At 42.2% G+C, this 144,179-nt stretch overlaps 1 protein-coding gene across 1 annotated transcript; it reads right to left on the bottom strand.

The window, feature by feature from the left end:
* Positions 1 to 66,958: 66,958 nt before the first annotated feature.
* Positions 66,959 to 126,510, bottom strand: LOC126416977 (odorant receptor 65a-like). Its single transcript, XM_050084862.1, has 5 exons — positions 126,184 to 126,510; positions 118,732 to 119,225; positions 103,725 to 103,824; positions 78,417 to 78,521; positions 66,959 to 67,144 (listed from the first exon to the last, which is right to left on the bottom strand). Exons 1-5 carry the CDS (start codon positions 126,508 to 126,510, stop codon positions 66,959 to 66,961), a joined length of 1,212 nt encoding a protein of 403 aa, XP_049940819.1.
* Positions 126,511 to 144,179: the final 17,669 nt, after the last annotated feature.

Below are 144,179 nucleotides of genomic sequence, written 5' to 3'. Positions count from 1 at the left end.
ACATTTCTTACCGTAGTATCTTACTGACATGTATTATCTCCGTGCTTAACAGTAGTAACATGCTGTTTGAACAAATGGACTCTGAGGCAAGTCCACAGCGAAAAATTCGATTACCATAGCTATCAGGAAGTTTCTGCTCTTTAAGGAAGGAAAGAAGGAAGATTGGGTTTAACGTCCCGTTGACATCATTAGAGACAGAGCACAAGCTCGGATTAAGTCAAGGATGGGGAAGGAAAACGGCCATGCCCTTTCATAGGTATCATCCCGGCATTTGCCTCGAGCGACTTACTAGGGTGACCAGACGTCCGGATTAATCCGGATATGTCCTCCGTTTTAGCTCTTTGTCCGGGGTCTGGGCGGATTTTTACAGTGTCCGGCTTTTTCTCAAAGTTGAGCGTAATACAGTTAAATTTACAACTCGTCCCGTTCTATTGATCTTTTCTTAAATACTTTAACTATTGGCACAGCCTTCGTGATAAACACTCACGAAGGCGGTGTAAGTAGGTGGCACCAGGATCGTCGATGTTATCGTTGATCAACCTATAAGCGAATGCAAAACTCTATAATTTAAAATTTCCGTTTCGTATCTTCGCTTTGTATTGGCTTGGCTCCCTGCAATGCACGTGTGATTTGTGAGTGTAATTTTTAACCGAGTGAGTTACGTAAATTATTTGGCTATGCCTAAACGAAAGTGTACATTTTCTGATGTCCTTTCCTGCAAATATCCGGCTTTCAAGAAAGGGAGAAATTAATCTGAAGCGGAATGTAAGGTATGTGGAGCTGGAACGTACGTCTCAGTGGCCAATAAAGGTAAGAAATAACTCGACAGATTAACTGTCATGGTTTTATTTCATTGTTTCATAGTCGTTCAATTTACTTGTATTCGGAAGGTTAAGTGCAGTTTACATGTCGTCAGCTGCTGCTTGAATTGTAGATGTTGGTAGTGGTGCGTCGAATGAAGGGAGGTGAATGGTCTTACGTTTTTCGCTTCGTAAACAATTCCGAGTTGTTGACATAACAAAACAATCGATGCCACACTGTCACCACAATCAATGTTTTAAATTTTTTTTATATTGCTCAGTTAACCACCACCTGACCATCACTAACAATTGACAACTAGTTTTAATTCCCGGCAGAAACACGCAATCTTATTGACTGCCTGGACGCTATAAAACGAAATGCATATTGCTTTGTCACTGAAATGTTAAATTTCTTACACAGGTGGCCAGGATCTTGAACATCACATTGCCACTCAGAAGCATAAAAAAACCTTCAGGCTTCCAGTTCAGTGTCTAGGATAAAGACATTATTTCAGCAACAACAATCTACTTCTGCTATAAACCACAGAGTTCTTGCTGGAGAAGGAGTATTAGCTCCTTTTCAAATGACGGAAAACCTAAATCTTGATGCCCGGACGCGGGTTTGAAGCGTCGTCCTCCCGAATGCAAGTCCAGTGCGCTAACCATTGCACCACCTCGCTTGGTTTTGTTCATTAAACAGTACTTACTCTACATATATAGGCGAGTAAGCCACTGCGGTCCGCCTTCGTTTACTGGAAAATACGTTATTCTCGGGTAGCTTGAGAGACGTAATATAGCTGACTGTCATCAACCAAGCCACAGCTATATTTAACCCGTCAGTTAAATTCTTTTACGTATCGTATTAATCGAGGTTCACTTGAAATTTTCCAACTAATCGTTTCGTGGTTGATGGGGCATATATGTCCCACTGAAGTAATATGAACTTTAGAATGTTGGAGCGTCTGTACCACATATCTATCTAGTGCTAGCATCTAGAGAGATCCTTTCGGACCTCGAAGTCCGCCCCGATAGCTGATTGGTGAGCCTGACGGGTTGCCGTCCTATGGGCCCGAGTCCGATTCCCGGCTGGGTCGGGTATTTTCTCCGCTCAGGGCCTGGTGTTGTGCTGTCTTCATAATCATTCAGCGGGCGGGTCACCCAATGTGGCGTCGAATGTAATAAGACCTGCACCCAGGCGGTCGGACCTGTCCCGTAAGGGGCTTCCCGGCCAATGATACCAACCCTCATTTCCATTTCGGAACTCGAAGAAAAATATTACGGACTAAGATATGGATATATAGAAGGCGATGAGTGGACAAATGCAACACTATATGTTTACAGTATGTCTGTTTCACGAAAATCAGATCAAACCACCATCTTGTCCATTCCAAGAATGTTTGAAGTAAGTAACTGTATTTTCTTATACATCGCAGATATCGTTTTGAAACATTGCTACACATCAGTAATTCTCCTGGTTTGTACATAATTTGTATATAGTGGGACATACAGGCCCCAGAAAACTTCCGAGAATGTGGAGCTATGTCAGAAGCATTTTCAAATGTTGTTTTGTGAACTTGTGTGTGATATTTCAAGTTTTTACTTGGCAGGAGAATAAATGAGTTTTAGTATTGATTTGTTGAACTTTCATTCATGATTGCCATTGTGATAAAATAATTTAAATATTAAATATGTAACTGTGAAAAACGTAGGTGCACATAAAACCGTGGATCTAGTTTGGTTCGTTGTATACATGTGGCACACATCACCGATTTTTAAAACTGATAAGCTTAAGAATAGTTTGATAGTGAACGTATATTATTTATCACAAGTGATAACAGGTTTCGACCTTTTCTTTTTTTCAAGTATATGCTAAATAAATTTTAACCATGTAATATACCTACAAATAGTAATCATGACATTCTCCACATGTCTCGAAGGAGAAAGAGCTGATTTTGTAGTTATAGTTCAATTTTTCTTGCACATTACTTTCCGTAAACCACAGAGCGCGGAGAGGCTACGCTACTTGGCACAACGACCCATCGGGGATGATACTATTAGCACAAACTACTGCCTTGCGTTGTGATACCAGACAAGACGGAGAGAACGTCCTGAGAGACGGAGCTGGTCAGATATTCCGGGATTAACAGATAAAGGAGGTGGTACTGAGACAGGCATGCATAATCGACAGATTAGGTGCGGTGAGTATGAAAACTATGAAATTGCTGGAGTTAAATATTCCAAGGCATGACACTGGCCTTTTAGTGTTTTTGGTGACAATGATTCAGAGGGATGCAGCAAATTCCTTGTGGATGAAAGATAAATTTGGATATTTATGCTAAGATCTTATGGGACCAAATTACTTAGGTCATCGGTCCCTAAGCCTACACAAACTGAAACTAACTTATGCTATGGACAACATACACACCCATGCCCGAGGGAGGACTCGAACCTCCGCCCGGGAGAGCAACACGGACCGTGACAAGGCTACTGAGATCTCGCGGCTACCCTACGCGGCCGGATGAAAGTGACGGAATTTTTTATATGTAGGGGATGCAGTTTTGGAGTTTCAAGGGTAATTTAAAACGGGGGAAAAAAGAAAACATAGAGATTACTACGGCGAGGAAACAAAGCGGCGAAGACGAGGAAAGAAACCAAGGATTTTTCACAACTGTAAAACTGTTGTTAAGACTTAAATGTTTGATCTGTTTTTGTATAAGATGTATAAACCAAAGTAACAACGACATTTTGGGGGTACTACTATAGAGCGGTGAATGACTGGTTGGTGAATTCCGAGATTTCATAGATGATCTCGACATGTCTCACTAATGAGTACATTGATGTGTTTACGAAATATCAAGTGAGGACTATCAGGTAGATGGAGCTAAGTACATTGATGTGTTTACGAAATATCAAGTGAGGACTATCAGGTAGATGGAGCTAGTGTTAATGGATATCATGGTTTGTCAGGCAGTTCACTACACACTGGAGAGTGACAGACATAAATGACAGACATAAACGACTGATCTGTTTAAGAGTGCCGTGGATGAGCAAAATAAAACATCATAAGTGTTGTTTTCCTGGCGTGTTACATATGAGATGTAGTGTGTTGTGTGTAGCCCTGCAAGGATGCGACAATAGGAAAGGGCTAAACTAGGTAAGTGTTCTTTTATCTGTTTTTTGTCAATGAATATTTTACTACATTCTACTGTTGCGTGTACTCAATCAATTTCTGGAGGATACGTAGATATTATCAACCGCAATTCTTGAATAAGGACACTATCTATGCTGTATACACATAATTTTGAATACTTAACAGATGTTTCACCAAAGCAAATTCTGGAGTACTTGAACTGTCTTTACTTGTGCCACGCATAAGTTTTACCAACACATTTTCTGATTTGAGTTTTTTATGTGCTTTGTATATATCCACAGACACAGTTATATTGTCCTCACATGAAATGTTCCTATTATACATCCCTTGTACATGCATACACACGCGCTTCTAACGCATTTAAATGCTAAGTGTTTAGGTGTCTTTCTGTACATATAAATATACATGTTTTATATGGTTCCACAGTTAATTGTTTTGTGTATTACTCATCATATACTCGTAGGCTAAAGGCTTTCTTTCACACATCTTGTTGTAACCACAAACAGATAATAGTCTACTGTACGCTGAGGTGACAAAATTCATGGGATCCTCCAAATATCGTGTCGGACCTCCTTTTGCCTGGTGTAGTGCAGCAACTGGAGGTGGCGAGGAGTCAACAAATTGCAGGAAGCCCCATGAAGAAATATTGAGCCATGCTGTCTCTATAATCCATAACAGTCAAAGCGTTGCCGGTGCAGGATGTTGTGCACGAACCAACCCCCTGATTATGTTCCATAAATGTTCGATGGGTTTCATGTCGGGAGATCAGGATGGCCAAAACATTTGTTCGAACTGTCCGGAATGTTCTTCAAAAGAATCGCAAACAATTGTGGCCTGTTGACATGACATCGTTCTTTGGAAACATGAAGTCCATGAACCACTGCAAATCACCTCCAAGTCGCTGAACATAATCATGCCAGTTAAGGATCGGTACATTTTGACCAGAGGACTATGTCAATTTCATTTAAACACACTCCGCTTCATTGTGGAGCTCCCACTGGTAGCACGTGCCGTGTTCACAACTCGGTTCCATGGCCTCGTGGAGTCTGCACCACACTCAAACCTTTCCGTCAGCTCTTACCAACTGAAACCGGCGCTCATGTCACCAGGCCACGGTTTTCAAGTCGTCTAGGGTCCAACCAATATGGTCACGAGCCCAGTCTCACATTGATTCCTCCGGTTATTTCAAGCAGTGTTGCTTGTCTGTTGGCACTGACAACTAGCCGGCCGCGGTGGCCGAGCGCGTCTAGGTGCCTCAGTGCTTAGAGCCACTTGAACCATTTTGAGCACTGACAACTCTACGCAAACGCCGCTGCTTTCGTTCGTTAAGTGGTCTTCGCCCACTGTTTTGTCCGTGGTGAGGCATAATGCCTGGAATTTGGTATTTCCGGCACACTCTTGACACTGTGAAAGTACTGAATTCCCTAACGATTTACGAAATGGAATGTACCGTGCGTCTGGTATGTATACTGCAGTGGGAAGTCATGGCATAATGATATGCACGTTTGTTGATGCCTGTTATATAAAAGGGCACTCTCATTTGCACTCAAGTGATGCACGTGAAAAAGGTATCCGATGTGGTTATGGCCCCACTGTGGGAATTAACAGATTTTGATCGAGAAAGAGTCGTTGGAGCTAGACGCATGAGACATTCCAAACCGTTAGGGAATTAAATATTACGAGACCAACAGTGTTAAGATGTCCCGAGAATGCCAATTTTTAGGGATTATCTCTCATCATGAAGAACACAATGGCCGGTGGCCTTCACATAATAACCGAGAGCAGCAGCATTTGTGTAGAGTTGTTAGTAATGACAGACAAACAATTATGCGTGAAATAACCGGAGCAATCAATGTGAGACATACGACGAACGTATCCGTCAGGACAGTGCGGCGAAATTTGGCGTCCATATGCCATGGCGGCAGACGACCCAACTGTCTTTGCTAACAGACCGACATCACCTGCAGCGACCTTCCTAGGCTCGTGGTCATATTAGCTAAAGCCTACACGACTGGAAAAATGTGGCCTCGTCAAATGAGTCCCGACTTTCATTGGTAAAAGCTAATGGTGGGGTTCGCGTGTGGCGCAGACCCCACAGAGCCATGGATCCAAGTTGCCGACAAGGCATTATGCAAGTTGGTGGTGACTCCATAACGATGTGAGCTGTGTTTACGTGGATTGGACGTAGTCCTTTGGTCCAACTGAACCGAACATTGCCCGGAAATTGTTATGTTCTGCTACTGGAGACCATTTTCAGCAATTCGTGGACTTCATGTTACCAAACAGCAAAGGAAATTTTATGGATGACAATGTGACATGTCGCTGTGTCACACTTGTTCGCGATTAGTTATAGAAGATTCTGGACCGTTCGAACGAATTATTTGGCCACCCGTATCACCGACATGAATACCATCAAACGTTTATGGGATATGACTTTTCTCGCCCCAGTGTATATGTTCTGTACAACGCTTAGTCGCTAAATCTTCTTACCATGCATTTTCTTCTAAACTCACACATATACCACTCATAGTCCGGCCTGATGGTCAAATATTTTCCTTTCAAGCATACGGTTGAATGTACGCAAATCAAGAAACACATCTTTCTTTTTTCTTGTTTTTTTTTTCAAGCATGTTGATTACCTCCCCCCATGAACCATGGACCTTGCCGTTGGTGGGGAGGCTTGCGTGTCTCAGTGATACAGATAGCCATACCGTAGGTGCAACCACAACGGAGGGGTATCTGTTGAGAGGCCAGACAAACGTGTGATTCCTGAAGTGGGGCAGCAGCCTTTTCAGTAGTTGCAGGGGCAACAGCCTGGATGATTGACTGATCTGGCCTTGTAACAATAACCAAAATGGCCTTGCTGTGGTGGTACTGCGAACGGCTGAAAGCAAGGGGAAACTACAGCCGTAATTTTTACCGAGGGCATGCAGCTTTACTGTATGGTTAAATGATGATGGCGTCCTCTTGCGTAAAATATTCCGGAGGTAAAATAGTCCCCCATTCGGATCTCCGGGCGGGGACTACTCAAGAGGACGTCGTTATCAGGAGAAAGAAAACTGGCGTTCTACCGATCGGAGCGTGGAATGTCAGATCCCTTAATCGGGCAGGTAGGTTAGAAAATTTAACAAGGGAAATGGACAGGTTAAAGTTAGATATAGTGGGAATTAGTGAAGTTCGATGGCAGGAGGAACAAGACTGTTGGTCAGGTGAATACTGGGTTATAAATACAAAATCAAATAGAGGTAATGCAGGAGTAGGTTTAATAATGAATAAAAAAATAGTAGTGCGGGTAAGCTACTACAAACAGCATAGTGAACGTATTACAGTGGCCAAGATAGACACGAAGCCCATGCCTACTACAGTAGTACAAGTTTATATGCCAACTAGCTCCGCAGATGAAGAAGAAATTGAAGAAATGTATGATGAGATAAAAGAAATTATTCAGGTAGTGAAGGGAGACGAAAATGTAATAGTCATGGGTGACTGCAATTCGACAGTAGGAAAAGGGAGAGAAGGAAACATAATAGGTGAATATGGGTTGGGGCTAAGAAATGTAAGAGGAAGCCGTCTGGTAGAATTTTGCACAGAGCATAACTTAATCATAGCTAACACTTGGTTTAAGAATCAAGAAAGAAGGTTGTATACATGGAAGAACCCTGGAGATACTAAAAGGTATCAGATAGATTACATAATGGTAAGACAGAGATTTAGGAACAGGTTTTAAATTGTAAGACAATTCCAGGGACAGATGTGGACGCTGACCACAATCTATTGGTTATGAAAAGTAGATTAAAAGTGAAGAAACTGCAAAAAGGTGGGAATTTAAGGAGATGGGACCTGGATAAACTGACTAAACTAGAGGTTGTACAGAGTTTCAGGGAGAGCATAAGGGAACAATTGACAGGAATGGGGGAAAGAAATACAGTAGAAGACGAATGGGGAGCTCTGACGGATGAAGTAGTGAAGGGAGCAGAGAATCAAGTAGGTAAAAAGACGAGGGCTAATAGAAATCCTTGGGTAACCGAAGAAATATTGAATTTAATTGATGAAAGGAGAAAATATAAAAATGCAGTAAATGAAGCAGGAAAAAAGGAATACAAACGTCTCGAAAATGAGATCGACAGGGAGTGCAAAATGGATAAGCAGGGATGGCTAGAGGACAGATGTAAGGATGTGAAGGCTTATCTCACTAGGGGTAAGATAGGTACAGCCTACAGGAAAATTAACGAGACCTTTGGAGGAAAGAGAGCCACTTGTATGAATATCAAGAGCTCAGGTGGAAACTCGGTTCTAAGAAAAGAGGGAAAACAGAAAGGTTGAAGGAGTATATAGAGGGTCTATACAAGGGCGATGTACTTGAGGACAATTTTATGGAAATGGAAGAGGATGTAGATGAAGATGAAATGGGAGATACGATACTGCGTGAAGAGATTGACAGAGCACTGAAAGACCTGAGTCGAAACAAAGCCCCAGGATTAGACAACATTCCATTAGAACTACTGACAGACTTGGGAGAGCTAGTCCTGACAAAACTCTTCCATCTGGTGAGCAAGATGTATGAGACAGGCGAAATACCCTCAGACTTCAAGAAGAATATAATAATTCCAATCCCAAAGAAAGCAGATGTTGACAGATGTGAAAATTACCGAACTATCAGTTTGATAAGTCATATCTGCAAAATACTAACACGAATTATTTACGGACGAATGGAAAAACTGATAGAAGCCGACCTCGGGGAAGATCAGTTTGGATTCCGTAGAAATGTTGGAACACGTGAGGCAATACTGACCTTACGACTTATCTTATAAGAAAGACTAAGGAAAGGCAAACCTACGTTTCTAGCATTTGTAGACTTAGAGAAAGATTTGGCAATGTTGTCTGGAATACTCTCTTTCAAATTCTAAATGTGGCAGGGGCAAAATACAGGGAGCGAAAGGCTATTTACAATTTGTACAGAAACCAGATGGCAGTTATAAGAGTCGAGGGGCATGAAAGGGAAGCAGTGGTTGGGAAGGGAGTGAGACAGGGTTGTAGCCTCTCCCCGATGTTATTCAATCTGTATATTGAGCAAGCAGTAAAGGAAACAAAAGAAAAATTCGGAGTAGGTACTAAAATCCAGGGAGAAGAAATAAAAACTTTGAGGTTCGCCGATGACGTTGTAATTCTGTCAGAGACAGCAAAGGACTTGGAAGAGCAGTTGAATGGAATGGACAGTGTCTTGAAAGGAGGATATAATATGAACATCAGCAAAAGCAAAACAAGGATAATGGAATGTAGTCGAATTAAGTCGGGTGATGTTGAGGGAATTAGATTAGGAAATGAGACACTTAAAGTAGTAAAGGAGTTTTGCTATTTGGGGAGCAAAATAACTGATGATGGTCGAAGTAGAGGGGATATAAAATATAGACTGGCAATGGCAAGGAAAGCGTTTCTGAAGAAGAGAAATTTGTTAACATCGAGTATACATTGAAGTGTCAGGAAGTCGTTCCTGAAAGTACGAGTATTTGTATGGAGTGTAGCCACGTATGGAAGTGAAACATGGACAATAAATAGTTTGGACAAGAACAGAATAGAAGCTTTCGAAATGTGGTGCTACAGAAGAATGTTGAAGATTAGGTGGGTAGATCACGTAACTAATGAGGAGGTATTGAATAGTGTTGAGGAGAAGACAAGTTTGTGGCACGACTAGAAGAACGGATCGGCTGGTAGGACATATCCTGAGGCATCAAGGGATCACAAATTTAGCATTGGAGGGCAGCGTGGAGGGTAAAAATCGTAGAGGGAGACCAAGAGATGAATACGCTAAGCAGGTTCAGAAGGGTGTAGGTTGCAGTAGGTACTGGGAGAAGAAGGAGCTTGGACAGGATAGATTAGCATGGAGAGCTGCATCAAACCAGTCTCAGTACTGAAGACGACAAGAAGAACATGTTGATTACGTTAATTTGGACATATGCCACACAGGCAATGGCTGAGTGTATGTGTAGCTGAGATTCTGGAAATGTAACAACTATCGTGAGGTTCGGATAGTGATGCGAATGAATAACTACTTATGTGCATCACGTCTATTATCATCACCTCCAACCAATTGCTTGTTACAAAAATGCTTGGAGGTTACTTCTCTGTCAGATTTCGAAAGGCAGTGCCTTTTTATTTTTAATGTAGCTCTATGTGATAAATGCTTCGGCCACTAATATGGCAATAGGTTTCGTAACACGAGCCACATTGATACCCACACACAATAAGGTCAAGGCGATTTTCGTAGTTCGAGAAACTACTAGTATTTGGTCTTCTTCTCTCGGCCCGGGAATCGTATTTGAGGTATGCGCTTACCAACCTCCAAGAATCTTGCCAATTTTTCCAAACGAACTGTGCACGAGACCTTTGGTTTTGTGTTTGCACAACTACTTGTCTTGGGTACAGAAATTTCAGAAATTTTAAAATCAGTTGTTCCGCACAGGTATTCTTGGTCAGGCGTGAAGATTTCCCATGTTTCCTTTATATACACTATGTGATCAAAAGTATCCGGACACCCCCAGAAACATACGTTTTTCATATTAGGTGCATTGTGCTGCCACCTACTGCCAGGTACTCCATATCAGCGACCTCAGTAGTCATTAGACATCATGAGAGAACAGAATGGGGCGCTCCGCGGAACTCACGGACTTCGAACGTGGTCAGGTGATTGGGTGTCACTTGTGTCATACGTCTGTACGCGATATTTCCACACTCCTAAACATCCATAGGTCTACTGTTTCCGATTTGATAGTGAAGTGGTAACGGGAAGTGACAAGTACAGCACGAAAGCGTACAGGGTGATTTCCTCTGTTGACTGACAGAGACCGCCGACAGTTGAAGAGGGTCGTAGTGTGTAATAGGCAGGAATTCCAAACTGCATCAGGGACCACTGCAAGCACTATGACAGTTAGGCGGGAGGTGAGAAAACTTGGATTTCATGGTCGAACATCTGCTCATAAGCTACACACGGTAAATGCCAAACGACGCCCAGCTTGGTGTAAGGAGCGTAAACATTGGACAATTAAACAATGGAAAAACGCTGTGTGCAGTTACGAATCACGGTACACAATGGGGCGATCCGATGACAGGATGTGTGTATGGTGAATGGCCAGTGAACGTCATCTGCCAGCCTGTGTATTACCAGCAGTAAACTTCGGAGGCGGTGGTGTTATGGTGTGGTCGTCTTTTTCATGGAAGGGGCTTGCACTCTTCGTTGTTTTGCGTGGCACTATCATAGTACAGGCCTACATTGATGTTTTAAGCACCGTCTTGCTTCCACTGTTGATGAGCAATTCGGGGATGGCGATTGTATCTTTCAACACGATGGAGCACCTGTTCATAATGCACGGCCTGTGGCGGAGTGGTTACACGACACTAACATCCCTGTAATAGACAGGCCTGCACATAGTCATGACCTGAATCCTATAAAACACCTTTGGGATGTTTTGCGACGCAGACGTCGTGCCACGCCTCACCGACCGACATCGACACCTCTCCTCAGTGCAGCCCTCGTAAAGAATGGGCTGTCATTCCCTAAGAAACCTTCCAACACCTGATTAAACGTATGCTCGCGATCGTGGAAGCTGTCATCAAGGCTAAGAGTGGGCCAACACCATACTGAATTCCAGCATTACCGATGGAGGGCGCCACGAACTTGTAAGTCACTTTCAGCCAGGTGTACGTATACTTTTTATCACATTGTGTATGTATTTCAGAGCATTATCTATTTGTTTTAAAGAGACCGTCGTTTCCTTCATACATTACGAGTGTATTGACTAATATTTTACTGTAAATTACATGTGTGTTTGCCATTTTGTAATGCTGTAAGATGAGTAAATATTTTCATAGTCCACCTTACCATGTTCAAAATTATACGAAAGCTTTTGCCCATTGGTTTCCTGTTGATTACCGGTTTCATTGTCTAATTACATTCCACTTTTCCTTATGAACTGAACCACGTGGTCGTAGGTCAGTTGGATTGTGCTATGGAACGAGCTAAGATTTGCGTAGTTCTTATATGTGCAACATACGTTTTCTCCTTTCTTCGTACTCTTCCCGACACTAGTACGTTAATAGCCATTTTTCCTAAGTATGTCACATAATCAGGAAGTACAAGCGACTATTGCATCAGAGTCTATTTTTCCTTATCCAAGACATGTGACCTGTTCTTGTGGGTAGTATGATGACCTCTCCACTAACAAATTAGTGGTTATGGTTTGATTCTTTTTTTATGTGTGTAGTGACACTGAGTTCACAATCCTTGTCCAGTGAACCACAAGGCAATGTATGGTATGTGAGTCATTCTGCCAAGGGGCAGGTGACGTTGAGAAAGAGATTGAATAATCAACGGAAGGATAACGTTCTTTGAGACAGGGCGTGGAATGTCAGAAGCTTGAACGTAATAGGAAAGCTAAAAAATATGAAAAGGGAAATGCAAAGGCTCGGTGTAGACATAACAGGACTCAGTGAAGTGAAATGGAAATAAGACACATATTTTTGGCCAGATGAGTATAGGATAATATCAACAGCAACAAGTAGCTCTGAGCACTATGCGACTTAACTACTGAGGTCATCAGTCGCCTAGAACTAATTAAACCTGACTAACCTAAGGACATCACACGCATCCATGCCCGAGGCAGGATTCGAACCTGCGACCGTAGCGATCGCTCGGTTCCAGACTGTAGCGCCTAGAACCGCACGGCCACTCCGGCCGGCCTCAACAGCAACAGAAAATGGTATAACGGGAGTATGATTTGTTATGAATACGAAGAAAGGACAGAGAGTGCATTACTGATAGGGTTGTTCTTATCAGAATCAACGTCAAACCAACACCGACAACGATAGTTCAGATATACATGTCGAAGTCGCAAGCTGAAGATGCACAGAGAAAAAGCATATGAGCACATTGAAAGTGTGATACAATACGTAAAGGGAGATGAATATTAATAGGTAGGGGGACTGTAATGCAGTTGTCCGGGAAGGTGTGGAAGAAAAGGTAACGGCAGAACATGGAATTAGGACAAGGAATGAGAGAGGTGGAGGCTGATTGAGTTCTGTAATAAATTTCAGGTAGTAAAGGCGAATACTCTGTTCAAGAATCACAAGAGGAGGAGGTATACTTGTAAATAGCCGGGTGGCATAGAAACATTTCAGTTAGATTACAACTTGGTCAGACAGAGATTCCGAAATCAGATACTGGATTTTGAGTGTACCCAGGAGCAGATATAGACTCAAATCATAATTTAGTAGTAATGAAGAGCAGGCTGAAATTTAAGAGATTAGTCGGGAAGAATTAATAAGCAAAGAAGGGGGATACGGGAACACCAAGGAATTACGAGATACGCTTGAAGTTTTCGAAAGTTATAGACACAGAAGTAAGGAATAGCTCAGTAGGCAGTACAGCTGAGGCAGAATGGAAATCACTAAAAAGGGGCAGTCACAGGTGCTGGAAAGAAAAACATAGGTACTAAGATGCTAACTGCGAAGAATCCGTGGGTAACAGAAGAAACAGTTTAGTTGATCGATGAAACAAGGAAATATAAAAATGTTCAGGGAAATTCGGGAATGCAGTAATACAAGCCACAGAAGAGTAAAATAAATAGGAGGTGCAGGGAATCTAAGACGATAAGGCTACATTAAAAATGTAAAGAAATAGAAAAAGAAATGACTGTTGGAAGGAATGACTCAGCATATAGGGAAGTCAACCGGCGAAATGAAAAGCAAGGGTGGTAACATTAAGAGTGCAGCGGGAATTCCACTGTTAAATGCAGACAACAGGTCGGTGGAAAGAGTACATTGAAGGCCAGTTTGAAGGGGAAGATTTGTCTGATGTGTTAGAAGAAGGAACAGCAGTCGACGAAGAATAGGTAGGGGATCCAATATTAGAATCACAATTTAAAAGAGGTTTGGAGGACTTAAGGTCAAAAAAGGCAAAAGGGACAGATAACATTCCATCACAATTTCTTAAAATCATTGGAGGAAATGGCAACAAAACAACTATTCTCTTTGATGGATAGAATGTACGTGTCAGGCGATATACAATCTGACTTTCGGAAAAATATAACCCACAGAATTCCGAAGGCTGCAATAGCTGACGAGTGCGAGAATTATCACACAATTAGCTTAACAGCTCGTGGATGAAAGTTGTTGAGAAGAATAATGTACAGAACAATTGAAACGAAAATTGGGGATATGTTAGATGACGATCAGTCTGAATTTAGGAAAGGTAAAGGCACCAGAGAATTAATTCTGACGTTGTGGTTGATAATGGAAGCATTTCTAAAGAAAAATCAAGACACGTTCATAGGATTTGTCGATCTGGACAAAGGGTCTGACAATGTAAAATGGTGCAAGAAGTTCGAAACATTTAGAAAAATAGGAGTTAGATATAGGAAGAGACGTGTAATATAATATGTGTACAAGAGCCAAGAGGGATTAATAAGAGTGAACGACCAAGAACGAAATGCTTGGATTAAAATGTTTGTAAGACAGGGATGTAGTCTTTCGCCCCTAATGTTCAATCTATACATAGAAGAAGCAATGACAGAAATAAAAGGAAGGTTCAGGAGTGGGATTACCTTCAAGGTGAAGGGATATCAAAGATTCGATTCGTCGATGACATTGCTATCCTGAGTGAAAGTGAAGAAGAATTACATGATCTACTGAAAGGAATGAACAATCTGATGAGTAAAGAATGTGAATTGAGAGTAATTCAATGAAAGACGAAATTAATGAGAAACCGTAGAAATGGGAACAGCGGCAGACTTAACATTAGGATTAATGGTCCCGAAGTAGATGCAGTTCAGGAGTTCTGCTACCTAGGCAGCAAAATAGCCAATGATGGGCAGAGCAAGGAGGACCTCAAACGCAGACCACTAATCGCAAAAAGGGCATTCTCACCTCCCGCCTTTCTGTCATAGTACTTGCAGTGGACCCTGATGCAGTTTTGAATTCCAGTGTGATGGTATGGATTTATATTTGCCTCTTCAACTGTCGGCGATCTTTGTCAGTCAACAGACGAAGTCGGCCTGTTCGCTTTCGTGCTGTACGTGTCCCTTCACGTTTTCACTTCACTATCACATCGGAAAAAGTAGACTTATGGACGTTAAGTAGTGTGGAAATATCGCGTACAGACGCAAGTGACACCCAATTACCTGACCACGTTCGAAGTCCGTGAGTTCCGCGGAGCGCCCCATTCTGCTCTCTCACGATGTCTAATGACTACTGAGGTCGCTGATATAGAGTACCTGGCAGTAGGTGGCAGCAAAATGCACCTAATATGAAAACGTACGTTTTTCGGGGTGTCCGGATACTTTTGATCACATCGTGTACCAAAACTGACGTCGTAACGAAACATAAACATCTCAGAAATACAACAAAGAATCCGTAAACAATTGTTATGATCTGTCAATGTAATTGCAATCTCTCCTTTTCTTTTCCAAAATGACAGTAAAACAGCTGAAACTCTGGTTGTTGTTGGTGTCTTTCACTATAAAAAACACAATTTCTGGCAAACTAACTGCGTGAAGTACCACAACTGAGTCACTGACGTAAATAATTTTCTAGTAGCGAAGCAGGCTCAGTAACAATAAGTTCAAGTTTTCATTATATATAAAAACCAATACATAAAGAAGCACCACAAGATGTCGCATGTCATGGTGTCGTAATTAATGCTGAAACTGGCACGCGCATACTTTAGGCCATCAGACTCATGTGAAACTAGTCGGTTGGTGGACCCCTGGACTATCCCCATCAGCATTGGCTCCTGCTCTGACTTCAGTACTGTACGCTGGACTTCATGATCCGTGGTTACGGAGCGCTGATCTTGTAAGGCGGCAGCCTAAGACCAGTACACGAACAACGTCACACACAAATGTTAACATACAATAAACAGAACATCGAGTGCAAACGATAAGACCGCCATCGATCCTACTGATTGAGTGCTCTAGGCTGTTTGGGGTAGAGGATTTATGTCTTTGAAGTGAGGCTCTGCTCCACCGTATTGGTTCTGCTCATCTTGAGTCGTCGGTGGTCTTCAGTTCCGTTAAATTTGGTTAACGAATTTCTTCCAGTATCTTTCCCGTTTAGTGAAACCCTTCACAGGAGATACTGTAACCCACCTAGTATCTTTTACATATCGTTATGAATACATTTCGGTCTGCACTCTTCTAACGATTTTCTGCTGAGATCGCTCGCAGTCTCGCTCGAGAGAGTCGAGGTTACGGTCTTCCTGAGTCATTAAAGATCTTGAAATGGTTAGGCTTCCCAGCTGGTCGCTGTTGATATTTTCGCATGACTCAGTAACACAACCTGTTCGAACTTGAAAATTATGTTCTCCCATTTCCTTACTAATCTGTCATGTAAAATGTATTACTAGATACTTTGCTGTGGAAAATTTCTAATCCAAATTTATAATCTATTATTAAGACATAATCTTTTAACATAGAGTGACTACATTATGTGTAATTTTGATTTTTACGCTTTACTAATTTTCGTTTTGTATGTTCTTAGCTCATTTATTTCCATGCCAGTTTGCTTCAGTCTACATATTATCAATATTTTTTTGGGCAAACAGAATCGGCAGTCAGTGAGAGTCCCTAAATGCTAATTTGATGCACTTCATTATAAGGAAATTTAAACCAACTCTCAGCATCTTTGGAAATTGTTGAAATACTTCTTTGGTTTAGAAGACAATCAGTAATCTTGATGTGGGGCTTGTTTGATAGTGTAGAACCATGTAGAATGACAGATTTGAGTTCCTGAAGATACTTCCAGCCAGTGTCAGGCAGGGACAATCTTTTGCTTCATTGCTTAAATGGCTTTACATTTCTTTATGAATGAAATTGCCGCCATTTACTGTGAGGTTTCGTTAGTCATTTATTTCACTTTATCGCGATATGTTCAACGACAAATGCGTTAGAATATACGGACGACGAAGTGGTATTCTTTTTTGGCGGATATTTAATGATATTTAATTGCTACAAAACCGAAATCGTGATACTGTAAAACAACTAAATAACAAAAGGCAGTCAAATGATGGCAAAGTCATTGAAAAAGTATACTGTGTACCCCAACGAAGGGAACATATACTTTTCGAGTTTTAGCTCTTTGTGACACGTGTATTAACGTGTACATAAATCTTGAAGAGTGCGTTAGATTACCAACAGGATGGATTTCGTTCCAAAAGTACGCGTTCTGAAATATACATCACCTAATTTTGACAATTTACTAAAATATTTTTTGTTAGTTCAACACCACACCAGGCAGAAAAAGTAAAGTAATTAATTTGATTCACAATAATTACAAGATTGACTTGTTCAAACGGTTGAAATGGCTCTGAGCACTATGTGACTTGACTGCTGTGTTCATCAGTCCCCTAGAACTTACAACTACTTAAACCTAACTAACCTAATGACATCACACACATCCATGCCCGAGGCAGGATTCGAACCTGCGACCGTAAAGGTCGCGCGGTTCCAGACTGTAGTGCCTAGAACCTTCGGTCACCCCGGCCGGCGATTGACTTTTGATGTCGTCTATATAAATGAGTACTGGGAGACTATTTCCCTAGCAGTTTCCCTTCAAGTAATGAGCTATATCCAGTGCAGAGAAGTGTGGTCAACAAGTTATCTTCCATTTTCTCTAGGCAATTGCTCTTGATATTGTTGTTTCATTAAACTATACACAGAGTAGCTGCGGTTGCCCAGTTCATTGCTGTAGTACATTGCACTAGCTTTGGTTTGTTGTTTTAATTTCGTGCCCGTAAGGTCGACTGGTGAAGCAGTATTTTTTACCCTTACGTTCATATTAAAATGGTCTCGGTAGCTAAAATTAGTAAAGAGGTGGCCGGTTTGAATTGCTAAGAAATTACGATCGAAATTATTCATCATGTTACGGAGCAATGTGTCACAATAATGAGTTTATATTTTGTCACTGCGTCAAACAATTCACTGAAACAAGCAGATATGCTCTGTTTGTGGTTGCTTAGCAGTTACAATCGTTAAACCTTGTTAGAATTTTTTCTCATCAAAACAGTTTCAGTAAAATCTGAATGTTAGATTGTGTGCTCCATAGACAAGATGTAGTACGCGGTTGCCCAGAAAGCACTGCACCGCATTGTTTTCTCAGCTGAAAATAATTATACGCATGTGAAACGTTACGTATGTATTATTTGAAGTCTCCTGAATAAGTTAGAGTTTCCGACAGATAGCGGAGCTCCATCATGCCTTCAGAATGTCGTATGTTTGTCACGTACGTTACAAGCAACGTGCCGTCATTGTATTTCTCACTGCAGAAAAAGAAACTGAGGCGAAGGTTTACAAATGCTTGTGCAAAGCCTATGGAGCATCCGCCGTGGCCAGAAGTACAGTTAGTCGCTGGGCACGGAGGGTGAAATCATCGGAAGGCGGTTCGGCAGAGTTCAACGATTTGCAGCGGTCGGGGAGACCAACCACGGCTCTCACTCCTGACAGCCGTGACCTAGCCCCCCTCTGACATTCACTTGTTTGGGCCATTAAAGGATGATGATATTCGTGGAAGACACTTTGGGGACTATGAGGAGGTGATTCATACAGTGGAGCACTGGCACGACCACCAGAACAAGGATTGGTACCGACAGAGCATACACACTCTTGTTTTGCGCTGGAGGAAGGCCATAGAACGGGATGGAGATTACGTGGAAAAATAGGGTATGTAGATAAAGCACCATTATTTCGTGTGTGTAATTTTGATTACGTTCAATAAAGAATTGTTGCAGGAAAAAAAGCGGTACATAAGTTTCTGTGCAACCCTCGTATAATGAGATATTACTAGATTTCATTTTTACTTACCTCTCTCTTTGCTTTACAGACAGTGTTTTTCAGTGCCTAGTACATGACATTCAAGTCGAAAGATGTTCCCCACTCAACGAAGATATATTCGCTCATACAAAGACTCATACAAACCTTATAATGTTTCCCATTGTTTACTTTACAAATTTAATCTGTGGCCCCTACATTTCTGGGATGAGTGATAATAGTAGATAGATCCAGACCTTAGCAGAAACTATGTCGCAAACCTGCTGTTGCGGCGTTTTAGTCGGTCGGTCGCTGTTGTCATCTATCCACTTTGTTGTCTTTCGTCTAGCATTGTACTTTATTCAAATTCAAAAAACTCCGGGCTTTAAAGATTTTCTTCTCGTTCGATCTCTAAGTGAAGTTTTCGGCTTCCAAATCCCAAAGATCCAACAAAATTTGGAAAAAAATTTAAATTTTTTGAAATAAAGGCTGCTGACTATAAAACATTAGGGAGCACATTTCAGAACGTATTTCGCGGTGATTTTGGCTCTGGGAGCTCGTATACTCCTGTGTCAAAGCAGCGTAAATGTATGACCCTATAGCTGATTAGTTGGTGGTTACCCATTCATAAATCGTTATTTTTAGTAAATTCCAAGTCTATTCGACATTAGTGCCATTGTACGTGTTATTTCCTGGGTGTTACGTGTAGCAGTTCCAACTACGACTGTCCTGAGTGAACTTGCTTACATAGCTGTTCGTATGTGGTTAGCTCATACTGACACATATGTGGATATTCCGTATTATAAGAATACTTAAGATAGTCTGCTTAGCTGAGTGGTAACGTGCTTGTCTCCCATGCAGCTGGCCCGGTTTCGATTCCCGGCTGGGCTGGAGATTTTCTTCGCTTGTGGATTGGTGTTGTGTTGTCATCATCATCATTTCATCCTCATCACCGGCAGGCAAGTAGCTCAATGTGGCGCCGATTGAAATGATTCACACTCGGCGGTCGAGTTCCCCCGGATGGGACCTCCCGGCCAGCAATGCCATACATTCATTTCATTTTTTTTTCTTTTTTTTTTTAGATAGCATGAAAATGAGTTTGGACAGATGACTAGCAGCTGCAAATGGCTAAGTTGCTGTTGTCCAGAGAAGCGAAAGCATTTCTTAAACATCATGAGGGTTTGAGGAACGCGCTTAAATTCGAGCGACTGAAGGAGAATCTCCTCCAACGCTACAAGAAGCAGTAAATGTGAACGGTTGAGTGGGGTATCATAGACTGAGTCAGTGCAGAGTGCCATCGACCGGATAAGGAACGTGAATGCACACACATATAAATTAAGGTAGAGCGTTCAGGCGAACAAGGAGGTGGAACGTGAAGGATTGCATTCCTTACTGAGAGTCCTGCCACGGAGGGCGCGGGCAGGTGTCCCGAATACCTAAACTCTGCCATCAGGATAGCTACAGAGCTGGAGGCAATAGAAACAGCGACAGTGGTGCCGACAGATGAAGAGTTTCCTCCGCAGATGTGAGATGTTATAGGTGTGGACGTTGGATCGCATCTGGAGGCAATGTTGCCAACCACAAAGTGGAAAGTGTGGCGTGGCTGGGTACAAACAGGAGGATTGCAAAAATAAGAAGCAGAATGGTCAGTGGCCTAATAGTCAGACATACGAAAAACATGTGAACTTCCAGTCCTCCAGGTGTCATTCCTAGTAAATTTTGGTGTAATGAAGACGTATCCAGACATGGAATTGTGCTTAGTAGGGGGTAGAGAAGGGTAGGAAACATAGTTTATTGTTAGACATAGGGGGCATGTGTTTTTGACGAGTCTGGACCTTGTAGGTAAAAAACTGTTAAACCCATCACACTATATGTTGCATGGGGCAAGGGATATTTAAGTGAGATCACTAGGTTCTGCAGTAGTAAATTTTCATGTTTGGATGAAGCAATTTAAGAAGTGCGTGGAACTTGTGCCTCATGTAGGTGAAAGCTATTGCGCACGCCCAGAGGGAGATTTTCTATTCAAGCATGATGTAAAAGTTGACCAGTGGTCATTCATGGTCGATCTCTGAGGGACAATGTTTCAACTGGGGTAAACTGTCGCCAGTGGGATGCCTTGCTAGGTTCGTTAGTCATGAAGGAAAACGAGTCCAGCCACTGACAAAATCGCTAAGGCTTATTGGTGTGATATGGTGCCATGAGGCACTGGGGAGTTGCTTTGGGTGAGGCTAGGACGAGAACAGGTTGTTAATATGCTACGTGTAATGGAGCCACTACAGAATAATGCATTGGATGCATCACTGTGTTTTATGCAGTGTAGAACCTTATCTGCGTAGGAGAAATAACGAGAGAGCAGTACCCTCAGCTTAGATAACTGCAGTGCCGGTGAGGTAAAGGTAACCAAAGGTTCTTGGTTGTGAAAGCAAACGTTCTAGACGAGGAAAATCTGGACACATCATGTGTGGACCATTACCATGAGCAAACTGTCACTACAGCTGCATTATGTGCAAGAGTAGAACATATCAGTAGAATAGACAGGATACCAAAGGAAGAATCTGAGACGTGGTACTTAGGGAAAGAGAGGATTCAATGTGGACAGGGCTGTACTCAGTTACCGTTGGTTTCCCAGTTTTTTTAAAAAATCACGTACGCTTTAAAACAATAAGGACCAGTTATCAGTTTCGACTGTTAAGACGCAGTGTCTAATAAAAAATTTCTTAAGCAAGTTGCACTCACAGCTGAAGCCCTTATTGACCAGAAATTGAACTTATTTGTTGGCTGAAGGCTCCAAAACTCAAAAACCAATTTGACGGCTGAAGGCCTGGATAGCAAATTCTTAAGAACGAATTAAACTTCTCCAAGAGGTACTAAAATATTATAATAAAGGACAATAATCAAATTTTCACTATTAAGAGACAATATGTAATCAAAGTTTCTTAAGACAAATTGCATTCAGTGCTGATGGCCTTATTGACAATTATCACAATCTGACCAAATCAACAGAGAAGTGGGCCCCAGACAGTACTCCATGGATCGACCTGGGAAAGTCGCTCAACTTTGTAAACGATGAGACAGGCAGCCAAGAATTGTATTTATTTAACCGGATACAAACTCAAACTAGTGACAGTTCAAATGCAGGCCAACACTCTTGCAACATCTACCTAACGTCTGATAACCAACACAATGATGGAATAGCCCAGGCAAGGCGGAACCGGCAGGCAGCACTGCGTCTTCAGAATCGACCCACTACGACCAAAGTAGTCCGAAAGAAACAAATATCCGAACCACAATCAAGTAGGCTGTCGAACTACACGTCTTACCAGACAGCAGCGGCAAGGCGAGGAAAGGTACACTGCCACGAAAATACGCTAACCTCCAAGGCAGGTAAATGGGGCGTTAGCGGTCACTAGGCAGAAAAATACCTCTGGTTGAACTTCGTCAATAAACACAAGGAATTCAATAATTACTAATAAAAGGTGGAGGACAGCTAATTAATTTCACAAACTCCAAACACTCCACTCGTTGCTCTCCATCTCAGCGACCCTGCGAGCAGCAACGCGCGAAGAAATGGCATGATCTCAAAATAGTGGAGGTTTCACTTCTGGGCTAATGTTCACTCAACTCAAACGTCCTGGATCCGGTGGACAACAAGGTTGTGGCCCTCGCAACTACAGCTCCTCGATCCGGCAGTGCCTGTGTACCGCTAGCAGTTCCGGCATGTCCTCATGCTGCCAGACCTCACCGCTGCTCCGGCCCAACCGAACTACCCAAAAAGCTCCCATCCAGAAAACACTTGACCCCTTCCAAAGATAGTACTAGGGTACTAGATATCTGTAACAGCTACTCCTGCCACTCATGGACATACAACGCTAGCAAACACAGTGGCGCCAGTAAACACGAGAAGAAAACGAGATTCTACTATCGCTATTACTCGATGCCAAACAATCAACAGCACGAACGCGAGCCGCAACACAGCTCAGAATTATTACTGGAATTCCAGGACCTGTTAAGTCTTGAGGACCAGTTACCCATGACACTGGAAACACAGCATTCTGATAGGGAATGAAGCACCTAAATACTGTAAAGTGTATTGCATATCCTGTCATTAACAGGCAGTTATGGGTGGCTACATTAACCAACAACTGAACAAAGAGTAGTAGCCCTTGGGAAACAACTGTCATCATCATACTATAAAAAAGTCAGCGGTTGGGACTTACGAAAAATTGTCGATTTTGTTGGAACAAGCGAAATTTAAACAGTAAAACAGCAGCCTATGCATAACGAAAATCAAACAGGACTGAAACCCTAGATAGGTTATGGCAGTACCACTACTTATTTACAATAAGTATAGGGAGTGGGTACAATCAATTGGAGGGGGTTCCAGATGACCAACAAAAGATAGTGTTTTTGGCCCCTGGGGTCGTTACCAGGCCGTTGTGAAAATGTCACCAGCAATGTTCCAGCTGTTTTGGGGTGGAGTATTAAGGGGTTTGAATCCACGACAATGTGTGGTGTACCTGGAAGATATTATTGAGATCTCAGGGGATATGAAAGAGCATATACTACAGTTGAGGGAAGTTTTTTGGAAGTTACCTTAGACATGGCTTCGACTAGGCACTGAGAAATTTCTTTTTACCTTGAAAGGAGTGAGTTATTTGGGATATTTGATTCATCAGGAGGGTATATGGATGGACCCAAGACTGACATACGCAGTGCAAGATTTCTATTTCTTCAAATAAGTAAGGAGATAGAGTCACTCTTGAGAAAGGCCAGTTACTATAGGAAATTTAGTGAGTACGTGGATATTGCATGTCAGTGGTGCACCACTTCTCTAAAAGAAGAGTAGGAACATTATAGGACTTGCAGGTACAATGTGGAGTGCTGTACACCAGGCTAGAGGATGTTGTGATCTATACTCACCAGTGAATGCTAAATTTTACGTACGTAATACATATATGGGAAGTGACTAATGTGGTTCAGAGGTGAGAAGATTTTTCAAAAATACAGTGAGAGGTGGAGAAACAAAGGAGTGTTCCGAGAAACACGGTGGGAACACGTGGTGCTGAATATGTCCTATGAAAAATTATAGGAAGTATTGGGAAAGGCAATGAATGTAGTAATGCGAAACTTGCAGTGGCGGGGATGGTTAGATACTAGTGGGGAGATATTGAATATGGTATTACGGACAGCAAATGACAAAGGTGTTGAGAATCAAATGCCGTTGTGGGCAGAACAGGGGAAAACACAGATAACAAAGTAGTGATAAAGTGGCACACTACATTTATGTCAAGCTTGGAGCAGGATGTGCTTAATAACGCATACAGGTTGTGGAAGCAGACACCTTAGCTAACAGACTATGTGGGACAATGGTTTACGCAGCGAACGAGGACGTGGGTGTTATATACGCTTTTTTCGACTCGTTGGACATGTGGGTGGCTATCAGAAAGCTTTTAAAGACAACAGCCGACAACATATGTGATGCTCTGGTAGAACCGATGGAATTACAAGAAGGCACTCACCAAGCAATGCAGGGCAGTCACGTTCTACAGCACTCTCACCAGAAAAATACTTGATTGGCTACAAAACGTTCAGAAGGAGCTGCAGCAATATTTGGGATTCGTCGCCATGCCAAATGAACAAAACCTGCCACTGTACTGTGATGTAACGACAGTGGAAGTTATGATGGACAAGGCATGACATTATGCGCTGGTTGATTTCCTTGTTGCTAATGACCACACATGGTATACTTATTTCACCACCTACCCCTACCCAGTAATGCGGCGGTTCTAGTAAGCATTTGCAGATAAGGACAACAGGGATAATGCTGATTTTTGAGGATGTGGGAAGGCATGCCCCAGTGATCCTTACTGGCAGAGACACATGTGAGAACCAGTTATTTTTAAGCAAAACAGGTGCGCACGGATGTCCATGTGACACTCTGGAGTCACAACCCTAGTTCAACCAATGGGACTATACTAGATCTACCCTGTGTATGTAGTCATAGTAATGCTAGTAATTTGCTGTGATTAGTGAACACTTCGAAGTGCAAAACGACTTGAGGTACTCTTCAGTGGCTTACTAATCAACAGGACAACTTTTGACATAATGGGACAGATATTCCTCCTCCCCTCAACCGTTACTGTGATCACCATGATGCACATAGTCATTGTTTCACTGGCCACTGGGGGTGCTCCCAACGTGGAACCTCACTTAACATCAAGATACTCTAGAACTTGATCTCATCATATCTCTGAACCAATCCTTAGCAATCCAGGAGATATGTATTTTTTGTACAACACATCCTTCACCACGTGCACAAATATGAAGACAGCATCTTACAGTCGCGAACACAAATGTCATGGTATCTAGGTGTTCTGTCAGATTTCATTTGCCTTAGATAGAAAGAAAACTGCCCGTGTCATCCTCCAGCATACCACCTAACAGTGTATTGGGCTACCCGTCGAGCATTAGATGCAGCTAAGTGGAACCGTTTACTGTGAAATTATTTGTTAAAGTATTTTGCTGAGAAGGAAAAGTTTTAGCAATTTTATTTTACTAGTTTATTACTCAACTCTGCAATTGTATAACGCCTATGTGTGGTAAAAAAGGAAACCGAATAGGTAAATTGTAGCAAGTACTGGCGGACGTAAAGCTGTGAGAACGTGGCGTCATTCGTGCTTGGGTAGCTCAGTTGGTAGAGCACTTGCCCGCGAAAGGCAAAGGTCCCGAGTTCGAGTCTCGGTTTGGCACACAGTTTTAATCTGCCAGCAAGTTTCTTGTAGCAAATACTGTCTAGTTAAGTATCTATACCGTAGGAAACTATTTGGTAAACGAGCGGAAGTGGAAGTACAGAGAAAAATTGAGCCAGATTGTCTACTGAAAATTTTAATGATGTACTGAACGAGTTTATAAGTAATGATCCTCTGTGCTAAACCTAGAATATAATGTGAGGAATTAAAGAGTACAATGAACCTTGAAGTCTAACTGAACTTCGTGTAAATCAGAATAAGTTTACTGTATATAATTGTCATGTTGAATATGAATGTCAAGTTTCTGTATATGGATGAGGATTGTAAACCCAAAGCTGATTTCTTGAAAGAGGGAGGCGTCTTTCACCGGAAATAAATAATTTGGTGCGGATGGGTAAAATTGCGAAACCTTCCATGACTATCAGACGAATCCAGAAAGGCAGAGCAAGTCCAATGGCTTGGCATAAATTGTGCCAGGACTACCCAGCTGATGTAGCTAGCACACCTGTCAAAGCATCGAGATGGTTACCTCGTATTGTCACCAAGTGGAGGGGCCAGGTGTGTATATAATATTGATGCATCTGTTCACCTCCTCCAATTTGCTGATGACACCGCCTTCCCGGCCCTCTATCCTACTTTTCAACAGTCCCAACATACCCTTCAAACCAATATCAACCACTTTACTGCTTCATGCAGCCAGTGGCTACTTTGTAATAACCCTTCTAAGACCCATGCATTCATCATAGGTCGTACCACCCCCTCCTTCTGTCTCCACGATTTTTACCTTCTACAAAGCTCTCCAAGTCCTCCAATGCCATGCACTCCACCTCACTTTCTGTATCTGTCTCCCATGAATCACGCACATCCTATCTGAGCTCATCCCTTTTCCACATATTTTCCTTTTCATCGAACGCATCAGAACCCTGTATATCGTCTGGAGACCCAACCCCCTCAACACCTGGTGTCTCCTTTCCTCTCTATCACCCACCCATTGCCGCGCCTTTACCGCTGTGTCCCACCCTCTCTCCATCTCCACACCGTCCACTTCCATTACCAACGCAACTTCCAACGCCTACCCCTCCCAGATGAAGATCTTCGCCCTGATATCTATCCCCCCCTACCAACTCTAACCCCACCTTCCTTCCTCCTCCACAGGGCTCCAGAGACCCTCCATGAGCGGTTTTTCCTCCCTCCTACATCCCATACCTTCTTAGCGAACCTCATTAGTGTCTTTGCACTCCTTCCTGGCTTGTTTCCCGCTCCCACCCTGCCAGTCTTCCGCCCGCCCCTTGGTGCACCACACAACTCCCACTTTCTTGAGCCCTGCCTCCCCCACTGACAGTTCTTCTCCCTTCTTTATCTCCACAGGACTCCCCTCTCTATGCAGGTCCCTTCCAACAGTTTTACTCTTTTTAATGTCTGCTCCATCTGTTGCAGTGATTGAAGAGCGCCTGCACCACGCGGGATCAGCCGAGCAGTCTTTGGCACTGCAGTCATGGACTGTGCAGCTGGTCCCGGCGGAGGTTCGAGTCCTCCCTCGAGCGTGGGTGTGTGTGTTTGTCCTTAGGATAATTTAGGTCAAGCAGTGTGTCAGCTTAGGGACTGATGACCTTAGCAGTTAAGACCCATAAGATTTCACACACATTTGAACATTTTTGAAGTGCCGCTGTTCTGGTGTGTTTCTTTTTTTTTTATACTGTGGCCAATTTCGTTTTTCTTGTGCTTACGACTTCGATGCATTTTACATGCTGTGCACTTCGCCAGCTGTAGTTTTAGCTTTGTGTGAACCTTTCGAATTGTGTCCCATGATCAACATTTCAGAGTAAACATTGTCTCACAGTGTCTCACCCTTTTTCTTATCTTCCCCTTTTTATCACCTTTTCATATGTTTCATTTCATCTTTTTTAATAACCTTAATGTCTCTCGGTTGAAGAGCAGCGGACTGTGCCACTGACTATGGAGAAGTGGAATGAAATCACAATAAAGAAAAAAGAAGGGCCGGCCGGGGTGGCCGTGCGGTTCTAGGCGCTACAGTCTACAACCGCTCGACCGCTACGGTCGGAGGTTCGAATCCTGCCTCGGGCATGGATGTGTGTGACGTCCTTAGGTTAGTTAGGTTTAAGTAGTTCTAAGTTCTAGGAGACTGATGACCTCAGAAATTAAGTCCCATAATGCTCAGAGCCATTTGAACCAAAGAAAAAAAGCGAGCCCCGGCAGTCAGTAGTTTCACTCCTGAGAACGAAGGCACAACGAATCGAAAGCTCGTGAATTTTATTGTAATTAACAAGGCCTGAAAACCGAGATTTTATTCAGTCATTCTGCCGCAAAACACTCTGAGGATCACAGAGATGTTCAACGGCTTTTTGTGCATCATGCCCAGAGCTACAAAGCTGCCCCCAGATGGTGCACAGGCTACCATATTTGCCACATATCAGCATTCCTGTGGAGTCGCTGGCATAGCGACATGCTGTGGTGAATCTGCTTCTTCAGAGCCTTTCACTTCCCGCCTTCAGGACATGCTCAAGATGGCGTAGCCACGGCATAGAGTGGCTACGAGTGATATAGATTTTTTTTTTTTTGTTGATTCATTAGTCCGCTAACTAGTTTGATGTGGCCCGCCATGAATTCCTCTCGTGTGCCAGCCTCTTCATCTCAGAGTTGCACTTGCCATCTATGTCCTGAATTATTTGCTGTATGTATTCCAATCTCTATCTTCCTCCACAGTTTTTGCCGTTTACAGTTCTCTCCAGTACCATGGAAGTCAGTCCCTGATGTGTTAACCTATCATCCTGTCGCTTCTCCTTATCAGTGTTTCCACATATTCCTTTCCTTTCTAATTCTGCATAGCAGCCTCCTCATTCCTTACCTTACCAGTCCACATAATTTTCAACATTTGTCTGTATAACCCCATCTCAACTGCTTCGATTCTCTTCTGTTCTGATTTCCCCCCAGTACACATTCCTCTACCGTACAATAGTGTACTACAAACGTACATTCTTAGAAATTTCTTCTTCAGACAAAGGCTTATGTTTGACAATAATAGACTTCTCTTGGACAGGAATGCTCTTTTTACCAGTGTAAGTCTTCTTGCTCTGTCGTCATTCATTATTTTGCTGCCTAGGTAGTTGAAATCCTTAACTTCATCTACATTGTGTTCATCATTCCTGATGTTAAGTTTCTCGCTCTTCTGATTTCTGCTACTTACTGCTTTCATCTTTCTGCAATTTACTCTCAGTCCATATTCTGTACTGAGTAGACCGTTCATTCCATTCAGCAAGTCATGTAATTCTTTTTCCCTTTCACTCCGGATAGCTGTGTCATCAGCGAATCACAGCATTGATATCCATTCACCTTGAATTTAAATTCCACTCCTGAAACCCTTTTTTATTTCCATCACTGCTTCTTCGATGAACAGATTGAACAGTAAGGCCGAAAGACTACATCTCTTTTTACATAGTTTTACTTTGTTCTTGGTCATCCACCCTTCTTATTCGCTCTAGGTTCTTGTACATATTGTATATTACCCATCTCTCCCTATTGTTCTCCCCTATTTTCCTCAGAATTTCGAACGCTTTTTCCAGGTCGGCAAATAATGTGAATGTTACTCTATTTTTCTTCATTCATTGTCAACCTAAACTACAGAATTGCCTCTTTGGTGCTTTCGTCTTCCCTAAGGACACACTGATCAACATCTAAGAAATCCTCTTTTTTCTTTCCATTCTCCTGTATGTTATTCTTGTCAGCAACTCAGATGGATGAGCTGTTAAGCTGATTCTGCGATGACTCTCGCACTTCTCATCTTCTTCAGTCTTCGGAATAGCGTGGATGATAAATTTCCGAAAGTCAGATGGTATGTCACCAGACTCATACATTCTACACATTAACGTAAACAGTCGTTGTCTTGCTAATTCCCAAATGATTTCAGATATTCTAATGGCATGTTGTCTATCACTTCTGCCTTTATTGATCTCATGCTCCCCAAATCCCTCTTACATTCTGACTAAGACTGGACCCCTTATGTCTTCTAAATCGACTCCTGTTTCTTCTTCTATCACATCAGACAAACCTTCCCCTCATAGAAGCCTTAAATGTACAAACTCTTCAGACCCACTATCTCCTCTGAAATTAACAGTGGAATTCCAGTTGCACTCTTAATGGTATCACCCCTGTTTTTCATTTCTCTGAAGGTTGTTTTGACTTTCTTTTATCCTCATTCAGTCGTTCCTACAACCGTATCTTTTATGATTTCTTCACATTTCTCATGCAGCCATTTGTCTTAGCTTTCCTGAACTTCACATTTATTTCACTCCTCACGACTTCTGTTTCTGTGTTTCTGATTATCCCTGAACATTTCTTTACTTCCTTCTTTCATCGATCAACTGCAGTACTTCTTCCACTACCCATGGGCTCGTTGCAGTTCTTTCCACATAGGTTTTTTTTTACAACTTCGATGATAGCCCTTTTTACACATGTCCATGCTTCTTCAACCGTACTGTCTACTGAGATATTCCTTATTGCTGTATCTATAGACTTAGAAACGTTCAAGAGTGTCTAATCTTTCCTTAGTACTTCCGTATCTCACTTCTTTAGGTACTGACTCTTTCTGACTAAGCTCTTAAGCTTCAGCCTGCTCTTCATCACTACTACATTGTGATCTGAGTCTATATCTGCTCCCGGGTACGCTTTTCAGTCCAGTATCTGATTTCGGAATCTCTTCCCTTATCACCCGGTCTTTTCAAAGTTTAGCTCCTCCTCTTGTGATTCTTGAACACTGTCTTCGCCACTACTAGCTGAAATTTATTACAGAATTAGATTAGTCTTCTTCTCTCTCATTCCTTGTACCAAGCCCATATTCTCCTGTAGCCTTTTCTTCTACTTCTTTCCCTACAAGTGCGTTCCAGTCCGCCGTGACTATTACATTTTCATCTTACTTTACGTACTGCGTTACCTTTTCAGAATCCTCATATACTTTCTCTATCTCTTCATCTTCAGCTTTCGATGTCGACATGTACTCTTAAGCAGTCATTGTCGGCGAAGGTCTAATTCGATTGTGATGAAAACAGCTCTACCACTGAACTGTTCACAGTAAAACACTCTCTGCCCCATCTCTCTTTTCATAACGAATGCTACTTCCATTATACCATTTTCCACTGCTGTTGATGTTACCATATACTAATCTGACCAGAAATCGGTATCTTCTTTCCGTTTCACTTCACTGACCCCCACTGTATCTAGATTGTGCCTTTACGTTTCCGTTTTTAAATTTTCTAGCTTCCATACCACATTCAAGCTTCTGACATTCCACGCTGCGTCTAGTAGAATGTTACCCTCTCCTTTTTACTTATGCTTTCTCCCATGGTCACCTCCCCTTGGCTGTCTCTCTCAGAAATCCGAATGGGGGACTTTTCCGGGATCTTCTGCCAATGGAGAGATCATCAGACACTTATTGAATTACAGGCCACATGTGGCTTTAATGCACTGGTTTCCGTTGCTTTGTGCATCCTCATGCCGTTGATCATTGCTGATTCTTCCGCCTTCAGGGGCACCCCACTGTATGAACGTATTATACCCTAGTGCCACTGAACACAGTTCTTGAGGGTGTTTCATGGTTTTTATGACATGGTGAATTAAGAAACGGAACCACGAAAGTACCTCTAAGAAACTGAACATACTGACACCGCTACCAGAACCGGCTGTGAAGAATAAAACCAAGGAAGAAGCAAATGGTCATTTGCCGGCCAAGGACCGGACGACAGTGTGTATACTAACAGCGATTTATTATGTACCACTTAGTATTAAAGTAAACCTAGAGAATATCATGATTACATGAGTACTTTAGGATGGATATTATGGTTTTGTCTTGCTTCTTCTCGTCAAAAGTTTTGCAAGATTCCACCGAACTTGATGTGCAGGCGGATAATTGAAATTGGCTGACCCGTTGTCCAATTCTCTGAGTGGGGCTCAGTTAATAATCGAGGGCACAATGGACGAGATAAGAGGCCTAATTATCTGCCGATCTACGAGAAAACTACCGTCAAGGATAAGGAGAAGGACTGAGTTAGAATTCCCAAGAGGTGGAAGTACATTTCATGCATATCAATACCCACTCAGTCCTCGTAAACGATTCGAGCTTCCTTATTGGCCCACGTATTCACTTTGTCAATGAGAGGTACACAAAATAACAACATAAAATAAGATTCTCCACTATCACAACTGCTAAACGAATAATTTGTAAGTCCGTGGTCCTTTTTACTCCGCCTGATAGAAATTCCAGCTAGAGGAGCTGTAGCCCAAATTTAATTCCCATTACGAGAAAACAACAGAATTTTTATTAAATCGTTCTTCTCCATCTGCGTGAAGGGGCACTTCACGATCATCATCTTCCTATAGTTTTGAGTTTTAGCCGCGTCTACCTCATTGTCATCACAGGAAGATTCACATTCACTAGATGGCTTTTCAGAATTACAATGCTGTTCAAACAATTCCGTTATCCCTTCATAATAGTCGTCCTCTCAGCAAAATTTTCAGTTTGTAGAACAGATAGCTGTTATGAAATAATGCACCAAAATAAGCATGTGCTTATCACTAGAAGGACTGTTGAACACTGAAAGAATAGCAGTGCGAGTCAACAGTTACAAATGACATAACAGACGCTGCCCAGACAGACATGTGGTTGTTAAAAAATTACGTCTCACCGAGGCTTGTATGAAAAGAAACGAGCACCAATAGTTTAACACAAATCCAGAGGTAATTTTTTATATTTTTTTCCAAAATTATGACTAACATGACAAATTGGGAAAAGTCATATAATTTCATCAGTATAAAATGTATGTTCAATTATACAGAAGATATCAAACATCACAGATTTTCTTCTGAGGCATGGAAGGTAGAGGGTTAAACTTAGACGAAGAATCAAATACTCAGTACAACCAATTGAATCCTTCACAAAATCAGGTTGGAAGAAGCATATTAAGAAACCCTTATCACAGAGGGTTCTCTGCCCAGCACTGCCCCCTAAACTGACGACAGTGGAAAACATTGAACGACTTCGTACTGCCACGGGGCGATCGAAGCAAGTTGTGAAAAGGTGACGCTATGTGGATAGTGAAATGTGTGTATGTGGTAAAACATGAACAGTGGTGCACTTTCTAAAATGCCTATTAATGGCTACATCCTTACTCAAGGGGACCTCCTGCATTCTACTAAGACAGCAGCAGCTTACAACGAAATCTGGACGAGCGAAATATAATATATCTTACATTTTTGATCATATATTTCTGTATTTGACAAGTATGCTTTTATATAAACATACCTGTTTTGAATTGTAAATTATTTACTTGCTTTCTTCCAGTTGTTACATACTTTATGACGTTGACTTAGAACTACTTAAACCTAAGTAACCTAATGAGATCACATACGGCCATGCCCGAGGCAGGATTCGAAACTGCGACCGTAGCAGCAGCGCGGTTCCGGACTGAAGCGCCTAGAACCGCTAGGCCACAGTGGCCGGCAATGTAGTTCATGAACCAGTAAACTAATACTAATTATATTATCAATTTAAAAGTTTTTTTATCTCTTATTATATGTGTCATGTCACATATCGATAACCTTGTCGTATATAGTGTCGTTTTACCCACATGAATTAGCAGCTCCTGAAGGAAATCATGACGTGTAAGTTATTCATCACGTGATTATAGGACCGGTCGTGATTATATCTTGTGGATTTTGTTTTGTTAGTTGTTGGCAAGGGGATAGCGAAGTCGTACGTTCAATGAGGAAGAAGTAGTACAAATGTAATTACATAGATTTCCAGCTAATCTTAGTGTAGTAGCATAGATATGGGTAATATTAGATGATTCAAGCAACATAACAAGCATGTGTAGTCACAAATCCACTTGAGGGAAGCAAGAGGCTGGATTGCATTTAACGGTGGATTGCATTTAACAATGGAATTCCCATTGCCGAGTTAATATTACCGCCCTTGCTTTTAATTTTTTTGAAGGTTGTTTTGGCTTTCCTATATCCTGATTAAGCCCATCCAAAAACTATTTCTTTTTCGATTTCTTCACATTTTTCATGCAGCCATTTGTCTTAGCTTCTCTGCACTTCCTATTTATTTCATTCCTCAGCGATCTGTGTTTCTATGTTTCTGAATCTCCCTGAACATTTTTGTACTTCCTTCTTTCATCGATCAACTGAAGCAATTCTTCTGCTACCCATGGTCTCTTGGCGGTTACCATCTTTGTACCGATGTTTTTCTTTTCAACTTCGATTATTGCTCTTTGTAGAGATGTCAATTCTTCTTCAACCATACTGCGTACTGAACTGTTCTTATTGCTGTCTCTACAGCCTTAGAGAACGTCAAGAGTTTCTCGTCATTCTTTAGTACTTCCATATCCAATTTCTTTGGGTATTGATTCTTCCCGACTAGTGTCTTAAGTTTCCGCCTCCTCTCCATCGTTACCACATTGCGATCCGAGGCCATATCTACTCCTGGGTACGCCTTACAGTCCAGTATCTGATTTCGAAACCTCTGTTTGACCATAATGCAAACTATCTGAAATCTTCCCCTATGCCCCGGCCTTTTCGAAGAATATTCCTCTTCTTATGATTCTTGAACAGAGTATTCGCTGTTACTATCTGAAATGTATTACAGAACTCTATAGTCTTTGGCATTTTTCATTCCTTGTCCCAAGCCCATATTCTCCTATAACTTTTACATCTGCTCCTTCCCGTACGACTGCGTTCCATCACCCCATAACTATTAGGTTTTCATCTCCCTTTACGTTCAGTATTACCCCTTCAGTATTCTCATATGCTTTCTCTGCCTCTTTATCTTCAGCTTGTGATGTCGGAGTGTATACCTGAACTAAAGTTGTCGGTGTGGGTTTGCTGTCGATTCTAGCCTAAACATGACCAATTCCAATGTTGAGACCAGTGTAACGGCATTACGTCTATGGAAACACATCTGTCAGGTAAACAAATTACCTTCTACTAGGAAAGTGGAATGCGCTCAACGACTGTGATATGACTTTCCGAATGATAGAGAACAGCAGTCAGACAACGTTTCCAGTCTTTCTTTATCAAAGGAGATCAATATTTCGGCTAGTAACTAGCCATTATCAATGCTAGAAATATAAGAAGTATATAGTCTGGGCATTATATACTAGTTACTAGCCGAAATAGTAGACTATGACTTGAAAATGTAGTTCTTGATACTTCCTAGCAGATTAAAACTGTGTGCCGGACCGAGACTCGAACTCGGCACACAGTTTTAATTTGCCAGGAAGTTTCATATCAGTGCACACTCCGCTGCAGAGTGAAAATTTGATTCTAGAATATAGTTCATGTATTTGTAGCAGTCATAATGGCTAGTTACTAGCCGAAACCTGGGTGTGCTTTAATAAAGCTTGAAAATAAACAACGACAGATTGCTGCTCTCCATCATTATGAACCTCGTCAATTGCTTGTCTAACTCACTACAAGAGATAGTCATGATGTTAGGTTTCCTGTAAGCTAGAGCCCATGTGGTCATCCAGTGTATTAAAAATCGCGACTCATCGCTGAACGTAATGTGATGCAGTTTATTAGCTTTCAGTGCTTCAAGATCAAGACACCGCTCGAAACTCAGCCGTTCGTGTTGTGGTGTTAACGGAAGCTTATTGATGGGACAGTAAATCCATAGTACGGCTGCTGCTAGTCCCTGACATACAGCGCTAAGTGACACAGAATACTGCAGCGAGTCCTTTATTTGTTGTTGGATGTCAGGTGCAAATCTGAATGGATTACGACGTACTTGGTGCACTATAAGGGAACCTCGCTTGTGATGTTCAGACATGGTCGCTCAGAGGGTGCCTGCCTTCAGTGTTGCTGTGGCCGCACACTTCCGACATCGTAGCGCCTACTGCGTTGGCGTCCCACTTTACGTCGAACCATCACGGAATGCCTACACCACAGGGTGTTTATTCACCAGGAAAACCTAGGTCGTCTGTGTTTTCAAAACAAAGTCTTACCGGCGGCCACGACACAACACAGCATCAGGTCTCCACCAACGGCCACCAGCCTTCGCGGAGCTTGGAGAACAGCTTCATCAGAGGTCGCAGGTAGCCTAGGAACTACGTTGCTACGCCAGGCACGAGATCGCAAATAGTTCCGGCAGATACATCCGCCAACGGGCTTTATAAGGCGGCGCACTGCAGGCAAAAGGCAGTTCGACGCACCTGAGGATATAGAGCTGCCGCCCCAACAGCCATGGCCAGACACTTCTTCTAGCTGGCCAATCTTTTGGTATAGTCGACGAACACCTTGACGTTGTAGAACTGTTTGTGTTCGCTCCCCGTGAAGAGACGGCTATTTTATTATTATTTGTTGTTTTGTGTTTCTGTCGATCCGCGGTCGGGATCAAGTCGGTTGTTCTTTTGGACAATGCATTACTGTTTCGTATTGGTGAGCCCAATAAATTGTTTTCGGATTTGTGTTTTTCGCATTTCTGTTCTGCTAGCGCAGATACTTCAACTTTCCCATTCAGTCCAACTTCGCGACACTGTCACCTCCGAATACCCCATAAAGTTGGATACTACTCAGGTTTATCAGCTGGACAAATGGAGACCAACAACAAGGGTCATTTAAAGCTTTTTGAGGTGTTTATAACACTGCGTCACACCAATATGCGGCGTCTCCGTACCCTTCACGCTGAACACTCAGCGTCCCTCACTTTTCACGCACTTACTATACCCTACCAAGCCTCGGAACAACACTAAACAGGAAATCCATTCTGGGGGATATTCTACCGGTCACAGAGAATAGCAGTTCCCATCATTTGCATACCCGCCAATGGCGTAAATGAGTCCGAAGTTCCACTGACAACTGGTATTTTCTTTTGGGTGCGTCACTTTCTTTGTTGGGCAGTAAATATGGTGATGAATATTGAGTGGTTAAAATCTTTTACACTCTAAACTAACGAGTCAGTCAAAGAATAAATTAATACATTTTTAACGTGTTTGTAATTAAAGAACTGTCATTTGTACGAAGTTCATTGGTGCTACACTGATGTTTGCGTTGAAGAGATGAGTCAAGCCGAATGTTTCATCTCAGACATCAGTAACCAGTCATGAAACGTAATGCTACCATTGTAAAAAAGTACGACATCCACATGGCAGTCACAGACAGAAGGGCAATGGTTGGTTGGTCGGTAGTTTTGGGGAAGGAGACCAGACATCGAGGTCATCGGTCTCATCTGATTAGGGAAGGAGGGGGAAGGAAGTCGGCCGTGCCCTTTGAAAGGAACCATCCCGGCATTTGCCTGGAGCGATTTATGGAAATCACGGGAAACCTAAATCAGGATGGCCGGACGCGGGATTGAACCGTCGTCCTCCCGAATGCGAGTCCAGTGTCTAACCACTGCGCCACCTCGCTCGGTCAGAAGGGCAATGTATAGAGAAATTTATTATTCGAGCAAACTGTCAATTAGGAAGTGCTCGTCATTTCTTAGGTGCAAAGCCAGAGCAATGACAACATTTATATGTATAATGTCTATCAAATTTCGACATTAACAATTTAGTGAATAGTCGGACCTGAACTTTATACTTCAATTTACAAATTTTGCCGTGGGAAAGAAACATGTCAGAAAGAAAAAGCGTTTTGATAAGGTATTTGATTTATTGCTTGACTAAAACAATGTCTTTTCTTAGTATGCAGACAACTCATAAATCTGGAAATACAACGCACAAACAAGCAACCACGCACAAAGTGGAAAGTTTGGTATCTAGAAAATTTGACCTCTGCACCAACACAAAATTATATATGGAATAAGTAAAAATCTTTAGCACAAAAGGAATGAAGTTATTATACCGATACCGCTTCTTTTAGTCGTCTTTTTTTTGTCCCGGCTTCTTGAGATCTCTTAACGAAGAGACACGATATAATAATTTCCGTAGTGACACAATGAAGCTACGCAACAGTTAGTGATTTAACTTTTGAAACTGCCGGTTTATTGGCATTTATGCAAAGAAAAACATTCTCATACTCTCATGCTGTCAGGTGTAACATTTTGTGTGTGTAATTGGACTTACTGCGTCACAAATCGTTCTGATAAATTAATTAAACTGCATTAAAGTGTTACTAGGCAACGTAATCAACACGTTGATACGTGTTTTAATTAAAACTGAACCTCGATATTTTAAATAAACTTTCGGTACATTTTTATCAAAATCAGTACTTGTCTCAAAATTAACTTCCAACTCAGTGTATTAAGTCGAAGCGCATTTGTAACTATTGTGTGTGATTTATAGGACAGCACGATTACGCACTGGCGTGTAACGTATTTTAAATCGAGGGCGCAAGTTTGTTTTCCCTAATTCACCGCACAGGTCATCGAACTGTACACGCGCACTTTTGCACTCTAAGTGATAACTCGTCTCAGAGTAAAAGCCTAACATAAATTCACACTTTTTTATGCATACAAAAATCAAAACGCTTATATTAAACAGATAAATTATGGCATGCAATTACTAACTAAACATTTCCGATTCTGAATAAACTTCAAGAACTTGTTTTTCGTAATTAATAAAATTTATCGCCTGAGAGAAACTATTACGGTGCCAAAACGGATTCAGATTACAGTCAACTCGTGTCTGGAAGATGACGTCACGAATCGACACTTGCTTGGAATGAACGAAATATCTGTACTGAAAAATACTATCTGTTGAGTGATTTACTGACTTTTACGACACATTTGGTACCCCTTGCATCGCTATACTACGTTAATGTGTTGCTGGTGTTGTTAGTGTTGTGGTTTTCAGTCCTAAGACTAGTTTGAGGCAGCTCTCCATGCTACTCTATCCCGTGCGAGCCTCTTCATCTCCACATAACTACTGCAACCTACATCTTCCTGAATCTGCACACTGTATTCATCTCTTCGTCCCCCTCTACGATTTTTATCTCCCACAGTTCCCTCCAATACTAAACTGATGATCTCTTGATGTCTCAGAATGCGCCCTTTCAACCGAGACTTCCTTTGGAAAGTTGTGCCGCAAATTTCTTGTCTCCTCAATGCTATTCAGTACTTCCTTATCAGTTACACGATCGGGCCTCCTAATCTTCAGCATTCGTCTGTGGCACTACAGTTCAGAAGCTTCTATTCTGTTATCATCTATACAGTTTGTCGTCCAGGCTTCACTTCCATAAATGGCTACACTCCAGAGAAATATCTGCAGCAAAGACTTCCTAGCACTAAAATCTAAATTTCGTGTCAACAAATTTTTCTTCTACAGAAGTGCTTTTCTTGCCATTGCCAGGCTACAGTTTACATCCTCTCTCTCTCAGTCATCATCAGTTATTTTGCTTTCCAAATAGCAAAACTCATCTACAACTTTGAATGTCTTGTTTCCTAATTTGATTCCCTTAGCATCACCTGATTTAATTCAACTACATTCCATTATTGCTGTTTTGCTTTTGTTGACGATCATCTTAGAGCCTACTTTGAAGACACTGTCCATTCCATTCAAATGTCTTCCAAGTTCTTTGCTGGCAGATGCTTTTCTGTTTCTGACAGAATTACAGTGTCATCGACAACCAAAAATTTTTAATCTCTTCTCCCTGAACTTTAACTCCAATTCCTAATTTTGCTTTGGTTTACTTTATTGCTTCATCAGTGTGCATTTTTAATAACAATTGGGATAGGCTACAGCTCTGTCTCACTCTCTTTCGACCACTGCCTCCATTTCATGCCTCCTGACTCTTATATCTTCCATCTGATTTCTGTACAAGTTGGAAATAGCCTTTCACTCACTGCATTTTACCCCTGCTATCTTCAGAATTTCAAAGAGGGTATTCCAGTCAATATTTACAAAAGCTTTTTCTAATTCTAAAAATGCTATAAATGTAGGTTTTCACTTCGTTACTAGAAGTGCCACTGAGGATCACTTTTGACCCACGAGGATTTGTCGGGCGTCCTACCCCCTCCATAATCATCACAGGACCAGGATCTGTAATCTTTTATCACCCTAGGCCACCTAAAACTATGAAAAATATACTTGTACTACCATGTGGGGATTTTTTTGCCCATACGAATTTTAATATAGTTTGATATCAGTAACACTGGTTTTCAGACACTGAGTAGGCTCTGTGGGTGCCTGGACGCTATTCACGAGATCTTGTAGTATATTATGTCGCTTTGGGCCAAAAAGAAAGTAAAATACGAAGAATTCTGTGGTCGGCCGATACTTTACACAGCGCAGCTTTCCGTTTTCTACAGACTGGCAATATTAAAACGAAATAAGTGACACAGGGATGCCACAGAGCCACATATTATACATAGGCGGATGCCTCCCTTCTTCCTACACAACTGTCTGCGGCACTACTTATAGTTCTCTTATACGACAGGAGATGTCAGACGCGTCGCCGTGACAGAAGCTTCCTGTCAGTATATCTTTGTCTGTTGTCAAGCCGAGTGAGCTGACGTAGTCCTGAAGCCAGCGACGTGAGCTTGCAGTTCATTTCCGCGAGTTCGAGTCACTAAAGCTGCGATGACAAGAAGACATGGCCTTACAGAGGCCGAGATTCTAAACCACACAGAGAACGTTTCACTATTGCACTAGAGTGATGAATCCCATAGTGAGAAGAATACGAAGGACAACAACAATTTTGTTCCAGTGGAAACTGCTGACTCATGTGATTCAGATGGATCTTATTAACAACAAGCAGAGTTTAATCCATCTGACGATGACCTACTTTTTGCACAACGTATGCATGAACCACTCTACCTATGTTCTTAAACCAATCAGCACGCAGTCCACTGTACGACTTTCTTCTCTTATGCACTTGCTGCATTTACGGATTCTACCTGAAGACATGGATGTCTCCCATCGACGAACGAAACGTGTGCACAGTGTAGGGCAGGGCCTTCGACAAACACGAGATGCTCCGGTTGTTTAATGCAATGTTGCTTGCTTGTTAGTACTGACAATCCTACGTAAATGCCTCTGCTTTCGACCATTAAGTGAAGGTTTTCGACCACTGCTTTGCCCGTGGTAAGAGGTAACATGTGTGACTTGTTACTCTGTGAACGCTCTTGACACTGTGACAGGACTAAATACCCTAACTATTACCAAAATGGAATATCCAATGCGTCTAATATGTATACTGAGGTGATAAGTCATGGGATAACGATATGCACGTATCTAGATATCGGTAGTATAAAAGGGCACTGCAGTCACGGAGCCGTCATTTGTACTTAGATGGTTCACATGAAAGAGTTTACGACGTGGTTATGGCCACTATGGCCACACGGTGGGAATTAACTGACTTTCAACGTGGAATGGTCGCTGGTGCTAGAGGCATGGGACATTCAACTTCGGAAATAAGTTAGTGGATTCCATATTTCGAGACACATAGTGATAAGATGTCCCGAGAATACCAGTTTTTAGGCATTACCTCTCATCACCGACAACGCAGTTGCCGGCGGCCTTCACTTAGCGACCGAGATGAGTAACGTTTGCACAGTATTGACAGACAAACAACACTACGTGAAATAACTGGAGCAATCAATGTGAGACGTACGAAGAACGTATCCATTAGGACAGTGTAGCGAAATTTGCCCTTAATGGGCTATGGCAGCAGAGCAGACGACCCGACTGCCTTTGCTAATAGCACGACATCACCTGCAGCAACTCTCCTGGGCTCGTGATCATGTTAGTTCAAGCCTACACGACTGGAAAACCTTCGCCTGATCGGATGAGCACCGACATCAATTGATAAGAGGTAACGGTGTGGCGCGGAACCCACAAAGTCATGGACCCAAGTTGTCAACAAGGCATTGTGCAACTTGGTGGTGGCTCCATACTGGTGTGAGCTGTGTTTACACGGAGTGGACTAAGTCCTCTTGTCCAACTCAGCCGGACCTTGACTGGAAATATTTATGTTCAGCTACTTGGACACCATTTGCAGCAATTCGCGTTAACGAACAACAATAGAATTTTTATGGATGACAATGTGCCACGACACTGGGCCACAATTGTTCGCGGTTAGTTATAGCATACGCTTGACCATTCTAGCGAATTATTTGGCCACCCACGTCTCCAGACATGAATCGCATTAAACGTTTATGGGACGTAACTGAGAAGTCAGTTCGTGCGCAGTTCCTGCACCAGATTCACTTTCGCCCTTATGGACGTCTGTAGAGGCAGCTTGGCTCAACATTCCTGCAGGGGACTTCCAGCTTCTTATTAAGTCCACGCTAAGTCGAGTTGCTACTCTACACCAAGAAAGAGGAGACCTCACAGGATAGTGGGAGGTATCCCACCTCAGTCTACACATTCTTTACAACGCTTAGTCACTAAATCTTCTTATCATATATTTTCTCAACTCACACATATATCGTTTATAGTCCTGCCTAATAGTCAAATGTCTTCATTTCAAATATATCGTTGCATATACAAAAACCAATAAACACACTTTTTTCAACCATGTTAAATGCGTAAGGTTTTATTTTGGAGATATTTCTTAAGATATGTACATATGGCTGCGTATAGTACCATACTTTCTAATGAATGTTGTCTGGCGTTTTATCGTTTTTGTAATATAAGCTCGACAAGCAATTGTTGAGTATGTGTTTAACTGGCTTTATGGATATATGCCAGCCAGGCAATGGCTGAGTATATGTATGGCTGAGGTTGTGGAAATTAAACCACTATCGTGGGGTATGGAAAATGACTTGAATGAATGGCGACTTACGTGCATTACCTTCACTATCACCTCCTGCACCCAACTGCTTAATACAAAAATGCTTGTGGATTGCGTCTCTGGAAGATTTATAAAGGCATTCCGTATTTATTTTTTAATGAAGTGCTAGGTGATTAAATGCTTTGGACACTAATGTGGCCATAGATTTCATAACTCGAGCCACATTCATTCCCAAACACTATAAGCCGACAGCGATTTATATAGTTGGAGAAGTGATTAGTATTTCGTCGACATTAAGGCATGTTCCCATTTTTCTTCTTCTGCCAGCCTAAGAATCGTAGATGAAGTATTCTCTTACCAACCCGTAAGCATCTTGCCAATTTCTTCAGACGAGCTGTGGAGTGTTTGGTTCTGTTTTTGCACACACTCTTGTCTTGGCACGTAATTGTCAGAAATTTTAGTGTCAGTTGGTCCGCAGAGGTATAACGTTCAAATGTGGGTGAAATCTTACGGGACTTAACTGCTAAGGTCATCAGTCCCTAAGCTTATACACTAGTTAACCTAAATTATCCTAAGGACAAACACACACACCCATGTCCGAGGGAGGACTCGAACCTCCGCCGGGACCAGCCGCACAGTCCATGACTACAGCGCCCTAGACAGCTCGGCTACTCCCGCGCGGCGCAGAGGTATACTCGGCCAGAAGTGAGGACTTGGTATGTTTGCTTTATGTGTATTTCAGAGTATTATCTAAATGTTTTAAAGAGACCATCGTTTCCTTCATGTACTACATCTATTTTGCCTATAATTTTGCTGTAAATTACTTGTTTGATTTCCAGTTTAGTAATGCTGCAAGATAGGTAAATATTTTCATCTTGCACCTTTCCATGTTCAAAATACTACGGAAGTGTTTGCTCATTGGTTTCCTGTAGATTAACAGTTTAATTCCCTGATTAAATTCCTGTTTTTCTTGTGAACTTAGCCACGTGCTCATAGATCAGTTGGCCTGTGCTATGAAACAAGTTAAGGTTTTTGTAGTTGTTTATATGCAACCTACGTTTTGTTCTTTCTTTTCGTATGCTTTCTAACACTAATAGTGCTTTAATAGCCATTTCTCTGAACTATTCGCATACTCAAGAAGTACAAGCGACTATTGCATCTCACTCTATCTTTCCATATCAAAGTCGTGTGTCCTGCTCTTGTGGGTGGTACGATGAGCTCGCCACTAACAAATTAGTGACAATGGTTTGATTCCTTTTTTAATGTACGTAGAGTTATTGAGTTCATGTTCTTTGTTCAGTGTACCAAAAGACAATGTATGGTGTGTGAATTGTTATTGTAAATTTCAGATTTTTGCACAACAATCAGACCTTACCTTAGTTAATACGCTCTGATTAGGAATGATATACAAATGTGCCATGCGTTAACCTGGAATTTATTTAGCTACGAAATGGCTAATCGGCCTAGTTATCATTCTTGTTTGACACGATCACTTACTAGTAAAAGTAGGCTACTTTCTAAGTATTACTCTGGATGATCAAGTTTTAAATACCTCTATATGTGCAATTTATGTCATACATACAGTGTGTGAAGTAATATTAATGAATTTAAATACTTATAAAAGTGAATTGATGTAGTAGGGGTCGCTCCACTACTGGGCTGGAAACCCTTACTCTTTTGCCAGGACGCAGATCGAGGACCTGTATGGTGTCTTTACACGCAATACAACAATATTAAAGATGACTTCATTTACTACTTAGAACACAAGTCGTTGCCCTACCTTCTGCGAGCGCTGGCGGCTATGTAATCCGGATAGGAATCTGCTGCATCCAGCAGCGGAGTCAACGCTGTTAAGGACGCTGCATCATCTTGGAGTCGATGACAGCCTTGTCCAGCGGTTTGCCGCCTGCTGGCGAGGGAGGCACGCCCCCTGGGTAGCCCTGGTTGGAGATGGTGGTGATGGCGAGGTATGTGTTTGATTCACCCACCGTTTCGGGGAGTACTCAATCCCTCCCAGGTCAGGATTCTCTCATCAGGTAGAACCAGATGTCACATACCGTGATGTCGCCCTGAAAGCTGAACCTGGGACGCCAGCAGACTACTGCGATGCTGGAGTTTTAGTACAGCTTCTGCCCTGTACTGTAGACGTGTTAGTAGACCCGTGGACTACTCCCATCAGTGCTGGCTCCTGTTCTGACTTCAATACTGTGTACTTCTTGTCCGCGGTTACGGAATACTGATTTTCTTGTAAGGCATCAATCAGTCATAGATCAATACTTGAACAATGTCACACACCAATTTTACCTTACCATAAACAGAAAATCGAGTGCGAACGACAAGACTGCCATCGGTCCTACGGATCGACCGCTCTAGGCTACTTGGGGTAGAGTATTTACGTCGTCGAAGTGAGGCTGTGCCCTACGACGTGATTCGTAATGACCAAATCTATTCTGCTCTTCCTGACTCGTCAGAAGTCTTCAGTTACGCTAAACTTGGTTTACTAACTTCTTCCAGTAACTTTGCCGCTTAGTCGTCAAACCCTTGCTAGAAGATGTTACGACGATGTCTGATACATAATGTTACGAAGGCAATTCGGTCTGCACTCTTCTGACACCTTTCAGGTGAGCTCGCTCACAGTCTCGCTCAAGAATTTGACGTTGCGGTCTGCCTGACTGATTAACAATGTTGAAATTGCTTACGCTTCCCAGCTGGTGGCTGTTGATACTTTTGCGTGGCTGAGTAATGCCACCTGTTCGAATTAAGAAACTTTTGCTCTCCCATTTCCTTACTAATTTGTCATGCAAAATGCAAAATGAGGAAATTTGCCATGGAAAACTCCAAGTCCTCATTTATAACCTGTGGTTAAAATGTAATCGTTTGACATAGTGCAACTACATTCTATGTAATTCTGATTTTTATACATTTAGTAATTTTCGTTTTTGTATTATTTATTCCCATGTCGGATTGCTTCAGTCCGCATATTATCAATGATTCCAGGCAAACAATTCGGCAGTCAGTGAGGGTTGCTGAATGCTAATTTGATCCAGTGAATTCCTTTGGAAATTGTTGAAATAGTTACATAGTTTATAAGACACTCATTAATGTTGATGTGAGGCATGTTGATACCATAGTAATGACGTCACAAAGCACCATAATAAATAAGCAGCTCAGCTGAACTTGGACAGCTTTGGGGAGTTTCGAGTTACTTAAATGGCTCAAATGGCTCTGAGCACTATTTCTCGTTTCTTAGGATACCCACTCAATATCTATTTCGTTTCAGTACTGCCATTTGTGTAAAATTATCCATTATCACCTTAAAATTGAATGTAGAACTATTTAGCAGTTTCCATAACTCTTTGCTGAGGTCTTTTATCTCTTTATGAGTATGTGAATGCTTTGGGCACGGATGTGAATTATTTCCATGGAATAACTTTACCAACAGTTTAGTTAGACTCTTGCTTACATATGTCGTTAACAATACATCAGTTCCCAGATGATCAGATATACACTACTGGCCATTAAAATTACTACACCACACTGTCGGTTAAATTTCGCATCTGTAGCATGTCATCTTCGTGGTGTAGCAATTTTAATGGCCAGTAGTGTAGGATTAAGACGATTCTCGATAATATACTTACTTTACTTTTACTTTACACGTGGCTAAGGCCTTATCGACCATACACCTGCTCTACGAGCCTCTTACAATTATTTCTATCCAGGGAAATTGTTGTCCAATCAGAGTTGATGCCCATCCTAGCCGCATCTTCCCGGATATTCTCCATCCACCTAATTCGAGGTCTTCCTCTCCTTCTCTTTCCTTCTAATTTCTTAGTGGATGCTATTTTGGGTAGTCTGTTCTCCGGCATCCTTGCTACATGACCAGCCCAGTTCAGTCTTCTCTTCTTTAACATTTCCACAATGGTACTATGTTTGTACAGCTCCTGTAGTTCTTCATTTTTCCTTATCCTCCACTCCATGACATTTTCATCGAAGATTGGTCCAAATATCTTTCTTAGTATTTTTCTTTCAAATATCAACAGTTTTTCTTCATCTTTTTTCCTGAATGTAATAGCTTCACATCCATATAATGCTACTGGTACAATAGTTGACTGATAAAAACGGATTTTGAATTCAGTACTAAGTGATCTCATCCTTAAAATTTTGATACAGCTGTAAAAAGTTCTATTAGCTGCTGCTAGACGGGCGTCAATTTCTATTTCTGCTCTATTGTCTCTGCTAAAAAGACTCCCTAAGTACTTGAAGTGGTCAACTGCCTTGAAAGTGAGACCATTTACGGTCAGTGGTGTATTCTTTTGGAGTTTTTTACTTATGACTAGATATTCTGTCTTTTCTTCATTCACATGAAGTCCAGCTTTCTCAGCTATTTTGTAATAATTTTGCATCATCCTGATTAATTCAGCTTTTGAAGTGCTTATTAAGGCTACATCATCTGCATAAGCAAGTCTACTAATGTTCTGTCCCTGCAGTTGGATCCCTTGTGGATTAGTTTTGGTAAATTCTCTATCAATCTTCTCTAAGATAATATTAAATAGAATAGGTGAGATGGCATCCCCTTGTCTCAGTCCAGTGTACACCTTAAAATTTTCAGTTTCTCCTGCAGGTGTCTTAACTTTGCATATGGTTTCTTCCAAACACATTTTAATTAATTTGATTAATTTTAATGGTATTTCAAATTCTTTCATGGTGTTTAAGAGTGTCTGTCGGTGTATGCTATCATAGGCCTTCTTGAAGTCTATAAATAGAATATGGATATCTACATTAAATTCCCATGCCTTCTCATTTATTTGTCTCAATGTGAATAAGTGATCCAAAGTGGATCTGTTAGTGCGGAAACCACATTGGTAGTCCCCAATCAGTTCTTCGGTTATGGGAATCAGTCTGTGTAGTATACACATCGACAAAATTTTATACGTGACATCGAATAGGGCAATTCCTCTGTAGTTATCACAGACAAGGGGATCATTCTTCTTAAAGATGGGGCATATAATTGCAGTTTTCCAATCGGCCGGTATGTTTTCTGTCTCCCAAATTGTTTCAATTAAGGAATGTAGTTCTATTTCCAATTGTGGTCCTCCATTTTTTAAAAGCTCAGCATATACTTGGTCTTCCCCACAGGCCTTGTTGTTCTTTAATTTCTTTATTGTTTGTCTTATTTCATTTACTGATGGTGTGGTGACTTGTATATCAACTGTAGCTGGTTCTTCAAATGTAAAGTAATATTGTGGATCATTGCAGTTGAGCAGCTGTGTAAAGTATGTCTTCCATGTTTCTTGTATGTCATTCTTGTTTGTAAGTATTTTCCCATTATGGTCCTTTATAAACTGTTCCCTTTTAGTGAATTTTCCCAAGGACTTTTTTATATTCTGGTACATCTGCCTTGCTCTGTGATGCTTGAAATCATCCTCCGCTTCTCTTACCATGTTGTTGTAGTGTTTTCTCTTCTCTTGTCTTAGAGTTCGTTGTGTTTCCTTGCGGATTTTATAGTATCTCTCCTTTAGTGTAATATTGTCCATGTCTTGTAACCATGTCTTCCTCGCATTTTGCCTCTCCAGTACTCTTTCTTGGCACTTTATATTAAACCAGATTTTGTTAGTTCGTTTTCTTTTACCTATAGTTTTGGAAGCTACATCTTGAATACTGTCTCCATCTACTTTCCACGTCTTGCTGGTCACTATGTGTCAGTCTAGATTCCGATAAGTTAATTTCCATTTCTTTCCTAAAGTTTTCTTTTATTTTTTCTTCTGCCAGATTTTCTACATCGTACCTTTTAATTTCAACCCTATTTGTACTTTGTTTCTTTTTTAGCTTTATTTTCATTTGAGCTATGATTAACATATGATCTGTCTCACAATCTGCTCCCCTAAAAGTTCTAACGTCTTTAATACTATTTTGAAATCGTCTTTGGATGGCGACATGGTCAATCTGGTTCACTACTTTTCCATCTGGTGATATCCATGTCCCTAAATGAATGCGTTTGTGTTGGAATTTTGTGCTGCTTAATGTGAGACCATTTGCCATTGCAAAGTTTATGAGTCGCACACCATTCTCTGAACTTTCATCATGTAAGCTGTAATTCCCAATGGTTGGTTTGTAGATTTCTTCTTTTCCTACTTTGGCATTAAAGTCTCCTAACACTATTGTTACATTATGTCTACTTATTGAATTATATGTCTGTTCCAGTTGACTATAAAATTCTTCTTTCACGTCATCTTCCTTATCTTCTGTGGGTGCATGAACATTTATAAATGTAATATCAAACCACTGAGCCTGAATTGTAATGTGTGATATTCGGTTATTAATTGATTTGAATTCCTTTATTGTGTCAATTGCTGTTTTATGAATGTAAAAGCCCGTTCCAAATTCATGGCGCTGACCGCAGTCTCCATACATTAATGTCCCGTCTCCTATTTTCATTGATCCCGTTCCCTGCCATCTTATTTCTTGGAGCGCTACCAGTTGTACCTTGTAATTTCCTAGTTCGTTTATTAGTATTTGTGCGCTTCCTGGGCGGTATAGACTTCTGACATTCCACGAACCAAAAGAGAAATCCTTGTAACTTTGCCAATTTCTGTTCCAGTAAATTCTGTCCTGTTTCCGAGGCATACCTTGAGTGTCCTGACCGGCCATTGTTTTACATGAGTGGGTTGGTAGCCCTCTGCACAACCCCCAACCTGGAGGACCAGGAGTCTTGATTTTGGGGTACTCTACCCCTAGGGATTTGCCTTCACCATGGCTTAACGAGTCTTCCCTACCCGTGCTAGTTTTGGTCCACCCCGGGTATTTTATTTCCCCGGTACCCCCCATATCTGGAGAGCATTCCCCACTCCGCCACCCGGGGAGGCGCCCGATGGGGGACTAGCAACCCCACACGGGTTCGATAATATATCCTGTTTATATTTAAAAAAGTTTCTCAATTCAGTACCAAGTTCCTTGAATACATGTAGTATAAGAGGTGATCAAAAAGTTTCAGTTCGAAGGCTATACAGTCCAGAATCGGTATGCCGCCGGCTGGTGTGGCCGAGCGGTTCTAGGCACTTCAGTCTGGAACCGCGCGACCGCTCCGGTCGCAGGTTCGAATCCTGCCTCGGGCATGGATGTGTGTTATGTCCTTAGGTTAGTTAGGTTTAAGTAGTTCTAAGTTCTAGGGGACTGATAACCTAAGCAGTTAAGTGCCATAGTTCTCAGAGCTATTTGAACCATTTGAAACAAAATCGCCGTGAGCATTGAGGCAACCATCCCACCAAAGCGCCAGATTCAAGATACCCATTCGGTAAACCACCGTGTCCTACTGTTTGAATAAGTCTGTAATTTAAAAATGAACATGAACAGCACAACTGCAAGAAACTTCGGGTTTTTTTTTTTTTTGGATTACGGTATTCCATCTATTTTAGACCATTTTCAGACCTCACTGCGTTAGCGTTTGTGGAGTCGTAGTACCTGCACTGTTTGTAACCGCCGACTTCCATCTTTGTGTTAGGTCTGAAGATGGTCTAAAAAAGACCGAAATCGGTAACCTCAAAAAAAACTTTGTTGCGGTTGTGACTGTTCATAGTCACTTTTTTGTAATAAAGAAACCACTGTACTCCAAGAGAAAAGTTCTCAGAAATTACTGAGTCTGTAACTGCCTGCAGCACATCCTCGTCTGACACGAATTGTCGACCCTTCAAGGCACTTTTCAAGGAACCGAAGGCGTGATAATCACATGAGGATATTTGTGGTATGGGGACGAAAGTTACCATGAAGTAGCAGCACCCACTGCTGCAGTTTTCATGGACATTTCTTCTTAATTTCCCCATACATATTCTTCATTCACCAATGGATGGGGCTCTACTGGTGTTTGTGTCTCGGCAGCCAAGAAAAGAGCAACAACACAATCGTCCTGTTTCGACGCATTTATAATAGTGTAGCCACAGTCTCGTTTCGGCATTTTCCACACCCACTTTGCAAACATGTCATATTAATCCCTTGCCTAGAAGTTGCTGCTTATCTACTATCATCGAAGTCCCACTGCATTGCATAAACGCTGCAGCAACAACCGCAGATGGAAACAGTGTAATATCCCCTCACACTAGTTCAGTTTCATAGATCTGGTATAATTCAATTTTTCTTGAGATAGTTGCGTATCATCTTTATCTACGGTAATGATCGAAGCTCAAAAAATGAATTAAAATTTCTGCGACGGCTGGGACTTCTACCCGGGTCTCCTTGCTTACTAGACAGTTGTGTCAACCATTACACTATTACAGGATGGGAAAATAGGCTCAAGACGTGAATGCAAGTGTGTCTTACGGCGGACATTCGACTAGAGTAGTCCATGCAGGACTGTTAGCAATACTGCTGCAGTAGTGTAATGGCTAACACATCTGCGTAGAAAGCAAGGAGACCTAGGTTCAAGTCCCAGCTGTGGCACAAATGTTACTACAGTTCTGTTTCACGTCTGAATTTCCTCTCAACTTGTTGCCTCTATAGCGAAACACATCTGCAGACATTTCTTCAACTTAGAATTCTTTTCTTGTTTTTTTAATACTAGTACACGATTATTATGTTACAAATACGGTAGAGGTAGGTAGGTTTCTAAGGTAAATGTTACTGTTCATTCATCCACATTGTAGTTAACAGGGCGTGTCTGCAAAATTTGATTGGAAAGTCTTAGAACCTAAAACCACAAGCTGTTTTCCTTCCATACATTTCTCTCAACGTTCTTTCAATCACTCCCCAGCATCAATCCTGCCATGAATCACACGTGGCAGTGGGACCTGTGAAATCAGTACCTATGGAATGTGTAATGGTTCTAAAAGTTTAGTGACACACGTGAACAGTGATAAACTTTGGAAGAGTTAAGCTAATACAGTTCCCAGAACAGAATAGGCATAAGTGTTCCTATCAGTCAGAGCTTTTGATCCAGAGGGCTAGCACACAAATCAGTCACGATCCAGAGGTGACCTAAGATCTTCATGACTCTAAATGTACTTAAGTCTAGAGGGTTGTAAGCGCTGGCTCACCTTGCAGTCAGCAAAACTAGTTGATGAGCAATTCATTGAGGTTTGTTCCCAAAAATGCAATCCAATAAGGTGGCTACCTTATGGGTAGCTATTTTTGCACGGCACCTAATTGTACATTCGAATCTGCTATGACTGGCGACCTTAATCGTCCCTTTCGTGAGATCTCTCCTGCAGCTGACTATTAAAAGGTTGGAGGACGTCAGAAAATGAAGGTTTTTAATTTCGCTACCGAGAAACCTGTTTGTATTCCGAACTAAGGACGAGGAACCATCCTTAATTCTAAGGAAACGTTGAGACATTTACTGCAGATTTCCATGAAATCCTTAACGTACTCAACAAGATGAGGCTTATTCAGAGTGAAAAGTTTCTCTGAGTTTCCTGCAAGCACTGCAGCAAAATTTTCAGCAGACAATAACATTCAGTTAATGCAAGAGAAACGGAAAAATCACTCACTGTTCAACACCAGGGAAGCAGGTGTCAGTCAGGAGAATGCCAGTGACGCAATCTGGGGAAACCAGCAAGAAGATCAAATAAACAAAGAGTTCTGCAAAGAACATGAGGGGACACATTGTGCCAGATTCCTCCAGGCTGTGACATCACTTGAGTCAGAGAGTCATGCAGCGGTTAGAGGAATAGTGGCTGGTCATGAGCGGCAATAAGCTGTAGGCAGGAAAGCCAACTACCGATTCATGGTTTATCTCATACCAGCTTCTCTGATGGGATGAAGTAACCTTGATGTGCCTCTGAATAGGGAACTGTGCCATAACACATAGCTCCACACTCTGCCGTAAGTAACCCCCTCCCCCGTTTCAGCAATTCATTAAACATGATTTTTAAAGTGATGGTGTGTATTTTATGTTGTGCTGAAACGCGCAAGTAGCTGGGTATTCTCCCTCCATTGAATTTGCTGACTAAACGTCTGTGGTCAATGTTTTAAATTTTTCTGTTGTGTTTTAACTCCAGCCTACTGTTTTAAGGTGGAGATATAAGTGGCTGGCAAAGTGACTGGCTCATCGTTTTTAATCCAACGATTAGTCAGCCACAGCCATCAACTCTATCATTTTCTATCCACCGAATTTCTTCTTTCATTGTAAAAAAACTGGTGTGTGTGCGTGGCTGTGTTGTGTGTGTGTGTGTGTGTGTGTGTCTGTCTCTCTCTCTCTTTGTGTGTGTGTGTGTGTGTGTGTGTGTGTGTGCCTCTGTGTGCGTGTGTGTCTCTGTGTGTGTGTGTGTGTCTGTGTGTGTTTACATCTACATTTATACTCCGCAAGCCACCCAACGGTGTGTGGCGGAGGGCATTTTACGTACCACTGTCATTACCTCCCTTTCCTGTTCCAGTCACGTATGGTTCACGGGAAGAACGACTGCCGGAAAGCCTCCATGCGTGCTCGAATCTCTCTAATTTTAAATTCGTGATCTCCTCGGGAGGTATAAGTAGGGGGAAGCAATATATTCGATAACTCATCCAGAAATGCACCCTCTCGAAACCTGGACAACAAGCTACACCGCAATTCAGAGCGCCTCTCTTGCAGAGTCTGCCACTTTAGTTAGCTAAACATCTCCGTAACGCTGTCACGCTTACCAAATAACCCTGTGACGAAATGCGCCGCTCTTCTTTGGATCTTCTCTGTTTCCTCTGCCAACCCGACCTGGTACAGATCCCACACTGATGAGCAATACTCAAGTATAGGTCGAACGAGTGTTTTGTAAGCCACCTCCTTTGTTGATGGACTACGTTTTCTAAGGACTCTCCTCATGAATCTCAACCTGGCACTCACGTTACCAACAATTAATTATATGATCATTCCACTTCAAATAGTTCCGCACTCATATTCCCAGATATTTTACAGAAGTAACTGCTACCAGTGTTTGTTCCGCTATCATATAATCATACAATAAAGGATCCTTCTTTCTATATATCCGCAATACATTATATTTGCCTATGTTAAGCGTCAGTTGCCACTGCACCAAGTGCCTATCCACTGCAGATCTTCCTGCATTTCGCTACAATTTTCTAACGCAGCAACTTCTCTGTATACTACAGCATCATCTGCGAAAAGCCGCATAGAAAGTCCGACACTACACATGATATTTTAAGTGAGGGTTTGTATTTTATGTTGAGATGAAACGCACATATAGCTTGGTATTCTTCTTCCATTTAATTTGCTGACGAGACGTCTGTGGTCAATGTTTTAAAGTTTTGTGTAGTGTTTTAACTCCAGCCCACGTTTTTAAAGTGGAGATGTAAGTGGGTGGTTCATCGTTTTCAGTCCAACGATTATTCAGCCACAGCTATGAACCCTACAATTTTCTATCCACTGAATTTCTCCTTTCGTTATAAGTTTTCGAACTGGTGTGTGTGTGTGTGTATAGGATATTTGTATTGCAGTTCCTTTAGTGCTCTACTACCGTTATTCACACTCACCTTACAGAATTTTAGTTCGGACGCTGAAGATCTTGTTACAGTGAAGCCAGAATAACATATTATCAACTGCATCCCATACAGTTCTTACGTCAGTAAACACTGTATTTGAAGTCAGTGCTTTAAAATTTCTTCTTATTTCTTGTAGCTCTACATGTTATGTCTTCGTTTTATTGAGTTTTGTATGTGTGTCTTATTGCAAAAGTAGCTTTCAACATAAGTGAGATGCTTTTATTCCAATGAAGATCAAATATTAGGAAATGATACAGGTACATGTACAGATACTGATACAGAGTTTGATGAATTCCTGTACGGTGACACTTAGTGTGTGTCATGCGTAGTACATGACTTCTCTGAAACTGCGCCCACTATTGCTGTTTTTCACTCTGACTTGTCTAAATCCGAGAAGTACTTTTCGCGAAAAATTTTCTGGCAATTGTGTCATTATGCAGCGTAGAAGTGTACTATGTTATCTCCTAGAAGACAAATTCTTCTAACTTAAGTCAGGTACCATCGCTAGTCGCTTTTGAAGTTGCGAAGAATGGCGAAGAAGGAATAAGACATATTGACGACCTATGAAAAAATTATAAACATTTCTTTAGTGAAGTTTTGCGCCAAGAATCTAGAACAGAAACACAATTCACACAGGTACATATTCAAAAGAGTCAAATAATTTCTACAAAACATTCACGGCTGTAGTCTCAACTATTTCTTTAGCAACCACTAAGCAACTATAGGACTGATAAATATCATGTGTGAATTGATGACTTTAATAATTGAGCAAAACATTACACAGCACATTTAGAAGAAGATAAAAACAAAAATTAATCTGAAAAGTTTATTATTGTAAGTAAATTATATTCTTATCTATACGAGAGAACGCTCTGTTTCTGTGATTTATCATATTTTATTAAAACCCGTACCTGACGAAATAACAATTTCAATTAGCAGTTGTGTAAGAAAACTTCGCGTATGGTAATTTCGAGTTGTGTGTAAGGATTTCATGCTTTTGAGATACAATACATGGACTTAATGTATGTGTGAGTACTATACGGAATGATTACCACAAGAGGCCGCTGAAGACCATTGCTGCGTGGCAATCAGCTCAGATGCAAGTTGATACCACGACAAAGCAAATACTAGGAAACGCGTTATTAGAGATGGGACAGTCTTTAAAGACTGTGAATGCAATTTACTACGGGAAACGGCGTTCCGAAAACCAAGTACAGGAGGGCGCACGAAATGTGTTACCGTTTTGTTTTTGAGTATAAACTTATTGTCAATACAATCTGAAAGTAACATATACTACAATGAAGAGCTGTCTATGGAGATTTGTTCTAACTCAGCACATGCTCAAAATGTCCACCATTTCGTTTCCTAACTTCCTCCAAACGAACACTGAAGTTAGTGATTACCCTACGGCACATGTCTTCCGTAATTTCACTGCAGACTTGAAGAATAAGTCTTCTGAGCTCCATTAAATCACGTGGACGTTTCGGGAAAATTTTTTCCTTTAGGTACCGCCAAAGAAAAAAGTCACATGGATTGAGGTTTGGACTATTGGGTGGCCAATTTTGTCCGTCATTGAAGCGACTTGGAAACCTGAGTGAAATTATCCGCATGTCGAAATGCTTGTGTAAAATCTCCAACACAGTGTTTGCAGTATGTGACCTTGCTCCATCTTGCACGAACCTCTGCATGTTGAAGGGCAAGGCAGTAGCAAGAAGCTGTGAAATGAAGCTATTGCGAAGCATGCTCAAATAATGCTAGCTTTACACAGTTTCTTCAGAGAAAAAGGGTCCAATAAGTCCGTGACTGGAAATTGCTGCCCACGCTGTAATCCTCGGAGCATAATGTTGTCGTTCATGAAGCACTTGTGGGTTTTCAGTGGCCCAAAAGCGTACATTTTGTTTGTTAACCACACCGTCTAAATGAAAATGCGCCTCGTCTGAAAACCTAACGTTGTTGAGAGTTTCTTCCATATCCTCCGCCCACTGAGCAAACAGTAGTCTCTGCTGCTTGTGTTCTTCAGTACATATGGAGGTCACTTTTAAGAATGCGTTGAATGGAGTGTCTGGATACTCCTAGTTGCACTGCTGCCTTTCTACACGATTTCCCGGGACTTCTCTGTACAGTAACTCGTACCGCTTCAATATTCTCCGGCGAACAAGCACGCTTAGGTTGAGGTCGCTTCGCTTCCGATACTGTTCCTTTCTGTACAAATTTATCGTACAACCTGTGGATGGTCTTCTTGCAAGAGACTCATTGTGTGTTAAACTGTTGTCGGAAACGCCTCTAAGTCACAACAACGCCTTTCGTTTCATGAAAAATTAACACAGTTGCCGATCGTTGCTGTGTCGTCAGTCTTCCATTGTCAGCCATTGCTGCTTACTAGTCTCCTAGCGGCAGTATCGTGAATTACACGTCATTTTGTAACTCACTTGTTTTTCCAAGCTCTGCTGGTACTGCTGTAGAGATCCCAGCGGGATATCTAATCTGCGTCGTAAATTGTGAAAGAAACAATTGGTAACACATTTCGTGCGCCACCATGTATAATCTTTAAATTACATGACAAAATTGTAGTATTGGTCAGGGACCTAGGAATCCTATCCAGCATCTATTGTCCCTGCTAACTAATCACGAAATCTTTTAATATGATTTCGGCTACAAGTAAAGAACTGCGCTCACGTTTCAACTTGAAATGACGAGATAAAGCTTTATGTTCAAGTGGTATTTAAATCCAGCACTAATTGACTATTAACGAAGCATAATGAAGCACTAGGTATTTAAATTTTTTACCCACAGGGTGATGTCTGAGACTACGAAATGGGATTCGAGTCCGCCACCTGCCACTGTTCCTTCCTAGTCACGAATAGACGCTAAATATCGGCTTAATTCAGCTATAGTGACATGTACGGAAGTTTTAGCTGAAAATAACGTGACAAATATTTTTGCGCCGACTGGGAGTCGAAGCTGCACGTATCATTGTTGTTGACTACACTAGAAGAAATTCTTTTCCACCAGAAGCTAGGAGTGGCATGTTTGGGCGTGGATAAATATAATGAAATGCCCTGTGTTGAATGTAAGTGGATACCGGCACCATTCTATATTGTTTGAACGCCTGAGGGATTTTAAAAATCAGAATTCTTTTTCATCTCTACTTTGGTTTGTTTGTTTTGTTTTAGGGCGCAAAAAACAACTGGGGTCATACGCCTCCAAGTCAAATCTATATAACACGAACATAGAGAGGAGGGAAACGACTACACGTCAGTCCCAATGGAAAGAATAGGGGAAAACTAAATACAGGCTAGTGGAAAAAGAGCTAAAAAAAACACCATACAAAAATGTATGACCAAAATTAAAAACTAAATGGTCTTCACAATATTGCTTCGGCGGATAAAAAGTAAACGCGGTCGACAGCCCGCACATCGTACACTAAAACGGTTGATTAATCAGACGACGAACCCAAGCTGGAACGTAAATTTTTAAAACAAGGGCATTCCAGCAGGAAGTGGTGACAGTTGAAATTTGGGCGCAATGCGTACAAAATGGCAGGGTAGCGCCACTGAGCAAATGACGATGGCTAAAAAGGCAGTGCCCAATACGCAGCCGAGTTAAGGGGACCACACCCTGCCCATCTAACCCATGTTAATTTAGGCAAGAATTTGACCAATTTCTGAAAAAACCACTTGATACAGGACCATAATATCTTCACTGTGTGTTACATGATGCTAATAGTCAACTGTACTAAAATCTATCCATTTTATAGTTTTTAAGAAATTTATTAACAATAAATATTAAGTTTTTTCTGCAGAAAATATTTTTTGTTAACTTCGTAATGGGGGAATATTAATTAATGTAGTGCCAGAAGTTGGTTTTTATATTATGCAGAGTCTCTGAAAATTTCATTCATTTATCTATGACAGCTTCTGATATAATGGGGCAAATATACTGAAAATTTTAGTTTGCGGGAAATTGACTTTAAAGCAAAAACTTTTGAAATTGGTTACTTATAGTTAATTAAAACTGTCCTGCTGGATATTATGGCCCTTCATTGGCCTCTAGCAGGTCTTCCAGCTTCTTATTCACCTTTCTGGATGTTTGTCTTGCTTTCTTGGCCGTATTAGATGCAGACCTGTCTGCATCGGCTATCCTCATCTTGTCGCAATCTTGCAGCCCAGTGATCATATTTTCACCAGGATTAATTCCCAGCTTTTTCAGTACCCAGCACTTTCCACAATTTAATGTAATAACAGCATCATGAACTCCTAGTTTCATTGTATGCATGTCTACAAATACAGTTTTAGGAAGGCGGTTCCAAATTATGCTGTTGAAACATTCATTTGGGTTCTGTGTCTGCCCATGCAGACATTTCCTTAGACGACCAGGATGAGCCAAGTCTCTGAAAATAGGTTTATTTGCTGTAATAATAGCAGCAGGAAGAGAATGCTGGTGAGAATAAGATTCTAGAGTTGTCTGAGCCCTATTGTATTTGCACCACGAATTTTCTCCTCATGGACACAACTCACGACATGGCTTATCATCAGTAGAGGACTTATGGAAGAATACGGCCCAAACATCTTTCTTCATTGCTTCCAGATTTTCTTTGTTTCTCCTAATTGGCTGCCCATAGTATACCTGCAAGTTTTCTAGTTCAGTTTCAGTTAACCGACCCTGTCAGGTCAACAATTTTCCACCTTCTATTTTTTCCTCTCATATCAACAGTTAGTTTTCTCAGCCTTGTTCCAAAACGTTTTTGAACATGGCCTACACATTCTATATTGCTAATAATGGCATCTCCATATGGCTTAGAGTTCACCACATTGTTGTATGCCTTACTGGCACCATCGCCCAAACATTTGGTGTACCGTACACCTCTTGTTTCTACGGAGCGATGAAATATTTGTTGTACTCCATGAACTTCCATACCACCAGTTGTTCCTCTAAAATTAGCCTCGCAGTTGTGTTCTTTATGTTCATTGACTTTACAACATTTCTAATATTTAGACATTATCTACACATCTAACACTTTACCGGTGTCTACAATCGTGGCAGTCACTACTCCTTTCAGAGAAGTATGTCCTCTTTTCCGCTAACTTCCACCAAGTGCAACTGCAATATCCGAACATCCATCATTTTCTTCCACTGCTTCCCTAGCAGCTAGTTTCATGCTTTCCTCACTGACCTCTTATACAGCTTTCTCTAATTTTGCAGTCAGTTTTATTAGTTTATTTGGTGGTTGGTGTAAGTTCATCACTGAACAAAATGTTATCCCTGCAGCCATGCCCTTGTCAATGGATCGTAAGGCATAAACTAATCTAGTATTGATGTCATAAGGGCCACTTGCATCTGGTTTTGAAGAACTCATAAATGAAATCACAGCTTAGCATTTAGTGCAAATTAAATCCAAAGCAATTGCTAGGCCTTTTCTCCTACTGGCACTTTCACATATATTCACACTCTGTGAGTCACCACACTGTCTACATTGTACAAATTTAGAAATTACATTTGATAATATTCTAAAATTTATAATAATTGTAGAGAAATTACGGATCTCACCAAAAACATCCTTGCTGACAGTCATCTATAACTCTAAGTGGAGTCTTTATGTGCCTTGGTAAGAGAATATGAAACAATATTTTCTTTATGTGAATCTATTTTCGTGTAAAAATATGTTCTAAATATGATGTTTGAAATACGGTGAAATCTCGGGGAAAAGAAATCAAGAACGTTCCGCATTAACGAGAGGCAGATCTACGAAACCAACTAGTACAAGCTATAAAGCCATCTTTCGATATGCGTTACAGTTTTTTGATAAGGTGATGGTATCTTAAAATTTGTCATCAGCTATACAGTTAAGTCAGTTTAAATGAATTTACAGCTCCATTGTTGTTGTGTTCTTCAGTCCAAAGACTGGTTCGATGCGAGTCTCCCAGATAGTCTAGCCTGTGCAAACTTCTACTGCAACCTGCATGGAATTTCCATTGAACCTGCTTCGTCTTTTGTGCAGTTTTTACCACGAACTTCCCTCCATTAACAAATTTACGATTCCTTGATGCCTCAGGATGTGTCATGTCAACCGAGCCCTTCTTTTAGTCGACCTGTGCCATACACTTAATTTGTCCTGTTTGATTCAGTACCTACTCATTAGTTATTCGATCTATCCATCTAAGTTTCAATATTCTTCTGTAGTATCACGTTTCAGCTCCTTACAGTCTGTTCCTGTCAGAACTCTTTACCGCCCACTTACCAGTTCCATATAAGGCCCACGTCACACAAGTACCTTCAGAAAATGCTTCCCAGCAATTATATTCATATTGTGTATTAACAAATTACTCATTTACAGAACTGTTTTGTTGCTATTTCCAATACGCATTTTATACCTCCCCTGCTTATGCGATCAGCACTTATCCTGCTGCCGTATATAACGAGTCGTTTACTTTATTCTCTCATTTCCTAATCTGGATCCCTCAGCATCGATTGATTTAATTCGATTGGACTCCATTAAGCTTGTCCTACTTTTGTTAATCGTCATCTTCCAATCTCTTTTCAAGACACTATGCACTATATTCAACTGCTTTTCCAATTCATTTGCGATCTCTGCCAAAATTATACTGTCGTCATCAAACCTCAACGTTTTTAATTATTCTTCCTGAATTTTGTCTTCCAAAATGTTTCATTCATTTATTTTACAGTTTGCTCATTATACAGATTGAATAACATCAGGAACATGTTACAAACCTGTCTCACTACCGTCTGTTACTGCTTTCCCATCATGTTCCTCGACTTTTGCAACTCCAGCGTGGTTTCCGTATGAGTTCTGAATAACCTTTTGTAACGCCGGAAATGCATATCCTCCTATTTCCATCTATTGTACTATAATTTGTTTTCCTTTGTTTTGTTACCTCAAGACATGACATTTCTGTCTCTTTATATATTGTAATTGTTTTACTGTTTGTATATATATATTTATGCACTCATGTCGATGTATAATTGGTTTGTTTCGTAAACACTATTTGTATTTTTACGCTGGGTCTTGCCTAGGGAAAACTGCTATCAAACGATTACGTCGACAGGTCGTGTGAAGAATCAAAGTGTGTAGGATCTTTGGTAGTGTTAACTCTGCCGCGTGGAGCGCGGGCAGAACAGAGGGAGTCTGGCGGGAGTAGCGAGTGGAGCAGGTGTGTTGTGTGACGCTCCCGCGAGTTGCCGCGCTTTCAGGGTTTGGCAGCATGTAATTGCGCTCGACTCGCGATGATAGTTTCTGACATGGTGTCGCGGACGGGAAGCATTAGCTGGCGCACATCAAGAGCCCGTTTCGCCTGGTGACCGTGTCGAGAAGAAGGCGCGCCAACATCCAGCTTCTGCAACAGCGACGGCCGACAATGAGTGACTGTCGCCACCTCCTCGATCGACGGCTTCAAACCTTCAATCAACCAACAAGGAAGACTAAAAGCACGTAAAGTTTCAGAACTGTATGGCAGACCTCAGCTTTTCAAATTGTTCCATTTGCCTCGCAAAATTACAGCAACTTAGCATGAACCTTTGTTGCTCATTGTCCCAATTGCATTGCCAAGCAGGGTCCCTTCCTTTTCCGAAATGAACCCGAGTGTCGTTGAAATTCAAACGCCAGCATTAAAATAATATAATTAGATTTCACTGCTTTAATTTCAAAGTTCAGTAGCTGGCTACAATATTTAGGTTACACGAGCACAAATTTAGAGTGCGAGTTTTGTTAGCATATTTTAGCTTACCTGTGACTGCAGCTCAGCTTGGTACGCACTAAATTTTACTATTGTTAATAGTTCAGAATCATTTAATTCAAGTTCAAAGTAAAATCTCTTGTTTCTAAATTGCGTAGAGTCAAGTTGCTTTTGAAATGATTGTTGAGGTAGTCCAAGGCTAACCGTATTTTACTGGATTTCGATGTGCTTCAGAAAGAAAGCTCACTATTTACTTCAGTCACTAAATTAACTTTCGATTTTCCGGTTTTATTAATTCTTTTGCTAAATTAAGTCAGAGTGTAGCGAAATTTATTACTTCTGACAAACTTTCAGTTTTCACACTACACGTGTCAACCTTCAGTTGCCACGCTTCTAGTGTTAATTATATGTGTAATAACCTTTCTTTTTCAGTTACTATAGTAATTGTCCTTAGGACTGGCGACCGTGATTTCCCCCAAATCTCAAATATCTAATTACCGCTAGTTAATTGTTAACGTAACGGCCGCACATTTACTTTCTTTATTAACTTTACCCCTTTTCAAAATTAATTTCCACCAGTTTCATTTGCATTTTTCCTTTCATTTAGATGTAACCCTTTCCTCCCTCTTTACCGATAGATTAACTTCGGTGACGATTGCTTTTCCCAAATTTCCATTAGGTACACGCGGTTTAATTTTTCACTGTCATTAAGGTCGATAAGTGAGGGGGGAGGTTACACTTTTACTCCGTGTATTTTATTCACAGTACCTTCAGAATTTTCAGTAGTTTATTCCAGGCAGCATTTTGCTTGTGTTTTTGTTTCTTTGATGTCAACTCTAGCAAATGCACGAGCTACGTTTTTCAAGGTAAGTGTCTTGTGTGTTAGTATATGAGAGTGAAAGTTAGTTTTATGTTACAATTTTAATACTGTCATGTTTGCTTTAATGATACACTTGTAAGTGAACTCTCCCACTGTTACCTCGATTGGCCGTGTATCTGAGGGGTGGGAGAACGAGGTTAAGCTTTTCTATCTTAGTAACAGCAATCGCTTTCAATCGTAAGGTTTTACCGGCGATCACCGATCACACGAAGATAAAGTCAGCCAAAAGTGCACGTAAATATATAACTAAAAAAAAACACGTTAAAGAAAATTTAGAAACTAAATGAAAAAGAAGACTGACTAATGAAGTCAACACAACTATGATTACGATTTAAAAGTGGAATACTCAATTTTCATGCTACTCAACTTGAATAATAAAAATTGTAGCGATTGCAGTTTCTTTGAATAAAATAGCGACATATTTGGTGGAGTCCCCCATACATTCAGCTAACCCAGTTGTAAAATCCAACTCCAAATCTCGACGAATTTGTAATTTGGAATTTCTTCAGTTATATTGCGCTACTACTCATAGAAGTTCATCACAATGAACAATCAACAGCGGCAGTTTAATATTTTCCAGTCGCAAGAAAGAACACATTACTACTAGACAGTAGCGCGACAAAGGCTCAGACCATGTCGCTGCTCAAATTCTGTCCGTGAATTTTCTAAATGTTGAACTGGTGGAACTGTACTGCCGCTCAGAAAACTTAGTCCACCTTCCGTCTCTGCCGACTAGCAAGTAATGTATTCCTAGGTCCCTCCCAGAAGCACGAGCCTCCAGCTGAACACCGCGATGCATTCCGCTCCTGTCTATTACAATCTTGGGAAGCTACACCATGATATAAACGTCTTCAAGCTGATTAATCTCTCACCTACCAGATCATTCTAACATGAATATTATTGCGAAGAAATAACACTGAGTGATACCATCATGCACTACATTTAGATGAATTAGACATAAAGAAAGATACATGTAAATCACTGTGCCATATCATAAATGTTAACATACTTCTATTCTTCGCCGCGCGGTATTAGCCGAGCGGTCTACGGCGTTGCAGTCATGGACTGTGCGGCTGGCTCCGGCGGAGGTTCCAGTCCTCCCTTGGCCATGGGAGTGTGTGTTTGTACTTAGGATAATTTAGGTTAATTAGTGTGTAAGCTTTGGGACTGATGACCTTAGCAGTTAAGTCCCATAAGATTTCACACACATTTGAACATTTTTTCTATTCTTCCTTATGATACACTAAGATCATGATTAACACACACCAGATTTAAACTACCACTCATTTCCAAAACGATATGATTTAATCTACCAATATAATATATAATTTGGCACATAAATGTCGTTTAGAACTGATATTAAACTTATTTTGAGAAACGTCAAAGGTACAAGGGGAGACATGCTGACGTCATATTAGTGTTTCTCTGGATACTACGGCACTCTAGCTCATTTCATTGAAACGTGTACATTAAATTCGTCATTACAATAGTGCCATATGGGCTTGAGATAACCCATGTTATTACTTCTTACTGTACGAATAAGCTTGAATTTGGCATATTGTTGACGAGTTTAGATGCGCTGGTTTGCCAGTAGCTTAATTTTAAATTTTCGATAAAACATTGTTTATAAAAAAACTGTAACACTTCTGCGCCACATGTCCTACAATGAAGTGGAATGTTGCTGTGAACTCATGACATCAAGACGTATAATTATTTATCCTCATATTCTGTGAAACTCCTTTAGATTATATTTCTGTATTTTTCATTTATATCGATGTTGTATCCAATACACAGGCGTGCACGTTTCCCCTAGCTCCGAATTTCCCCTGTCGCTACCTTTCGCCTAATCCCTTTGTGCAACTCACTAAGGTCTCCGTGTCGGACTAGTTCGCTACCGTGTGGCTTGCTCGTGTTCCAACTAAGAGCAAACCAATTTTGTAAATTAGCACTCTCTGATACGTTTTTGAATAGGTTTCGAGGGATGGAAGTGGATTACTGAATAAAAAAATAGAGTGATATTTAAGAGCGACCTGCAGCTATTCATATAATTGCAGTGTTACAACGAGGGCTATAATGCTTGTTAAAGTCCCTCTAGTGGCTAAACAACATTTACTTTTTTTTTTACTTTAGACTAAGATCTGTTTGAGGCGGTTTTTTGGGGTGGTCAAGGTAAATTTGACACAATGTATATTCTTTCCACCATTAAGCTTCTCCTTCCTTCCTTAGCATTCGTTTGCCATCTTGCCGCTTGTAATTCATACCCTAGCTTCTCTATTTTCCACGATTTATTTAATTTTTCTATGGGAAGCGTTTGTCTTAGTCATACATGCTTCTACTACCTTGCATTTGTCGTAGCAACTGCTATTTAGTCATTTTGCATCTTCTGTCAATTTCACTTTTTAGTCGTATATCCTTTCACTTGGTTTGCTTGCTGCGTTTTTGTATTTTCTCCTTTCAGGTAAACTCGATATCTCCTTTGTTATCCAAGTGTTCGAATTGGGCCTTGCCCTTTTTGCTTACTTGTTCCTATGCTTCCTTTTCTACTTGAACTCTAAAAGATACCTTTTCCTCTTCTCTTACATTATTTTTCCTTGTACCAGTCAGTCCTTTCCTAATGCTGCCTTTCAAACTCCTAACGACTTTCATTTTATCTAGGTCGCATCTCAATAATTTTTGATCTTTCTCCAGTTTCTTCACTTTTAGCTTGCAGTTCATTAGGAACAAATTATGGTCAGAGTAGACATCTGCCTATTATGTAGCACAGCCACTGCTGAGTAAAATGGGGACACTGCATGTCTGTTGCAAAGTCCATGATCGTAGGCGAGCACAGAGTCGACCACATACCGCTTAGTCACATGCAACAACAATGTCATCGGCCAATTCCACTTTGCAGGTCAAATCAGGGGGCAATACTATAATAATGACGACACAGCGGAAAGGAGACGACGACATCAGCGTAGCAGTTACTACACATATAGCCAGAGTTTTGTTAACGCGTATGACGTTGAAAGTGCTGGTTTGACAAAATAAGTATGCCCCATGACAGTATAAATAACCACCATTCTTGGTCAATGGGATCCCTATCTCACAGCACCACCTACAAAATGAAATCTACACCTGTCCATGAAGCGACTTGGTTCTACGAACACCCATCAACAGACTTGACCTCCACCACTAGCAGACTTACTGCTGACTCTAACAAAGGGTTGATAGATGGAAGATGATCATGTATTTAGAAGTAATAGCAAAGCTGCTACCCATCTTTAGAACTGCAGGTTAGATTGGTCTTTCCACAGGTACGTCCACATTTTGGTTGCACCTCGAATATCGCTATGGGTATAGAATCCTAGCAAGGTCTACAATTCATGAACTTTTAGTCACTGATCTGAAATATTTGATAGCTGACTGTGATGCACATCAAAAAGTACATCTTTTTCCTCTCCAGAAATCTACCGCATAAGCGCCAAAGAATTCTTAGTACAACACGCATTGCATTTGTCGCCATCTTTCGCGTTTTTAGTTTCCACTTTCTTCCCCCCTTGTTCACTGACCCTTATACCCTGACTGACTGACACGAACCCTTACAAGTGCAAATACGTTTATGTTGGTACCTTAAGACATGTACGCATTACTGTGATGGTTGTTTTTTTTTCTGGGTCAAACAGCCTTCCCACAGTCACGTAACTAACATTGCAACCTGATGTTTCCTGCATGGTCAAACTGCATCATTAAGTGGACTACATCTGTCAATATAGCCTAACAGTGTGGCGTCCACACATCCACACTTCAGCATATTATCTGCCACTCAGGGAAAATAAGCATTAATCGCTTGCTCTTCCCACATATACTTTAAGATACTAACCAACTTAAAAACATACTACTCTTAATTGCTGTAATTATTGATCTGCAAATGGCGTAACATTGGGGTCATGTTGTAAAGTACACCATCCTCTGTCCAATGGAAATAACTGCAATTTTGTGTACCCATATTTTGGTATATACAAAATCATTCCACCTTTCAAGACTCCAAAAGGATACCTTTACTTAAATCAAAGCTGTAGCTGATTCTCGTTATTGATCAGTCATACAACACAATGTACGTACAATCTATTTAATTATTAGCATTAATGTCTATGGAACGGAAAATGTTAGTGAGAGAACCATGGCCAAGCCAACCGACTTTATGGATCTTGTTCTTGCCCTATTACACCAACTACCGATCTGCTAAAGTGCTTCTGATAGTAAAAGAATAAATACAAGTACCATTTGTGGAATCAATGGGAGTGGGCGAGGGGGGAGGAGGGTCCAAATTTGTCACGAGTAACTTCTGTGGTAAATGTTTCCCTTCTTCAAAAATGGTTCAAATGGCTCTAAGCACTATGGGACTTAACATCTGAGGTCATCAGTCCCCTATACTTAGAGCTACTTAAACCTATCTAACTTAAGGACATCACACACACCCATGCCCGAAGCAAGATTCGAACCTGCGACCATAGCAGCCGCGTGCTTCCGGACTGAAGCGCCTAGAACCGCTCGGCCACAGAGGCCAGCTTCCCTTTTTCATGGCATGCTAGATTTTAGTAATAAACATGTACAGTATCAATTACAAAAGCCAGACTCTGAAATGAATATCGAACAGTCGTCGAAAATTTGTCTTTTCACTCATACTAGATGCGGCAGTAAACTTAGAATACTATGTCCAAGAATTACCCATGTACTCTGTAAGCATAAACACACGTAAAAGGCGTAGAACGCATTTTATGTTAAGGAACAGCCCCTCACCGACACAAAGGACTCTCTGGAGAGAGGAAAGAAGCCGCCAGCTGTTATGCGCAGAGGCCTCTGCGCTCGGACCATCATGAGCAGCAGCGACCGCTTCTGCGAGATATGGATTCCCTGCAGCGACGTCACTGCCGAGTAGGCTGCCAGCGCCACCTTCTCGCTCTGCAACAAGAGACTGTCAGTTGTCATGGAAACATAAACTACTAGTAAGGGAGAGCTGAAATTGTTGGTGCGATGCATTCAGCGGACATAATATGTGACTACCTTCATTCCCTTGTGTAGGAGTCTCAATATAAACTAAATATTACAGAGCACAATTCTTATAAAAATGTGGCTAATTTCGATTGGGAATGTCATTAAGTTGTTTCAATGCTGCACATAAAAGTACCTCAGTAAATTGATTGAGGATACATATTTAAGTTAATGGACATATGAAGACTGGAAATGGAAAACGTCGTAAATGCCAAATCTGACATTTGTTTGTACATAACTGATTGGTATCCAATAGATTTTAAAGCTATAACCGCATCAAAACAAAAATAATGAGACAAACAGAATATAATTACTGCATTAAGAACATTCTAAGTGTCATACGAGCAAACTGTTTAGTTATAGGTGCCAATAAGAAGGTTTCCATCAGCTTATTCTTGCAAAGAACAAACCAACTAGCCACTGCTAATAAGCTACATATTTACCAAAAATAGCATCGTTACCAGTTTCCAACTGCCAGATAAATCTGCAGACTGATGTTCAAATTTATATTTCCCTTGTTGTTTGTATTACTTGTTGGCTGTATTTCTAACAACTAATGCAAACAATGATAAATAAAATATAAACGAGAACAGCCATTTCAAAATGAAGATGTGACTTAGATGCCAGTAACAGCGCTATTTATTAAGAGTAGCTGGCGGTTGTTCCCTTCGTGCAAAAATTAGCTTGTATTTTGTACACAGGTACTGTCTCAGAGATGACAGTTTTCGACAGAATAGCAGGAATAATGATTTCGATGTAAGTGTCATTAATACTGTAGCTCTACTTTTTATATATGGTCCTATGAGTACACAAATACAACACAATTTCTTTAACTACAGATTTCCGTTAAAAAAGCTCTTCGCATACCTTTTACATTTCGGAACTCGGTCTTTGGCGAAAAGACAAAGCGCCGTCCACTGACACATGTTCTAGAGGCTTCCTTTACGGTTTGAACCTGGATCAAGTCAAGGCGTATGGAACTAACTGACTGTCAAGAACAAAAAGCCTATGAAAAGACTTTTTTTTTTAGAAAAATGGCACTTGGACCTTTTTCTATTTGCACAGTTAATATTTATTTGTGTTCAAACGAGATTAATTTTACAGAGTTATACTGTGAAGAATGCTTAACAAGACCTTTATAACGAAAACGTTTAGCATGTTAATCGATTAATACAAAATATGACTGCGGTCCTGAAAAAGTATTTCATAATTTCACACTTTTTTTAAACGAAATAACTATCGCATACAGGGAAAGTTTTCGGCTCGTAGGTGATCAAATATATTTGTTTTCTGTCGTCGCGCCGTATTTCCTAGCTAATTTTTTTCCGTTAGAACGAACAAAAAATTCGGTGCTGCTGTTGGTATTTCATTATTGTTTCAGGTACTGCAAATTTTAATTACTTCAATCACTTTTCGAATATGGTAATAGGTGTATTGAATTCTGTAGCGAAATTATTGATTTTGTGCTAAATGACATTTCGTGTTTGTTATTGGATACAGTTATCCTGAATTTATTTTTTCGGGGACAAAATCTCGAAGGAAATCATTTTGATATTGATACGATGCAATTTAGATGCATCTGAAAAACCTATTTTCAAACATGTAATTACATTACCAACCGATTATACGGCGAACAAAACTTGAGTGGAAGGAGGCTAAGTGATTTTTTACTGTCAAGTAGTAAATATGTAATTATTTGTTATTACTGTCTTGATATTAAGCAAAAAGTTACGTTTCTTATTTTTTACCTCCAAACACAGCGTTTAACAAAAGTGATATCAAGGTATCACATAAATCTCGAAATTTCATTATTGAATGCAATTGTTGCAAAAATATTGCTCAAAACATAAGTAAATGAAGATTTCTCCATGAGTGTACTAGATACATTACAAGCGTTGCACACTGCATGAAATCTAGTAACGCCAAACCAGATTTAAAATTGTTTCTGCTGAGCGGCTTTCTCCAAAGCACCATATTTTCTTTCATGCTTCCAGAACAAGCTGATATTAAGAAAACTGAACAACCATTGAACGAAATGATTGGGAAAAATTTTCTACACTATTACCCTTTTCTACAACAGCACTGGATGAATTTGTTACAACTGATACTATGTGCATGTGCTATTGTGACGGTTGAAGATATTTTGAAGAGTGTTCACAGATCAAAACATCTCATCGATGTAGAGTACAACGATAAATTCGGCAATTAAATAAATATTGAATTCTCTCTCCCTACTGTATTAGAATTGCAGAACATCATGGAAAGCATCCGCAATATGTAGATGCGCATCTATTAAGAAAATGAAGAATACTATAGACAATGTCAAAGAATTTGTCGAAAGGTAGATGCTGAAAAACTACAAAAGCCAGTAACCGATTTTTTCAGAAGGCAATAGAATATTGTATATAAACCTCCACTGCACAGTATATATCTGCAAGACTGACAGCAGGGACTCTTTCTTTACTATTATGAGACTTGAGGAGATCCAAAATGCAATTTTCTGTTGCATTCATCGTTTAACATGAAATTATTTTAACATGAAAAAAATGTATCAGTGTCCTGACTTTTGTGTTAAACCCTTTCAATGTTTACTCAAAATCGCCGTACCAACTATGCTAATTTTTCAGCCTTATTGTAGAATTCTACATTTTGTTCAGACGGCGTTTCAACCATTTCCATGAGGGAACTGTACTTCACTAATTTGTGTGTTGTGTGTAAGTTCTCTCTGTAACCTGAATTTCTTTTTCGCTCACACAAAATGTTAAAGGTTTTATGTCTGGGGATATTAACATTTAACCAGAGGTATTAACAATTCAGTGAAGGAGATTCAAGATATTTTTCCTTCAATGAAACATTATCTGAAAACGAAATTGTGCAAAGGAACTTCCATGCTTAAAAAATGGTCAAACATAGGTGGTTTCTATTACATCCACATTTTGCAAATGTCCCCGTTCATAATAAATCTGTTTACAGTTTGTTGGAAACAGAAATTGAGTGTTCCGAACCGTATTCTCCATTTAGGCAAATACCTGTGGCATTCTTCACAAATACTAAGATTGTTTCCATTACATCATGTATATATAAATACATTCGGCATACGTTAAGTTGCACTACATCCTTTCCAATACTTGTATTACCACACGCATGCACCAAGGAGTTTCTTCTGTTTCAAACATAATACAAGGTTATGAACTGTACACTTCAACGTAACATCGCTCTCTCTCCTCAGCCACTGGATATTTAATACAAGTTATTGCGAAATTTTTATCTCTAAATTGTCAGTACATGAGACTGCTGCGATTCTCACGATAAAACTTCTACTTTCGCTGTACACGTCGACCTAAAATTAACACTAACTTCTTGGGCAATAAAATATAAAAACTGCCAGCGGCCACATTTTAGTACTTTTTGTAATCTAAAAATTAGAGGTTAATGGTTTTTGAGTACTAAGCAAGGTTAATTCAGAATTGTAGCATTTACATTACAATCTTTCTGTGCTACAAAATTTCAAAAAAACGTTGTGAAAGTTGGTGGGTATTTGTCACAAGTTCCGATCGTGATGATGAAGTTTTCCTTCGTAAAATCTTCCGAAAGTGTGAAAAGGTGATACTGAAAAGCGTTGGATCTGCGTTCTATGTTGAGGGTCGAAACCTTGGCGGCTAAGATTTCCTGTCTGTTCGCCAACGTTAGCCCTTGCATTATAATGGGGGAGTACGGTTTCTAATATAAGAGACCTTACTATATCTATAACTGAAGTTTCAAAGCATGTGTCAACATTCTATGAGGTTTCGGGATTGCAGCAATATCAAGTTGATATCTTGCCACAATATTTCGGCTGACAACTGTTCAGCCATCTTCAGGTGTTCGCCACTGGAGACTGTTATGTTTTTTTCTTTATTGTTATTTCATTCCCCTACACCCCTTATGGACAGGGGGTGGACTGAGAGTGGCACTATACTGAAAAACAGAAGTATGAGGACTGTTTACATTGTAAGTTAAAAGAACTATTGACAGACAGCTAAAGGACCAACAATAGATCAATTTAAAAATACAGTTTCGATGAGGTTAAATTCTTCCATGAAAAAACATTGGAACACTGCAGTTTCACTTAACATCTGAAGAACCTGCACAGGGTGAAAAGGCATTCTGGGAAATGGGAAGAGGGAAATATGTTCCATTGAGGTTGAGTGGAAGGGACGGTGTGGTAAGGAGATAGAGGTGTGTTAGGTTGGTAGACTATGGAGATGATACATAGGAGGCGAAGCAGATAGTGGGAATACAGACATTGGGAAGGACTGAGGGTAAAGGGGAGTATTGAGGTGTGAGGAGATAGAAGCACAAGAAGAAAGGGGTACAGCTGAATGTAGAGGGAAAAGGAGAGATGAGCGCTGATGTGGATTTGAATACCTGCGGAAGGGTTAAAGCTGGCAGGAGGAATAAATATCAGGGCGAATCTCATTGTCTGGGAGTGGGAGATGGTTGAAGTTGCGTTGAGAGGGGATAGGGAGTGTGTGGTGGTGCAGGGACGGAGAGATGTGTTGGTTAAAGCATGGCAGAGTACCAGGCTTGGTGATCTAAGGGGACAAAATGGGGTTATTGCAAACTAGTTTATGGACAGTGTAGGAGAAACATAGGTGCCCTTTGTGGGTGAGGAGCGTTAGGAATTTGATGACATGGTAGAGGATCCAGGTCGGGGAAGGTAAATAAATGTGGAAAGCCAGATGGAGCACATGGCGTTCAAGGATTTGGAGGTATTTATAGAACTTTGGCGGGGCGGAGGTCCATAAAACATTTGCATTACAAAGCATGGATCGGATCAGGATTTTGCAGGTGTTGAGAATAGCAGAGAGACGTAGTTTCCAAGTTTGAACACTTAGTGGTTTCAGTAGTTTTAGTTTGCTGTTGGCGTTCTATTGGATGGTTAGTAGTTGGGGGTTCCACATTAGTTGCTGGATGAGGGTTAGTTCAAGATATTTTAGTGTGTTAGTTAAGTGAATAAAACTGTTGTAAATGATAAGGTAAAAGTCATGGAGGTGGAAGGTGCAAATGGTTCGTCCTATAATTTAATTCGTCGGCGGAGAAAGGAACTCAGTAACCTTTAGGCGATTTTCACTTGTTTACAGAAATGTATTGAACAGATCAAGACGCACCTTACTGCCATGAAACGAACTATGTTCCAATTTTAAGACAGTCAGAAACTTGTTAAGTACGTCCATGGAGAAGACGCTGAGATCTTGTATGAGGAGTTACTGGAATCGCCGATTACAAGTGATAACCCACTGTGATAAATTATGAACTATCCAGAACTTTGAATGCTATGAAGTAGTTGTTTCCGTGTTTCGTTGAAGACAATTTTCCATTATTTAATAAATAAATTTGAGTTTTAGACCATAAATGTGTAATTTTGAGTGTGTCGTACTAGCGAAAAGTGCTACATTCCCTTGTTGACTGGAGAAAGAAACTATGTTATAAATTTTCAATTTTTTTTTTCTTCGGAAGAGAATTTTTAGAATACATGAAAATTGTTTTCATTCACAGTATATATGATCAGCGTGCAACAAATGCCGAAAATTTCAGTGCAGTCTGTCAGATAGTTCCCCAAAGTTTCCTGCAAAGTAAGAAAAAGTGACATAGTTCCTTTGTCTACCGACCGATTGAACTAATGCCTGGTTTTTGAAGTGGTTAGTCTGGAGGAGCTGTTGGCTGCACCAGGAGGTAAATTGATTGAGATGAGTTTGGAGCGATCGTTGGGATTTCTGAAGTGTAGGGAAGAGCGGAAACTGATGTCATCAGTATACTGGAAGAGGAGGTCTGGTGGGGCATTTCAGAAGTGTAGGAGGTAAAGGAGAGGAGAGAGAGGATAGAACTCCTGCAGTAGGATGGCAGGTACAGGAATTGGTATTGTTAATTGACAGAGGATGGGTGATTAGATAGGAAAGATCCAATAAATGTAAGTGCGTATGTCTGGAGTTTGAAAAGGAGACTGAAATTCCATTCACAGTGGCCGTCGTTTTCTATGTCGAGGAACACAAAAATAGCGGATTTTCGGGAGCTGGTGGATAGGAGACGGGCGAGGTGCAGGAGCTGGTCATCAGAGGTGAATTTGGGTGGAGGCCACACTGATTAACGAGAAGAAGGTGGTGTTAGTTCAAGTGTTGGTGGATGCACCGGTATAGGATGGATTTGAAGACATAGTTAACAGAAAGTGCGTATGCCTGGAGTTTGAATAAAATGCTGTACACAGCTGTAAGCGTTTCCTATGTCGAGGAAGACAAAATAGCGGGTTTGCGGGAGTTGAGATATAGGAGATGGGTGAGGTGCAGGACCTGGTCATCAGAGGAGAATTTGGGATGGAAGACACACTGTTTAGCGGTGGTGTAGGTTAAAGTGTTCTTGGAGGCACCGGGAGGGGATGGATTTGAAGACCTTGCTAAACACTGAGGTAAAGCATATGAGGCAGTAGGACGGGGGAATCAGAATGATGTTTTATGGGCTTGGGGATAAGTAGGATTTGGGATGTTTTCCATTGCTGAGGACAGTGACATGTCGAGAGGATAGTGGCATAAAGGTTGCAAGAGTGATGAGAAAGGGAAGTGGACTTTCTTCAATGTGCGATAAGTAATGCAATTGTAACTGGGGGAAGTGTTACGTGTTGGAGTACTTGTTTTATGTCACCTGCTATAATTAGTGTACCTAAATTTGTGTGTTGTAAGTTGCCCAAGTGCAGGAAGCTGTGACTCAGGGGCGGGACAGTTGTATTTCTACGTTAATGGATGGTAGGGGAACGAGAGTAATCAAAATGTGGGTCCTCAGGAATGGAGAAGATATCAGACAGATAGGATGCAAAGACCGGTCAGTTTATCAGGTATGGGATGGTTATCGTGGAGAAGCACATAGTAAGGGATGTGATTACAGCCAGTGAATCGATTGGTCACTTTATCAGGTATGGGATGGTTATCGTGGAGAAGCACATAGTAAGAGATGGTATTACAGCCAGTGAATCGATGGAATGCTTTCCAGTACTTGGAAGAGTTAAGGATGAGTGTAGCACTGTTTGTTGCATGTCTGGCGCTAGTCACGGCGTTTCTTTCTCATTTAATAAATTCCTGATGTATCGTTGTATTTGCTGATGTCGTGTGAGTGTATCCCAGTCACTAGTCTACAGAAAAGGATTGGTACATGTGGCGCGATTCTCGAATTAAAAGGACTTGATGGGGTAGGAAGGCCAGTGATAGGGATATAGGAAGATATAGAGTCTGAGAAAGTCTGCTGTAGGAAGGACGCAACATGAGGGGTATCATCAGGTTTCTGGAAGGACATGGGATGGCTTACAATCTGCATTTGTATGAATTCTCGAAAGGCATTCCAGTTAGTATGGAAGTGGTTTTGGATAACTTTTGGATGGTGATTCTAATGGGGTGCATGGGAATGAGGCTGTGTGGAAGAGATGGTTAAGAGTGTAGGTAGGTGGTCATTTTCAGTTGTATCGAGGACTTCTGCAGTGAGGCGTCCAAGACGATTGAGAGATACTAGGATGACAACATGGGTAGTATTGTTTCACAATGTGTGTAGCGTGGGATGGGAGCAATGATACCTTGCAGGGAATCAATAAAATGACATCAGAGCTAGAGATCTGTGGGGCATCTACTATGGATGTTGACGTCTGTGGTAATGATATAGGTGGAAAAGGTACAATCTGTGTAGATCAGGAAGTTATTCGGGATGGGGTGGTTAGGTCTGATGTAGGTTCAGGCAAAGGTAATGGTCAGGGTGTGGAGAAAAGAGGCTATGGATAAGGTTTTCGGTATGAGTATTGTACAATGGTTGTGGGCAAAAAGGAATTTTCTTGTTGTGGCAGTTGCTAGTCCATCTCTGGCCAGGGGAAGGATATTATCCGTGTGGTGGAGGCTATAGGGAGAGGTGCAGATTGTGTGGTAGAATTGGAGTATGTTTCGTTAAGGATAAATGTTTGGACGTTGTGTTGGGATAGGGTATGCATTAAAAGGTGTTTATTGATAGGGAGGGAGCGGATGTTGTGGTGCAGGATTCTGTGGTGTTGTCGAGCCATTATAAGAATGGTTTGTGTGGATGAGGTCGGAGTAGGTTTAAACAAGGGTATCAAGGCAGGTGAAAAGAACTATACCTATTTTTGTGAGTAGGTAGCTCAGGAATTGAGATGGGAGATGGAGTGGGCAGCGAGGGAGATTTGTTGGGAGGTGTGTGGACGTTGGGACAGATGGATGTTTTGGAGGACGATTGTACTGAATTTGATAATATCTTCAAGAGTGTGAGTTGGGGGAAGAAGTTGTTGGGATGAGTGGGGTCGTCAATGGGAGGGATTAGGACAGTGAGCTCAGGTCTGATAGGTTAAGGCTTAGCTTTACATTTCGCAGAGTATGTGGTGTTGGAGTCATTGCAGGTGTTGCAGGTAGGAGGGGATACTAGGTAGGTTTTTGCAATCTGCAATAAGGTGGTCATTGTAATGGACACATTTTTGGCAGCAATAGAACTGTGGGGGACTTTGAAGGTGCGACCTTGTGGCAGGGGCGGTAGATCAGGGCTCCCTCTTTAAGGAGAATATCTATGATGGCAGAATCAGAGGAGATGTAGACAAGGCGAGTGGACCCAGGTCATTATTGAGCCATACGGATTTTTTACTTCTGAATTTGGGTGGTTGTTCAGCTCAGATGCTACTTCTTCATCAATGATCCCAAGTTCAACATTTGTGATTACTGCAGTGAGGATGGGAGGACAGCAGGTAGGGTGAGGTTGTTTGGGTGTGGTGGTGAGAGGTGTTAAGAAGGCTCTGGAACCAAAGCGAATGTGAGGAATTTTGGAGAGGACGCCAGTATGCAAGTTGGGGTTTAGGGGCTTTAGTAAGATGGAATCTTTTCTTGTGATGATAGTTTGGATGTAGAGGCTGGGTAAGCGTTTCTTGATTTTGAAGCTGAGGGATTTGGGTTTAAGGAACTTTGGGTCAGTTTTGCAGAGGAGGAAGGTGTGGATGGTAGGGAAAGAAGTTGTAGAAGGCGGAGTTGTACCCAAATGCTGGGTGTCTTCAAGTTCAGTTATTATTTTTTAGGTGTGGGAGTGGGAAAGATGTCAGTGATTTGACATTTTGTAGATTTCTTAATGGCTGTTGGAGGTAAGTCTAGTTGCGGAATGGGGGTTATCGGGATATGACGTACTTGATGGTTACCTGGGAGTTGTGCAGGTCCTTCACAATGGCGTCCGTTGGTCGTCTGAGTGAGGCTCGATGCGGTGATGCTCGAGATGCCATCTGTCGCTTCTGTTACTCAGTGGGCAGTGAAATGTGTGGCAACAGTGAAGGTGGATGGTGAATTATAGCTGAAAGAGAAAAGATGAGTGGAGATGGGAACAGAGAGAGATGCATGGGTCACTGCTTTAGTAGGACAGGATATGGTAGGTAAGGGGGGATACTCATAGAATGATGGGTCAGAGGACATGCTCCATGAAGTGATAGTGGGAGCAGGATATGGAGAAGTGTAGATGGTCCATGCTGGCAAAGAGCGATGAATGGCGTTGACTAGGTGAGCAGCTACCAGAGCGGTGCTGGAACGATGGTGACGAGTTGTAGTGAAGTTGTGAATGATGAGAATGGCTCCATTGTGGCAAGGATGGTAGCAGCTATGTCAGTGATGCTGTGGGGGCGAGCAACAACATATGGAGGCGACGAAAAAAAAGCGATGAAGCTGTCGGGACACTGATGGAGGCACGCCTTCCCACATCTTCTCCTTTTCATCGAACATGTCCACACTCTGTACATCATCAGCAGGCTCGATCCCCCCACCCCCTGGTGTCTTCTACCCTCTCTACCTCCAGCCTGTTGCAGCGCCTTTGCCATGGTGTCTCTCCCTCTCTGCGTATGCACACCATCCACCTCCTTTCCCAACGCAACTTTCAGCACCTATCCCTGTAGGAACATGAGCTTCGCCCTGATATCTGCCCCTCCAATCAACTCTAACCCTACCTTCTTCCCTCCCACTCCTCAGAGCTCCCTCTTCCCTCCTCTTTCCTTCCCCTGAGTGGTTTCTCTCCCTCCTGCACCTCCCTTTCCTGCACACCCCTTCTGTGTCTCTGTGCACCCTGCTTACTTGCCTTCCCCTCCACCTTCCATCCCCTTGGTGAGCCCCCTGACCCATCATTTCTCTTCATCCCACTCCCTCCAGCCCCCCCTCCCCCATTGCACCTTCCTTTCCACTCTCTTTCCCTTCTCTCAGGCCTCGTTTCCCTCGGCAGGTTCCTTCCACCAGTTTTTATTCTTCATCTTGTGTGCGCCATCTCCTACAGTGGTGTCTTCATTCTGGAGTGTTTCAATTCTGTGGCCAACTTTTAGCTTGTGGATGTGACTTCAGTGTATTTTATCTGCTCCACGAATCACCAACTCTGTTTTTTAACTTTATGTCGATTTTTCTGTCCCAAAATGAACGTCTCTGTGTCAGTGTATATTTTAACCCCAGTTGTCTCCACTTACTATGTTCTTACGTCCCCCTTTTTATTGTCTTTTATATGTATCGCTTCCACCTTTTATTAACTATATTGTCACTCGGCTGAAGACCGGCGGATTATGCCACTGTCAGCCCTCCCCTGCTCATATGGGACAGAGGAATGAAATCACAATAAAGAAAAAAAAACAAGCAGTCTCTAGTGACTGACACGCACCTGAAGATAGCTGAACGAGTCCCAGACGAAATATTGTTGCAAGAAATAACATGATCCGGCTGCAATGTCGAAACCTCATAGAATATTCAGTACGCCAGGAAAACTTCAAGAATCACATCTGTAAACATTAATTGTGGCTTCTTAAATCTTTAGACCTTATGTGTCACACCATATGCAAGTGGTTTACTAGTCAATTCTTCCGGGTTAAAAAGATAGTTATGATTTGTGGAAGAGCGCAATGAGACTCCAAGTGCTAAAGTTTGCTTTGATGTATGGCACAGATAATCAAGATCCATCAGAAGAAATGAATTATGTACCATGTTAGTGCTAATCTGTAAGAGTAATGAGTAACATCATAAATCCACTATTCTGTATTCAAAATACACACAACAAGCCCCTGGGTAGCAATTAAAAACGGAGGTCAACGGTTTGTCATATCGTTGTATCAATATAACATTAATCCTCAAACTGGAAACTCAGCAAGGCGTGTGCAGCTCACCTCCGTTATGAATTCATCTCCGAACCAGCAGTAGACGAACAGCTGCGCCAGCATGACGCACAGGTAGCAGCCGAACTTGCCGGCCTCTGCCAGGCTTTCAGCACTCTGAAAAGGAAACACACGTGTACACATTCATGGACAAGAACTGCAATTGGGGGTAGCAATGCAAAAGCAAAAATGCTGAACTCTGCTTTCAAGTGTTCCTTCAGCAATGAAAACCAAAGGGTATTGTTCCAATGTTTTTCTTGCATCATTAAAAAGATGAGTTATATTGATATTAAAGTCAATTGTACTGAAAAATAGCTGAAATCGCTAAAACAGAATTAATGTCTAGGACCCAATGGGATCTCTATCAGATTCTATGCTAGATTTTTGCTTGAGTTAGACTCGTTTTTACCAGTAATCTCCCGTACATGCCTCGAAGAAAAAACCGTGAGCAGTGGTTGGTAGAAAGCACAGGCCGAACCCGTCTGCGAAAAGGTAACACACCTAAATCGTTAAGTTACCATCTAGTAGCGCTGGCATCCATTTGTTGCAGAATGTTATACCATATTCTGAGCTCAACAGTAAAAAAATATTTCGAATATAATGAGTTCCTCCTCGCCAGACATCGTAGATTTAAAAAAAAATTGATCTTGCAAAATTCAACTGACACTTGGCTTCCATGACATCCAGAAAGCCATAGATCAAGGCGGTCAGGTAGATGCAATATTTCTTGATTTCAGAAAATCATTTGACTCAGTTCCACAGCTACAAGTAGAAGTTTTCAGAACTTCTAACACTACTGATTGGGTCGCTAGAAGTTTAAACGTTTTAAAAATTTTGTAGACAGTGGTTTGATTCCTCCTACGAGACTTCATGTTGCATGTGAAAAAGAGGACGTAGAAGCATCTTAAGCTGTCCTCTAAAGAAACTTTGCTATTCATGTCGTATATTAATGACCTTGCAGATAATATTAATAGCAACCGCAGACTGTTTGTAGATGATGCGGTTATCTAGACTGCTCCACAGATATTCAGATACTGATAAGTTATCACAGAGGAGGAAAGATAGGTAACTTTAAATGTCCAAAATGTAAAACTGTGAAACTAAAAAAAAATGTATTAACATATACAGCGTAGGTAAAGAAAATGGTAGGCTTCGGTAGAAGACTTGAGAAATGTATTCAAGCTACAAAGAAGATTGTTCACCTATCACTAGTGCGACCTATCCTATAGCAGAGCTCAGGTATGTGGGATCCGTACAAAGTGAGACTAACGAGAGACATTGAACGTACAGACAGAAGTGCAGGTACAGTGGGAAGTACCTTCTGCCATGCACTTCACAGTGATTTATAGATTACAGATGTAGGTATGGCTGTAGACAGTAAATCAGATATGCAGCGTTATTATACTGAACCTAAAATATACATGGTACAGTATTGATTAAGCTGCCAATAAAACAATTATTTTAATATCCGTAGCATATATTCCTCATATTATGACGCAATGTAAACTGTTTAATCTAATGGTTCTAAAAATTATATGGAGTTTGTAAGAATTGTTATTTCACAGAGTGTGTAGCAATGGAGTGCAAGATTTCAAAATTAAATATCTCGAAAGCTATGATCGATGGACGAGTGGAAAAAAAAACACATGTTTATCGCGAATGCTGTAAGAATTTTATGCAAGACTTAATCATAATGTTCTATACAATTCGAAAACTTGCAAACAATGGCGCTGCGGGCAGTGTTGCTCGTACAGTATCCACGTGCATAATTAAACTTGTCCTCTACAAGCAGTCTTCACAATCACATCACAATATTTCCAAAATGTCCATCACTCCCAATATGGAGATGGCGCAAATGAATAATGAAATTTGTCGTCACGCCCTGTAGTATGCCAACAGAAATTGATTCAAATGTCACACAAACCGCCGGTTAAAGCTCGTCCAGTCTGTGGGATGGTTGTGATAGACAGAACCTTTCAATGTGCCTCATAAAAAGCAGACACAAGGAGTCAGATATGGCGAATGTGGAGGCCTATCCACCCTTGCCCCAGTAAGTTTGCAATATTCCAACGCACTGACTGTATTCCTGACTTGATCAAGACAGGGAAACAGCTGTTCGGTGCGATGAGGTCTGGTCCAACCTTGCATGAACCACTCGCTGCCTGGTCGATCCCCTAATACAAATTGTTCGAAAAATTTGTAATAATGTTCATTACTTATCGTTTCTCGCTTTCAAAAAGAGCCAATAATGCCTCTGCTACTTACTGAAGCCCAAACTGTAGCCATTTGGCTTCACTTCAAAAAAACGGGGATTTTCGGAACCCCAAAATAGCCAGTATTGTTTCTTCACGGCTCCATCCAGGTGAAAGTGTGCATGATGTGAGAACCAGCTGCAGCCAACATCCAGTCCTTTATTATTAATCTTTGTGAGAATCTGGTTCGCAAAGCCTGCCGTCAATATCGGAATAAATCTGTAGATTTGTATGAATTACATACAAACAAACCTACACTCTTCTTTATGTATGTAGACGTCTGTGTCATTATCAAATTAACCCGATTTAAAAAGGCTTAGATTTACTTACAAATATAATGTTTCTCTATAAACAGAGGTTTTTCATGAACGACACTCTGTGCCCAGTGTTGACGAAAAAGTGATACACGGAGGCAGGCTCGTTTCGCAGCATGTGCGCCGAAATGCACTTTGGAAAGTGGGGTATCGTCTTCAGCTGAACGAGAGAGAGATAGAGGAGCGGAATTGGATAGAATTTTGAGAAAATCATTGTGCGATTTAGCATCTCAGATCGATTTTTCAGTAGCTTCTGCTAAGAGATTGTGGAGAAACGCAAACTGGAAACTAGCAAACGAATGGTTTAGCACGGCCTAAACAGTTAAAATACTATTACTGGGCATCAGTGCAATAATAGGCCCCTGCTTTTTGTGCATGATGGAGACCCTGATCATGAAACACAATTTTTTTTCCGGATGAAGCATGGTTGCTTTTATCGTAAGTCTCAGAACAATGTCACAGTTCTGAAAGATATCAAAGAGTCTCTGCATGATGCGGAAAAAACGAGTTTGGTGTGCTGTCTGTAGAACACAAATTACTGGACAGAACTTTTTCCACCAGACCATAAATTCTGATCAGCGGTATACGGGGTAGTCCGTGAAGCATTTCAGAAAATCGATACATATAAGTGGCCAAAAACAACGTAATAAATTATACAGTACCTTAAAGAGCTCCCAGGTATTCTTTTTTATGTATTTATAAATGTTCTATGTGGTCAACATTCTTCACATGGAACACACCTAACCCGTAGTCCACTACTGCACATAGGCGACTCAGCATATCGGAGTGACAGTGAGTACAGCTGCTGCAGTGCGACGTCGCAAATCTCCGAGGTTCTATGGTAGAGACGGAACATAAACACTGTACTTGTAACCCCAGAGGAGAGCCTCGCAAAGCGTAAAGTCCGGTGATGGTGGTGGTCATTAGAGTAGTGCTAGATCATGAACCATAACACGGCGTGTCCAACACCGCGGAAACGTCTCATTCAGGAAACCTCATACAGAACTGTGTAAATGTGAAGAGGTATCATCTTGTTGAAATCCAAGTTGTGGCATCAACCACAGTTGCATCACAATTGTAACAAGTCGAGATAAGGGATACCATCGACTCTTCAACGAGGAACGGCTCATCGACTGCCTTGTTGGACACGGCACAGAACACGTATGTGTTCAGTAGTGTCATGTGGATGCTTGTGCTCCATTTGCTTGTGTTGCGTCGGCTCACGTTTCCCAAAAGATAAAAAGTGGCTCCGTCGTCGAAGATCAATTAGCTTACCACGCTGTCTTTTTCAGAATGGTTCTACATATCAATGCAGAGCTGCAGATGGGCTTATGGATTCCAGGAGCCACAATTTCTACCCCTTACTCTTAATCTTGTCGGACTTCGCAACGTGACGTCCCTCATACGATGCACTGCCTCTTCCGAAATTCACGGTTGAGCCACCCTTCACAAACTTCTTGTACCACTTCACTATACTGTTGTAAACTAGTGGTATCTTGTACTTGTAAAACATACTATTGAAGCTGTTTGCACATTCACTACAGGTTGGAAACACACTATGGTTTCTCAGTTCGGCTCGCCACTAGTTTCAGCAACTACTATCGGTGGCGCCTCTGTCGGTCGGTTTCAAAGTAGTCTTAGAGCAACACGTTCAAAAAGATCTGAAAGTTTGTCTTTCAGGTACTGTGTCATTTCGTACGTTACCTTTAGCCATTTACCTATAACAGTTTTTTAAAATGTATCATGACTTTACTCCTAGACTGAGCTGAACTTTTTGTCGGAGAACCAACAACTAACAAAAAGGCATGAGGTTATTTCAAGCAGAGAAATGCAAGAGCACATACCGCGAATGCGTTTATGAAAGTTTTACGTGGTGTGTCTGCCGACATGAAATATCATCTTAATACTGTCATTCGCGTATTGGTTGTGTCTTTTTGAAGATAGAAACAACCTTCATATATTGCTCGACAGTTGCTAAGGAACAATCGACACTTCCTATAGAACAACTTCCAGCTGATACGCAACATCCGACGAATGATATCGAAAGGAAATATAGAGGCTGGAGATGTTAACTGCAGCAAAGCCTCTGGCCGAACGCTCGGCGTGCATTTGATACTCCATGCAGTTCGATGTTTCACGAAAGGAGTTTGTGGAACCGATAATTGCGACTTCCTATGTGGTATTGCAACACGTCTGGAAGACAGCATTTGGGTGCTTACCATCGTGGATGAGCAATTGAACGGCTCGAAGCCGCTCAAGTGTCAGTATGGTGGCCATAGAAATGGATGTCTCCAAAAGTGTCACCTCGCGATTAAAAAAGGCCGCTGAAGATGGAAATGCTGAGCAATGCATGCTGATGATCGTTGACGGATCACCACATCGCAAGAGGATTGATACTTTGCCCTAATAGTGAAAAGGAGCAGACATCTCATTGCTGGGCAGATCGCTGCAGACATTGCAGCCTCTACCGGTAGATGTGTCTCTGCCAGAACCAATTCACAGTGATTAAATCAGGCTGGTTTGTGTGCTTGGAAGACTTTGAAATGTATCCCACTTCAACCACGACATAGTTGAGTGTAGAGAGCTTGTTGACTGGTGTCAGCAACAGTGTACCAGAGTGACCTTCTCCGAATGAAAAACACTTTACTTTGGCCCGTGACTCTGGTCAGCAGCTATTGTAAAGAGAGACGGGAAGGCATTACACACCACAGAATGTTCATCAACCTCATCAGGATGGTGTAGGTGTCATGGTATGGGCAATCATTTGCGAATGGCTGCACACCGTTCCACATTTTCGCGCAAGATACTGTTACAGCACAGCGGTATTGCAGGAGATTATTATAGAGATGTTCGTCTTTTTAGGGGTGTGATAGGTCCCGACTTTCCGTCTACGGGCGACAGTGGCCTCCCACACAGGACGGCAAGGTGTCGGACACATTGGAAACTGAAGATAGTGATGTATGAAATGGCCTGCGTACACCCTGCATCTAAATCCTATAGAGAACGATTAGGATGCTGCTCTTGGCACACGTCTTTTTCAACGATCTCCCCCTTCCCTAACCGCTTAAGAACTGTAAATCGCCTTGAGAGAGTGCCAGGACACTATACACCGACAACTCCTCAACAGCTTCGTAACCAGGATGAATAATACGTGCAAAATGCTCATTAGTGCCCGATGAGGGCTTATTCCTTACTGCGAGTCCAATATCGACCTTTATGTGGTTAGTCTGACCTATGTCAAGAACGTTATTTACGTCTGTCATCCAGTTTTGCAAAATTTTGGAGATTTGTGGTAAATTCCATGGTACCAAACTGCTGAAGTCATCGGTCCCTAAGCTTACACACTAATTAATCTATGCTAACGACAACACACACATCCATGTCCGAGGGAGGACTCGAACTTCCGACGTGGGAGCCGCGCGAACCGTGACAAGGCGCCTGAAACCAAGCGCCTACACCCAGGGTGTATCCAGCTTTCCCAGGTGGTGAAATCTATACAATTTTTCGTTATAAATGTACCACTACAGCTCTATGGCGTACGTGCTGTGTTTCATGTCTTCATCATTGTCTGTGATTATTCTTGTCCAACAGTGTGTCTGTTCCTTAGCAATTCTCATGTAATGTAATATCGTCGATGTGTTTCCACCTCCTATTAATCCTTGGACTTTTTATGTATATTTTCTTTCACCTCTGGTAACCATCTGCTGAAGCGAAATTCTGCGACGTACTCCGTAGTTTGGAGCTCACGTAAAACTGTACGCCCTACTATAACTGACTGCGTAACTCATTTTAAATTTTAGAGGAACGCAAAAGCATACCGCCCCTAATGGAAATGTGCCTAGTGAAGCTGTTGAAGATGTTCAAATCAGCTTCAGGTTGATGGGAAGTGTTCTTGCCTAGACTACTTTAGCGATTGGAATCAGCATTCCGTCTACAATATTTTTTGACGAAACTTAAGGTATATTTTATTTATTTATGTATGTTTCTCATAGTGGGAAGGCTTCAGACACGACCAACTGATTCGGTTCATATTTGGGAACTCGATTGCGTACAACCTAAAATGAAAGACTCTGAGATATTTTGACTCAACGACCCCCTGTTTCCGAGAACAGCAGCCCTAAAGTTTATAATGCGCCAACGACACAGAACTGACGTGATTGAAAGGTAACTGAAAAATCAGCGTTCTTCATCCATGTATTTGGGGTCGGCATACGCATGTTTTCAGACAAGTCAAGGAAAGAAACTTCTTCGAGTGCCTCTTAGGTGCACGGTCCTCAACGAAAGCGTCACTGGCATACCGACCAAGGCATCTGGCTGGTGAATAGTGAGTAGAGAAAGTGTGTTCGATTCCCAGTTGCATTTTGCACTCCTTTATTCATTTGCACTTTTTTCGCAGTGCAACCAGTCGTAATAGGAGGTAAGCAAATCAATTAAGAATAATAACAACGTTGGAAAATAATTTTCTCAGACGACGTAGAGTAGTAAGAAATTAAATTTTAAGCCTCGTTGTATGAACACGGTTCCGAGTAAGATGTTTCGAAAAAAGAAAATTCGACCCTTGCGCATAAAATAATGCATTGTTACAGGGCGCAATATTCCATCACAGCGTCTGAAAAATTGTTGCCAAAATTTTTCTGATGCTTATAAGAAATTAATGATTAATTTGGTCCATGGAATATAGATGAGGCCAACCATTTAACAAACTCGAAAAGAATGTTTACTTTGCTTGCTCTAAATGCGGGAAACAGAAGAATGCTGTTTACAGAACATGTATTGAGAACAATTTTAAAGCAAAATTGTAAACATGGCTCAAGCAGCAACTGTTAAAAATCTCCACGGTAAATGATAACAGCCAAACAGTTGCAGGATAAAGATTTATTGAAATCCTTGACCACGGTTTCGGTATATCTAAGAGTCCTCTCTCGGTGAAACTGTCTGCCCTAGTGCTTCCACACCCTCTTCACGCTAGTTCACAGGCTAAGTACTGATAGTATGCTGCGTTCGCCAATACCCATCTCTTCATAATTATGCTGTACCGATGGAGGTGATATTTTAATTTTAACTACTGGTGACGCCTTTGCCACAACTGTTTTATGCATCTCCACTGCAGCATGTGATTTTAGTGTATTTTTGCTTCTGATGAAGGTATATTTAGATATAACGGAACCGTGGTCAAGGATTTAAATAAATCTGTATCCTGGAACTGTCTGTCTGTTATCATTTACCGTGAACATTTTTAAAGCTTACATTGCTGATAACAAGTTTTGTCTGATATTGGATTCTTAGGACGAACAAACTAATACTGTCATGTACGATAGCATGTTTGTAGAAGATGATACTCGATAAAATTAATACCGCCAAACTACACACCTTTGTGCCAGCCATGTGATGTTTATGTTTATCACCAAGTTAAATACCTAATTTCGAGGCTTCAGATTATGGTCTGCTTCTGAAAACCTAGCGGGAACTGCATAACTGAACGAATGTAATAAAGATTCACTGCATAATTCATGATAAACTTGCAGTGCTAATTTTTCCGACAACGTTACGGTAGCTGTTGTATACATCAACATTAATTCGAATCTTTGGAAGGAACGATGTAGTTTGTGGAGACTGCATTCATTAGATGTACTTGGTGGGACGAGTATTTTTGCTTCGAATGTTTATATCACAACTACCACCCATTAAGTTACTGAAGGAAAGCGAAGACATAAGTAGTAGGGCAAAGCATGTACCACACTACTCTCCATTGTTGCCAGATGTATCCAAGATGGCGGTGATGACGTTATCCAAGATGGCAGCCTGTAGACTTGGCAACAGCACATGACATAAACCAAGATGGCGGCCGTGACGTCAGCTGATGATGGGAGTACTGTTATCCAATATGGTGGAATTTGGTGGGAAGTTAGGTCAATCAGGCTACCTCCACTAGCCTAACCCCTCCTGTCCCCTCCCACAGAAAATGGCAGGAAGTTCAAATTGCAACACACCATGGTTACCTTTGCTAACCTAAGAAAATGGGGAAAAATAGGTCACTTGGTCTACCTCCACTAACCTAAGTTATCTGACTGCCACCTCTTCCTAGGAATTGGCGGGAAAAGGACTTAGGCTGTGCTGGACATGTCTTTATTTTGCATGCAGTGTGCTCCCTGCCGTCGTTGGATAAGCAGGTGCAGCGGCAAGTCGTATACTCCTAGCTCACTCATTTGTTACATAGTTTAATTCTTAATTTCTTTGCGTGTTTTTGGTACTTGCATTGTTTAATTCATAAATTTCTGGCGTATTATAGTATTTGAGAGTTGTAGCATCGCGTTTTAGTACCTGAATAGTGTAAAATCGCGTAGTCTCCTTCCCCCGCCGAGCAGTGTGTCAGCAGTGCACAAGTAGCAACATTACTGCATTTACTAGGCAATCTTGTATTTTAATAACCGTTTAAATTTTGTGTCGATTTGTTTGCGCTCTCTGTAGATTAGTTCAGACGTTCTTTGCACAACAGTTTTTAGCATGGATAGGGACTGCAACTGCTGTGTTCGGATGCAGGCTGAGTTGACATCCCTTCGCTCCCAGCTTCAGGCAGTGTTGGCTTCGGTCACACAGCTTGAGGCTGTTGCCAATGGGCATCACTGTGGGGTTCCGGATGGGGGTTTGTCGGGGACGGCCAGCTTGTCCCACGCATCCCCCGATCGGACTACGACTGTGGTTGCCCGGGATACTGCCCGCATTGAGGCTGATCCCTCACCTGTGGTAGAGTGGGAGGTCGTCTCAAGGTGTGGCAGGGGGTGAAAGACATTCCGGAGGGCTGAACGGAAGGCCTCTCCAGTTTGTCTGACGAACCGGTTTCAGGCTCTGTCTCAGGCTGATACTGATCTTCGGTCTGACATGGCTGCTTGTCCTGTTCCAGAGGTTGCCCCTCAGTCTGCAAGATCCGGGCGGTCGCATAGGGTGGGCTTACTGGTAGTTGGGAGCTCCAACATCAGGCGCGTAATGGTGCCTCTTAGGGATATGGCAGCAAGAGAGGGGAAGAAAACCAATGTGCACTCCGTGTGTATACCGGGGGGAGTCATTCCAGATGTGGAAAGGGTCCATCCGGATGCCATGAAGGGTACAGGGTGCACCCATCTGCAGGTGGTCGCTCATGTCGGCACCAATGATGTGTGTCGCTATGGATCCGAGGAAATACTCTCTGGCTTCCGGCGGCTATCTGATTTGGTGAAGACTGCCAGTCTCGCTAGCGGGATGAAAGCAGAGCTCACCATCTGCAGCATCTTCGACAGGACTGACTGCGGACCTTTGGTACAGAGCCGAGTGGAGGGTCTGAATCAGAGGCTGAGACGGTTCTGCGACCGTGTGGGCTGCAGATTCCTCGACTTGCGCCATAGGGTGGTGGGGTTTCGGGTTCCGCTGGATAGGTCAGGAGTCCACTACACGCAACAAGCGGCTACACGGGTAGCAGAGGTTGTGTGGCGTGGGCTGGGCGGTTTTTTAGGTTAGATGGCCTTGGGCAAGTACAGAAAGGGCAACAGCCTCAACGGGTGCAGGGCAAAGTCAGGACATGCGGGGACCAAGCAGCAATCGGTATTGTAATTGTAAACTGTCGAAGCTGCGTTGGTAAAGTACCGGAACTTCAAGCGCTGATAGAAAGCACCGAAGCCGAAATCGTTATAGGTACAGAAAGCTGGTTGAAGCCAGAGATAAATTCTGCCGAAATTTTTACAAAGGTACAGACGGTATTTAGAAAGGATAGATTGCATGCAACCGGTGGTGGAGTGTTCGTCGCTGTTAGTAGTAGTTTATCCTGTAGTGAAATAGAAGTGGATAGTTCCTGTGAATTATTATGGGTGGAGGTTACACTCAACAAACGAGCTAGGTTAATAATTGGCTCCTTTTATCGGCCTCCAGACTCAGCAGCATTAGTGGCAGAACAACTGAGAGAAAATCTGGAATACATTTCACATAAATTTTCTCAGCATGTTATAGATTAGGCGGCGATTTCAATTTACCAGATATAGACTGGGACACTGAGATGTTTAGGACGGATGGTAGGGACAGAGCATCGAGCGACATTATACTGAGTGCACTATCCGAAAATTACCTCGAGCAATTAAACAGAGAACCGACTCGTGGAGATAACATTTTGGACCTACTGATAACAAACAGACCCGAACTTTTCGACTCTGTATGTACAGAACAGGGGATCAGTGATCTTAAGGCCGTTGCAGCATCCCTGAATATGGAAGTTAGTAGGAATATAAAAAAAGGGAGGAAGGTTTATTTGTTTAGCAATAGTAATAGAAGGCAGATTTCAGACTACCTAACAGATCAAAACGAAAATTGCTGTTCCGACAATGACAGTGTTGAGTGTTTATGCAAAAGTTAGGAAACTACTGCGAAAGCAAAGAGAGCTCCACTCTAAGTTTAAACGCAGCCAAAACCTCTCAGACAAACAGAAGCTAAACGATGTCAAAGTTAGCGTAAGGAGGGCTATGAGTGAAGCGTTCAGTGAATTGGAAAGTAAAATTCTATGTACCTACTTGACAGAAAATCCTAGGAAGTTCTGGTCTTACATTAGTAAGTGGCTCGAAATAGCATATCCAGACACTCCGGGATGATGATGGCATTGAAACAGAGGATGACACGCGTAAAGCTGAAATACTAAACACCTTTTTCCAAAGCTGTTTCACAGAGGAGGACCGCACTGCAGTTCCTTCTCTAAATCCTCGCACAAACGAAAAAATGGCTGACATCGAAATAAGTGTCCAAGGAATAGAAAAGCAACTGGAATCACTCAACAGAGGAAAGTCCACTGGACCTGACGGGATACCAATTCGATTCTACACAGAGTACGCGAAAGAACTTGCCCCCCTTCTAACAGCCGTGTACCGCAAGTCTCTAGAGGAACGGAAGGTTCCAAATGATTGTTAAAGAGCACAGGTAGTCCCAGTCTTCAAGAAGGGTCGTCGAGCAGATGCGCAAAACTATAGACCTATATCTCTGACGTCGATCTGTTGTAGAATTTTAGAACATGTTTTTTTGCTCGAGTATCATGTCGTTTTTGGAAACCCAGAATCTACTATGTAGGAATCAACATGGATTCCGGAAACAGCGATCGTGTGAGACCCAACACGCTTTATTTGTTCATGAGACCCAGAAAATATTAGATACAGGCTCCCAGGTAGATGCTATTTTTCTTGACTTCCGGAAGGCGTTCGTAACAGTTCCGCACTGTCGCCTGATAAACAAAGTAAGAGCCTACGGAATATCAGACCAGCTGTGTGGCTGGATTGAAGAGCTTTTAGCAAACAGAACACAGCATGTTGTTATCAATGGAGAGACGTCTACAGACGTTAAAGTAACCTCTGGCGTGCCACAGGGGAGTGTTATGGGACCATTGCTTTTCACAATATATATAAATGACCTAGTAGATAGTGTCGGAAGTCCCATGCGGCTTTTCGCGGATGATGCTGTAGTATACAGAGAAGTTGCAGCGTTAGAAAATTGTAGCGAAATGCAGGAAGATCTGCAGCGGATAGGCACTTTGTGCAGGGAGTGGCAACTGACCCTTAACATAGACAAATGTAATGTATTGCGAATACATAGAAAGAAGGATCCTTTATTGTATGATTATGTGATAGCGGAACAAACACTGGTAGCAGTTACTTCTGTAAAATATCTGGGAGTATGCGTGCGGAACGATTTGAAGTGGAACGATCATATAAAATTAATTGTTGGTAAGGCGGGTACCAGGTTGAGAGTCATTGGGAGAGTCCTTAGAAAATGTAGTCCATCAACAAAGGAGGTGGCTTACAAAACACTCGTTCGACCTTTACTTGAGTATTGCTCATCAGTGTGGGATCTGTACCAGATCGGGTTGACGGAGGAGAGAAGATCCAAAGAAGGGCGGCGCGTTTCGTCACAGGGTTATTTGGTAAGCGTGATAGCGTTACGGAGATGTTTAACAAACTCAAGTGGCAGACTCTGCAAGAGAGGCGTTCTGCATCGCGGTGTAGCTTGCTCGCCAGGTTTAGAGAGGGTGCGTTTCTGGATGAGGTATCGAATATATTGCTTCCCCCTACTTATACCTCCCGAGGAGATCACGAATGTAAAATTAGAGAGATTAGAGCGCGCACGGAGGCTTTCAGACAGTCGTTCTTCCCGTGAACCATACGCGACTGGAACAGGAAAGGGAGGTAATGACAGTGGCACGTAAAGTACCCTCCGCCACACACCGTTGGATGGCTTGCGGAGTATAAATGTAGATGTAGATGTATTTAAACAATTAGAGGCAGTACCACCATCAACTGTGTTTACCAAGAGGTTTGGAGTCCAACTGACCTAGTACACAGTGCAGGTATCAGAGGGTGCTGTCTTCCCTTTCATGATGTAATCCAATATGACAGTCTGCAGTGGGGCAAAATGGCTGGAAAAGAACTCAACCTGTGGTGGATGAGGCAGTGTACTCACCATGGGGACCGGAGTTCAACAGACCTAGTACGCTATACTGCCACCAAATGTCACTTTCATCCCTCCTGTGACGAAATCCAAGATGGCGGTTCGGGATGGGGGAAATAGTGGGAACCAATAGGGACCCTTAATCCTCTCACTGTTACACTTCAGACAGTAGGATGGCGATAACATCACTGGCTCAGTGTTCATGTGCAAACAAAGGTACTGCTTCAAATCATCAAGATGTACACTATACATATGTAGGAAGTTTACAACATCATTGTATGCAGAGTGTATGCTCAGCAAGAAACGGTTCTCTCTCTCCAAGGCAAGATGTAGCCCAGTATCCAGATCGTATAACTTCATAAGTGAGACGTGCCTTAGATAAACACAGTTGTCACCTGATTACACACATAGTGCACAGCCATCATCCACTGTTGAAACAGATAGTGTCACATCAGTAAGGCGAATGTCTGGTGGGCAAGGAGTTGGATAATACTCGGTAGTCGTCTGCTGATTGATGTAGCGGTCTGCACAACATATTTCGTCCCAGTCGAACTTGTAAATTGATACTTTTAACACTCTTCGATGCATTTTCAATTTCCATTCTCGCATGCAAGCCCCACACACGATGTACTTCAAAACCAACGTTTATACATTTCGTTCCACTGGGAGTTAAATTGTATGTGGAACTGAAACGCATGGGTACACTCCATGCGTTCTTACCCACAGCATCTGCTCTCTGTGGCTGCACTAGGACAGGGATGTTGTGCTGGAATGGGTAATGTTGTGACTTGGCAAGACAGCCCAGTCACTATGAGAGGAGGTCAAAAGGCACGCGCTTAAGCTCACGCAAGCTGGCGCGAGGTCTGGAACAGTTAAGGGAATTAATAGTAGCAAATAAAGTACGTAGTTGATATAATACTTAACTTTAATCCGTAATTGGAGAACATCGCTCTTGACGGTACATGTTTTATAATTTCGATATTAACTGGTAATGGCTCCTTACTAGGTCGTAGCAAATGACGTAGCTGAAGGCTATGCTAACTATCGTCTCGGCAAATGAGAGCGTATTTGTCAGTGTAGCATCGCTAGCAAAGTCGGCTGTACAACTGGGGCGAGTACTAGGAAGTCTCTCTAGACCTGTCGTGTGGCGGCGCTCGGTCTGCAATCACTGACAGTGGCGACACGTGGGTCCGACGTATACTAACGGACCGCGGCCGATTTAAAGGCTACCACCTAGCAAGTGTGGTGTCTGGCGGTGACACCACATTCCTCCCCCGCAAATCGGCGAACGGTTATGTTATAAGGCTTCCGTCCGCCGTGGGGAGGACCCCATGTTGACGTATGCGACGAGGTGGGGAGCCTAACAACAGACGAGGCTGTGCCACCCGCACCTAGCCATTCGGTCCGACGGGATCTAGGAAACGCCTGAAAAGCTAGTCCAGGGTGCCCGCCAACATGCGGTGTATGCGCCCGTAGAGAGACAGGAGGGGCCGAAGGGTCGACCTCCATCGCGTCGGGATACCCGACGGGCGAAGACGACGCGTGGTCCGGAGCGGGCAAGAGTTCCACGTCGGAGGACAGCTGGTCACTGGAAGCGATCGGCGGCGCGTGACCCAGGGAGGCGCCCGGCAGCAGCAACGACGCGTCCACTGCGAGCGGCGCCAGCGGGATAACAGGCGGCGGCGGCGGCGCGTCGCCATGGGGCAAAATGGAAGGCAGCGTCGGTAACACCTGGGGATGAGGCGAGCCAGTAGATGGGTCCCCAGGGCGCTGACATGACGGCACCGTCGCTGATAGCAGACGGGGAGCGGCAGAACCCGTGCGACGACAGAGGCGCAGCTGATTGAGATGCCGACGCACCTCACCAGAGGCCCCCAAAACCAGATACATAGCGCGGCCAAGGCAGCGAAGAATGCGCCCTGCGAGCCAACGCTGTGAACCGCGATAGTTGCGATAGTATACAACGTCGCCTGGAGCAAAAGCAGGTGGCTGCCGCTGCACAGGAACCTGATGCGGCGGATGTAGCAAAGACATCAAGGTTCGATGAGGACGACCGTGGAGCAACTCAGCCAGCGAGCGACCATCTCGGGGCTGAGAGCGATACGAAGACAAAAAGAGCAATAACGCGTCCTCCCGAGAATGCGACTCTTTCAACTTCAACATCTGTGACTTGAAAGTCCGGACCAATCGTTCAGCAGCACCGTTTGACTGAGGCGAAAACGGCGCGGATGTCAGATGTTGAATACCATTGGCCTTGCAGAATGACCGAAATTCTGCGGACATGAATTGTGGGCCATTGTCGGAAACAATAGTCTGTGGAAGACCTTCAATGCAAAAGATAGCGGATAACGCTTGGATGGTGGCAGATGACGTCGTGGAAGACATCCGGACAACAAAAGGAAAATTACTGAATGAATCGACCAGAACCAACCATCGAGCATTGCAGAATGGACCAGCAAAATCGATGTGTAAGTGTTGCCAAGGGGAAGTGGCTTTCGGCCATGAAAAGAATTTCCGCGGTGGTGCGGAGTGTTGTTCGGTACACGCCATGCAAGAAGAGCACATATTCGTAATCGCAGAATCGATTGCGAACCAAGTACAGTGCTGACGAGCAAGTTGTTTCGTTCCCACTATACCCCAATGTCCTTAGTGGAGAAGCCGTAAGACAGAGGACTGTAGCGAACGTGGGACCACGACCCTGGACTGATCATTATCAGAACGCAACAGCAAAACACCACGTCGTACAAAAAATCTCGCCTTGTGAGCAAAAAATCGGCGAACCAACGGATCCTCGATCCGTGACTTTGACAAGGGCCATTGCGTAGCAACAAAACGCAAAACGGTAGCAAGGACAGGGTCAGCAGCTGTGGCTGTAGCTACACAACGAAAATCAATCGGAAACGATTCGACCACTTCATCGGTTTCCGCATCAATGAACATGCAAGCAAGTTCGGAAGAATCGAATGCTCTATCCGCAGCAACAGGCAAACGGGACAACACATCGGCGTTTCCGTGCTTAGCAGTGGACCGATACAAGATATCGTAGCGGTACTGCGAGAGGAAAATAGACCAGCAAATGAATTTCTGCGCTGTACGTGGAGGTACAGGCCTGTTCGAATGAAAAAGTGACGTCAAATGTTTGTGGTCTGTGATGATTGTAAAGTGACGACCATACAAGAAATCATGAAACTTAGTAACACCAAATACGAGAGCCAAAGCTTCTTTCTCTATCTGGGAATAATTTCTTTGCGCAGACGAGAGCAATTTGGACGCAAAGGCAGTAGGGCGATCGTGCGATCCATCTTTGTGCGCAAGCACAGCACCGATCCCGAAATCCGATGCATCTACCATCAACAAAAGGGGTTTCTGGGGATGGAATGGCGTAAGCGATGAAGCGGAGCTGAAATGGAAGAGGCGTGGCGCACATATCTGTTGTAATAATGAATTTCTCCCAGCACACTCTGTAGTTGCTTCAAATTCTGCGGCGAAGGCAAGTCTTCTATGGCACGGAGGTGTTCTGGACTGGGATGTATGCCTTGGGCGTTGATTACATGTCCCAGATAGGGTAAGTCACGAGCAAAAAACACACATTTGTCCTTCCGCAAGCGAAGACCATTTAGTCGCAAGACCTGAAATAATGTTCTGAGATTGGCTAAATGTTCTTCTTCTGTCTTTCTGGAGATCACAATATCGTACAGATAGTTTGCTGCAGTAGGGACCGACGCACAAACAGTTTGCAAGGGCGGATGAACACCCGAATGGCAGTCTTTTGAATCGATACAAACCAAGATGCGTGTTAACCACCAAAACGCGCTGGGATTCTTCGTCCACCGGTATTTGCAAGTACGCATCTGCGAGGTCCAACTTCGAAAAATATTTACCCGGGCACAGTTTGTCAAAAAGATCTTCTGGGTGGGGTAAAGGAAAAGTTGCAATCACTAGTTGTGGATTCACTGTTGCCTTGAAGTCCCCACAAAGTCTCCATTTTCCGGAAGGTTTCGGCAAAATTAGTAAGGGTGATGCCCAGAGAGAAGCCTGCACACGTTCAATCACACCTTGTGATTCCAAATCGTGTAACGTTCGTGCGACCTCATCACGCAATGCGTGGAGAACATTGCGCGCTCTGAAAAATTGCGGTTGCGCGTTGACTTTCAGTTCCAAATATGCTTTATAGTTCTTAGCGCAACCAAGGCCCGGTGCAAAAACGTCTGCAAATTCTTCACATAGACGAGAAACACTGGCTGAAGGTACAGTCTGGTTCACTGATAGGACTTGATTGACTATAGACAAGACAAACAACTGAAATAAATCGAAACCAAACAAGTTCACAGCAGAAGAAGAACAAAGTACGTAAAATGACACAAGTTTTGTTTGTCCCTTGTATGTTGCAAGAAGGCTGCACTGTCCTAACACAGGGATATTCTGACTGGAATAGCTAGTTAACTTAACATTTGCAGCACACAACGGAGGTGCGCCCAGTTGTTTGTACGTGTCTTTATTAATCAATGAAACTGCAGCTCCGGTATCGAGCTGGAATGGTATGACCTTGCCATGAATGTCCAAGTCTACAAAAAGTTTATTGTCCTGCTGACGACAAGAGCGACTGTCTCGTGCAACTTGAACTGACAGTGGTACAGAATCACTTGTGACTTGACGCGATTTCCTGCAAAGTCGACGCACACTATTTGTGGGACGAACACAGTCACTGTTACAGAGAGTGGCACTGGGCGGAGTGGAATGAACTACATGAATGTCCATGGGCGAAGGTTCACGAGCCTGAGTATTCTTGGTTCGATTCTGGCGCGAAGCAAAGGACCTGGAATGGTTGTGAGTGTCCGATCCAAGCTTTTTCTGGCAAACACTCTGAACATGTCCTTTTTTATTACAGAAAGCAAATAGCTTGGCGTGACGGGCAATTCTCACACGAATGTCTAGTAGCACACCACGGACATGATTTTAGCACTGCATTTGCTTGCTGACGCGTCACACGTAGCGAAGAGCTTGGCGGCAGGTGCGCGGACGGGTGCGAGGGCTGTTTACTGTTCCGTGCAGCGCGCCCGGCGGGCCGGTTAATGTGACACATGGCTGACGAAGTTGCAAATGATTCCTGAGCAAAGTCAAGTGTGTCCTGCCTATCCAATATGTCCATCACTTGTTGAAGGGAGGGATTGACGAGTTTCAAAATCTGTTCCCTGATACGAACATCAGAAACGTTCTGTGCAATTGCATCACGCACCATAGTATCTGAATAAGGGAGTCCACATTCACACTCAAAAGCACAATCGCTAGTAAGGCCTTGCAAAGTGGCAACCCACTCCTGGTTACTTTGACCGGCCGTACGTTTGGTACGAAAGAAAGTATAACTTTTTGCAACTACATTGACTGATTCTTTGAAATATGCATCTAATGCAGACAAAATTTCTTCGTAGGACAGAGTTGCTACGTCGCGTCAGGGAAATAATTTCACTATCACTCGGCACGTGGACAGGCCGACGCACGCAAGCAAAAAAGGCTGCTGCTCATTACCTTGAATTCTGTAGGCGGCGAGATGGAATACAAATTGGCGTGACCACTCCGTCCAGCTTTCCAGCGCCGCATCAAAAGGACGAAAAGGTGGTGCAACTGCGTGTTGCGGCTGCAGTAGCGGTGGAGTGGCGGCTGCCGCATCGTGTTGCATTGCACGTTGACCCTGGACGAGCTGTCCAAGGGCATCCAATGTGCTATGCACACGTGGGTTCAAATCCCATCCTCGTCGCCAAAATGTTGTGACTTGGCAAGACAGCCCAGTCACTAGGAGAGGAAGCCGAAAGGCATGCGCTTAAGCTCACACAGACCGGCGTGAGGTCTGGAACAGTTAAGGGAATTAATAGTAGCAAATAAAGTATGTAGTTAATATAATACTTAACTTTAATCCATAATTGGAGAACATCGCTCTTGACGGTACATGTTTTATAATTTCGATATTAACTGGTAATGGCGCCTTGCTAGGTCATAGCAAGTTTTATAATTTCGATATTAACTGGTAATGGCGCCTTGCTAGGTCATAGCAAATGACATAGCTGAAGGCTATGCTAACTATCGTCTCGCCAAATGAGAGCGTATTTGTCAGTGTAGCATCGTTAGCAAAGTCGGCTGTACAACTGGGGCGAGTACTAGGAAGTCTCTCTAGACCTGCCATGTGGCGGCGCTCGGTCTGCAATCACTGACAGTGGCGACACGCGGGTCCGACGTGTACTAACGTACCGTGGCCGATTTAAAGGCTACCACCTAGCAAGTGTGGTGTCTGGCTGTGACACCACAGGTAATATGTTGGTGACCAGTACTGTTCTGCATCTTGCTGTTGTTTAGTACCACCAGCAGCATTCGATGTGTTGGGAGCAGATCGCGCATCCTCTTCACACAGATCGATGAGAGGGGCAGACAACAATAGCTCCTTGTCCTTCTTCAGCAAGTGAGCTATGTGCACTACAGGATCCCATGTTGTCGCTACAGGTTTAGACATGCTGGAGGTTGTTGCTGCCACAGGTCTAGAGGTCCCTGCAGGTCTCGACAAGAGGGCAGCTGAGGTTGCTACAGGACCGGATGCAGCAGAGATCAGCATATTGGCACTTGACCCTGCCAGGTTGGTCACACCAACGACTATTGCTGAAGAACGACAGAGAAAGATGTGATATGGGATACTTTCTTTTCTGCTTCTTCCTGTTCTGCAGGACTGTGCTGGATTGAAACTCATCTTGATGCTTCATGGTTCTTCTACTTCTGCTGCTGCTGACTGACTGAGCAAGGCTGAGGTCTCAGAGCTGCTCAACCTGCCCTACATCCCCTCCAATTATATTACCAGATACCCCCGTCCTACTGGCTGAAGTATAACATGTGACTGGATTAAGGTTTCTTATTGGTTCCCGCCATTTCCCGCCCCACCCCGAACCGCCATCTTGAATTTAGTTACAGGAGGGATGACAGTGCCCTCTGGTAGCTGTACTGTGTACTAGATCAGTTGAACTCTGGACCTCATGGAGAGCACACTGGATGGAGGTACTACCTCAAATTGTTTAAATAAAGACATACGTCCAGCACAGGCTGAGTCCTTTTCCTGCCACTTTCCCCCAACCCCAGACCGCCCTCTTGGATTACATCACAGAAGGGTGTCAGTACTGTGTACTAGGTTAGTTGGACTCCGGATCTCGTGTTGAACACACTTGGTGGTAGTACTGCCTCTAATTGTTTAAACAAAGACTGCTTGCAAAGTAAAGACTTATGTCCAGCACAGTCTGAGTCCTTTTCCCGCCAATTCCTAGGAAGAGATGGCAGTCAGATGACTTAGGTTAGTGGAGGTAGCCCAAGTGAGGTATTTTACCGCCATTTTCTTAGGTTAGTAGAGGTAGCTGTGATGTGTTGCATTGTCCTGATAAAATTTGAACTTCCTGTCATTTTCTGGGGAAGGGGAGGGGAGGTGGTTAGGTTACTGAAAGTAGCCAAATTGACCTATCTTTCCACCATAATTCAAACTTCCCTTCGAAATCCACCATGTTCTGTAACGGTAGTCGCGTCATCAGCTGACACCACGGCCGCCATCTTGGTTGACATCATGTGCTGTTGCCAAGTCTATAGGACCCCATCTTGGATGACGTCATCGACGCCATCTTGGATGCATCTGGCGACACTGGAGAGTGGGGTGGTACATACTTTGCCCTACTATTGACGTGTAACAGAGTGAAAGAAACATGTAAATCAACCAGGATAAAATTTTAAATTCTTTACTAGTCCAATTCGTTTGAGAAATTAATCGCCTGTCTTGTTAGTATTTTCCGATCATTTATGACATTTATACACATTCCTATTCCTGCAAGTATTCCGATCTGGCAAAGAGTATGAATGAAAAGAAAAAAAGAACTTTTAGAAGGCAACTGGGAAACAATCATACTCTCTCCATTCACCACTGAGATGTCTTGGTCGCTACTCCAAGGGCGCTTTAGTTTAACAGCGCATACTTTTCGGGTACATTAGCGACAGTCGATTAAGTTTATATCCTTGATTCCAATGATGTCGGTGAAAAATGCTTAGTTTTCAGTTATCTATCGATGCAGCCAGTTCTGAGAAAACTTTAGGAATAGTTTTCTCAGAAACGTGGGGTTGTTGGGCCAGAATGAGCTTTTCTTTTCAGGCAGTAGACAAGCGACTTGCCAAATATGAATCGGGTGGCCATGCTTGAGGCCCTCTCCTCGCAAGTCGCAAGTGGGTTACATCAAGATTCATTTCTCTCTCTCATTACGTCTGTGTGTGTGTGTGTGTGTGTGTGTGTGTGTGTGTGTGTGTGTGTGTACAACTTCTGACAATAAAGTTTGGTGAATGACGTCAGAACGGTCGATAGGGAAACATTGGCTTCTCACAACGCTGCGCCTGCGAAGCGACTGGTGTTGACAACTTACCTCCTCCATAGTTCAGTTGAGCATTGAGCATCGTGTGTGTGTTCCGTGTTAGACCTGTTGGACGAAGCGCTTATTTAGTGCGTTGGTTCTGAACTGGGAACAGGACAATGAACGAGCAAAGGATCAATTTTAAATTTTGTTTTAAGTTTGGCAAGACACTGAAAGAAACGCATGCACTGCTGGTGTGTCTTTATGGGGATCAAGCTCTGTCCATGAACTGTGTGTACGAGTGGTTTGTCCGTTTCCGAGGGGGCCGGGAAAGGGTTTCTGACAATCCTCGCAGCGGACGACCGGTGACCGGCGTCAACGATGAAAACATTGAGGAAGTAAGGACATTAACCATAAATGACCGTCGATTAACTGTGCGCATGATAATGGATGAACTGCAGATGAGCCGTGTATCCGTGCGATAAATCCTTACCCAGGAGGCAGGGCAAGAGGAAAACGTGTTTTCGCCTTGTGTCACATCACTTAATTGACGATCAGAAGCAGGCACGTTTAGAAGCTTCACAGGATTTTGTCAAAACGGTGGATGTGACACCCAATTTCTTGAACCGTATTGTCCCTGAGGATGAAATCTTGTGTCTCCGGTGCGACCCTGAAACGAAACGGCAAAGCATGGAATGGCTTTCTCCGACATCACCTCGTCGTAAAAAGCTCAGAGCCGAAAAATCACGAATCAAAACCATGCTCGTCAACTTTTTCGATAGTCAGGACATTATCCACAAGGAATTTCTACCAGAGTGAACGACGTTGAACTCTGCACGTACGTTTAAATTTTGATCCGTCTCATGCAACGTCTACGCAAGATACGACCCCAGTACGCAAAACTAGGTTCCTGGTTTTTTGTTTACGACAACGCCCGCCCACACACTGCCAATATCGTTAAACAGTTCATGACAAAAAAGGGGGTGACGCAGCTTGAATATGCACCACACTTACCGAATCTCAATCCTCCAGACTTCTTCCATTCCCTCGATTAAAACTCGATTTGAAAGGAAAGGGTTTTGACGATATTCCTGACATCCAATGAAACATGACGCGGCTTTTTAACACCATCCCAAAGGAAGGCTTCGTGCAAAGTTTCCAGGACATGTGTTGGAGAGCTCAGTGGTGCATAGTTATGAGAGGTGACTATTTCGAAGGGTAATAAGGTAACTGTAGTTCGTAGTTCATCTACGTTAATGTTACAGGACTATTCTTCTTCTAGACCACGCGCTGCATTAACTGTCTGCTTCCACCACCTTCTATCTCTCGCAGTCTCTCTCCACCCTGCGCAAATTCCTAATGCTGCGATGTCTTCCTCTATGTCATCTTTCCACCTTGTACGAGGTCTGCCCGATGGTCTTGTTGCCTGGAGAGCTCCTGGGACTATGAACCGAACTTAATTGTCAGAGGTTGTACATCACATACTCCACCATTTCAAACTGTATCATCTCCTTAACAATGACAATCCAATACGAGTTCGGCTCTGTATACACCTACCTACCAGCGTGTTGACCCACCTTTGGTTAGCAACAACGCAGTGATTCTGTGTATCATTGAATCGTGAGGTCCTTGCTTTGTTTCTGGAGTGGCATTGGACGTCTATCTAAATGCCACGCGTTTCCCGTTAATTACCGACCGGTTGTTTATGGGTGGCAGATGGCACCTCGTAGTGTGCTCTATCGGGTTCAGATCAGAAGAATTTGGTGGCCACGTCTTAAATGTTAGTGCACCATCATGCTCCTCAATCCACTCTACAAGACAGGCTCAGTTATCCTACCACAATTTCCCATGCCCTTCTGGACAAGCATCAAGCACAAAGGTATGCATAAGTTCCACAATAAGGTGCACCTACACCACAGCTTCCGTTGTGCCTTCGTTTACTACTATAGGTTACATGGAAGCCGACATAACACTGCTGCCATTGGCCTGCACCTGTGGCTCCGTACGTGTTTTCAGCAGCTGTTCGCCTGGATTACTGTGTATCTGAATATGAGCAACGACCTGGAGTAACAAGTGTTGTGACTTGGCCAGACAGCCAAGCCACTGTGAGGTAGCCGAAAGGCACGCGTTTAACTCACGCAGGCTGGCGTGAGGTCTGGAACAGGTAAAGTAATTATACTATCAAGAAAAGTACGTAGCTGCTGGAATACTTAACTTTAATCCATAATTGGTGAACATTGGTCTGACGGTACAGGCATCACAAGATTAACAGCAAATGATAATGGCGCCTTGCTAGGTCGTAGCAAATGACGTAGCTGAAGGCTATGATAACTATCGTCTCGGCAAATGAGAGCGTAATTCGTCAGTGAACCATCGCTAGCAAAGTCGGCTGTACAACTGGGACGAGTGCTAGGAAATCTCTCTAGACCTGCCGTGTGGCGGCGCTCGGTCTGCAATCACTGATAGTGGCGACACGCGGGTCCGACGTATGCTAGCGGACCGCGGCCGATTTAAAGGCTACCACCTAGCGAGTGTGGTGTCTGGCGGTGACACCACAACAAGAACCATTACTCACCCGACCAGACAATAGTTTCTCATTGATACACTGCCCTACCTCAATGATCTCGTGCCAACAGCACTCTAAAATGACGATATCCCTGGAGCAAGATGGAAACACGTAGCGATCGACTGCTACATCGATCGACAATGTGTGCCTAATACGTGTGCTTCGAAACACTTGTCCTTGGACCAGCATTGTACTTAGTCGTGAGATACGGCACAAATTGCCGCCTATCCTACTTTACAGAGGGTGTAAGACTCCGGTCTCCCTGTTCAGTGATGAGTTTATGACCTCTAACACCTTGTCGCCTATTCGTAGTTTCACTGCGTCTTCAATCAGTCTCCACAGACGCTCACGACAGTAGTACGAAAACAGCCGACCAGCTTCGCCGTTCCCGAGTTGCTGGTTCCCAAGCGCCGCTTCATCACGACCTCACCTGTGTCGAAGTCACTTATGTTAGTGGATTTCCCCACTTGGCGGCATTCATTCTCGCAGTGCGCAGCTGTCATCACGCTTCGCCCCCTCAATGTTCACTACGGCCGCGCTTTACACTGTGATCAGTCGCACACTAAGAACAGCTTTTCCAAAGCATTTCATTACTCCAAATGATTTGTTCAAATGGTTCAAATGTCTCTGAGAACTATGGGACTTAACTTCTGAGGTCATCAGTCCCCTAGTACTTAGAACTACTTAAACCTAACTAACCTAAGGACATCACACACATCCATGCCCAAGGCAGGATTCGAACCTGAGACCGTAGCGGTGGCGCGTTTCCAGACTGTAGCGCCTAGAACAGCTTGGCCAACCCGGCCGGCAATGATTTGTCACAGGGAAAATTGTTGTTAGCGTTGCGCATTATTCTGAAAGAGGACTTTCATGGAAAGAAGATAAATTCCATAGAGAAATAGCTAAATTATTTTTGTGACCAACTTGTTTTTCAGCTATGTCAAGGAAACCGGAAAGTAAAAGTTACGTTTTGGAGTTCTTTCGACAAATAGTTCTGGGCAGGAATACGTAAGAGATTTTCTACAGAGATATCAGTCAGCTGGTCAAAGGCGCGAAATAAATTACCTGTTTATGGAGATATCACCTTATCCATCACTAAAATTATGTGTCAGTCAGTTACAAATACTGTGATGACTGTGTTGCGAAATAAAAGAAAAAAGGGGGGATGCAGTCGTCACAGGGGAAACAGTTGCTGTCCACCGAGGAGTTTCAATTTTCCATAAAGCTGATTTGTCAGATAAAAGCTTCTCAGTATTTGATCGCTGCTATTTCTATGAAAAATGTTACTTTTTCCTCTTTATTAGAAGTAAGAGATTATAAAATACCCTAGTCACCATTTTAACACTACCTGACAATGGTAATCAAAAAGCTGTGATACTCACTAAGGCGACTTGGAACAGTTGGAAGCAGACTGCAGCCCCGATGGACAAGCTCTGCCCCAGTAGCATGGCGCCTAAACACTTCTCCATCAACTCGGTATTCCTGTGGGCAAATTGATGGAGAAAGAAAAACATTAGCACTTCGTTCCAAAGAAAGCTCTCATTACTATACAAAAGGATCGGAAACTGTTCGTCAATTAATTGTCTCAGGAAGAGGAAATTGTCCTCTTGTGTCCAACGTAAGAGTGCTGCTGATTTACTGTCCAGGAACATTCTCTACTTAAATTCGACTACAAATGTTGTGTATTTTTATTGGGTGAAGGAAATTATAAAACCTTTACATGATTAATCTGCTGAAACGGTTAGGTTCAGCTACTTATGCTATTAGGGTGATTGCAAATATTGTTGACAAACATATCGGTAAATTAGTCGACTATGTCTATTTTCATTCACTGCTTTCATATGGCATCACATTTTGGGGCAATTCGTCATTAAGAGATCATTCCACAAAAGCATGTAATCGGTATAATAGCTGCAGGCCACTCAAGATCACCTTCAACTCGGGATATTCACTTACCTTGGCTATACATATAATCACTTATGAAATGTGTTATTAATAACCCATCCCAGTTCAAAAATAGCAGCGAAATGCATAACTAGAACCCTAGAAGAAAGTATGATCTTCACTATTCTGGATTAAATCTCACTTTGTTACAGAAAAGGGTAATTATACTGCCACAAAAATCTTCGGTCATTTGCCAAAAAGCATTAAAAGTGTGACACATAGCCAACCAACATTTAAAAGCAAATTAAAATAATTTCTGATTGACATCTCCGTCTACTCAACAGATGAATTTTTAGATATGAGGTAGTAACTGTAAAAAAATTATTAATTATTTTGTGTAAAGAAAACTTACGTTAAAGTGACATGTTCCACATCATTACGAATTGTCGTATTCGTGATCTATGGAACAAGGATTAATGTATGTATGTGATCATGACACTGAACTACCCACTCGAAGTGATAAATCTTTATCCCTAAGAAGTAGCGACGCAGGAAAGGAGCCGTTTTAATCCGTGCCTGTTTTGATCATCTTTAGTGGATTAATTATCGTTTACTGGCTTCAACTCGTCTCATCTTAGGAACTAGTTTGTTGCTTTTTGGAAAAGTAAAGAGCCCTATAGTCACCTAATGCCGATGACTTTCAAGAGACAACAAATTTGAGTTTTACGATTGACGTGTTATCTTCATAAAAACCAAAACGCTAGTTTGATGATGACTCATACGAACTGAAGCCGGTAAATATCGTAAGTCCACTACATGCGATCAAGACGCGAAAGAAAAATATTTTTCAAATTAAATCGGGTACTTCATCCAGAAAAATTTCATAGAGAGGGACACCTTTGATCTCTCACTGCGTGGTAACATCGATATGAACAATGTTAACTGGTCGAGTCAGACCGCTGTTACATCCACTGTTGGTAGGGACTTTCGTAAGGTAAGCTCTTTCATCTGTTTACACGGACGTGTGGTAATGTGACATCAATATCTATTGATAACGATCCTACCATTGCAACTGTACTGCCTTTGGATGCTATAGGATTGGTTATCCCTCGTTAAGTAGCCATTGGTTTTTCGTCCCCATTGTGAAAAGGTTTGCAACCTCTTCTATTATTTCGCTTGTTCACGACAAGACATCCTAGGTAATCTGAGTGTCTGCTATGGACTCAGTTGTGCTGGCCGCAAACCTATGACGCTGTCCTCAAAAGACAAGTGCGGTGACCATGTGCCGGTCTCACCAAGTTGTCATTATTTCCATAGGTCTTCTTTATCGAGGGCTGTATCATAAAATCTGCAGCAATCGCTGGAAATATTCTTTCTGTTTAAAAATTACCCGTAGGGTATTTTTGTAACTGGTGTCGATCTTAGTTTATTCTTTGCCATTTTACTTATGTTTATGTTGTTCTACTCCAACCTTTTACCGATATATGAACGCCATTTTAGATGTCTGTGTTTATCTATCGTATTCCTTCCTCTGACTCTAAAATTTCACTTGGGCCTCTACTCCTGCTTTGATTTTGAGCTTTCTTTTCGTACAACATGATAGGCAAATCAATGTACTGTTTGGGTTTTCTACTTATGTACATCAGAGTAGAGCATTGAGATTAAATCTCTTCGTTTCCTTCTCATTTGTACACTCGTGTTCCATTATGTGCGGTTTATGACAATAAGAATCCTTATATCCTCTTGCCCTCATAGGTCATTGTTTCATTGGAAATTCTGTAGATCTTAAGATGAAACATATCATAGCATTGTATACACGAGCTTCGCTGGCTTTAAGCTGATCTGCAAGGCGTGAAGACGAATTTACTCCACTTTATTTGTCAGAAATGGACCACCATCTTTCTCTTAGTTCTGACCAACAAGGCTCAATGTGTGTAATAATCCACAAGCGCGTCAATTCTTTCCGTAATCTTTCACTCAGTCAGATACAGAGAGCACACGTTTTTTTCATCCATAGTGTTCCAAAATATGAGTCTAGTATCCTAGCTTCTCTTGAGAAGCACACTCTCTTGACTTCATAGTTGTATTGTGTGGTAAAAAGTATACTGCCAGTTAATCTGATGCCTAAATGCATTCTGTAGTTGGATGGTATATCTAAAACAGAATGAGGCACTCAGGACTACCGAAGTTCCCACCAATAGGTAGGTCTCCGTCAGTTTTCCCAAAGCGATTACAGATGAGCTGAGCAGTTCGTGAACAGCTAGTGGCAAGTTGCTGATAAATGTATACGTTGCTCGCAGGTAGTTCGTGAGCCTTTCGGCGCAAACCACCAGCTACAGCATATCTTCGTGTTTCTGCGGCGAAAAGACTGATCCATTAAGTTTCTGGCGTGCAGCCGCATAAATTAAACTCCTTCACTTCTTCTTCTAATATTTCGGCCGTATAACATTCAGCCATCTTCAGACTGAGCCGAAGGACTCTACACGACGCTTCAAGACGACGACGCGAGCTTTAGTGCTGGAAACTCTTCACTTCCAGTTTAGGATGAACTTGAACACTATGTCTTACATGCAGTCTTCTATTGTCGTCTGCCATGACTTGAAGCATATTTTAGTGAAGCCTAGTACTGCTCCCGAAGTAGCAGTTTTGTTACGTATTGTATTATTTATTTATTCTATTATGACAGGAAATTGATATGGCCATCGTAGACAGAGCCAGTACTAGCCTTTGTTGCCCACGTTTCTGGTATTCATATATGCAGAGCTAACGGTATTAGAGTAGAGCGTCCTTTCAGTATCTAGATTCGTTAATTCGTTCATTCAGTCGCTGTACACAAGCCAATAGCGACGTTCTCGCGAAGTGTAGTCACGTAGAAGGTAGAGAGCCAGTCGCGGAGCCCTCTTGCAGTTGGCTGGGTTGCTGGTGTAGAGTTTGGAGCCAATTTGGTACTGCAGCTATGAGAAACTGCGCAAGGCTCGTATCCAACATTTGGTGCATCATACTAAGCATTTTAGCCAGGTCGACAAGGCCAAAGGTGGTAGTTCGGCTGCCAGCATGTAGGATTTTCTCAGTGGTTTCTTGCGTCACAGCTGTTGCGATCCAGGGGAGCTGTGAGGCACTAGTGGTTATAGGATGCGTGAAAACTTGCGTGATTGGTGCACGTCAGGACTCTGCGGGGTGTTGTAGTAGTAATCTGTAACTCGCTGCGATGTGGCTTAATGTCTCCGATTCAAAGCTATGGCTTGAATGTACGGGAAACCTTGACTTGTAGCTGTGCGAGATGATATCTCAAGCTCATTGGTTAGTCATTTGATTGCCTTCCATCCTTTCTATCTGGTGAAGGGGTTTTATTGCAGTCGATGCCGAAGGGGTTGTTATTCTCCTTGCGTAGTGTGACGTTAATGGATGCCTTTTATGAAGCGCACTAGCATGGTACAGTAGATAGCCGATGTTTATCTCGCAAGTCTTCGGCAGTTACGTCAAATGGTGCGATTGAAGTTACTTTCCAAAGTTCTCGGATGTTCTCGTTGTTGGTGGCATTAGCGAGAACCACTGCAGCGGCACTGCATCGTTCAGGAGTGGTGATTTCATTATGCTGAGAGAGCACACTTCATAACGTTCCTGTTGTAGTTCTTGCATTCTGACATCTTTGAGTCGTTTTCCTGTCATCGTGGTGCAAGCGTAAAATTCAGTCACATTCTGAAATCACGTCAGTAGCTCTGTGGTGCTCTTCCACGGGGTGTGGGCATATTTTATACATGCCTTTTCAGCCTGTTTTGAAGGAAATGAGTGTTCTTATACAGCTTGCTTCACGAGATGGTAGAGAGTCATGTAAGTTTACGAAAAAAGCAGGGCAATCGTAAGTGGCGTCGTGTACTGGCCCATGTTGCAGTGGTGCATGATGGTTCACCATTATCTTCAACGTCTGCCAGTGGTATGAAGTTATTGTTAGACGTCGCCAGGTCTGCTACCGCAAGCTGGCAACGTGGGCTATCCTGTGAGATTGTACGAAAATTTCTTCATCCTTAGTTGGTGGACGTGTAGTCTTTGTGAAGGCGTTTCTTAGAGGCCTTCTTGCTTCTGAGAAAGGTAAGAACCTCGCTGCTAAAGACGACGGCTTGTTTCTTACTGATGCTGTTGCATGTGCTCTTCAGTAGCATGCCCTTTTCGTCTGATGGTTTCGTATTCCATTTTTTCTGCCTCCACACGAAAGCTAGAGGACGCAGGAGGCAGTCTCATTAACATAGCAAGTCAGTCATCAATGCTGGAAAGTCCCCCAATCTGTAGTGACGCCCATGCCGTCATCCTTATTCGTCGCAAGAGCCGTCATCCTGGGGCGACCGGCTGCGACTTCGGACGAGCCGAGATACACATTTTGCCGACCGGCGACACCCGAGTGCCTGTGACCGTAGCCACGTCACCAGCGCACTCCTCCAGACTGGCGGGCGGAGCCGAAGCTCAGTCCGCCACTCATGCGTCCTCCTGCTGCGACATCGCTGTGCTGAGTGTGGGCGGCTGCTGACGCCGCAGCACTCGCTCCGCCCTTTGAACCCTACGAACTGCGCAACTGCGCATGCGGTCACAGATACACGAGCGCCAAACACATTGGTCGGTGGCAAAGAAGTACACATCTGCTTGAACTGAACCTCTGACTACTCGCTCGATCCTCTTCGGGAAGTCGATGTATCCTTGTGAAATGCGGTGTGGCGACGTCCTTTCAAGGTTGTTATGGAAATCGCAGGATTCTATGATTTGTCCAATTTGAAACACATATCTGTTTTAATTAACTTTCTCGCCAAATAAATCCCAACTGTTTCGTTCACCACCCAGTCCCAAAGGATGGGTTAGACGCTAGAATTTCGACATTTTAGTACAGCTGAAACCGACAAGCGTGAGCGCTAAAATTTTGATATTTTCGTACAGCATCGAGTGTTAGTTGAGCGCTCATACAAAAGTCCTTGGAGAATCACATCACTGTAGTCAAGTATGGGGATTATCATTATCTCTAGGTGGTTCTTCTTAAACGTGAAAGAAAACGAATTTTCATTTTTCTGCAGGAAGTGAAGTGACGCTGACACTTTCCCCAGAATTTGAATCGAGGACAGCTGCCAACATGAGTAACGTAGAACTAAATATCCTCGGCGTAGTGAAGCCACTCAAATCACTTAATAAAACCAAATCTTCTCGTCCAGACTGTATACCAATTAGGTTCCTTTCGGAGTATGCTGATGCATTAGCTGCATACTTAACAATCATATACAACCGCTCGCTTGACGAACTATCCGTACCCAAAGACTGGAAAGATGCACAGGTCACACCAATATTCAGGAAAGGTAGTAGGAGTAGTCCACTAAATTACAGGCCCATATCGTTAACATCGATATGCAGCAGCATTTTGGAACATATATTGTGTTCGAACATTATGAATTACCTCGAAGGAAACGGGCTATGGACACACAGTTAACATGGGTTTGGAAAACGTCATTCCTGTGAAACACAACTAGCTCTTTATTCACAAGAAGTGTTGAGTGCTTTTGACAAGGGATTCCGTGTTTCTGGATTTCCGGAAGGCTTTTGACACTGTACCACACAGGGGGCTCGTAATTAAATTGTGTGCTTATTGAATATCGTCTCAGTTATATGACTGGATCTGTGATTTCCTGTCAGAGAGGCCATAGTTCGTAGTAATTGATGGAAAGTCATCGAGTAAAACATAAGTGATTTCTGGCGTTCCCCAAGGTAGTGTTATAGGCCCAATGCTGTTCCTTATCTATATAAACGATTTGGGAGACAATCTGCGCATCCGTCTTCGGTTGTTTGCAGATGACGCTGTCGTTTATCGACTAATAAAGTCATCAGAAGATCAAAACAAACTGCAAAACGATTTAGAAAAGATATTTGAATGGTGCGAAGAGTGACAGTTGACTCTAAATAACGAAAATTGTGAGGTCATCCACATTAGTGCTAAAAGGAACTCGTTAAACTTCGGTTACACGACAAAGCAGTCTAATCTAAAAGCCCTAAATTCAACTAAATACCTAGGTGTTACAATTACGAACAACTTAAATTGGAAAGAACACAAAGAAAATGTTGTGGGGAAGGCTAACCAAAGACTGCGTTTTATTGGCAGGACACTTAGAAAATGTAACGGACCTACTAAGGAGACTGCCTACACTACGCTTGTCCTTCCTCGTTTAGAATACTGCTACGTGGTGTGGATTCCTTACCAGATAGGATGTCGGAGTATATCGAAAAACTTCAAAGAAAGGCATCACGTTTGGTATTATCGCGAAATATGGGATAGAGTGTCACAGAAATAATACAGGATTTGGGCTGGATATCATTATAAGAAAGGCGTTTTTCGTTGCGACGGAATCTTCTCTCGAAATTCCAATGAACAACTTTGTCCTCCGAATGCGAAAATATTTTGTTGACACCGACCTACATCGGGCGGAACGATCACCACGATAAAATAAGGGAAATCAGAGCTCGTACTGAAAGACATAGGAGTTCATTCTTTCCGCGCGCTACACGAGATTGGAATAATAGAGAATGTTCATTCTTTCCGCGCGATATACGAGATTGGAGTAATAGAGAATTGTGAACGTAGTTCGATGATCCCTCTGCCAGGCACTTAAATGTGATTTGCAGAGAATCGATGTAGATATAGACTGTAGCTGTGTGTTCAGACCAGTCTAAAGGGTGGCCCAGAATTATTGCAAAGTTCTTTGCAGAAGAAGAAAACCTTATTTCTCTGTTTCTCTGCCATTTAGGATTTGAACAGATGGATAGTAAGTCTTTTGTGAGCGACTACGATTACTTGTGTTTCAGATGAGTTAGTTTCAAACCTACTCTCTGCACCCACACTGATAGGCCAAGTAAATCAGCATTTACATGCTGGATGACTGTACATAGGTTTGTTGTGCCTTCATTTAGAAATAAATGAAAATCGTCAGCGTACAGGTAATATTTCCAGTGGAAGAGAGTAGTTGGCACATCATTAACACAAAAACGGGGGAGTAGTAATTGGTCCACTACTGATCCTTGTGGGACCTCTGAATCTACTTCCCCCCCCCCCCTCCTCCCTTTGTGACCTTTCTGTTCCAATCATTGCTCACTGTTGGCGAAATGTAATGTATGTAACTACTATATAGCACTTGAAGAAAAATTTTTACTTATGAGATCAAGGCGAATGTCAAAGACGACAGTTTGTAAAGCTTTGCTGAAATCCAAACAAGACGAAATAGTCGCCTGTTGTTTATCTATAACTTGTTTCAGTTCATCAGTCGTTGTGCTACGATTCTGCCAGAAACCGGACTAGTATTCATCTAAAAGGTTGTTTGATGTCAAATAATTAGTATGCTGTTCGTGAACTATGTATTCTAAAGCATTGGACACTGCTGGAAGAATGAAAATGCGTCTGTAGTCGGATATCATAAGGAGGATTCCTTCTTGGGTAACCGTTTTATGAGTCCGATCTTCCAGGATGTTGGACAAATGCTAGAGGTCAGAGAATGGTTAAAATGACCATTATTTTTGGCACTAAGTGTCAACGTGAAGATTGATCATTTGCAGCGTCATATCATTGTACTCTGGCCTAGGCTGTGAGATCCGGATGTTCCTGCTGTGTTCCCTGACTCTTCCATGGACTGTACGAGTCATCTTTTCGATGTATGATGGGCCACTCTGGAAGGGTATCTTATGAACTCCAGCCTTCTGGAGCATCAAATAATTTTTAACGGAAACTGATACTGCTGCTCTCTCCAGTGGAAGGTGAAAAATCAGTTTTACTTTGTGCTTGCTTTGGATCCGTCCTATTTTTGAGGATAGGCTTCCCACATATGACAGGAAAAGCCATGAATTTAAATATTTCTGTGTGTCTTCTTCCGCATTCCATATGGCCAAATTTGGTCTCATTGGTAGTGCTTGCCCATTCGCTTCAAAATATCTCCATAAGTAGAGAACCTAATACTGCAGACATTTTATTTAATAACGAAATTTTTGAACAGACTCACGGTGTCGCCATGGGTATTCCCTTGCCGCTTTTGGTGGCCAATATGTTTATGAAGGCTTGTGAGAGAAAACGACTGGAATGTGCTAGTTTGAAGCCCACCGATTTTTTCATCTAAGCTAACATGTTGGTAGTGCAACCCCAGGGTGAAATAAATTACATACATTACCTCGCAAAGGTCATGTCAGGTTGATTTGGCCTCGGGAATATCAGAAGTGTCAAACTATGCTCTGAGTCGGCAATCGCTAGCTGACGTTTGACGCAAATTTCTAGGATAAACTAGACAAGAAGAGTTGCTCTGATTGGCTTGTGACTGGTAACATTCCAGGGTGCGAATTTGTTAAACGTGGCATTGACACCATATTGGCGGAAAATAGTAACATTTTTTCCCGATAGACGTTTTTGTTCAGATTGGCACAAACTGCCGGGTCAGGAGCTGGTAGGAGAAAAATGATTTAATGAGCAGTCAGGATGCGGTAGCTGTTCCACTGCTTGCCTATCTTGTTAGCTGTTGTCAGCAATTACCTTTGTTTCTCGTAGAATGTTAATCCCGATACTCTGTAATTGTTTAATGAACAATATTTTTATGTTTCATTTCCATTTTTATTTGAAGAGGCATGTAGTAATTGATTTATTCTATTGAGCCAACAGATAGATACTAGGGTTACTACAATATGATTCTATGTCAGAGCATTTTAAGATAATGATTCCGTTGGGTAATTTATAGTTAACATGGAGTCTTAAGGGTAGTGTGATTGAGTCTGGGTAGGTCCATTACTGTGATAGGTTTCAAATTCTCATACACCGAAGAATATTGTATAAATTGGCGAACCATGGTTCAAATGGTTCAAATGGCTCTGAGCAAGATGGGACTTAACATCTGAGGTCATCAGTCCCCTAGAACTTAGAACTACTTAAACCTAACTAACCTAATGACATCACACACATCCATGCCCGAGGCAGGATTCGAACCTCCGACCGTAGCGGTCGCGCTGTTCCAGACTGAAGCGCCTAGAACCGCTCGGCCACAACGGCCGGCGACGAGCCATGCTCAGTCATCGTATCTTGGGAGATTCTGTGGGCAGACTAAGTTCTTCTCTTATATCATGTAGTGCGTAAGTAGATCAAATATATAGTTCACTTTGTCATTTCAATTTAGCGACCATCTGTGTACACTTACATCTGCGCTCGTATAAGATTAGTTTTTATTGCTGATGCCTGTTTTTCATTTTCTTCTGTTTGCAACGGATTCTGGTTCCGCGGGTTCTGCACAACGTCTCTGTGTCATTTGGCGACGTTTTTTACCGGCGTTGTGATTTAGAAGATATTGTGATCATTCTTTATTCATTTATGGTATCTAGATATCTGTAAGATTACCAGTTGCTGGGCAAATCTGTTGTGTCACGAAGCGAATTTTGTAATCTTGTATATTAGTGTTCAGTGAGTATGATCACGTGCAGTAAGGCTCGGGGACAGAAGGAAGTTGATAAGTTGATACAATAGTGAATATGGAGCACAGTAAGACAGACATAAAGTGTGTATGAGCGTTACTGCATGCAAAGGCACACGTTAGCATGGAGGATTTAGTCATAGTTAAAGGGTCAGAACAGATAGACGTGATCACAGAAGGCATTGAGCAAGATCAGGGGGATGTCGCAAGAAGAGGAACAGTTATGAATGGTTTTGAACGATAAATGTAATTTTTTGCGTACATGTTTCAGTTTGGTTGCTTAAATGTTTGGGGGTCCTTTGATTTTTTGAGCCTCAGTGACAAATTAATAATAACAAAATAGTGAAGTCTGCAATAATTTTAAAACGGACCAAAGGCAATGAGACACTCCTTTCCTACATGATATATTTTCTGTTATTATACTGTGCCGTGAGCATCAATGTGCACGACTATTACAGCGATTGTAAAACATTTGGGATGGCTGTGATGAAGTGGTGAACCAACTGATTCTTTAGATAACAGTCATGACGCTTCTGTGTGTACAGCGAATAGGAACTTTTCTAAACAGCAGGTTTTTTATTTTGTTGTCGTTTGTTGTTGATATCAGCGCCTGTAGTGCGGTCTCTGGACGTTCGATTATGATTAGGGACGAAACCATACCACCGGTGCATGGACGCATTTCTAGAGAGTATGAATTTAGGTTTTGTGTTGTAGTGTTACGCCAAGGGAGCATCCTCACTTGTCATGAATAAATAATGAAGTCTGTCCGTCATGTGGGTGAACAGACTCTGCAGCATTGTAGATAAGAAAATGTGACCTTCGACAAGAAACAAGACACTAACTTTTTCAGCCGGCTGGAGTGGCCGAGCGCTTCTAGGCGCTACAGTCTGGAACCGCGCGACAGCTACGGTCACAGGTTCGAATCCTGCATCGGGCATGGATGTGTGTGATGTCCTTAGGTTAGTTAGGTTTAAGTAGTTCTAAGTTCTAGGGGACTGATGACCTCAGAAGTTAAGTCCCACAGTGCTCAGAGTCATTTTTTTTTAACTTTTTCGTCTTCTCTCATTCCAGTAATAGGCAACTCTCGGGCGCAACAGATGAGCTTAAGAATTTTCTAATATTGTTTTCAAAGTATGTTCCAAATCGTTTTCTGCTCAATAATGTCTGAACAAGGACAAGGCACCATGTAACTTTCATTTTCATGGCCAAATCAGAATTTTTATTTCACTGGTACATTGGTAGTGGCATAGTTTCCTTAAGTATCTTAATTATTTGAATGTGTTGAGTGTGTAGGCATTTAGAGGTCTTAGGTAGCCATCGCTTAGTTACGGACCTACCTGTTGAATTAATAATAGTGATTTAGTTTATGTTAGTTGTTGCGTCATTTTGTTGCCCAGCCGTGAGGAATCTGAATGCACAGCCATGTGCAGGCTCGGCCACACAACACCAAGTCAAGGACAACAGTCTGAAAGGTTTGACGCGACAACGGCCAGGATGCACACTGACGCCACGCCGACGGAAACGCCTTCAGCGGCCGACTAATCGAGGCCACCTGACATGTTGCTAGCTGTAAAGCGCATTCCTCGCGTCTGTTACAGGCGTTGAGGTATGACGCTGGGATTGTGCCGTTGCCTTTCTTCCTCTGGGGAGCATTATAGTAGCTACGTTGTTGTTTTCCCGAGTATCCACATATTTGTCTGTACGAGATATCCCCTGCAATAGTTACCTCCAACGACAGTTCCTTACATAGGGTACACATATGTGGACCCTAGTGTACTTCATTTCATATGTTACTGCTCATGAGCTCTCAGCAGTTCTCCTAGTACAGACGAGTTAACCCCGTAGGTATTGCTGGATGGGGCGCGCCGAGAAGACAGCCACTAGAGGATAATCCTGATGTCCAGGCCAGCTGCCACGACTGATGGACGCAGTTGCGCAATTGCTACTACTGCTCGTGATAACGCTGGCCTTGGATGTGCCGACGGCTGTCCAGTCCTTTTCGCCTAATGCAACAGCGATGGAGATATGGACCTTCCTGCAACGCTACATACAGCAGTTCACAGCCTTCGGACTCACCACACTCTGTGAAAAGACGCACCGACCTAAGTGTAGTGGCCACGCCTTTCGTGTGATCGTGTGACAGCGACACGTGTCTCTAATCTCCTTCATGTACTCGACAAAAGTCTCAGTGTACGTTAGTACTTTCGCTGTTTTCTTTACAGTAGGTTCAGTACAACTGTACAGTGTCCCCTCCATCAAGAGTACTAAAATCGTTTTCGGTGTATTGTTCATAAATGTAGCACGTTAGCACATGAAAATGCCCATGTGTGTAGCAAGAATCTTGCCAATATCAACTCTAGCCAACGGCCATGATCGATACAATGTGACCATTTCATACCCATATTATAAATCAAAATATTTGCTTTAGTATGGGGCTGTTATCTGTATGTTTTGACGTAACCTAAGATGTCTTGCAACGCGGGATTAGCCGAGCGGCCTAGGGCGCTGCAGTCATAGACTGTGCGGCTGGTCCCAGCGGAGGTTCGAGTCCTCCCTCGGGCATAGGTGTGTGTGTTTGTCCTTAGGATAATTTAGATTAAGTAGTGTGTAAGTTTAGGGACTGATGACCTTTGCACTTAAGTCCCATAAGAATTCACACACATTTGAAAATCTTTTTTTTAAGACGTCTTTCCAATGTTGTTGTTGGTGTTGTGGTCTTCAGTCCGGAGACTGGTTTGATGCAGCAGTCGATGCCACTCTATCCTGTCCAGGCTTCTTCATCTTCCAGTACGTACTGCAACCTACATCCTTCTGAATATGCTTCGTGTATTCATCTCTCGGACTCCCTCTACGATTTTTACCCTACACTCTGCCGTCCATTACTAAATTGGTGACCCCTTGATGCCTCAAAACGTGTCCTACCAACCGATCACTTCTTCTAGTCAAGTTGTGCCACAAATTCCTCTTCTCCCCAATTCTATTAAGTACCTCCTCATTAGTTACGTGATCTACCCATCTAATATTCAGCAGTCTTCTGTAGCACCACATTTCGAAAGCTTCTATTCTCTTCTTGTCTAAACTATTTATCGTCCATGTTTCACTTCCATACATGGCTACACTCCATACAAATACTTTCAGAAACGACTTCCTGACACTTAAATCTATACCAGATGTTAACAAACTTCTCTTCTTCAGAAACGCTTTTCTTGCTATTGCCAGTCTACATTTTATATCCTCTCTACTTCGACCACCATCAGTTATTTTGTTCCCCAAATAGCAAAACTCATTTACTACTTTAATTGTCTCATTTCCTAATCTAATTCCCTCAGCATTACCTAATTTAACTCGACTACATTTCATTATCCTCGTTTTACTTTTTTTGATGTTCATCTTATATCTTCCTTTCAAGACAGGGTCCATTCCGTTCAGCTGCTCTTCTCTGACAGAATATTTACAATATTAGTTTGATAATGTTTTATTTACCAAAATCATATCATGTACGCAACGTTAGTCATATCACACTCACACTTGCAATATTTACCTGTTATATGCTAGATAATTTGCCTAACGCCATTTGTATGCCCACAATTTAACTCTCCATGACGTAAACTATATCACAAATTTCTCAGTAATGAACTTAAACAAAAACTCATTTTGTTCACCTCTAATTTTATTTTCCAAGACTTATTGTTCATCACGCCTGTAGTAAACAGTTTAACTGCCAACTCATTCTCTATGTTTGTCATTCCAGTGGCATGATATTATGTGCATCATGTCTTTTAGTAACCGACAGGTCTTAACAGCTTATCCAAAAAGTTTTTGGTCGCTCTTTTGCTTGAAAGAGGTAGAAACTGTAACTTAATCAAACGTGAATACCTTGTACTGAAAAGTCATACAAATAGAATTGATGATTTACACATGCTGGAGTGACATTCATGGTAAAAACAGATAAAGCAGTAATTTTCTCAGCATCTTGCACAATTTATAAATGACGCATTTCTACAATGACGTGGTACTTTTAAAGTCTCTGTAGAAATACCAACTTGGTTTCCATTCATGAAATGTTCTCACTCATCCCACAGTTTTGAAGCTTTTTGATAAAATTCTAACAATAAAAACAGACATCGCAGGTTTTTATTAGGGAGTGCATTTTGGGGATTCACTTTAATACTCCACGATTGCAATCGTTCTTCATATTCAAAAATCTCTTCGTACAATTTTGCATTTATAATTGTGTATTTATAACTGAGGATTTGCCTGTTCTCTCCAAGAGTCAGTTAGGAGAAGAAATTTGGTCTCCTGCGCGTAGGGCCTAACTGCATCAGTGAAAATATTCCTTTTCATGGCTTTGATGAAAACATTAATAAATGCAATACGTTGACTATTGTTTCGGTTTATCTGCAGTGAAGTGACGTAAAGACTGAAAATAAAAAATAATCCCCACATAGGGTGTCAAAGACACGATCCACAGATTAACGTCCTGCGCTGTTTCCGGTGCACCGACAGTGGCCTGGAAATAACAGTAGATCAAATAGCCAATGCTTCGCCAAAGCCGTGGTAAAAACGTTGTGTTTTCTGGAGCCTCCACTTCTGTCATTTTCTGCCGATTCCTTTCAATTTGGACTAAATCGGTGATGAGTAGTAGGCGCGGTCTGCTTGTGAGACAAAAAACTCAACCTTGAGAATTAGACTGACATCACGAACCTGAGTTATCATGTTATCACACAGTCATCAACGCACTAACTTTTGCCAATCATACACCGGAGAAAAATTATTTCCTTATCTTTCAATATTTAGTCTTTCTTAGCACAATGCCACATTCGAAACAATTAGTCAAAACATGGTATTCCATTTCTACCGACTAGTTTCGCAATTAGTGTTCTATGTTGTTGTTTTACATATGAGATAAGTCACAGTGCTGCCTGCCAGCCCAAAAACTGGTTTCCGCTTAACACTTGAACCCTTGAGTTTAAAAATTTTGCTACTGTAGTGCATTTGAGTTCGAAATAATATGTACATCATAAGCCAGTATATCATCACTTACCTAATAATAGCTTGATGGTGAAGAATCATTTTTCGTAGTTGATGTCTGATTTGAAAGCCACTCATGGCGTCAGATGAGAGTGAAGTTTCAGAAGGCATATGTTTGATTGAAGACGTAAGGTCTTGGTCTTCATTAGCAAGGTCGACAATGTTTCTGGAGAGTAGGATGAGCTGCACCCGCAGCTGTGCTATGAGGGACACGTTGAAGGAGTCCACAACTATAGTAACCACGGCCGCGTGTATAGTGATGAAGCTGCAGAAGACCCAAGTGGGGATGAATGTGAGTGGACTCGTCACATCGTATGGGAGCTCCAAGATAAACGGCAATCCTGCAGCACAGAAACCAAAGCGAAGCAGCGGAAATATGATCCACCACAGGCAGCCTGCGGTGCCAAACCAAATGTAGGCCAGCACGAATCTGCGCAGATCTTGGTCACGTGTCTCCATCAGGTGAACATCATGTGGACGCAGGAAGTCTCCAAAGTCACGGTCCAGCTGCACATAGATAGAAAAGACAGTTAGTGAGAGTTGTCAAGTGAATTTACACACAAACTGCCTCTACTACAAGAGTTCTTCTCTTCACAACAGGTAAAATGGATTTCTCAGATATTACCAGTCACAAAACCCCCAAGAAATTACTTTATTTCAAGTTAACTTATACTTTTACACAAAATATAAAGATACTCAACAATAACCAAGTGCAGGTAACCCCACGGAATGAAAGCTGCATAAACGTCAATCAAGATCCAGCGTTGGGGCAGTTGAACGACAGTAGTAATATGCCATGGTCGTGCTCAATAAATTGTCGCCCACTTACAGTACATCTTTGTAACTACAGAAACCCAAACCAGGACATCCAAATGTAGATTTGAGCCCCATTTCTCACAAATTTCTGTCCAGTATCTGTCACTCAAGACCAACTTAACATACCATGAAGACAGTTTGTTATGTGAAGTACACCAATCTACTACAAATGACCGAAAGAAATTTTGACATTTGTTACTTTCAACCAATTAAAAAGTTTAAATACGTTTTATACAGAACGACATTAACAAATGATGAACATCGCTGGCTTCACATGACTAATATATTATTGGCAACCATTGACCATATACATAAATGTTTTCTATATATGTGGTATTTACTCTGCCCGTTTTATCTTAATTTCAAAAGTCAATATTTGGAAAAAACAAAAAACGAGAATAAAGAATAGTAAACTTCGTATATAGTATATTTATTCGTAGGAAATTATATTGTAAGAATATATTAGAATAGACCATGAAGGTACCTTACATAAACTGCAAAGCAACAAATATTGGAAAATAAATGATAGAAATAACACAGAAATAAACAAAAATGAAAGGAAAACATCGACGAAAAGTAGTAAATCATAAGAATGATTACTTAGTAAGTAAGATAAAAATTATGTACATGGAAACTAATAGTTGCTAAATAAAATGATAAAACATTCGTAGTAACTATGGTTTCACAAGGCAGAACACAAAGAAAATTTGACCAGAAAATTGGGAGATTAGTAAAAACGAATTAACTATGCTGAAATCTGTTTAAAAAGCTGACGGTATCGACAGAATTAACCCAAAGATTGTGAAATGAGAAGCGTGATTCTTGAACGACAGTTAATGTGTGCTAAACACAACTTAAAGTAATGGCTCTACTCAGCGCAAGAAATATAATTTTTTGATGAAGGGAAATAGTTCTTGCAACAGTTACGATGGAATACATTTACTGACTGTAAACTACAAAACTCATACCAAGCTGATAAAAAAAAGGTAGTTGTTGTGGTCTTCACAACGGTAACTCGTTGATGCAACGTTCCAAAACAGCCTATCCTCTGCAAACCCCTTCATCTCCGCACAGCTACTGCATCCTATATCCATTTCAACCTGCTTACAGTGGTCGACGCTTGGCCTCCTTCTAAATTTTTGTTCTACATGCTTTCCTCCACTACCAAAATGACGATTCCTTGCTGCGTCAGCATCCCTCTCTGAACTTCTTGTTTATCGTTTTCTCTATCACTTCAATTTATATTAGATATTCTTTTTAATCCAGAGATACTTTCCTTGCTACTGCCAGCCTGTCTTTTATCTCCCCTCTCATTTGGTGATCGTCAGTTAATTTGCTAACCGAACAGCAAAAATCTTCTATTACAATTTATTTCCCAACCCAATTTCGTTAGTGTAGCCTGATTTAATTCAACTACTTTGTTTCACTTTTATAGAATGTCTTTTCAAGATGCTGTCCATCCTGTTCAATGATCTTAAGTCATTTGTCGCCCCTTATAGAACTACATTGCCTCCTCAAACTGGGAAGTATGTCTTTATTCACCCACAACTTAATTTTCTTTCCTAATTTCCTCTGCGCTCCCCTTACTCAACCAGTGTTTACCTTTCATGTCCGACGGTTCTTATGATTGCCGTTTAGTTTCTATATAGCTCGCGGCTGGTCCCGGCGGAGGTTCGAGTCCTCCTCGGGCATGGGTGTGTGTGTTTGTCCTTATGATTATTTAGGTTAAGTAGTGTGTAAGCTTAGCGACTGATGACCTTAGCAGTTAAGTCCCATATGATTTCACACACATTTGAACATTTTTCTATATAGCTTGTCTGTCTTAGGAACGAAATACATCACTGATTCTGAGCTTTAGGGGTCCGACAATTTATTGATAGCTTTGTGGAAGTAAGTCGTATAATTTGCGTAAATAACGGGCCGATGATTTGCCTACGCGGTGATGGGGCCCGATAGCGACACAGATGCGTTCCATAGGATTTCCATCAGGTGAATTTGGTCGCCGAGACATTAACGTGAGTCCACTACAACACTCTGCAAATCACTGCAGCACAGTTCTGGCTCTGAGACACGGGCCATTATACTGCTGAAAGATGACATCTCCGTGGGGGAAGACATCAAGAATCAATGGATGCAGTTGGTTCGAAGTTGTCAGTGTGCCTTCGATTGTCTTCGATTACTACCACAGGTCCTATACAAGAGCAGAAGAATTTCTCCCACTACATACTATTGCTGCCACCAGCCTGCATCCGCGCGCTGCACGCCTCAAACCGCCGTTCACGTCGATGACGGCGTTTGTGGAGACGACCATTGACCTAGTGCAGCAAAAGTGTTATCCAACGGAAACAGCCGACATGTTTCCATTGATCGACAGTTAAATGCCGTGGCCACTGCAGTCGTAACTGACGATGACGTTGGGTCAACATGGAAAGATGTAGGGTGGTCCGCGGCGGATCTCCATATGCAAATAAGTAGGATGAACAGTGTGCTCTGAAACACTTGTGCGTGCACCAGCATTTTGCTCGTTCCGCAGAGATGCCCAGGCTTTACTGCGCCGACGAGCCTCCGGACCCCACGTTCTGTGAAGAGTCGTCTCCATGCAACCAGCCATTTAGCGCCTAGCGGTAATTTCACTGTCCTTCTACCTCTTTCCATAGTTGCTCTCGACATTAGCAAGTGAATATTCGATCAGCTTCTCCGTTTTCGAGACACACGTTTACAGGCACTGCATAATGATAAACTGCCCTTTTTCAAAGTCGCTTATCTCAAAGGATTTCACCATTTGCAGTCCATACCTCCTCTGGGGTGATCCCCCGTCCTTGTCTGCTCAGCTGAAATATTTTTGTTACCGAGTCGTGAGTCTGCAACGCCACCGAGCGGCATCCAACGACGTGATGGACAGTGGTGACAATGTTTTGGCTTATCATCGTATTACTACGCTGTCTCACGAAGGAAATAACTGAATTGCAAGTTGAATGGGGCTACCGTTTGGGATTCAAAACTTTTCTGGCGAATGTCGAGCGAACTGCTGTATGTCGGTAACTTCCTGCCTCCAAATCAAAAGAAGAAACACTAGGTTTAACGACCAGTTGATATCGAGGTCATTAGAGAGGAGCATAAGCTCGGATGGTGCCAACGATGGAGAAGGAAATCGCCCGTGAAATTTTGTGAGGAACCATTCCGGCATTTGCCTTGAGCGATTTAAGGAAATCGCAGAAAACCTGATTCTGGTTGGCCGGACGCGGAGTTTGAGCCCTCGTCCTACCGAAAGCGAGTCCAGTGTGCTAACCACTACGCCAACTCCCTCTATCAGAGTCTTACAGCCATATTCAAGGCATACTCATGTACTTTCAGCCGTACGCAACTGAAGATGGCCAGAAATATCAAGGATAAGAGCTATCGACTTCCAGCAGTTAACCCGAAATTTCATGGAAGAATAGTGAAAAGTTTATTCCAAAAAAATTGGGCCTTACGTCTGCCATTCTGCTACAGAATGCGTTCCCAAAGCGATACAAGTAATTTTATGGTGATAAGACTGCACATCGCAGAACATTTGGACTGGCTGCGCTAAATGCAGTAGGAGAAGGGGAACGCTTAGCTTCACAAAGCGCCCAAGGTCAATCTGCTGCAAGCAGTGTTGCGTCAGTACCACTGATTTCGTGAAACTCATCTCAAGTATCTTGTCATGACGCGCAATGGAGCAAACGGCCTAACAATGGTATGTCGTCGTCTTCTGTTCCAAAAGTTATATTGATGCCTATTACCTTTTGAGCAAGCATACAAGAATTGTTCTCTACTGTATCCAAAATTTTCAAGTTGACTGGATATGCTGAAGTAGGGCCGCTAATAACTGCCCGACGGTCCCGCTCTAAATGGCCATCAGTCAGGCACACCGAAGAAAATGTGACTCACGAGCGTGTTTTGTTGTACTCTGACTTTCGAGAGAACCTTAGAACAAATGCATAGGCACTGAACCTTCATACAGCCGCTGTGTACACCATCGGGACAAATAACCTCAACATATAAAAGGTATGCTCCAAAGTATTGACGTACGTGCTTAACGCAGGTAGAATGTCAATGGTAAGTGAATTTTCGGAACTGGTTCCAACTGAAGCTGATTTTTTAGTATTTGTTACATTCTAGGAGCGTGACTATTTGAGTAGGACACGGAGACAAAGCGCCAGTGTACCTAATGGAACACCCAGAGTCCCCCAATGAAAGATGGCAAAAATGAGCAAGTTAGAAGTGATATCAATGCTGACTGTGTGATTCACAAGAATCATAGTGTTTGATTCACAAGAATTTGCAAAGTGTGTGATTCACAAGAATTTTCGCCAAAATATTTCTAAATGCTTGTAGCTTAACTTTTCAAGAGCTTTCGACGATGTAGACTAATACACACTGTTTCAAATTCTGAAAGGTGCAGGGGTGAAATACAGAGCAGAAAAGGTTATTTACAGAGTTTACAGAAACCAGACTGCAATTATGTCTCGAAGGTCACGAAAGCCGGCCGTTGTGCCGGAGTGGTTCTAGGCGCATCAGTCTGGAAACGCGCGACCGCTATGGTCGTAGGTTCGAATCCTTCCTCGGGCATTGATGTGTGTGTTGTCCTTAGGTTAGTTAGGTTTAAGTAGTTCTAAGTTCTAGGGGATTTATGACCTCAGATTTTAAGTCCCACAGCACTCAGAGCCATTTGAACCATTTGAAGGTCATGAAAGGGAAATAGTCTTTGCGAAGGAAGGAAACAGGTTATAACCCGTCCCAAATGTTATTCAATCTGTTCACTGAGCAAGCGGGGGAAATCAAGGAAAAATATGGAGAAAAAATTAAATATGAGGTTTCCTCAATGACACCGTAATCCTGTCAGGTACAGCATAGGACTTGGAAGAGCAGATTAACAGAATGAACACAGCGTTGAAAGGAGGATATAATGCTAACACCAACAAAACAAACACAGCAGTAATGGTGAGGAGCTGAACTAAATCAGGCTATGCTGAGGGAACTAGATTATTAATGGGACACTAAGAGGAATATATCCTCTAAAAGGAGTATATCTACTAACTATTAACTAATCTACTATCTATTAACTAATGTAATTCCTATTCTGCTATTTCTGCAATAAAATTACGGGTGACAGCCGAAGTACATTGGCAATCGGAAGAAACGCGTTTGTGAAGAAGAGAAATTTGTTAACATCAGACGTGAAATTATAATAATGGGAAGTATTTTCTGAAGGTATTTGTCGGGGTGGGGGGTGCAATATTGTACATGTACATCGGCATGTACATCTACAACTACTTATATATTCCACAAGCCACGGTAAGATGAGTGAGGGAGACTACTGTGTGCCACTACTAGTCATTTCCTTTCCTGTTCCACTCTGTATGCCTCCATACTAGGCCTAGTCTGCATAATCTTCTCTTATTGGTCCTTATGCGAAATGTGTGTTGGCTGAAGTAGAATGGTCATGCAGTCAGCCTCAAATGCTGGTTCTCTAAATTTTCTCAGTGGTGCTTTTCCTCCAGTGAATCCCATTTGAGTTACCAAAGCATGTCCCTTATACTTTCGTGTTGTTCCAACCTACCACTAACAAATCTAGCACTGACCTCTGCAGAGCTTCGACGTCTGCCTTTAATCGGACCTGGTGTGGATCCCTCGATCAGTACTCAACGATGGGTCGCACTAGTGTCGCATATGCTGTCTACTTTACAAATGAAGAACACTTTCCCGAAATTCCCCCAATAAACCGCTGTTGACCATCCGCCTTCCCTGCTACAATCAACATATGGTCTTCCATTTCATACTTCTTTGTAACGATATGCCCAGATGTTTATCTGTGTGACTGTGTCAAGCAGCTGTACTCGAACATCATGTCCGCAGCTCGTGGTCTCGCAGTCGCGTTCTCGCTTCCCGAGCACGGAGTCACGGGTTCGATTCCCGGCGCGATCAGGGATTTTCACCTGCCTCGAGATGACTGGGTGTTTGCGTTGTCCTCATAATTTTATTATCATTCCTAAAAGTGGAAGTTTGGACTGAGCAAAGATTGGGAATTTGTACGGGCACTGATAACGGAGCAGTTGAGCGTTCCACAAACCAAAAATCGTAATCAACGAATATCATGATTTTGTTTTTCCTACTCACTTGGATTAACTTAAATTTCTCTACAGTTAGAGTTCGCTGTTACTCATCAGACTTGCTCTAAACTGAAACGAGCACGATATGCAGTTGATATAAGAAGAGAATAGAAGCTTTCGAAATCTGGTCTTATTGAAGAATGCTGTAGATGGGCACATAACGTAACTAATGACGAGGTACTGAACAGACTTGGGGAGAAAAAAAATTTGTGGTACAACTGGACTAAAGGAACGGATCGTTTGTATGGCACATTCTGTGACTGAATCATCAGGGAAGTGTTGGGATAAAAATTGTAGTGGGAGACCTGTAGACAAGCGTAGTCATCGGCTCCAAAAGGATGTAGGCCGCAATAGTTTTTCGAGTATATAAAAGGTTGGACAGTATAGAGTAGAACGGCGAGACCATGAACTGAAGACCATAACAGTAATAACATATACTGATTTTTGTTTAGCACGACATTGACATTACCTTAGGAGGACACTTAATCTTGTTTAGAATGGGGCAGAGTACAAACCTGGGCGGCGAGGTAGTGAAATTGGCGCTCGTGAACGGCGATATGTCCGAGGCGGAAGAGCCAGGCGGCGACGGTGTTGAAGGTGGAGAGCAGGAGTGTGAAGCGGTCTATGTCGGCGGTGCCGCCCCTCCACAGGGCCAGCGCCTGCGAGCAGAGGAAGGCCGCCACAGCGGCGTTCGCGGCCGCGCTCCGCAGGTAGTAGGCGCCCGCCGCCCATGACTCTGCTCGCGGGTGCCGCAACACACCCGTCCAGTGTAGCAGCCGCAGCAGGTACTCCAGCTCGTGTGGCGGCCGGGCGGCCGGCGGCGTCGACGGCGGCAGCTCCATCCCGCCCACACTACCAGCATGTGCCGAGTGTCATCTCATGCAACGTGAGTACAGTACGTATACGTCATAACCGTCATCGTCACCATCTCCTTCTTAGGACTATGCGACACTGTCACCTGTTCTGGTCCCAATCATAGAGCCACTTCCTGCGACGTCAGCCTTGTTCTCTCTTTTCAGCCGACCACTAATTCATTACCTTTGCAGATATTTTCTACACTACTGGCCATTAAAATTGCTACACCACGAAAATGACATGCTACAGACGCGAAATTTAACAGACAGGCAGAAGATGCTGCGATATGCAAATGATTAGCTTTTCAGAGCATTCACACAAGGTTGGCGCCGGTGGCGGTACCTACAACGTGCTGACACGAGCAAAGTTTCCAACAGATTTCTCATACACAAACTGCAGTTGACCGGCGTTGCCTGGTGAAACGTTGTTGTGACGCCTCGTGTAAGGAGGAGAAATGCGTACCACCACTTTTCCGACTTTGATAAAGGTCGGATTGTAGCCTATCGCGATTCCGGTTTATCTTTTCGCGACATTGCTGCTCGCGTTGGTCGAGATCCAATGGCTGTTAGCAGAATATGGAATTGGTGGGTCCAGGAGGGTAATACGGAACTCAGTGCTGGATCCCAACGGCCTCGTATCACGAGCAGTCGAGATGACAGGCTTCTTATCCTCATGGCTGTAACGGACCGTGCAGCCACGTCTCGATCCCTGAGTCAACATTCTCTGCCTCGAGATGACTGGGTGTTGTGTGCTGTCCTTAGGTTACTTAGGTTTAAGTAGTTCTCAGTTCAAGGGGACTGATCACCATAGATGTTAAGTCCCATAGTGCTCAGAGCCATTTGAACCAACCTGAGTCAACAGATGGGGACGTTTGCAAGACAACAACCATCTGCACGAACAGTTCGACGACGTTTGCAGCAGCATAGACTTTCAAATCGGAGACCACGGCTGCGGTTACCCTTGACGCTGCATCACAGACAGGAGCGCCTGCGATGGTGTACTCGACGACGAACCTGGGTGCACGAATGGCAAAACGTCATTTTTTCGGATGAATCCAGGTTCTGTTTACAGCATCATGATGGTCGCATCCGTGTTTGACGACATCGCAGTTAACGCACATTGGAAGCGTGTTTTCGTCATCGCCATACTGGCGCATCACCCGGCGTGATGGTATGGGGTGACATTGGTTACACGTCTCGGTCACCTCTTCTTCGCATTGACGGCACTTTGAACAGTGGACGCTACATTTCAGATGTGTTACGATCCGTGGCTCTACTTTTCATTTGATACCTGCGAAACCCTACATTTCAGCAGGATAATGCACGACCGCATGTTGCAGGTCCTGTACGGGCCTTTCTCGATACAGAAAATGTTCAACTGCTGCCCTGACCAGAACATTCTCCAGATCTCTCACCAACCGAAAATGTCTGGTCAATGGTGGCCGAGCAACTGGCTGATCACAATACGCCAGTCACTACTCTTGATGAACTGTGGTATTGTGTTGAAGCTGCGTGGGCAGCTGTACCTGTACACGCCATCCAAGCTCTGTTTGACTTAATGCCCAGGCGCATCAGGGCCGTTATTACGGCCAGAGTTGGTTGTTCTGGGTACTGATTTCTCCGGATCTATCTTCTTGGTGTAGCAATTTTAATGGCCAGTAGTTTACTATCCTATCAACAACACCCATTTCGTTCAGTTCTCATCTGTCTTCTCCTTAGCTGAAATGATTCTGAAAAGTTATTATTTCATTCCTTAGATTCGTTACAGCACAGAATAGTTTCCTGTAGGAACGTACAAATTTTTATTAAGGCTCGTTTGCATTGCCACAGTTAAGACAGAGATATAGGCTGAAGTAAGAGGTGTGACAATATGTCGCAAGTGGGTCAGACCATAGACACATTACGTCACCATCCGCCGAGTGAGAATACACATTTAGCTGAAAGACAACTGTGACAGAAACCCAAGGGAAATGAGACAAGAGTAAGACATGTTGTGAGAAAATCTATCTTTTACACAAGAACATGTAGTGCGGCCCTGATACAGCAGTTAATAACCTTTTAAGTGAATTTGGCAGAAAAGGACACACGCAATCATTAATGCCTAAGCCTCCCATCATGCCTCATGTAAGCTCCGCTTAAATACTTCTGTTTTCCAGCTTTTGCCGCTTGATCATTGAGATTGATGTCAATGACAGTAACAGCACTCGATTTCATGATTACAATACTGAAGTGAAAGTATGTCTTAATAGCTGCAGCAACGTATATGAAGTAGCTGCAGATATATTAGAGATGCTTGTCTCTACTTGATGAATTTCACACTGCCTACAACTGTCATATACTGATGGAAAGACTGTCTCCCAACAACACCACATTGCAGAGTGCTGCCAACTTGAACAGTAGTGTGGAAGCCAACAGTAGTACCTCTCCGGTGTCTACATTCCTACTCAAGTTCAGATACCTACCAGGCCAATATGGAGATAATCTTCCAAGCATACGACTACCGGTTCTAGGTACACCACTACTGGGTCATCAAAGGCCCACGTAGAATTCAGAGTGGAACCGAGGACGCTCCAGCAGCCAGCAAGAGACAACTTCATGCTGGATAATGGCTGTCCCAGCTCGCCAGCAACCCATGCCGTCGTTAGGGCCGCTAACACATTCTCCTGGCCGTGCAGATGGTGACCTGACTGGACAACAGTTCGCTACAATCCAACACGCAGCTGAATCAAGCAACAGCAGAAGCTGGCGAGGAGAGCAAGGAATTGTAAATAAAGTGAATAAGCAGTTGCACTCTAATATTGTTTTACTAGCGTGAAAGAAGCTTCCTAGTTATGCAACAGGTACACTGACTTCACACAGTGGTGTCCCTAGTTGGTCTCTCTGTAACTTATAAGTTTTATTACAGCCACTTACAGATTTCGTGAATTTCATCTCCGCCTCCTGTTACGTCATGTTTTCTTTTTTGTTATCAATGTTTCTGAACCATATACAAGAATGGGTTCAGCCATAACATGACACAATTTCATTTGTGTTCCCTTGTTTTTCCCAAAGTTTTTCCCGTTATCCTGCAGGTAGCTTGTAGCTTACACACACCAAAAAAGTTTGGCATCACCTCGGTTCAGAGAGTTCCGGAACCTGAACAGGATATTGGAATAGAGATCAACATAAACATCATTTCGTCCCTTTTTATTGCTCTTGAAAACCACACATTGCATGTTGTACCACCATACAGTGAGATCTTCAGAGGTGGTGGTCCAGACTGCTGTACACAACGGTACCTCCAATACCCAGTAGCACATCCTCTTGCATTGATGCATGTCTGTATTCGTCGTGGAGTACTATCCACAAGTTCATCAAGGCACCGTTGATCCAGATTGTCCCACTCCACAGTATCGATACGGCGTATATCCCTCAGAGTGGTTGGAGCGTCAAGTCGTCCATAAACAGCCCTTTTCTATTTATCCCATACATGTTCTATAGGGTTAATGTCTGGACAACATGCTGGCCGCCCTAGTAGAGCACTTGTCGTCATCCTGAAAGAAGTGATTCACAAGATGTGCACGATGTAGGCACGAATGGACGTCCATGAAGACGAATGCCACGCCAATATTCTGCCGATATGGTTGCACTATCGGCCGGAGGATGGCGTTCATCTTTCCTACAGCCGTTACGACACCTTTAATGACCACTAACGGCGTATGTCGGCCCCACACAATGAAACCCCAAAACAGCAGGGAGCCTCCACCTTGCTGCACTCGCTGGACAGTGTGTCTAAGGCGTTCAGCCTGATCGAGTTGCCTCCAACACGTCTCCGACGATTGTCTGGTTGAAGGCATATGCGACACTCATCGGTGAAGAGAACGTGATGCCAGTCCTGAGCGGTCCATTCAGCATGTTGTTGGACCCATCTGTAACGCGCTGCATCGTCTCGTCGTTGCAAAGAGGGACCTCGCCATCTACTTCGGGAGTAAAGTTGCGCATCATGCAGCCTGTTGCACACAGTTTGAGTCGTAACACGACCTCCTGTGGCTGCACGAAAACCCTTGTTCAACATGGTGACGTTGTTGTCAGGGTTCCTCCGAACCATAATCCGTAGGTAGCGGTCGTCCATTGCAGTATTAGCCATTGGGTGGCCTGAGCGAGGCGTGTCATTGACACTTCCTGTCTCTCTGTATCTCCTTCATGTCCGAAAAACATCGCTTTGGTTCACTCCGAGGCGTCTGGACACTTCCCCTGTTGAGAACCCCTCCTCGCACAAGGTAACAATGCGGACACGATGGAACCGCGTCTAGGCATGATTGAACTACAGACAACACGAGTCGTGTACCTTCTTCCTGGTGGAATGACTGGTACTGATCGGCTGTCTGACCCCCTCCGTCTAATAGGCGCTGCTCATGTATGGTTGTTTACGTCTTTGGGCGGGTTTAGTGCCAGATCTGAACAGTCAAAGGGACTGTGCCTGTGATACAATATCCACTGCCAACGTCTATCTTCAAGAGTTCTGGGAACCGGGGTCACGGGCCTCCAACGCTAAGCAGAGGCTTACCGAGACAGCTAGAGGAGAACTCACAATTTAAAATGGAATACAAACGAAGGAGAAACAGGGAATTTGCAAGTAGTGGCTCGACCACAGCGGCCGGTTGGTACGTCTAACCATCTGATTTCAGTTTGTTTGATCAGTCATCATGAGTGCGATTTTTACACAATTCTCCACGCTTGTCTAAGCAAATGACACGCTGTTTTAACACCCACAACTAAGAAGAAAAACACAGGAACAGTTAAAATATCGATGTTGTTAGTAACTATTCATTAGTTGATATCAATGTTCGTATTATTCGCAGGAAGTTTAGAGGCAGTATATTCTCCCACTACGGTATCAACCCACAGAACGAGAGCTAAAGAAAAGAATTTTTCAAGTAGTGGGAAGCCGTTTTGTTTTCTCACTAACTGTGGAACAAAATCTCTAGCACTTTCTCAAAAACGGGAAAAGGCCGATTGCTTCACAATCGGTCTTCGACTTAGCTTCTTCCTTGTTTCTAATGAGCTGAACGTCGACGAGCGGAAAATAGTTTTGTCTGAGTAATTGCTAGAACTGCTACCGAGGGCACCATCTGTTTATCAGAAACACAACCAGGCTTGGAGATGTCAAAGGAAAATTTTACACTCGAGAAACTTTTATAATGTCATTACTGTCCTTTCTATATGACACTCTCGAAACATCGTTGTCGCCATTTCTGCACGTACCGTTCACTTCGCAGCACGATTTTACAGACTGAAAGGAAAAAAAAACTGAGTTATTTATGTTACATCAGATTTTGCTTCTTTTTCGTGCAACGAGACCTGACGGACGTTTTCCCAGTGGACAGATTCGGTCCTGAAGAGCGACTCGAAAGCCCTTACAAAACAGAATCGAGTAAACAGCGTTGATGTTTCAAAATCAAATCCAGCACTTGTGTCGTTGACGAAGCAGAAACTTAATTTCTCCTGAGGAACTACTTCGCTTTCTCAACCAGGGGCATCCAGAGGTCTAAAAGAGTTTCATGTCACTTGGTAATTGCTGTTTAAGCCCTTGTAAATAAATTAAAAGATAAGAATCACTTTATCATTTCTGGAAAAACTGGCCATTTTTTCAATGTAAAATCTATTTCATTTTTTTGGTGCAGTGTCACCCATTGTTCCAGTTTCAGTAAGTTCTCACGTGAAGTGCACAACAATATCAGCTGAGATCTTTGAAAATGCGCCGCCGTGAACTCGGTAAAGCACTTCATGAGAGGCAACGAGTCCCGGCGTGGCATGTAGTTCTGATGTGCTAGAAAATTTTAAGTAAGCACAATTTTCTCCAGAGACAATTTCAGCTATTTACGGATATGAATTTATTAGTTTGCATAGAAAGTTATTTTTGTATTGGTTCCCCGTGTTTACAGATTGTTCACATGAGTAAATGTTAATTACTACAGCTACTGTCAATATAGCCTCCTTTATGGAAACAGTGCTACGTTTCCGAATGCCCGTTTTTATGTCCCAGAAGTGTATTTTATTTTGGTACTCTTGTTTTCAAGTTCAGTAATCGGCGATTGGAAAAGGAAAACCAGCAGTTGTGTATTTTACTACAGTCTCATTAGCATAGGTTGTCGCACCTCAACATGTTAGCCATAGACGTTTAATGACACGTTAAAAAATTATGACCTGTGCAGAAACCACTGTCGGAATGTGTACCTTGTACAGAGAAATGTTAAAGCAGGTATTAAGGCAGCGATCTAGTGTACTAAAGGTTGCTGCAAATTTCAAACAGTACCAGGTTATCAATCATACGTATTTCTACGTTTGTCGTCATTTCGACCGGCGTTGTAAGAAACTGAAGGACACTTTCGACATCACAAACACGGGTGAAACTACCTAAATGGGATAATATTGCAAAGCTGCTCGTGAACTCGACGCTGTTGCCCCTCGTACCATTTTAAACTGGTTAAGCGGCATAAATTTAAGTGGAACCGCTTTTGTTGCATTTTTGATGAATTGCGCTTAACGATACATAGCAGTTCTGATTGATCAGTTTCTTTCAGTGTCTTCTTTTACAACTGTACGATGTACGAGGATTGTTCGGAAAGTAAGGAACTATCGGTCGCGAAATGGAAACCACAGTGAAAATCAAAACTGTTCCTTTGCACGTGTAGCTGCACCTTCCAGGTAGTTCTCTACATAGTCGCCGCTCCGTCCTAGACATTTGTTGGAGCGTTATACCAAATTTCCAACACCATCGTCATAGAAGGCAGCCGCCTGTGCTTTCCGATACGCTGGTCTACAGCGTGTAGCCTGCGCCCAAGTGTTGTCTTCGTATCCAGCGTTTCATGTGAACAGAGATGATACTCAGGACGAGTCAATTAGGGCTGTGTTGTGGGTGACCGAACACTTCTCATAGAAAAGGCTGCAGGAGCGTCTTCACTGCCTCTGCAGAGTGCGGCTGAGAATTGCCATGAAGAAGGAAGTGCGTGGCAGTTGTGTAAGGTGGGTTGCATTCATTAAGGCGAAGCCTCTAAGCGAGCCCTTCTACTTGGCGAGTGACATTGTTGTTCTAGGCACTTTTACTCGCTCATAGAGCGTTCACAACTGAACAGAGCAGCTTGATGCGATCGATGGGCCTACTAGAGACACTGCACAAAACGTCTGTGAAAAGCCTCGTCGGATTTTCACAGTGGTTTCCATTTCGCTATTGATCGTTGCTCACTTTCCGAATAGCCCTCGCGTATCTCAAAGAGGTGACAGCTTGCAAAAAACTCGCTTCTCATGGAAGAGCTATCTTGTGAGATACTGCGATAACTGAAGATCTGTATAGCTACTAACCTTCTACATTTTTTTTCTTCTTAATTAGCAGTCTATTTGAATATAGCTAATAAGTCAACAGGAAAAAATTAAGGGACTCAAAAGAACACAGGGTGTGTGTGTCAATCCGAAGCAACTTAGCACGTAAAAGATTTGCTTGATTTTGTTTAAACAGAAAATACATTGAGAAACAAAATATAAGTTTTGATAACCTACGAAGGTTGTATGGAGAATCTGTTGCATAAATATTATTGACCAAACTTACAGCCATTTGTGAATGTACGAACTCTTAATGTTGAAACAGCACCCAAGAACAATAGATGCCTCCTTAGCAGATGTATTGTACAACAATCGAACTGTCTGCATGTATTACTTCCTGTGACAATTTTTCGAACACATAAAAGGTACCTGATACCGAAAGTTTTTGTTATGGAACTTAATTATAGATATATTGACACCACATTAGTATTCCGAAAAGCACAGTTATCTTTGTCTTTTCCTTTGCATCACTAAGCGATAAAATTTTTAAAAAGGCATCTGTACTTGCCATGAAGTTTGATATTTAATGAAAAATCTAAAAAGCTCTTACCGTCCTGTTTTGCAGGAAAACTTAGTATCTCGAGGAATTCGCTTGTCCTGAAGATGTTCTATGACGTACCTCCTCGCTTGGAGAAACTATTTGATATCTCTTGTGCTAGCCGATTTTAAGGTCCCCTTGTCATTTATTTATGCTTTAATCAGCATTACTCGCCACATACATGCACACTGACAATTATTTTCGTATTACGGGAACACTTGTATGACAATCTCCCAGCAACGCCACGCCTCTATTCTCTAGATAAGTAATGGCGCGCTTCACCGCTCCTGGGCCACAGTTAACGTTCATATGAAAAATTTAACCTCTTCATTTCGGAGTTAATGAGTGAAGGGACTAATTATTTATGGAGGCCAATTACCGAGAATCGGATTAGTGTCATAACGACTGTGTCACTTAGTATTTTTCACTGCCAGAAAATCGAAAACTTTTGATGTAACTGGTTGAATAGCTGTTATCTTTTTCTTCTCTTTCCTCTTCTTCTTCGTACTCTTCTTCTTTCGTTACAATTCTCTGGCAGCAGCAGATAAGCTACTCAGTAGTATTTACGTCACTGAATCGCTGCTTTAGGAGAGAGAGAGAGAGAGAGAGAGAGAGAGAGAGAGAGAGAGAGAGGGAGTGAGAGAGAGAGAGAGAGAGACATTTGTACGCACGACTCAGTGTAAGTAGACGCATTTTTCAACTAGATTTTTTTGACTAAGGAAGAGTTGTTTGCTGATAGGACATTGCCACTCCAACTTTTGTGAAATATCTGTCTATCTTAGAGGCCAGCTGCAAAAAAAGAGAACTTAAAGCATAGGAAGCTAACGCTAACTATTGGCTAAACGTATCCCTACAATATAGCTTTATGATAGATTATTCGAATCGTCTACATCAATGGGGCAACAGGTTTCACAGTCTGATTTCTTAGAGTTTCGAGGGCAGATGATCTCTGCAGGCTTGACTGACGACCCTTCGGTACAGCTTCAATCAGCAGTATCCCTCACGTGCATTAGGAACTCCAAATAAGCTATCCTGTATTGCCTTCAAAGTTCATGATCGTTTTTCTTCTTGTTTGGTCTTCAGAGTGGTTTGATCGAGTCCATCACAAATCCCTAAGCTGTACCAATCTCTGCATCTTAGAGAAGCACTTACATACAACTTCCTGGATTGTTTTATGTGTATCGCCGTCTGTGCCTACACTTATAGTTTTATCCTCTACAGTTTCCTGTGTTACCATCGAAATAATTTCCCGATGTCATAACACATGCCTCTTCATATTGTTCTTCCGTCTAGCTAGCGTTTACATCTCAGATTCATTTACTCACTTCTTACCAGCCCATTTTATTGTCGCCGTACTATTGTAGTACCACATCTGAAACATTTCCATTTTCTTCTGCTTCTCCTACAGTCTCTCATTCAGTTCAATGCAACTCTGCGTTCTGGAAGTACATCCTGAGGTACTTTTTTCTGCAGTAAGACGTATATGTGTTGGTAGCAGATATATATATGCCAAATAGTAAAATTCCTTCAATACATCTACCCGTGGTTACCAATTTCTTTTTAAGTCTGTGGTAATCTCATTTATACTATTCCTCAGTGCTATCGTGTGTCATTGCTTTCCCAGTCAATCGTTCTTCTGTGTTCAGTACACGATTAAAACTATTGAACATATCCTGTAATTCTTCCTCACCTCCAAAGAGATTCGTTCTTATTTGATATAAAACACTGTCTATAAACTGTAAGTAAAAGCGTATACTATACTACTCATAATTTATAAGAGCGGTGTGTGGCGGAGGGCACTATTCGCGCCAAAGTCATATTCCCCCCGCCCTCCTCCCCCCCCTTTGCTCCACTCGCAGATCTTTGAATTTTGAATGGTGATCATTGCGCGATTTGAAAGTTGGTGGTAATAATATATGCTCTGCATCCTCTGTGAAGATCGGATTTTGGAATTTAGAGAGCAGCCCCTTCTGTTTAGCGCGTCGTCTATCTGCGAGTGTGTCCCACTTCAAACTTTCTACGAAATTTGTAACGCTCTCGCGATGGCTAAATGTACCAGTCACGAATCTTGCCGCTCTTCTATGGACCTTCTCAATCTGTTGAATTAGATCCAACTGGTAGGGGTCCCATACGGACGAACAATAAGACTGGACGAACTAAAGTATTGTAAGCAATTTCCTTTCTTGAAGAACTGCATCGCTTCAGGATTCTACCAATAAACTGCAATCTAGAGTTCGTCTTAGCCGTTGCTTGTGTAATCTGATCGTTCCATTTAAGATCTTTTCCTAAAGTCACACGTGGATAGTTGACGGATGTTACCGCTTCCAAAGACTGGGCACTTATTTTGTACTCGTACATGAGAGGGCATTTTTGCTTTGTTATACGCAGTAGGTTACACTAATACTGAGAGATAACTGCCAGTCATTACACCACGCAACTGGAACGAGAGCATTTGGATGTCTGTGTACGGGCAGTTTCACTGTCGTTGAAAAACTTTAGGAACTCGAATAGTGCAATATACGAAAAGCCTCTTTCGTTTCGGTCTAATACCATCCGCACATTGCTTTTCGTGTTATAAAATCAACAAGGTGAGTCGCGTACTGGAAGTTACCACATTTAGGCGACTATCGAAACCATTAGTTTCCAAATAGTTACTTATGTACACTGGGATGTTGAGGACATTTAAGTTCTGAAATGGATCTAGTGCTGAGTAGCTTATCACATATTCATACAATTTATAAAAATATATGTGCCTGTAAAATTGTAGATTTTTTTGAATGCACAACAAGGAACTTTGTAATTTATCGCCATTTTGTTCTCTTTCTTAGCAACATAGAGAGTTAAGATCCACCTTTTAAGTAAATCTTCAAAAGTGTCTCAGTTTAATTACTGAGCCGTTGGAGGATATAAAAAGAATTGGTGTACATGGGATTTCATGTTAGTGAATTTCCAGGCTTGCTTTATTGTTAGTATTTTGAGATTTGTCTCTAAGATGTCCCATGTATGATACTCCTTTACAAGATAATTTAGGTGCATTCTTAGCTTTGCTTATTTTTCTCCGGACTGTTAGTTCAGAAAGCGTCTGAATTACGCAGATTTATTTTCGGATTTTTTTAAAAATTTTTCGATTTATCGTGCTTAAAATTGTTTAGTCTTATATGATGTTCATTAAAGTATAACTTGACATATGTACGTGGAACTCAGCATTAAATAGAAGAGCACAAAGTAAATCTACGCATGCTCAGTTCGAAATGTTAAACGTGCCCCAGGTATGTGCTTATGCATTTCACAGAATTCAGTAATGAGTAAACCAAACAACGCTAATAAGATTTCCAAAATACATTTTATTGGGAATAAACAAAATTAAAGTCTTCCTTACACCAATTAACACAGTAAAATATAAAACTGGAAGTAAACAATCATTTTGGCGAACTTTCACCTCTTGGAATGACATGGCCCAAAATTAGGATGAGACTGGAGTCATGTGGTAATTCCTGTAATACTCTACCATCTAACCAAATCTCCAATAGCCGCCTTTTGCGGCACAGGCCTCTGCGAGACGTGCAGAAAGAGTCTCAATGAGGCACTGCGAGGTACTGATGGCGATGTGGAACCTTTTAGCCTCTGTTGCCATAGCCAGATGTGCCAGGTTTCTTGCTTGAGAACCCATGGCACGAACAGCCAATTGAGATTCTCGATCGGGTTTTAATTCGGGTAGTTTGGTGGCCCGGGGAGAACAGTAAATTCATCTTTGGAATCTTCGAACCTGGCACACACACCGCGAACTGTGTCACACGTTGCACGGTCTTGTTTGTAGGTGCCAGCAAGTCCATGAGAAAGAAACTGGATGTAGGGCGGACATGGTTCTCAAGGATAGACACAGACTTGTGTGTGTCCATTGTGCCTTCCAGAATGACTAGATCATTCACGGAATGCCATGAAGCCACAATCCAGACCATAATGACCCTCTTTGTTTGTTTTCACCCATTTCACACCGTATCTGCCAACAACTGTCTTTCTGATGGAAAAAAAACCTGTCGTCACTCAGTGAACTTGCAGTTGCAGTCTGGCGTGCAAATTCCAGCCTTCGTCGCCGATGAACAACAGTCAGACTGGGTCCGTGAACAACGCACCTGATTGATGAGACTCTGTTGGTAGCCCCTTGGTTCTTCTGGGCGGTCAGTTGCTGAAAAGTAGCATGTCCGTTCGCCCGTATACATCTGCACAGCCATCGTCCACACCTGTTATCTATGGCCCATGGTACTCCACAGTGGCCTCACTACCCGTTTTGGATTGCACTATTTTGCCACGTAAGGTATACATTAACCATAGCGGCACGCACACAGTTTACAGATGTAGTCCTAGTCTAAATGCTTGCACTCTTGACCCAAAATCCCTTTTGGACATCAGATAAATCGCTCCATTTCTGCTTTGCACTGTTTTCTGCGTCATCCCAAGACAATGTACAGCGCCTCCACTGTCAGTGCTACCAACTTCCATCTCTGAGCTCTTATTATACGCTCACATCGAACGCCGATGGTGACCACATTAATGTGACTGGACTGTGCAGAAGTTAAATGTAAATTAAACGTTAATTCAACATCATTTTCCGAGGAGGAGGAGGTTAGTGTTTAACGTCCCGTCGACAACGAGGTCATTAGAGACGGAGCGCAAGCTCGGGTGAGGGAAGGATGGGGAAGGGAATCGGCCGTGCCCTTTCAAAGGAACCATCCCGGCATTTGCCTGAAGCGATTTAGGGAAATCACGGAAAACCTAAATCAGGATGGCCGGATACGGGATTGAACCGTCGTCCTCCCGAATGCGAGTCCAGTGTGCTAACCACTGCGCCACCTCGCTCGGTTCATTTTCCGAGTTACAATTTATGCACACAATAATTAAAGTGTTTCCTGTGGCGCAATGGCTATGAGCCCATCTTTTACATTTAAGGCAGTGGATCCACTCTGTTGATTTGTTTTTCATTGGTTGTATTGCTTCAAATTTCATCCTCTTCATTATTCTGCTTCAGGTTGTAAGAGAGATGAAGAAGACCGACTACTACTTCCAAAACTATAGGCGAGATTTTCTTATTACCTTGCCCATAATGCACAAACTATTAGTTCTACAGAAGAAATAAACAGGCCATTTTTGTAGAAAATTTAATGAAGTATATAAATATATATTGTACTGAGAACGTCTCCGAAGGAAGCCACAGTTTTCGAGCTACTCAAGAAAACGTGTTTGAATGTCACTATTGTACACTTTTTTTGGAGTTGTTCAAGAACTATGAGCTCTAGAAACACGTATCTCAGGACAAAATTTAACTTTGTTAAATTAACTACAAAAAGTTCCTGTTCATTTTTCCTGCAGGACATCGAGTACTTATATGATTAACGAATGAATTAATTAAGAAAACAATAAAGAAAACACTCTTACATATAAAGGTTGTTAATCATAAAATTAAAAATCATCTTCTGTTGTAAAATTGAAATAAAATTATCGTTATGTCAGGGAATTGATTATTTCATGAAAAGGTATTTCTTCTTTCCAGATAGCACCAGTATTGAAATTCTGAAAATAGAACACTGGGTCAAGTTCATGCACAGATCACATTTACTCAGAGTACGTTTCTTGGTAAAATATTCAGAGCGTTACCGAAAATGGAATATTAGCTCTGTCATCTGCTATGGGGTTTCACAAACTTCATGGCACCAGTCGAGGGAACATTTTAGTGCGAGAAACAATTATGTCTTTGTACAAGATGTGTAGGTTTGGTAGCTCAGATGTCAAAGTTCCTAGGCAGCATACCTTTTAGAAGTGAGAATACGTAAATATACAAAGACATTCAGCTGCTCCTACCGATGGGTCTTATGCCAAAGAACACAGTACTAATAAATCTAAGGTCAAGGTCATAAATATAAGCTAGTAATAACAACAAAGTTCCTGCTTGGATAACTTGACTTTATAGTTTTTATTTTTGCACCACGGTATCGTATCAATACTTTTTTACTTCTCAGTTTAATGTAATATCTGTTAAGAGAAAGAAAGCCCATAAGTTTCAAATTCTAGTTCAGAATACGTATTTCTCTTTCCAGTTAATAACTGCTTTTGGTTTGTGTAGGTAGTTGATACCAACAACAAAACGTTCACTCAGGTCAGGCATAATCAGGAATCCATTTCTAAATACGAAACTACCAAATGTAAGTTTTATCAAGAGTTGTTCTCTGTCTAGTCTACTATGATTTCCTGTAGCTCCCCTGACCTTTACGCCAACTATATAATTAACATCTAAGTAAACAAATTCATTCCCCAGCTCCAACTTTTAAATTAACGAAAGGACTTCACACTAGTATGTGTAGTGTACCTTCAGTATTCTTTTATATTTTTACTATCATCATTAGGTCTACTTCAAGTTATCTTCATTTCTGAACTGAGGTTCTTTGTTTCATTACTACAATTTCAGAGTTTCCAGTTTCGCATTGACCTTTTTTTGTAGCTGCTTGAAAATATCTACCACTTCTTTTTATTGTGTAACCAGGAAGGTCGATGCATGAGACAAGACCCTCTTTTTGTCAGAGCTGATGTTTCAATCCTCCATTAGGCTGTGTTCCCAAGATTAATGATCTAATGTGTCCAGTGAAAGACTTGTGAGTACTTGGTGTCTATAGAGTGGCCTCCCAATGTGGCGAAAATTACGCAGGCATGATAGCTGCATGATAGCTGAGGCCTGCACTGTTTGTAGATACCACATGAAGTATAAAAATCTTGAGAAATTAATGGTAGCAGAACACAACCTTATAGAAACACAGACCATCAGTTTTGACGAAATGTAGGTCCTCGAGCTCCCTCTGGCATTCTGAAATAAAAGAAACGGTATAAATTCTTTTACAGTCACAATTTGCACAGAGACAGAGGTTACAATCCGAGTGGAGCCTGGAGAGGAGAACTTGAGTCTCTTCAAAGAATTTATAATTCAAAATCATACTCCTAAGGATATAAGTGGTGCTAAAGGTGGTCATCTTTCACCTCCTGCTCCTCAGCCATTATATGGTGGATGACGGGTTGGGGGCATACCGCTGCATTACCTATTTCCTGCATTTGCACACGCAAATGTCACCTTCCAGGTGACGTATCCGTCAGTAGGAGAATTTCAAGTAATTTATTTCATCAGTCAGAATCTTGAACGCCACTATGAAGGAAGTCATCTCCTGATCAAAAAGATGCTGTTAATCTTCTTAAGTTTAATTTGAACTCCGATCTGATGTGGCCTGAAACCAAGAGAATTTTATTACTTTCACTAACTCTTTATCAGGCCACTTATAGAATATACTCTCATAACTTTTCCACCACTCTACATATAGTTGTTTACTTATCTCTGCCAACATTACCCAGAGAGTATTACAGGAATGACCACATGACTCCAGTCTCATCCTAATTTTATAGAGAAACCTTTCCTCTGTCCCCATTGTTACACTTGTTCTTCTCATTTTGTTCAGTAGCTAAAGCATCTTTAAAGCTACTACCATCCGATCTGCGAGTAGACTTTGACACTTTCAACACAACAGACTATACATAACTTATAATTTTGCAATAAACACCTATTTTGTCTGAGAACTTGACTGCATTTGAAGCTTCACTCTCCTCACCTCATTTTCAAACAAAAATTCCTTATTGAAATGAAAATAATAACTTACATGTTCATAATCTTCTTCATTTCTCACCACCTCCAAATATTCAGTTAAACCATTATCTCTTAAATGAACATCATTCACCCCATTCCCTACCATGGACTTCTATTACATGTTTTAAATCCCCAACTCCTCAGTCTTTTTCCCTGCCTACGCCCCCCTCCCCGAAATTCCCGATCGACGGGTATTTGTAAATCCTCTTCCTCCAAACGAAACTCATTATCTTTTATTTCTTCACTCTTTTTTATTTTCTAAGTAATCCTCCTGAAATCCTTTCCAAAATACGTGATTAACGGCAGTTTTGTTTCTCTGAAACTTTCACTTCTCTGTTATCATTACAGTCACCATTTTGTTTTATAAATTGATGTCTACAAGTGGCCTCTGTGGTGAAACAATGATCGTAATAAAATAAGAGAAATCAGTATTCCCATGAAAGACTTAAGTGTTTTTCACACGTGGTGTTCTAGAGTGGAACGGTAGGTAAATAGTCTGAGTGCTGTGTCTGCTAAGCACTTGAGTGTGAATTGTTGAGTAATCTTGTTGACTGTATAGTATTTTATCAATCTTCAGCAACTGTAGTCGTGTATAATGAAATAATGAGCAACCCGATGCATAAAAGAAATTTTATATATTTTACGCAAATGGTTGCTTACTATTTCATTGCAAATTTATGTGGTTGTAGAGCAAATGCTCTCACATTTGGGACCATCAATAGAGCAATCCTTAGTAGAAGAAGATATTTCATCACTGATCTACATCCACGTGACTACTCTGCAATACATACTCAATAGCCTGAGACTATTTGTCAACCTTTCTACTCTCGAGCCGCGCTTGGGGAAAAGGAACACTTAGATCTTCTCTTCGGTCTCTGATTTATGTTAGTGCGATTATCATTTGTCCTTATCTATGTGGGCGTCAACAAAATATGGTAAAAAGATGTAGCCATATCGAAAAATTCTTTTTTTTAATGACTGCCACCCCACATCGCGTATCATACCACTGACATTCTCTCACCTTTTCCGCGACAGTACAACAAAAACTGCCCTTCTTTGGAGTTTTTCGATGTCCTTCATCAATGCTGTCTGTTAAGGATCCCATACCGTGGGGCAATACTCCAGAAGAGGAAGGACAAACGAGCATCTTTAGTAGAGCTGTTGCATCTTGTAAGTGGTCTGCCAATAAAAACGCTCCTCATATTATTTCCTAAATAATCCTAACAATAATAATTCTACTTAAATTGTTTATAACCATATTCCCAAGGTATTTATTTGAAATGGCTGCATTTGGATTTGTGTTATTTGTCGTATAACCGTAATTTAGTGATTTCCTTGTAGCACTCATGTGGATGACGTCACACTTTTCATTATTTAGAGTGAATGGACCCTTTTCACATCATACAGATGTCTTGTAAAAACATTTTGCTCTTTGTTTTTGATCTCCTGGTGACTGTACTTGATAGTAAACGACAGCATCGACTGCAAACAGTCTTAGAATGTAGCACAAATTACCTCCCGTATCGTTTTTATAGATCAGAAAAAGCACAGGGCCTTTGACAACTACTTGGGGAACGTCAGATATGACTTTTGTTTCTCTCGATGAGTTCCGGTCAGTTATTACGCATCCTTTCTGAATGGAAATCACGAATCGAGTTGCCGAACTAAGACGACACTTCATAGGTACACAGTTTGATTAGAAGTCATTTGTGAGGAATCGTATCAATACCTTTCTGCAAATCTACAGATATGAAATCAATCTGAGATCCTCTGTCGATAACACTTATTACTTCATGTGAATAAATAACTACTTGTATTTCAAAAGAATGATATGTTCTGGATCTGTGCTATGTGTCATTAAATCGTATTTCCTTCGAAGTAATACGTAATGTTCGAACACAATATACCAGGGGGATTATAATTAAAGTTAAACTTTCAAACCGCTGTAGAAATAACATCACTGGTCAGAATGACGTCAAATTGCAATGCAATATTATCGGACAAGGGGGAAAACGTATGGCAGAAGAAAACTAAATGGTTACAAAATGTAGCAATAGATGGCGCAGTAAGTTTCATAATTTA

Source organism: Schistocerca serialis, chromosome 8 (genome assembly GCF_023864345.2).
Source record: "Schistocerca serialis cubense isolate TAMUIC-IGC-003099 chromosome 8, iqSchSeri2.2, whole genome shotgun sequence".
Taxonomy (NCBI): domain Eukaryota; kingdom Metazoa; phylum Arthropoda; class Insecta; order Orthoptera; family Acrididae; genus Schistocerca; species Schistocerca serialis.
The sequence above is the reverse complement of the archived record's forward strand: the minus strand, read 5'-3'. Positions and strand labels throughout refer to the sequence as shown.

Bases quoted from the DNA above. Each gene is read 5' to 3' on its own strand.
- LOC126416977 (XM_050084862.1), bottom strand. From the start codon at position 126,510: ATGGAGCTGCCGCCGTCGACGCCGCCGGCCGCCCGGCCGCCACACGAG. The intron at 103,825-118,731 runs GTAAGTGATGAT...ATTTGCCCACAG, and splicing joins CACCATCAAGCTATTATTAG to GAATACCGAGTTGATGGAGA. The intron at 78,522-103,724 runs GTGAGTATCACA...TTTCCTTTTCAG, and splicing joins AACTGTTCCAAGTCGCCTTA to AGTGCTGAAAGCCTGGCAGA.